Raw genomic sequence first — 144179 nt, 5'->3', positions numbered from 1 at the left:
CTTGAGTGGAAAAACTAAAGGACAGTGCCCAGCATCTAAGTTCAAACCCTGGTACCAAAACAAAATAACAACAAAAAGTTCTTGTTGGTGGTGGTGGCATTGTTTGTATCTGCTTTGTTTTTTGTTTTGTTTTGTTTTGTTTTTTAGGGGAAGCACATAAATGGAGGGAGGAAAGGTGAACAAATGCAGTCATGGTATTCAGTATACACGGTATGGAAAATGAACTATTCAACTTGTGGTCAGGGATGGGAGGGAAAAACTGGGGGAAAGCAAAGGAAGGGGTAACATTGTCCAAAAGGAAATGTCTGCATTACCTGATTTATGAAATGGTAAATAAACCCTTTTACAATACCTTAATAATAACAATAAAAATATTTTAAAAGGTTCTATTCTGAATTTTATCACTCATTGAATGACTAATAAAAATTCTTCACAAAATCTTCCCCCCCCCAAAAAAAAACCCCAAACAAACAAACAAAATCCATTGAACCAGTGCAGGGTGCCAGTGGCTCATGCCTGTAGTCCTAGGTCCTTAGGAGGCTGATATCTGAAGATGGCCATTGGAAGCCAGTCCATGTGGGAAAGTCCATGAGATTCATAAATTGATCAGTGGCTCAGGTGATAGAGCACTAGCCTTGAACAAAAGAAGCTTGGGATAGCACCCAGGACCCTGAGTTCAAACCCCAGGACCAACACAAAAAGAAAAAGAAAAAAGTAAAACACCAAATCAAGCCATTTTGTTTCCTGTTTATTCATTTAGTATTATTATTTGTGTATTTATTTACTATTTTTAAAATCTTTCCAAATGCTCCCTGGTCTTGTGCATTCTGTACTAAAATGGATTTCCTGAGGGAATTCCCTTTACTGCTTCAATGATCCAACAACTGGCTGATTATCATGGTATCATTTTAGTGGAAATAGTGGTGACTGTCTGCAAAACAAGCCACAGTTTTCAAGGCATATCCTTCCTGTGGATGAAAGAATTTGTAACAGTGCTATCACCACACACTCAGCTCAAAATCCCAGCTGCCAACTTCAGGCTGGCAAGAGGCCAGTGCAAGCTGGGGCTGGAGTTAGAGAGGCAGGGCTCCTTGGCAATGGTAGCGCCTTTACTTTGTGCGTGGTTTTGATGAGAAGATTAAAGGCCCTGATTCTGTTCTTTGTTCTACCCTGACTTGCTGGGTCATACCATAACCTTGTTATTTTGCCTATAAATCAAAAATGAGATTGAGAACTAATACTCTGTGGCTTGTATCTGTTACATCTCTATCAGATTATCAAGGGCACAGACTATGACTTACCAGTCTTCACACTCCAATACAGTGCCTGGCACCTAGCAGGTATAAACCTGTTTAAGAGAAAGCACTGAAGGTTTCAGGAAAATGGATTAAGTGTGTCAATTCTACCTGTAACGTTTTAGTTATTAATAGTAAAATAATGCACTGAGCACTGGTAGCTCACACCTGTAATCCTAGCTACTCAAGAGGCTGAGATCTGAGGATTGTGGTTTGAAGCCAGCCCAGGCAGAACATTCTATGAAACTGTATCTCCAATTAACCACCAGATAACTGGAAGTGGAGCTGTGGCTCAAAGTGTTAGAATGCTAGCCTTGAGCACAAAAGCTTAGGGACAGTGCCTAAGCCCTGAGTTCAAGCCCCATGACTAATAATAATAATAATAATGCTGTATGGATACAGGGGAGTGATTTTTTTCTGTAAATTTTGAATATATAGATTCACCAAAACAGATCTCCACTCTGCCATTTAAATTTCTCCATTATCCTAATCACACATTTTGTATTTCCTGCTTTCATTTTTCCAGCCTCTGAGTTTAGAATTCAGGACAATGGGACAAACTCTTGATATCTTTGTACTACTGAATTAAAGGGCTCTTTACCTTTTCATGAAAATAGGTGGACATCATGACTATATATAATCCTTACTGAATTTGAAAGACATACATGTGCTCTCCCTGTTTCACCATGAATTTGTCTAACCCATTTCTCTCCCCCTGTCTCTTGCTGCACTGATAAGAAATATTTACAGATACCACTGCATTCCTATGGTTATTAAACATCCAGGGCCTTGGCTGTCTCACTTTTCTTTAATATTCTCAGTCCCAGAGGAAACATCGTAACACACCAGCACATACCAGTGACAATTACTTTATTATTCCTGCTCTAATTTATTATAATGCAGATACTAGGGCTTAACTCAGGGCCTCATATTCTCACTTGTTTTTTTTTTTTACTCCAGATTCTAGCTCTACCACTTGTGCCACATATCCACTTCCTGCTTATTAAGAATGTCATAGATTATTATGATTTTTATTATTGCCAGGAATTACTTCAAACTGCTATCCTCAGATCTCAGCCTTCTGAGTTGCTAGCCACCAGCTTATTCCATCCTTATGATACTATTATTAATCCACTTTTCAGGAAATGACAGAGGCCAATGAGGTTAACTATCTTACCTGGCTTTGTTCAACTGTATGGCATTATACAAACTGCTAATTCTCTTGGTATTTCAGTTTTATGGTCTATAAAACTGAGATAGTATCAGCCTCATCAATGCAGAATTAACAAAGAGTGCCAACTGTGGAGGAGGCTCTGGTCTAGAGCAAATAAAATGCTTTTTAAAAAATACTTTACAGGTGTCAAGTGCAATGAATAGTGCTTGTATGCAATAGTGCAAGGGTTTGTGTACAATGGGAACAAGACACAGTATACTGCAGATTCATCAGTTTCTCCTGACTTCAAGTTCACTCTCCTTCAGCTTGGGGATTCTTAAAATTGGCTCCAATGGAGGGAGAAGGGGTGTCAAAAACCAGTGAATATGAAAAAAAAAAAAAAACCCACAAGGGTTTTCTCTTAGGAAAACCTATTGTTCAAGATTTATCAGCATACCACTCTTTCTAGATTGAAAGATGATGGATTTACTGGTCTGGCTTAAATTCAGGCTTTATTTATTTATTTAGATGGAATAATTCATAACTTGATTCTGCATGTCATGAGACCTATTTTCCCAGCTGTATTGTGAAAGAATTCCAAGAATGGCCGAACAGCCCCAGAAGGAGATTTGCCCATTTCAGCTGTTTCAATCTGATTAGAAAAACACAGCACACCGCACACAACACATTTGAGTGTTGATCGGATATTTCTTTTTTAAGAAAATCTTTATGCTGATTATTGTTGCCCCCAAATGACCCAGATTAATAATTTTATGAATAGTCCATTTTGTTTAGCATGCCTGTGCCTTGGAATAGCTATTTTATTAAACCAGACAATATTTCTTCTCTTATCAGGCTAGATTTTGCAAGTATCTTTTGCATTAAGAAATTAAGAAGGCCGGGCTTAGTGGTAGAGTGCTTGCCTAGCATGTACAAAACCCTGGGTTTGATTCCTCAGTACCATATAAACAGATAAAAGCTGGAAGTGATACTGTGGCTCAAGTGATAGAGTGCTAGCTTTGAGTAAAAGAAGCTCTGGGACAGTGTCCAGGCCCTGAGTTCCAGTCCCAGAACTGGCAAAAATAAAAACAAAAACAAAACAAAGAAATTAAGATGGCTGGGCATGGTGGCTCATTCCTATAATCCTAGCTACTCAAGAGGCTGAGCTCTGAGGATCGAGATTCAAAGTGAGCCTGGGAAGGGAAGTCTGTGAGACTCTTATCTCTAATTAACCACCAGAAAACTGTAAGTGGCTCTATGGCTCCAGTGGTAGAGCGCTAGCCTTGAGATTAAGAGCTCAAGGACAGCACCCAGGCCCAGAGTTCAAGCCCAACGACTAACAAAAAAAGAAAGAAAGATAGTTTTGCGAAAATAAGTGTTGTTTACAAAATTATTTCAGTGGTTACTGTTCAGCCCTAGAGAGCTTGCCTTTCCCCTGCATCAGACTCCATCATTACGGTTGAGGAAATGAAGAAAGTCCTCATTGTTTTATTGTGCTATTATGAAACTCAAACTTCAACCCAATAGGGGACTAAAGGTAAAGCTATTGTTTTCCTACCCTAAACCTCATGTCTTCAAGTCCCTGGCCATGTCTATAACAAGTCCTAGCCTGCCAGCTTTCCTACATTCTACATGTAGGTTAAACTGCCCCCTAACTATAGTTACCCAGACCAAGAAGCTAAGCTATTCTGGTCCTCTGATTGGTTCCAGGGTGAACCACCTGGGTGGAAGGAAGTCAATCAGATTATTTTAGTAATTTCAGTGAGAATACTGTATTAACTTCCTGTGAGTCCTGTAGGAGTACCACAAACTCAGTTACTTTAAGCAAAAGAAATTTATTCTCTCACAGTTTTGAAGCCCAGAAGTCCAAAATCAATGGTACCAGCAGATCCATTCTCTCTCAAGGCTTTGAGGGCAACTGTGTTCCAGACCTTTCTCTTAGCTTTGATTTTAAATTTAATATTTATTTGTTTGTTTGTTTGTTTATTTATCTTGGTGCTGAATCTGGGGCTTGAACACAAAGTTTGGGTGCTGTCCCTGAGCTTATTGGCTCAAGGCTAGAGCTCTATGACCTGAGCCACACCTCCACTTTCAGATTTTTTGGTGCTTAATTGGAGGTAAGAGTCTGTGGTTTCTGCCCAGTCTTGCTTCAAACTGTGATCCTCAGATTTCACCCTTTTGAGTAGATAGGGGCCTGAGAATGTGGCTTAGTGGTAGAGTACTTGCCTTGTGTGCATGAAGCCCTGGGTTCAGTTCCTTAGTACCACATACACAGAAAAGGCCGGAAGTGGTGCCATGCCTCAAGTGGTAGAGTGCTAGCCTTGAGCAAAAAAGAAACTCAGGGACAGTGCCCAGGCCCTGAGTTCAAGCCCCAGGACTGGAAAAAAAATAATTACTTTAAGTAGATAGGATTATAGGCATGAGACACCAGTGCCCAGCTTGGTTTAAGAGTTCTTGATGATGGAACACTAACTAAACTTCAAGGAAATGACAGTACAAATCATCAACAATTATATTGGCCTTCATCATTGGGTTGCCTCTTGCACAAAAATACTAGTCATTCTGACAGATTACTGGTGCTTGGATTCTGGGGTTATACTGCATCCTCAACAACTGCAAGCCAGATAGCATACCTGGCTTACCCCACTGGTATGTAGTCAATTCCATGTAGTGACTCACGCGTCATCTTCCACTCAAAAGTGGGGAAATATTTCAACAGATGGGAAATGGCAAAGATCAAGACTATAATCAACATCTTTGATTCTGGTTTCATTTACTTTTTTATATCACATTTGTGGAGACCTTGGCTAAATCACTTAACCTTTGATGTTCTTTCTACAGCTATTTTGGGGCTCAGAAAACAATACTCCATAATGAAGGCCTCAGAAACAGCCTCAGAGGCAAAGTTTCTCTCTGACCTTCTTCTCTCATTTTGTTTCCTATACCACATCTTCTACTAAAGTAAGCCAAAGAAATTAGAATTCTCAAAGGCAGGTGACAAAAACTGGAATTACTTGTAGAAAAAGCCAGCCACAAACAATAGAGATGACTCCAACTTCCCTCATCTTTATATGTAACCCATTGCCTTAAAGAAATTAAGAACCTCATCCAAAAGCAGTCCTGCCCCTATATCAGGAAGGAAGAAATAAATATTACCTCTAAGGGACCAAGAAGAATCTGTACTGGCAAACCTTCCTGAATTTCCAAGCAGTTTATTTGCATTAGGTCAGACCATTTTTGTCTAATCACATCTCCAAAGGGCTTTAGCACATTCATGAAATCTAAGCACAAAAATGAATAGTTCACCATAGGTCTTTGAAAGCTCTCATGTGATATAAAACTATGATCAGGGCTGGGAATGTGGTTTAGTGATAGAGTGCTTGCCTAGCATGCATGAAGCCCTGGGTTCGATTCCTCAGAACCACATATACAGAAAAAGCCAGATGTGGTAGTAAGGGGGAGAACACTAGCCTTGAGCAAAAGAAGATCAGGCTCTGAGAACTAGCAAAAAGAAAAAAACAACAAAAAAAACCAAAAAACTATGATCAAATAATTATATTGGTTCTAATACTGGGGTTTGGATTCATGACCTCATGCTTTGGCTTGGCTGGCAGTTTACCACTTGAGCCACTTCTAGGTTTTGGTGTTTAATTGGAGATAAGTCTTATGGATTTTCCTGACTGGGCTGGCTTTGAACAGTGATTTTCAGATCTCAGCCTACTAAGTAGCTAAGACTACAGGTATGATCTACCTAAACCCAGCCAACCAAAAATATTATGTATATATGCTTTTCTCTTATTAACCTGAAGTCACAGAAACAAACTATGTGTGTTATGCAAGTATGGTAGAACAATGTTTTTTTTTTCTCAAAGGTATTTATATTTTCCTATGCATATTTTTAGCTTGGAATTCAGACACTTGCAATATGATATACTGAAAACATTGTAGATCAAATAGAAGGATAATTAGGTTGAAAGCTAATTTTAACCTGTAGATCATTCCTTTTCTTTCTGTGATGCTTTGGATTGGATCCAGAGCATGTTATGTTTATATCCCTAGCCCCACATTTCTCCTTTTAAAATTTAATTTTACTCATAGCCTGGGAATGTGACTTAGTGGTAGAGTGCTTGCCTAGCATGCATGAAGCTCTGGTTCGATTCCTCAATACCACAGAAAAAGCCAGAAGTGGTACTGTGGGCTCAAGAGGTAGAGTGCTAGCCTTGAGCAAAAGAAGCTCAGGGACAGTGCCCAGGCCCTGAGTTCAAGCCCCAGGATTGGCAAAAATTAATTTTACTTAATAAGAATTCTTGTTTTCCAACATCTGCTTTAGTTACTAAAAGAAAAAAGAATTAAAAAAAGAAAAAGAAATAAACAAAAAAGTTATCAAACCACAGGAGAGTTTCAAAACAAGATCCGACATGGGCCAAGCATCAATGGCTCATGTCTGTCATTCTAGCTACTCAAGAGTCTGGGATCTGAGGATCACAGTTTGAAGCCAGCCTGGGCAGCAAAGTCCATAAGACTATTATCTCCAGTGAACTTTCAAAATGTTGGTAGTGGAGTTGTGGCTCAAGAGGTAGCGTTCTCACCTTGAGCAAAAAAATTTCAGGGATAGTGCCCAGGCTCTAAATTCAAACTCTAGGACAAGCACACACACACACACACACACACACACACACACACACACACACACACACACACACACACACACACACACACACACACACACACACACACACAGTTTTTAGTTTTCTTTGATATAATGAGATTACAGAATTATAGGTGTTTTGGTTTGCAAGGTAAATCATCTCAACTTTTTTTTGGTCCAGTCTTGGGGCTTGAACTCAGATCCTGAGCACTGTCCCTAAGCTTCTTTTTGCTCAAGGTTAGCACTCTACCACTTGAGCCACAGCGCCACTTCTGGCTTTTTCTCTTTATGTGGTGCTGAGGAATTGAACGCAGGGCTTCAATGCATGCTAGGCAAGCACTCTACCACTAAGCCACAATCCCAGCCCCTGCAACTATTTTTTAAAAAAGAATGTTGAAAATGGCATTTTTTTTCATCTGTTAGAGAACGAAAGATGTCGTTCCTGATCAGAAGTCCTTGGGCCTTGGTGGATGTAATAGGGTATTTACATTTCATTGCCTATGTCCTAAATCTCTTGAAAGGTTCTGGTGATACATGGGGAGATTAAACACCCTGTTCTGTGGACATCTACCTGTTCCTCCCAGTCAACACAGTTATCGAAGGAAATCTTGGAGCATTTACTTTTCTCACTTTGTTTTGTGAAGTAACAACTACTTACCAAACTGGATGAGTTCAGGCCTGTTTTAATGGTTTGGGAGTGGTAGCTTTGTAACATTCAGCAAACATTAAAACTACTTTTACAAAATGCTAGACAAGACAATATAGTGGAGAACTCAAACTAAAAGAACCAACCTGTAAGGATTAATTAAAAGCATGTCTTTGTTCCTGGACATAAATCTTCAATTCTTAGCTCTTCCGTAGAAACCATCCCCCTGATAAGCCTAAGGATGCTTAGCACAAAGCTTCTTCTTCCATCCTTTGTGCACTACCTTCTTGCTGGACCTTTTTTTTAAATTTTAGCTGGTGTTGATGGCGTACAGCTATAATCCTAGCTACTCAGGAGGCTGAGATCGGAGAATCTCAGTTCAAAGCCAGCCTGGGCAGAAAAGTTCATGAGGGCTTTATTTTGAATTAGCCAGGAAAAAGCCAGAAGTAGAAGTTGGGCTGAAGTAAAGCGCCAAACTTGAGCAAAAACAACAAAGACAAACAACAACAAATGAGAGAGAAGCCCTGAGTTCAAGCTCTAGTACTGGCGTGCGCACACACACACACACACACACACACACACACACACACACACACATTCTTTTCTTTCTTTCTTTAAAATGTGTCCTGTCCTTGCCTCCTTCCTTGAAGAGTAAGCTTATTCATTATTATGTAATATCCCAGATTGAAGTACTTGCCTTTGGAAGTTTTTTTTTTTTTTTTAACCAAGTCAAGGACTATCCCAGGCCAAGAGTTTGACTTAACCAACATAAATCATCAAAATAACAAATGACAATGTGTGTGTGTGTGCGTGTGTGTGTGTGTGTGTGTGTGTGTGTGTGTGTGTGTGTGAGTTGTGTCTCTGGGACCACAGTACCACCACTAAGGGGGGCAAAAACCAGAAATAAACAGGGGAGTTGAAATTATTCAAGATTCGGCTTCATGATCAAGAAAATGATTAGTAATAAAAGGATGGTGTCAACCTGTGGCTCCTGCCTATAATCCTAGCTACACAGAAGGCCGAGATCTGAGGATCACAGCTCAAAGCCAGTCTGGGCAGGAAAGTTTGTGAGACTCCTATCTCCAGTTGACCACCAAAAAGCTGAAAGTGGAGTTGTGGTTCAAGTGATAGAGCACTAGCTTTGAGTGAAAAGCTATGGGACAGCACCCAGGCCCTGAGTTCAGACCCTAGCACCAGGGGCTGGGAAGTTGGCTCAGTGGTAGAGTGCTTGCCTTGCATGCCTGAGGCCCTGGGTCCGATTCCTCAGCACCACATAAGCAAAAAGAAAAAAGCCAGAAGTGGCGCTGTGGCTCAAGTGGTAGAGTGCTAGCCTTGAGCTGAAGAGCTGAGGGACAGTGCCCAGGCCTAGAGTTCAGGCCCCACGACTGGACCTCCCCCAAAAACAAAAACAAAAACAAACCCTAGCACCAGCATCAATCAATAAATGAATGAATAAATAAATAACTGGATGTTGATGCTTTCTAAAAATTAAGTAGATTACTACCCCCTTCCACTGAAAGCCTATCTGAAACCTAGTATAGGTGAGACCACCTGGATGCTTGAAAGAATAAGATAGCCCTGCCTTATTGGATATTGTAAGGTCCGCCCCTGGATGGCAAGCAGACTCCACCCTCCTCGCAGCAAAGTCTCCACCCAGTACCTGCGTTACCTAGGCAACTGGGACATCTGGAAGAGGTCACATCTGCATCCGCTGAGGTCACATCTGAATTTGATGTGGCCACACCTTTCCCCGCCCATACCCTACATAAGGCCTAGCCCAGGCCCAGACGCTCTCTTGCTCTTCTTTTCTAGCTCTCTTGCTCTGGCTCTTCTTTTCTAGCTCTCTTGCTCTTGCTCTTCTTTTCTAGCTCTCTTGCTCTGGCTCTTCTTTTCTAGCTCTCTTGCTCTGGCTCTTCTTTTCTAGCTCTCTTGCTCTGGCTCTTCTTTTCTAGCTCTCTCTGCTCTCTCTCTGCTCTAGCTCTTTCCTCTCTCTTTCCCAGCCTCGTGGAGTGCCAACCTTGCCTGGTCCCAGCAGGTCTACTGAATAAACCTACCCCTTACCTGAATACCACGTGAGTGCTACTGTTCTTACCCCTCTCTCTGCTCTTTTCTAGCTCTTTCCTCTCTTTCCCAGCTCTCTCTCATTCCCAGGCCTTTCTCAGCCACGTGGAGTGCCAACCTTGCCTGGTCCCAGCAGGTCTACTGAATAAACCTACCCCTTACTTGAATACCACGTGCGTGCTGGTGCTGTTCTTACTCGGCTACCTCTTTTTAAAAACCTAACAGATATCATCATTGAAAAGTCGAGAATATTTCTGGTGCCTATGTAATCACAATTTAAAAAAAAAACATAAAACTATGGAGGAAACATAAAACTATGGGAATTCAGAAGAGGAATGCTAATGATTAGTCACTAGCTTGCATGTTCCTAGTAGGCAGGGTTGTGGTTATTGTTAGTTGTTTTTTTTGGGGGGGGGGGGAGGTGTCCGGTTGTGGGGCCTGAACTCTGGGCCTGGGCACTGTCCCTCAGCTCTTCAGCTCAAGGCTAGTGCTTTACCACTTGAGCCACAGAGCCACTTCCGGCTTTTTTCTTTTTTGCTTATGTGGTGCTGAGGAATCGAACCCAGGGCCTCAGGCATGCAAGGCAAGCGATCTACCACTGAGCCACCTTCCCAGCCCCCTATTGTTAGTTTTTAACAATCCAATTATTTAGGCAACATTACCCCTACATACCACACCTCTTATTTTCTGAATTCTTTTATTCTCCCCTCCCCTCCCCCATTTTTGCACTAATCCTTGGGCTTGAACTCAGGGCCTGGGCATAGTCCCTGAGCTTTTTTGCTTAAGGTTAGTGCACTACCACTTAAGCCATGCCTCTGCTTCTAGCTTTTTAATTGTTAATTGGAGATAAGAGTCTCATAGACTTTCCTGCCCAGGCTGGCTTTGAACTGTGATCCTCAGATCTCAGCCTCCTGAGATTATAGGCATGAGTCATAAGTGTCCAGATCTTTTTCTCCTTTTTTTTTTTTTTTGTGTGTGTGGGGGGGTCCGGTAGTGGGGCTTGAACTCTGGGCCTGGGCGCTATCCCTCAGCTCTTTAGCTCAAGGCTAGTGCTCTACCACTTGAGCCACAGCGCCACTTCAAGCTTTTTTTCCTTTTGCTTATGTGGTGCTGAAGAATCGAACCCTGGGCCTCGAGCATGCAAGGCAAGCGCTGTACCACTGAGCCACCTTCCCAGCCCCTCTTTTTCTCCTTTTAAACCAAATTCAATTTTATTAAATGTTCACTTATCACTCCTTGAGTGTTGGATGCTTCTTCAGCTCCTGTTGTTAAAATGCAAATCTTACGTAACATTACAGTTCACTTCCTCTGCTCGTGAATCTGGGAAACAAAACTGGAGACAGTCACACAGACAGACAGATAGCTGCAGTATGAACTGATGGTCACTGGCCTTAACAAGGATTCCTAGTGTTTCTCTGATCAATTTCATTTTTCATCACTCTAGCTTTCAGCAGAAAAAAAGTAACACTCCAAAACTTAATGGCTTACGATGACCATTTCAGTGTAGCAATGGTACTCACTGGACACTATGCTGAAAATTAAAGAACTTGTGGGTGTGAATGGGAGGGAAAAACTGGGAGAGAGCAAGGGAAGAGGTGACATTATCCAAAAAGAAATGTACTCTTTACCTGAATTATCTAATGGTAACCCCTCTGTACATCACTTTTATAATAACAAAATTTTTTAAAATCATTTCCGGCTAGGTGCACGTGGCTCATGTTTATAATCCTAGCTACTTAGGAGGCTGAGATCTGAGGATCCCACTTCAAGGGCAGCCTGGGGAAGATAAATCCCAGGTACTTTTATCTCCCATTCATCAGCAATAAGTCTGAAGTGGAGCTATGACTCAAGAAGTAAAATGCCAGCCTTGAAAGAAAAAGCTAAGGAACAGTGCCTAGGCCCTAATTTCAAGCTCCAGTTCTGGGACCCAAGATAAACAAATAAAACAACCATTTTATTATCTCTCACAGCTAAGTTGGCCAATGGAGCTTACCTGAGAGGTTATTGCTGAGAACAGCTTAAACAGTAACAGTCAAATGGCAGGTGACAATACTCACATTCTTTTTTAAAAATTTAATTAATTAATTAATTACTTTTTATTGTGAGAATACCGTACAGAGGAGTTACAATTACCTGGGCAAGATAACGAGTACATTTCTTATCAAGCATTGTCTCCTCACATTCTTCTGGGAAATTGTGAAACCATTTTCGGTAATTTCATGTCAGTGAAGTACTTATCCACTGTCACAGGACAATTCACTAAGAAACTCCTTGCTTCTTGGCTTAAAGAAGTACACATTCTAAATATGTTATCTCTAGATCAGGAGTTTAGAAGAGGCTTAACTGGGTAGTTCTGTTTCAGGGTATCTCAGGTCAAGATGACTGCTGGGATATTGCTATGTGTAGGTTTACCTGAGAGATTTATGTTCAACACGGCACATTCATATAGCATCCGTTATTAGTAGGAAACTTCAGATCCTTCTTCTGCATGGATTTCTCATGACAGTGGCTATCCTTGCCCAAAATAGTGTGTGTATGTGACCTGGTCTTGAATGTCATCCTCTGTCACTTCTGTATTCTCTTCTTAGTTACAGATGCCAGCTGTGTTCAGTGAAAGAACAATATAGGAGAAATAAGAGCTACTGGGAAACTGTGCTAAACCACAGGGAAGATACTATTGCGGGAGAAAAAGGAAGGGATAAAGAAGTTTCTATAATACTGGAGGCAAGGGAACATTAAGAAGTCAAACATTTGTTTGAGAATGGAGTAGAGGATCTCAAGACCCTAACATACCTTATAGAAGGTAAGAGGTGAAAACAGATGTGACAATGTCAGACCAATCTTTCCTTTTTCAAAGTTAGCTCTGCTGCACAAACAACAGGAGACAGTCTGCCCCTGTCCTTAGAAAGGTCATTTTCCATTCTTGGCTGAACTACAAGAAGAACATTTCTCCTGAATTATTAACTGTTTTTATGAAAATGGAAATATACTTTTCAGCTTTTAACAAGAAATCAGGGTCATCTGAGTGATAGGTCGAGCCAACAAAGACACAGTGTTTCAGGAAGCTGACTTGTGCCAATGTCATTAAGAGTTAACTTGAAAGAACAATAATGCCAAGGTTTCATGCTGGGATGAAAAGGTGATTTTTCTAGTGAGTGCTAATTGAAAATTGAAGCAAAGTGAGCTTTGCAATAAAAACAGGAAGGGAACACCATGCTGCCATCTCACAGTAACCTTAGAGCTTTGTTCTATAACTGCGGGTAGGGAAGCAGAGGGTTTCTAAAAGTACTTTCGTTGGAGCCAGATTTCTTGGAAACTTGCCTTTTACAATTGCTGACTCCAATTCCCTTGGGCTCCACTTCGTCTAGCCTGCTTTCTTGTGACCAATAAGAACTTCAATGTTGCCCAATTCAGAGGAGTGTGTGTGTGTGTGTGTGTGTGTGTGTGTGTGTGTGTGTGTGTTACTGAGGATTGAGCCAGGGCCTCAAGCACTCTACCCTTGAGCTGTCTCCTGTTCCCCAGATCTTTAGTTTTTATTGTGTTTTTGAGACACAATCTTGATAATTTCCAAGGCTAGCCTTGAACCTACACACTCCTGTGTCTGCTTCTCAATTAACTGGGATTACAAGTGTGGATCATCACATGTAGCTGTTCTTGTTTGTCATCTCCTTGGCCATCTGAGTACATTCTTCTTCCTCTATCCAACCGCTAAATATGGAGGATCTTAGTTACTTTGGCTCATGTGTATGTGTGGTGGCTGGGGGTTGAGGGGTAGGGGATAGGAGGGCTACACCAGTATTGGTTCTTGAACTGAAGGCCTGGCCACGCTGATCCTTAGCTTTTTCACTTAAGGCTGGCACTCTACCACTTAAGCCACAACTCTACTTCCAGCTTTTTGATGGTTAGTTGAAGATAAGATTCTCACAGACATTTCTGAGGGTCTTAATGACCCTCAGATCTCAGCTTCCTGAGTAGCAAAAGTTACAGGTGTGAGACACCAGCACCCAGATATTTGTGATTGTCTTTTGCAATCTTTCTGTAGGTTCCTTTCCAATACTGATACCATCTAGATGCCAACATGTCAACATTTTTGTCTCTAGCCATGGTTTCTTCCTGGAACTTGAGCCAACTCAAGTGGCCTTCCTGATGTTCCTTGGAGGGAAATTCACAGTCATCATAATGTTTCTCCTAGTGTTCTTGGCTCTTTACCTCCCAAACCTGTTGCCCCACCCTAAGCCTTCCCTGTTATGTAAAGATCACCACCTTTCATTTAGCTGCCTTGGTGAGAACTTTCAGTGTATCTGGTCTATTTTTTCCTCGATCTTTCCTTCCAACTCATCAGAAAATGCTGTTGGCTCTGTTTCCAAAGACTATTGCAAACTTGTCCATCTCCATTACCATCTCTCTCCTTGCCTAACCAACCTGTTCTCTACACAGAAAATAGGTCTCTTATGAAAAGCAAAAATCAGATGATGTTGCAGCCGATGTATTCCCCTTCAGTGGATTCAGTTGTACATGTTTTAATTCCACAACTTTGGAAGCAGAAGGATTACAAGTTCAAGGCTAGCCTCAGCTACATAGTTCAGATCCGTACCTCCAAAAATGATTTTAAAAAATAGATAAGGAGGGAAAAACTGGGAGAGATCAAGGGAAGGAGTGACATTGTCCAAAGAGAAATGTACTCTTTATCTGACATATATAACTATAAGCCCTGTGTACATTACCTTTATAAAAACAATAAAAAATTTAAGCAGGTAAATAAACTTTCAGTACCCTCTGTGCTGCTTTGGGGAATAGCTTTACCTACCTTCTCAACCTCAATTCATGACATTTTCTTTGGTTCATGACACCAGCCTTTTCTAGACACTCTTTTTGGGGAAGGGGAAGTGGGGGAGGGGTGCCAGTATTGGGCCCTAAACTTGGGACCTGGATGCTAGCTTAGTTTTTTCTCGCAAGGCTGGGACTCTATCATTTAAGCTATAGCTCCACTCCCAGCTTCTTTTTCTGGCTAACTGAAGATAAGAGTCTCTTGGATTTATCTGCCAGTGTGAGCTGTGATCCTTGAATCCCAGCCATCTGAGTAACTGAGATTACAAGTGTGAGCCACCAGTGCCCACCTAAACTTAAAGGTCTTTGCATATGCTGTTTATTATTCCTAGAAGCTCTTCCTAGAAGAGCTGGCTCTGAGCGCTAGCTCTTTCTCTTCCTTTGAGTCTTAGATCATCATCTGCTTCAGGCGGGCACCTCCTGCTCATCAGTTGTGTCTAAAGGAAGTCTTTTTGTTCCCCTTATGCTTTTCTAAACTCCTTTTTTCTTCCCAAGAACTTTTTTGTTTCTTTTCCATCATCACAGTCCCATAGTCATAAGGTCAGCCTAATTTTTCCACAGTTAAAAGAATTAGAAGTTGTAAGCGATCTGCAGGGCTTGAGACTAATCAAAGGCCACATAAATAATTCTGTTCTACCTGGAAATCCTGTTCTATGCCACCAGTCAGCACTCATACCTAAAAACTGATAAGCAAATGACACTAAAAATAAGGACACTCTGGAAACATCTTCAGTGAGAAGTGTTTAGCTATTCAGTTCCTGTTTTGCTGTGGTCATGGCCCTCAGTGACACAGCTGCCTGCAGAATTTTCTCATGGCAGGAGTCATCTCCTGTGTTATTCATTAGAGTTTATTGTTATTCTCCATTTCCCCTTCTCTAAGGCCAAGAGTCTATCTGATGGACGTCGGTGAAGTAAAAGAAGATTTGAACTCAATCTAAAACTCTGTGTGTGTCTATCTGTTGTCTGTCTGTCCTTCTCTCCTTTCTTTTGTACTGGGGCTTGACTCAGGGCCTGGGTACTGTTCCTGAGCTTTTTCACACAAGGCTAGCACTCTACTACTTGAGCCACAGCTTCACTTCAAGATCTTTGCTAATTAATTTGAGATAAAAATCTCATGGACTTTCCTGCCTAAGCTGACTATGAACTGCAATCTTCAGATCTCAGTCTCCTAAGTAGCTAGACTCACAGGCTTGAGCCACTGGTGTTTGGTAATTCTTTTTTTTTTTTTTTTAAGAAGTAGTGCTGGGGTTAGAACTCAAGGCCTTGCACTTGAAGTGCAATTATACTACCACTGTTAAAATGGCTATGTTCACACATGTAATCTTAGCTACTCAGGAGGCTGAGATTTGAGGATGGCAGTTTGAAGCCAGCTGGGGCAGAAAAGTCTGTGAGACTCTGCTCTCCAATTAACCACTAGAAAAACTGAAAGAGGTGCTGTGGTACAAAGTGGAAGAGCACTAGCCTTGAGCAAAAAGAGCTAGCACCCGGCCCCTGAGTTCAAGCCCCACAACCAACAAAAAATAAAAATAAAACCTCTAATATGAGTGCATGAATGAAACTCTAGATTATGTGCTGGCACTTTAAATTTCTTACTTTCCTAGAAAAGATCTATATTTAAGAAATATAACCTTGTATTCATATACTATTTTGTAAAATGGGAACCTCTTTGTATGACTACTTAAAAATAATAATTATTATAAATGTTTTTAAAAAAAGAAATATACCCTTGGCTGGAAAGGTGGTAGAGTGTTTGCCTCTACCACCTCTTGCATGAGGCCCTGTATTCAATTCCTCACCACCACATAAACAGAAAAAGCCGGAAGTGGTGCTATGGCTCAAGTGGTAGAGTGGTAGCTTTGAGCTGAAGAGTTGAGGGACAGCGCCCAGACTCAGAGTTCAAGCCCCACAACTGGAAAAAAAAAGAAAGAAAGAAAGACAGAAACAAAGAAAGAAACAAACAAAGAAAGAAAGAAGGCCTTTAGAGTACAGGTTCTCTTTGGTTTCAATGGCAAGACTTTGGGTCTTTTATATACTGAGATGATAACAGATCTAGTAATTATGATATTGAGTTGGCCACTAACAGCTAAAATTAACTCAGAAATTTGAATTCTGTTCTAACATCTTAAACAGCATCACTTCTGCTTTCTTAGTAAATCACCGAGTGCAAATCAACAGCAAATTTTCCATAGAACTTAGCCCACCAGGGCTCTTGTCTTTTCATGTTCATAAAAGCTATAAATCACCTACGTCCATTTACAGATCCTAAAATGCTAGCTCACAAGGGAGCCTATATCCTACTGGGTGAATATAATCATTTCCTCAGAAACCAAAAAATTTGTTTCAATTACTTCAGAATAAATCATAGGGCAAGCAATGGATCTCAGTGGTAGAGTACTTGCCTTACATGAAGGAAGCCTTGAGTTTAATCCCCAGCACTAGAAAAAAAAAAAATCAGAAAACACTGAGTGGGTACAGTTTACTGGGAAGAAATTTGCTTTGCAAGGACTGTATCTGCAGATCTTTTTCACATAAGAAAGCTTATTTTTGCATATAGAAAAATGAGTCACCGATTACCACAAGGGTCAAAGATCCCAGGCTCCTCTGTCCTTGAGGAAATACCGCAGAGGAAATGGCCCTGGTTGTTTATATTCCTTTCTATACGGAAGAATGCTTAATTCAGAGATGAAATGCTTTCTGTTTTTTTCTCCACTACAAATCCTAAGTGATAGCAAAATAAACTGATGAAGATGATGATGATGATGATGATGACAGTGATGATGTTGGTGATGATTTGCAGTGCTGGACATAGAACTCAGAGCCTTGTGGATACTAGGAATATCCTCCACACTGAAGCTACCCTTCCAGAAATTTTTTTTTAATTTTTATCCTTTTTTTTTTTTTGGTCTGTTGTGGGGTTTGAACTCAGGGTCTGTCCTTGAGCTCTTTTGCTTTAAGTCACAGTTCCACTTTCAGTTTTCTGGTGGTTCCTTGGAGATAATATCTCATGACTTTCCTGCTCAGGTGGGCTTTGAACTATGATCCTCACCTCTCAGCCTCCTGAGTAGCTAGGATTACAGACATGAGCCAACAGTGCTCTGCTAATTTTTATGTTATTTTAGCCATAAGGATCAGATGATTGGGCTGATTTCCTAAACTGACCAAGCAGTCTTTCTCTGTTAAGTTCATTTTCTCAGCTGCTTCTAAAAAGAGTTGTTTGTACAAGGCTGCCCTGGGCTGCCCAGCTTAAATTTTAGGCAGCCAATTACATCAGTTCTAACTCTAATTCACAGTGTCTGGTAAACTTCTTAAAGAAGTTATAAAATGCCGTGAGACACAAGACACAGCTCCACTTTCATTGCTCAACAATGCAGACAGCGTGCATTTCCACACTCTATGAGTCAGACAAATTGGCCTTGCTTAAAAAGTACCTTCTTAAATCAACTTCTGGTGGCACAGACCTGCTTCAAACACTTCTACTTTTAGAAAGTAAGGCAAGACATGTGATTCATGTATTTAAGAACTAGAAGGAACTAAGTTATTACTTCTAATATTCATACCTTAAAAATAAAATCAGCCGGGTGCCGGTGGCTCATGCCTGTAATCCTAGCTACTCAGGAGGCTGAGATCTGAGGATCGCGGTTCAAAGCCAGCCTGGGCAGAAAAGTTCGTGAGACTCTTATCTCCAAAAAAACACTAGAAAACTGGAAGTGGTGCTGTGGCTTAAGCGGTAGAGTGCTTGCCTTGAGCTGAAGAGCGCAGGGACAGCGCCCAAACCCAGAGTTCAAGCCCCATGACCGACAAAAAAGGAAAATTACTAAATAAAATAAAATAAAGCCGGTGCTGGTGACTCATGCCTGTAATTCCATCTACTCAGGAGGCTGACATCTGAGGATCTAGGTTCCAAGACAGCATAAGCAAGAAAGTCCACAAGATTCCTATCTCCAATTAATCACCAAAAAGCCAGAATTGGCTCAAGGGCTCAAGCCTTAAGCATAAAAAACTAAGGGACAGAGTCCAGGCCCTAAATTCAAGCCAGCACAAAAGTAAATTAACTAATAAAAATAAATAAAATCACACATTTGTTTGTTTATTATTTATTTAAACTAGAGTTTGAACACAGGGCCTTATGCTTGCTAGATATGTGCTTTACCTTCTTAAATGATCATTTTTAATTTAATTTAATTTTTTGTCTGTTGTGGGGCTTAAACTCAGGGCCTGAGCGCTGCCTCTGAGCTTTTCTCCTCAAGGCTAGCACTCTACCACTTTGAGCCACAGTGCCATTTCCAGTTTTCTACTGGTTAACTGAAGATAAAGACTCTCAAGGACTTTCCTGCCCAGGCTGGCTTGGAACCACGATCCTCAGATCTCAGTCTCCTGAGTAGCTAGGATTATAGGCATGAGCCACCAATGCCTGGCTTGAACTATCTTTTAGAGTTGAGAAAACAAACTAGAATTTTCCTACATTGACCAATGATTGAATGAGAAAATGATCACCAGATGAACATTTTAAAAGGGAAAACTAAAAGAAAATAATTCACCTACTTTAAATTATATCTCGTAATCATACCCCAACCTGGAAAGAAACCCAAGGATGATGTTGTTAATACATCTGTTTATCAATAGGGGAAATATTAAATCTCAATTCTTTTTTTTTTTTTTTTTTTGGTCGGTTGTAAGACTTGAACTCTGGGCCTGGGAGCTGTCCCTACGCTCTTCAGCTCCAGGCAAGCCCTCTACCACTTGAGCCACAGTGCCACTTCTGATTTTCTGGTGGTTAATTGGAGATAAGAATCTCACATATTTTCCTGCCTGGACTGACTTTGAACTGCGATCCTCAGATCTCAGCCTCCTGAGTAGCTAGGATTACAGGCATGAGCCACGAGCACCCAGCTTAAATCTCAACTCTTATTGGTGACGTGTATATAGATTTCACTTCTTTATTCCCTTGACAAGGCAACATTTTCAAAATTCTTAATTTTTGCTTCTCCTAGCCAATTAGCTAAGAAAAGTTTGGACTTCTCAGCTTTCCCCTTTCTGGGGAATGCTGGTGGTCCTGCATTCAGACCCTTTCTAGATCTTTCTTCTCCAGCAGAGCCTATTCTTGAATAAATTCACCAGAACATCGGTGGCCTGATAATGGTTTCAGACAACGCTCTTAAGGGTATGTACATTTTAGCAGACGGAAAAAAATTAGATCAAAAGAATGAATCTCTAATTATGGAACCCTCCTATTTTACAGAAGACAAATCTGAGGCACTAAGTAGCCAAGGAGAAGTTCCCTGTGGTGATACTGCTGGCTAGAGTGGCTTGAAGTAAAGCTCTTCCTTTCTTGTCTCAAACAATACTTTCTTGAAGCTAAGCTCCCTTGTCCTGTGGTAACACCTACTACAAAATGTGTCATGGACCTGGGGTGCTTGTGGAATAAACCATTCACTCACAGTAAATTTATCTAAGAAAAACAGTTTTAGCCAGAGGTGGTGGCACAGACCTGTAATCCTAGCTCTCAGGAGGTGGAGGCAACAAACACTGGAGATAAACTTTCCTGCCCATACTGGCTTCAAACAGCAACTCTTGGCTCTCAACAATCCTGAGTTGAGAAGCATAGAAATGAGCCACCAGCCCTCAGATTTCAGTGGATTATCTTGATAACAAGTGTAGTATAAAAGCTAGTTAGTGGGGCTGGGAAACTGGCTTAGTGATAGATTGCTTGACTAGCATGCATGAGGCCCTGAGTTCAAAACCTTGGTACCACATAAACAAAAACTAAAAAAAAAATATTTTTTTAAAAAAGCTAGTTAGGCTAGGTCTCTGGCATCATCCCTGCCTCTGTATTACCTCTCAACTTTTCCAGTAAGAAGGTCATTACTAGACGTGGGCCTTCAATCTTGGATTAGAGCCATGAGTCCAAATACTACTTCTTAAAAAAAAAAAAAAAAAGCCTGATGTTGGTGGCTCACACATGTAATCTTAGCTACTCAGGAGACTGGGATTTGAGAATCACTGTTTGAAGTCAGCCCTGGTAAGAAGGTCTGCGAGACCTGGTCTCCCATGAACTCCAGAAAACCAGAAGTGGCACTGTGGCTCAAAGTGGTAGAGTGCTAGCCTTGAGCAGAAAAGCTCAGGGACAGTGCCCAAGCCCTGAGTTTAAGACCCACAACTGACAAAAACAAAAACCCTTTGCTAAGTCTGCAGTAATCAGATGAAGATGCCTGTCCAAGAAGTAGATCCCAGGTGTGCACTCAGGCATGTTAGACACCATTTTAGACACCAACTCCCAGTGTGTGGCTAACCATTCAGTGTGTGCTAATTTCCAACAATGACCGCTGTAGGGCGTTTCTGGAAAGAATCCCAGACACACAGTCTCTAAGTAGCACCTGTGCATCCATGTGTGGCGTGTGAGTAACGAAGAGGGCCGGATGCAGGAGGAAACAATGATGATACACCTCATTGGGTGGCTAAGGAGACGAGATGTCTGGGTAGACTCTACCAGAAAAGTGTCCACTTTGAACAAATGAGAATTTGAAGATCTTGGAAAGGGTACAAAGAAGTCACTGTGATGATGAATGTTTTTTTCTGAACCAGCACCGTCAGGAAAGAGGAAAAGCTATAATTAAGAAGGGACTTGGTAATCGCTGAAGGACTCTCTTTTACCCTGCGATGTAAATTTTAGAGGGCACACATAACATTTGCGATCACAACCTCCTTCTGGCCACATTCTTTTCTGACCAAATAATTAAAATTCTACAAATATCTCCGCTGTGTCAGGTGCATATGAAGTGTGAACACTGAAAACATATGTATCAAAAGAAACCACTTCAGTAGCCTTGAGACACCTGAAGTCAGGGTGGAACCCCAACCCAGCCTCTGTTCACGGAAGCTGCATCCAATAAACAATCTCACCACGTGTGGTTCCCATGGCAACAGCCATAGAAGCAGCTTCGCTGAACAAGACTGCCTGTGATCAACTGCCAACATGGAAATATAAATCCTGTCCTAGTCTCTCTACTCTGTAGCATTTCTCTCTCAGGCATGTTCTGTATTACAGAGTGGAAAGTGGAACAATGCCTTGCCTGTCTCTCCATTGTCACCAAATTTCAAGGGCAAAGCCCCTCTCTATGTTTTCACTGTAAAGACTTAGAAGTCTGGGTAGGGAAGTATTCTGTACTTCCACTCAAAGGCAAGGAAAGTAATTTCATATCATTCTTTATCCATGGCCTTCACTACAAGCTCAGATTTTTCTCCCAGGCAGCAATATCTTTTTCTTTTGGATTTCAAACCAGGGAATATCCGTATCAAGAACAAGACAGATTTCCAGAGAAGATATTTTTAGAGAGTTGCAGGAGGAGGAAGATCTAAGAATTCACTTAAACCTAGATTCAATTTTTGGTACAGAATGTCTCATAAGGACATAGTCTGTAGGTGTGCAAACATGTCACCAGGCTGGCAACAGACTTTAGGAGAGATCCCCAAGCCCTGAACTAGGATGGGTCTTGTATTGTCACCTAGGAGACACACCTCCTTCCCCCTTCCTTTCCATCTGAACAACAACACACAGTCATCCTAGATACTTGGGAGGCTGAGATTGGGAGGATCAAAGTTTGAGGCCAGCCCAGATGGAAAAATTCAGTAGACTCCTTCTGTTTACTCATAGGAGGAGAGAGTGACTCATTCCTGTCATGCCAAGCTACATGGGAGGCTGAGATAGGGAGGATTATGGTACCCAGCCAGCTAGGGCAGAAAAGTCCATGGAACTCTCTCTTCATAAAGGAAAGCTGATCAAGGAGACAGGTGCCTATGATCCCAGAGATAACAGGGAGCCTAAAAGAAGGTGGATGGAGGCTCAGGCTCATATCCAGGAAGGAAACAAGACATTATCCTAATAATAGCCAATGGCTCAGTGGTACTGCATCTAGCAAGTACAACATCTTAAATTCAAATCCTGGTACTGACCCCCATTATTTAAAAAAAAAAAAGACCGGGCACAGGTTTGCACCTGTAATCCTAGCTATTCAGAAGGCTGAGATCAGAAGATTGTGGTTCAAAGCCAGCTTGGACAGGAAAGCCATGAAACTCTTATTTCCAATTAACTACCAGAAAACTGGAAGCAATGCTGTGGTTCAAAGTGGCAGAGCGCTAGCCTTGAACAAAAGAGCTCAGGGACAGTGCCCAATCCCTGAGTTTAAGCCCCATGATCAACAAAAACAAAAAGAAAAGTCAATCCGGCAAAAACAGCACTTTGGGGCTCTTGGAGAGCCCTTCACTGAGTTTAGATTGTGTTGAAAATGACTGTGCCGATGGGACAACTGACTATCTGTAAATTCAGCTTCAAGGGAAATGATTATCAATAATTTGGGTATTTTGTTTTTAACCTCAGGGTCTGGGTACTGTCGCTGAGTTCTTTTCACTCAAGGCTAGTACTCTACCACTTTGAGCCACAGTTCCACTTGCAGTTTTCTAGTAGTAAATTAGAATTAGAGTTTTATAGGCTTTCTTGCCCAGGCAGGCTTTGAACCATGATCTTTAGATCTCAGGTTCTTGAGTAGCTAGGATTATTGGTGTGAGCCACCAGTATCCAGCTTTATTTTTTTTTTAAATTTTTGTACCCAGAGTGTTGCACTTGCTAGGCAAGCACTTTGCACTGTTACATTCCAGCCTTTGATTTTTTAATAATGTAACTTTATTGCTATGATTAAGGTGTTGTACAGAGGTGTTACCATTGTATGAATTAGGTAATGAGAACATTTCTTGTTTAGGACAATGTCACTCCTTCCTTTCAATATCAATAGCTTTGAATTTGTGGCTAGGGATTAGCTCATAGTAGGAGTGTGGATTATGAATCTGTATCCCAGGTTTATGGTCTCACAGGGATGAGGGGATCAGACAATACTTTGTGATTCCACCACTGTGGTAGGAGATGAGCTACTGGTTAATGTTTTATGTAATAATTTGGAAATTTTTAAGTATTTTTTGTAAGTTGTGCATTGGGTATGATCAAAAATAAATAAACTATTAAAAGTCATTTGTAGCCAGGCATTGATGGCTCATACCTGTAATCTTAGCTACTCAGGAAGCTGAGATCTGAGGATCCTGGTTTGAAGCTAGACTGGATAGGAAAATCTGTAAGGCTCTTATGCCCAATAAACTATTCAGAAAAATCCAGAAGTGGCACTGTGGCTTAAGTGGTAGAATGCTAGCCTTGGGCACAAAGAAGCTCAGGGGACAGCACCCAGGCCCTGAATCCAAGCCCCAGGACTAGCAGAGAGAGAGAGAGAGAGAGAGAGAGAGAGAGAGAGAGACTTTGTAGCTGAGTACTGTGGATCATGCCTATAATCCTAGCTACTCAAGAGGCTGAAATCTGAGGATATCTGTTTGAAACCAGCCTGAGCAGGAAAGTGAGACTCTTATCTCTAATTAGTCCCCAAAAGACTGGAAGTAGAGCTGTGGCTCAAGTATAATAGAGTGTCAGCCTTGGGCAAAAAAACACTAAGTGACGGCACCCAGGCTCTGTGTTCGTTTACTACACACACACACACACACACACACACACACACACACACACACATACATACACACATACATACACACACATTTATTTATTTATTAAACATATTCTAAATGTATTATGATAAAATGGTCTACTGAGGCTCAAACCTGCTGGTGATCTCTGGCAGAGTACTCAAAGTACTCAGAGTACTCAAAGACCAAATCTCAAAGTTGTCCAACGTGACAGGCAGTATCTCCCTGGTGTTTACCCATCAGGTTTCATTGGCCATTGGCAGAGAGCTCCTCCCAGAGGTATTAATTCCCAACCACACCCTCAAGTTGATGGAGGCAGAATGTCCAAATGTTTGCATTCATCAGCAGTTAATGTAAATTATGAGAGCTATATGGTCGAGGCACCAATACTTTCTGCCACAGATGTTATTATGGGATGAGAGTGTGAGTCAATAAGCACTGTTACAAAAGGAACCACAGCTGGGCTGTGGCTCATGCCTGTAATCCTAGCTATTCAAATGGCTGAGACTTGCAGATTGTGGTTTAAAACCAGCCCATGCAGAAAAGTCTTCCAGATTCTATCTCAAATTAACCAGCAAAATGCTGGATTCATGGTGTAGCTCAAGTGGTAGAACACCAACCATGAGCAAGCACACCACTGGCAGAGAGTAAGGCCCTGAGTTCACCCACAAAATGTAATTGTAGGAAGTAGAGTTTTCAATGCCTTGCTCTGCCTTTGACTTTCAAACTAATTGTCAATGGGTATGAGCTTAACTGTTTGTGGCTTTAATTATTGAGAGAGGTCACAGAAATGAATGTGAGTGGTGTAATGTGAGAGTCACTAGCTGAGTATCTGCTCCATACTGAGTGATCTGAGATAAGTATAAGGAAATGGAATTGTTCCTTTATACACACTGCTTTTGCTGAAGCCAGACACCATTGACTCATGCCTATAATCCTAGCTACTCAGGAGGCTGAGATCTGAGGATCTCAGTTCAAAGCCAGCCCAGGAAGGAAAGTCCGAGTCTCTTATCTCCAAGGATCCACTATAAAGTTGGAAGTAGAAGTATGGCTCAAGTGGTAGATTGCCAGCCTTGAGCACAAAAACTAAGGGCCACTATTCAGGCTTGGAGTTCAAGCCCCATACCAGCATACACAAAAGAACAACCAAAACCAAAACAAAACACCATACTGCTTTACTGGATGGCATTGAAGACATAAAAACAAGGGGTAATGTCAGAATGAATGGTTAATTTTCTTTTCTTCTGCGTCATTACACTGACGTCAAGTATAGTAATTGGACTGGAGAGTAAAACATTCTTTTGTTAACTAAAGGGTGAAGAGCATTCTTTTTCCACTAAAAATGTCCCCCCATCTTTAACTTCAGTGGCATGTGCCATAGTTTGGTAACAACTTCAGGAGCTCAGTCAGTCCTTTTTGAAAACAACGGAAACTTTGTGTTCAGCTTCTCTACTGCCTGTAGTAAGGCAGCAAATGAGACCCAGGAGAATTCATTTGGCACTCATGTGCACTCAGCTGGGGCCTGGAAAGAGAGGAGGTTTGGAGCTCAGAGGGTTGGCTGTGTGTTTATGTTACAAGGGATGACAAATGGGGTTCTCTATGCTCCTCTAGGTTACCAACTTGCTCTCACCTTGACCTAAAAGAGGAAAAGGTATCACTAATCGGAATTGTCTCCTTAGTACTTTTCCAGACCAGACAGGTAAAGAAAGAGTCTGGACTTCCTTGCAATGGAACAACTGCCCTGCATTCTTTTTATATTTTATTTTTTGTACCAATCCCGGGGCTTGAACTCAGGATGTGAGCACTGTCCCTGAGCTTCTTTTGCTCAAGGCTAACATTCTACCACTTGAGCCACAGTGCCACTTCTGGCCTTTTCTTTTTATTTGGTACTGAGGAATCAAATCCAGGGCTTCATGCATGTGTGGCAAGCACTCTACCCAAGTCCTGCATTCTTGAGTGTCTGAAAAGTTCTGCAGATATAAAAAGAGCTAGCTTTGAGCAAAAAAAAAAAAAAATTCTCAGAGACAGGGCCCAGGGCCCAGGTCCTGAGTTCAAACCTTAGGACCAGCACAAAAACAAACAAAAATGACAATGACAAAAAATTGATAACAGCTAGAGTTTGTAAACATACTGTCTAAACAGTATCTTGGAGGATACATACTGTCAATAGAACTGAAAATTGGCAGAGGCCTTTCAAGGCAAACCATGACCCAGTAGTGGCAATGACAGCTATCTAGCCCAGGGAACACTGGCTCTTGTGCACAAAGGGCTGGGTACAAGAGGAATTGTGAGTCACAGATGTTGAAAACATCAACATTGAGAATGGGAGAATAAGCACATAAACTAGGGTTCGTGCATTCTATTGCAAAGCAGGCAGCACCTCAGAAGATTCAGGAAACGCCATAGATTTGGCATGACAAGAGAGCCTAGCTCAGGAACAACACCCAGGCACCATGACCAACAACAGCATCAACAAAAAAGCCTCAGTGCTCCATGCACACACATATGCATGTTGTACATGTATACCCCCCCACAAATACATGTTGTACATGTATACCCACACCCACACACCCCTAGGGAAAGTTAATCCAGACTTTAACTCTAGACCTTAAGATACAGAGAAGAGCAAACATTTCACTAAAGGAATTCAAACAGTTCTGCAGTTTTGCAATAGTGTTTTGTATCTGTTTGGGGTACAAAGGAAATTTTCTCAGCAATACGGAAACAGATAAATTTAAGCATTACTTAAGAAGAATAGGGCAAAAGAGCCAAGCATGATGATGCATTCTGTAATTAAGGAGGTTGGAATTCCCAGCATAGAATTTCCTGATTGTTAGAACTTGGGTAATCCATGTCAAATGTCTCTATGCTTCTACTTTTCTATTTTCAAAATGGAGGGGGAGGAGGGAAGAAGCAGGAAAATCTTGAGTTTGAAGTCATCTGAGCTACAAAGTCAAACTATCTAAAACCAAACAAACAAGGGTTTCTGGGTACTAGTGGCTCATACCTGTAACCCTTGCTACTCAGGACGTTGAGATCTGGAGGATTGAAGTTCAAAGCCAACCCATGAAAAAAAAAATCTTCAAGATTCTATTTCCAAAATAAACAGCAAATATAAAGGCTGGAGGTATTCCTCAAGTGGGAAAGCCCCAGCTAAGCCAGCAAATTAAGCAAGCATGAAACCTGGAGTCCAAAAACCCCAGTAGTAGAAGCGGGGCGGGGGGGGGGGGGGGGGGGGAGCGGGGGAGGAAGGCCAGGGGAACCACCTGAGCAGTAGAGCTCTTGCCTAGCATGTGCAAAGCCCTGGAATTGATTTCCAGAACTGCAAAATAAATAATGATAATGATGATCATCGTAACTGTTCTATTCTGCTAATAACACCTATTACTCATGTAACACTTTCTAAAGTAGACTGGGAGCCAAATTTATCTTCTTTCAATCAGATTTTCTCCACCTCTCTCTCTTTTTTTCTCTCTGGCCTGGCTTGAGCAAGGCAGTAACTGGGGCAAACTTTGAAACTCTAATTCACATGGTATCCTTCCAGGAAGGAAGGAAGGAAGGAAGGAAGGGAGGGAGGGAGGGAGAAAGAAGGGAAGAGAAAAGAAGAGAAGAGAGAAAGGAGAGAGAGAGAGAGAAAGTGCCTTTTAAGGTTGGAAGGCTGAGGCAAGGGGATTAAATCGGAGTTCAAGGTCAGGCTTAGCAAGACTCTCTTTTTCTTTTTCTTTTTTTTGGGGGGGGAGGGAGTCTGGTCGTGGGGCCTGAATTCTGGGCCTGGACGCTGTCCCTCAGCTCTTCAGCTCAAAGCTAGCACTCTACCACTTGAGCCACAGTGCCACTTCCGGCTTTTTCTTTTTGCTTATGTGGTGCTGAGGAATTGAACCCAGGGCCTCATGCATGCAAGGCAAGCACTCTACCACTGAGGCACCTTCTCAGCCCAAGACCCTCTTTTTCAAAGAAAGGGAGAGAAAGAGAGAGAGAGAGAGATTGAGAAAGGATAACCCCTTTGTACAACACCTTAATAATAATAATAAAATATTTTTTAAAAAGTTCTTCATTTTCCTGTACCTCATAAACTCCAAAGGTAACCTTGAAGTCCTGGCAAATGCATGGTGATCCCAAAGCTTAGAAGAAGATTAAAGGTGAAGTTGTGGCTATCATAAGATAAGCCTTTGGTTAGTTTCTCCACAAATGCATCTCCTGAATGCCAGGATGACTGCTGGGTGGTTTGATGAAGGCATACTTGCCAACCCATATTGCAAGAAAACAAGTCAAAACAGTCTTGTTTCCTGTGTTTTCTTGTCACCTTTAAGGAATCTTAGTGACATACTGTCAATTATGGAATGAGCCCAGAGAAGTTTTTTTTTTTTTTTCCCTTATGAGAAAAACAAAATGTGAAATAGCAGGTATTAGAAAGTTAGTGCTTAAATTTAATATATACATGTATATAAATACTTATGTATACATAAGATATTTTAAGAACAATAATTTAGACACAGTATAGAGTAGTTGCCTCTGGAGAGAAGACTGAAAAACTCAGGCTTGAGTTTGGAAAGGGATTTAGTGGGGCAATTTGACTTAAATGGTAGAGTGCCTGTCTAGCAAGTACAAAGCCTTGGGTTCAGCACCACTCCCCCCAAAAAAAAGACAAATAGATGATCTCTGGTATTCTTTGTTTTTACCCTTTCCAAACAAACAAGCCAGAGAACATAATTTATAGGTGTTTGCCATCCCTAAACATTTTTACTATAATTTGTCATTAGTAGATTATTAAATACTATCTTTGATGACTATATAGATAGAATGGCTTATAAACATCTGAAATTTATTTCTTACAGTTCCAGAGGCTGAGACATCCAAGTTTGAGGTGCTGGCAGATTTGGTGTCTTCCTGAGAGCTAGCCTTTTGGTTAATAAACTTCTACTTCTCATTGTAACTTCACAAGGGAGAGGGGGAGGCAGCAGCTCTCTCAAGGGTCAAGGGTCACCAAAGGCACTAATCTCTTTTAGGAAAGCTCAACCCTCACAAGACATTCATCTCCCAAAGGCCTCAATCCCTCATATTGTTGCATATTAGGTTTTCCACCTGTGAATTTCACAGGGACCAGGGGCATTTATTCTACAACAAATAAACAGTGCTACATGAAAGGAAAATCACTTCTGTAACATTGTGAAACAGGAATGTCAACACTTAGACTTACTTTTTCCTCATCAGAGATTTCTTTTTACTGCAAATAATCCACAGTATTACTTCAGCTTAAAAATGAATAATGAAAAAAAAATGAATAATGAAAGCTGGGCACCAACGGCTCATGCCTGTAATCTTACCTACTCAAGGGGCTGAGATCTGAGGACTGAGGGTCATGATCTGAGGACCATGGTTCAAAGCTAGCTTGGGCAGGAACGTTTATGAAACTCTTATCTCCAATTAACCAGCCAAAAAAAAAAAAAACCTGAAGGGGAGCTGTGACTCAAGTGTCAGAGCACCAAACTGAGCAAAAAAGCTCAGAGGCAGCCTCAGGACTGATACAGAGAAAAAGAGTAACAGAGACCAGGTGATGCTCATTGGAGAACAGTGATCAAAGTGTCCCAGAGGTTACTAAGAAAATTTCAGAACAGCTTTAGGGAAGTTGTGAAACTTACTTCCCAATTTGTAAGGCAGATAACAGAATTACTGTATGATGTTGAAATCTGTTTGGCGTGTGTGTGTGTGTGTATGCGTGCCAGTACTGGGGCTTGAACTCAAAGCCTGAGTAGCTAGGACTACAAGTATGAGCCACTTCACCTTTTTTTTTTTTTTTTTTGCCAGTCCTGAGGTTTGAACTCAGGGCCTGGGTACTGTTCTGTGAGGTTCTTTTGCTCAAGGCTAGCACTCTACCACATGAGCCACAAGGCACATCCAACTCTTTCTGTTTATCTGGTAATGAGGACTCAAACCCATGGCTTCAAAGCACTTTACCCCTAAGCCACATTCCCAGCCCCACTTCACCTTTTTTGTCTTCCATTCGGTCTTCAGACATCTCCCTCTGTGGCCCTAGTAAGGCTTCTTATTCGTTGGGCCTCAGAGAAAGGACACATGCTTTTCTAGATGAGTGGAAGCATTTTCCTTAGAGCAAAGTAATTATCCAGTTCACTCAGATTCCTTCCTCACAGGCTCAAATACACATTTCCTGCCTGCCCAGTGTTTTTGTTTCTTTTGTCAATCCTAGGGTTTGAACTCAAGGCCTTGTGCTTGCTTAGGCAAGTACTCTTATCACTTAACCCCTACCTCCACTTGCCAAGTATTTTTTTAAAAATATATTTTTTATTTTAAGAAGTTAATATCTGGGGCTGGGAAGGTGCCTCAGTGGTAGAGCGCTTGCCTTGCATGCCTGAGGCCCTGGGTTCAATTCTTCAGCACCACAGAAGCAGAAAAAGCCGCAAGTGGTGCTGGGGCTCAAGGGGTAGAGCACTAACCTTGAGCTGAAGACCTGAGTGACAGCGTCCAGGCCCAGAGTTCAGGTCCCACGACCAACCAAAAAAAAAAAAGAAAAGACAGTATCTGTTGAGTGCTTGGTGCTTCTGGCTCATGCCATTACATGTGTAATCCTAGCTACTCACGAGGCTAAGATCTGAGTATTGCCATTTGAAGTTAGCTCAAGCAGGAAAGTCCATAAAACTCCAATTAATCACCAAAAAGCTGGAAATGGCGCTGTGGCTCAAGTGGTAAAGTGCTACCCTTAAACAAAACAAAACAAGAAAATAAAAAACTCAGGAACAGTCCCCAATCCCTGTGTAAGCCCCAAGATCAGCACAAAGCACATACACACACACACACACACACACACACACACACACACACACACACACACACACACACACACACAACAAACAATACCTGTTAAACTGTTTTGTTTTGGTAGTAAGATGGAAGGTGGAGGTTGATGACTGGGTTATTTGGGAGATAATATGGATGTTATAATAACATGTATACTTATTATAATTATTTTGTGTACTTAAGCACAAATTGTGTACTTATAGACATAATTATATCATAATATATAAAGTGTTTATATTTTGAAAGCAGTTTTATAAACTTTCTCTCTTCTTCCCTGTATTATAAATTGTTTTAAGGCAATTTCAAAATTAAAATCTATCGGGTAAATTCTATTCACTCACTCATTCTTTCAGTTTTTTTTTTCTTTTCGTTCATTGTGGGACTTGACCTCAGGCCCTGGATGCTGTCCCTGAGCTCTTTTTGCTCAAGACTAGCTCTCTACCACTTTGAGCCACAGTACCACTTCCAGTTTTCTGGTGGTTAATTGGATATAAGAATGCCACGGACCTTCCTGCCTAGGCTAGCTTCAAACTGTGATCCCTTGATCTCAGCCTCCTGAGTAGTTAGAATTACAGGCATGAGCCACTGGGACCAGGCTGAATGATGACATTTTTTTTTTTTTTTTGGTTGGTCGTGGGGCTTGAACTCTGGGCTTGGGTGCTGTCCCTCAGCTCTTCAGCTCAAGGCTAGTGCTCTACCACTTGAGCCACAGAGCCACTTTCTCTTTTTTGTTTATGTGGTGCTGAGGAATCGAACCCAGGGCCTCATGCATGCAAGGCAAGCACTCTACCACTGAGCCACCTTCCCAGCCCATGTACTCTGGCGTTTTCACCCAAGGCTGGCATTGTACCACTTGAACCATACTCCTACTTCTTGATTTTTGCTGAATAATTGGAGAGAAGAATCTCTGAGATTTTTTTCTTGGCTTGGATTTGAACCATAATCCTCATATCTCAGCCTGCTGAGTAGCTAGCATTATAGGCCTGAGCCACTGGTGCCCAGCAATATTGCATTCTTCATGAGATTAAAAAAACAACAACAATTAGCAAAAGACAGTAAATAAACAGGACCACATTATTCAAGATGCGTTATACTTATGAACTGATTGTTAAATTGAAACTCTTTTTTACAACTATTTAAAAATAAAATTTTAAGACAATGTTACAGCATGAAATACATTTTTTCGTGGTAAGTGGAGTGACAGGCTATATATAGCAAATACTTTTTCAGGGCATCATTATTCCGCCAAAATTATAGGGCTTTGGTGGCAATACATTTTTTTTTAACTTTCAGAAAGAACAGTTGAAATAATAGGTTTCCGTTTCTAAATATCTTCTTTTGTTTTGAGTTTTGGGACAGGGTAGCCCAGGCTGGCTTTGAGCTTGAGATCAGCCTTGTAAGCACTAGAATTACAGGCATGCACCACTAGAGTTGGCTCAAATTACTGACTTTTTTTTTTTTTTGGGTCCGGTCGTGGGGGCTGAACTCTGGGCCTGGGCACTGTCCCTCAGCAGTTCAGCTCAAGGCTAGCACTCTACCACTTGAGCCACAGTGCCACTTCCGGCTTTTTTCTTATGTGGTGCTGAGGAATCGAACCCGGGGTCTCATGCATTACAAGCCAAGCGCTCTACCACTGAGCCACCTTCCCAGCCCAATTACTGACTTTTTTAAAAAGCACATCTTATGTACTTGTGAATATAAAAGTAAAATGTGATCATGAATAAATTTGGGGAAATAAAGAAAAGCTGGGCGCTGGTGGCTCACACCTGTAATTCTAGCTACATAGGAGGCTGAGATCTGAGGATCACGGTTCAAAGCCAGCCCAGGCAGGAAATTCCCCATGAGACAACATCTCCAATTAACTACCAGAAAACTGGAAGTGGTGCTGTGGCTCAAGTGGTAGAGCACTTGCCTTGAGCTGAAGAGCTGAGGGACAGCACCCAGGCCCAGAGTTCTAGCCCCATGACCACCTTCCCCGCACCCCCCCAAAAAAAATTAAAGAAAATAGAACAAAATTAAACTACCTATAATTCTATCACTCCAAGATATTTTCTTTGAAAGCAAAAGGAATATTATGGCTCACTGAACCCTAATGTTCTGTGTTTAGACACTGGTTATTCAGGAGTACAACAATCCTATGAGGTGTGTTCCTGTTTATTTCTTTGTGTGGCCAGAGCTGGAAACACACAGCTCATAGATCATGAGGAGAAAATGTAGCTACTGGACCTCTGTGTCACACAATAGGAAAGTAGAGTATAAAGAACTTTGCTCGGGCTGGGAAGGTAGCTCAGTGGTAGAGCACTTGCCTTGCATGCTTGAGGCCCTGGGTTCCATTCCTCAGCACCGCATAAGCAGAAAAAAAAAAAAAAAGCTGGAAGTGGTGCTGTGGCTCAAGTGGTAGAGTGCTAGCCTTGAGCTGAAGAACTGAGGGACAGCGCCCAGGCCCAGAGTTCAGGCCCCACCATTGGACCCCCTCCCCCCCCCCCAAAAAAAGAACTTTGCTCAAGAAGGAGCAGACATTGGTCTCCTGCCAGTACTCTCAAGCACAGGACAGGTATGGGAGGAAGAAGGGTGAGGGCATGGGAGTAGGAAGCCACAGAATGCAGTACAGAAAATTAGGAAATTAAAATCTATAACCTCAGCATGAAGTTATTTAGATGGTTGAACTGTGAGGAAATAAAGAGCTGGCACAGCACACCTCTATTTAGAAGCATTGATTCTCTGGACATCAGCAAATCTGGAGTGTGGGCCATCAAACCATGCAGTAGTAGAGCCTAGTGATATTTTTCTTTCTTTTTTTTTCTGGTGATATTTTTCATGATAACTAAGGCAGTGTGACACAGGGAATTTGAGGCCAGGTAGATACACAATAAGAAAGCAACTCAGAAAGTAACAGAAATAGGGGCTGAGAATGTGGCTTAATGGTAGAGTGCTTGCCTAGCATACATGAAGCCCTAGGTTTGATTCCTCAGAACCACATAAACAGAAAAAGTCAAAAGTGGTGCTGTGGCTCAAGTGGTAGTGTGCTAGCCTTGAGCACAGAGAAGCTCAGGGACAGAGCCCAGGCCCTGAGTTCAAACTCCAGGACCCACAAACACAAAAGACAAAAAAAGAAAAAAGTAACAGAAATAGAAAGGAAAATGAAAAATCTACTGTAGCAGTCCTAAGATCAAGACTTGGGTTTAAAGTCAGGTGCTAGTGTCTCACTCCTGAAATCCTATGTATTTAGGAGACTAAGATTTGAGGGTTAAGGTTTGAAGCCAGCCTGGGCAGGAAGATCTTTGAGACTATTATTTCCATTTAAGCACCAAAAAATCCAGAAATAGAGCTGACTCAAGTGGCAGGGTCCTAGCCTTGAGTGAAAAGCTAAAAGACACCACCCAAACCCTGGGGCAGCACACAAACACACACACATCACTGGTTCAAACCTTAGTACCATCATTACAAAAAAAAAAAAAAGTGTGTGTGTGTGTGTGTGTGTGTGTGTGTGTGTGTAGCAAGAGGGGGGAGGAATTGTCAAAAATAACTAGCATATAATCCTTCTGAGGCTGCAAGGATACTAGATCATGCCTCAAAGTTATCTTAGTCAAAGGAGACTGGGAACAGGCAGGTTATACAGCAAATGTCAATATCATTGGTTAAGAACCTCTTTTTGGGGCACTGATCTTCATGGCATTCTGGCCTGCCATGCATATGTATATGAAATAGCTACCAATAGTTTCAGAAATCTCTCAGGCAAAATTTGGCAGGTGCTGTCAGTTGGAATTCACGGTATGCACTGAACCCGTGAGGTGAAAAGGATATGGGTTGGGTGGGGCACAGAGAACATTTACTGTAAGGAAAGCCTGGAGGCCTTGCCAGGTGACTCTCAGGAAAAGTGCTCCAGGAGAAAAACAGCCACGCATGCAGTGGCACAAAAATCATGCAGAACACTGTTGTTTGAGAAATGGCCAATGATTCATGCTGGAGGCATGGCTGACGTGGTGGATTATCAGCAGAGCAAGCAAGCAAAACAAGCACAGGGCCCCAAGTTCAAATCCTGGTCCCACTAAAGTTAAAAAGCAAACATAGAGAAAAAAAATGGCCAATGCATTCATCTGGAGTCAAACACAGTTGGAAGTAATCTCCAATTAACCACCACCAACAACAAAAACAACAACAGAAATGGAGATATGGTTCAAGTGGTATAGTCCCAGCCCTGAGGAAAAATGTTAAGCAAGAGTATGAGGTCCTGAGTTAAAGCCATAGTACTGGCACATAATAGATAGATAAATGGGGGCTTTCTTTTAGGGAATACAACACCATAATCTAGGAATACTGAACCTGAGGGTCTGTGGATGTCAATGAGTCTGTGGATCAATTTCATGAGATCTGTATACTTGCATAAGAAAAAAAATGATTCTGGGGCTGGGAAGGTGGCTCAGTGGTAGAGCGCTTGCCTTGCATGCCTGAGGCCCTGGGTTCGATTCCTCAGCCCCACATAAGCAAAAAGAAAAAAGACGGAAGTGGCGCTGTGGCTCAAGTGATAGAGCGCTAGCCTTGAGCTGAAGAGCTGAGGAACAGCGTCCAGGCCCAGAGTTCAGGCCCCACAACCGGACCCAAAAAAGAAAAAAAAAAGAAAAAAATGATTTTGTGCTAATCCTTGCTACTCTAGAAGCTGAGATCTAAGGATTGAGGTTCAAAGCCAGCTCAGGCAGGAAAGTCCATGAGACATTTTTTTCTTCTTTTTATTTGTATCAGTCCTGGGGCTTAAACTCAGGGCCTGGTGCTGCCCCTGAGCTTTTATGCTCAAGGCCAGCACTCTAACACTTGAGCTATAGCTCCACTTCCATATTCTTTATTATTACTACTTCTACTACTACTACTACTATTATTGTTGTTGTTATTATTGCTGTTTAATCAGAGATAAAAATCTCACAAGCTTTCTTGCCCAGGCTGGCTTTGAACCATGATTCTCATATCTCAGCCTCCTGAATTGTTAGGATGACAGGCGTGAGCCACCAGCATCAGCTCAGGAGACTCTTATCTCTAATAACAACAACAACAAAAAAATTAAAAGCTAAAAGACTAAAACCAAAAATGGAAGTGAACCTGTGATTCAAGTGGTAAAGGTCTAGCCTTGAGGAAGAAAAATTAACAACAAAAAAGCTCAGGGGCCTGGTGCCAGTGGCTCATGCCTGTAATCCTACCTACTCAGGAGGTGAGATATGAGAATCAGGGTTCCAAAGTCACTCAGGCAGGAGAGTCCACCAGACCCTTATCTCTGATCAACCACTAGAAAACCAGAAGTGGCACTGTAGCTCAAAGTGGTAGAGAGCTAGCCTAAATGCCAGGACTACCACACACATACACAAAAGAATCATTCTGTGTTTACCAACTTCTGAACAAAATTGGATTTTTTCCTTTGATCAACTCATCAATTAATAGATGAATTAGCTGAAGAGCTTGTTTCTGACTGTATTAGAACTTTTTAAAAAGACATTTTGATAGGGGCCCTTCAAAATAAATGTCTTCCTTTATCTTCATATGTATTTTTGTTAAATGACTTTAAAACATTGCATTCTAGGAAGAGATCCAGAAACAAGCCACCAAAGTGAACCATGTTTAAAAAAAGAGTAACCAGTATAATCTGATATTTTATTAGCTTTGTTGAACATTGGCCTCATAATATGACTTGCCTTATATGCCCATTTATCTAATAATAAATTCATATAATCCCATTTATCTAAACCAAGTGCTCTGAGAAGTCATGTGACCAGATGTGCATGCCACTATAATGATCATCCACAGTCTTTAGTCCCTTGTCCCCCCCACCTAACCTGTCCATAGCTATGGCTCAGTGGATACAAGCCATGTTTCCTTGCGGACATATTTCTCTGTCTACTAGGGAGTGAGTATGGGTGGAAAAATCCCTTGAGTTTTCTGAAAGGACTCTAGTTACCCTTCAGTGTTGTCCTTCTCTCCCCTTCCTTAATAAACAAAGGTATTTATATACACTGCTGTGTGTCTAGGAACTCAAGGGAATGTAATCATGCCGAAAAATCAGAATTTGAGCAGATCTTCTCTAAAGAATTGTACTTTTGTTGATTCTATTGCTGCAGATATAAAAATCCCAGTCCATGGGCTGGGAAGGTGGCTCAGTGGTAGAGCACTTGCCTTGCATGCATGAGGCCCTGGGATCGATTCCTCAGCACCCCATAAGCAAAAAGAAAAAAGCTGGAAGTGGTGCTGTGGCTCAAGTGGTAGAGCGCTAGCCTTGAGCTAAAGAGCTGAGGGACAGCACCCAGGCCCAGAGTTCAGGCCCCATGACCGGACCCAAAAAAAAAAAAAAAAAATCCCAGTCCTTCCAAAGAGAGCAATTTCACAGCCAACCTCAATAGGTGGAGACTGCTTCCTTGTTCATAAAACCATCTCCTCTTCCACGGCATGGTAGATGTTTCCCCAGCCCACGATAGCCAGCCCAACCATGGCGTTGTGTTTTGGTTAATGGGCAGTTGGTTGAGAGTGCGGTGCATTACTTCTGGGCTTGGCTTTTTAGAATCTCCCCCAGAGTCAGCTATTACTGTCTATCAGCTATTACTTTGCTGCAATTTCTGTGGTCCAATGTATCCCAAGATCCTTATGAGTGAGTGGGGCTGGGCACTGGTGGCTCAAGCCTCAATCTTAAACTACTCAGGATTGTAGCTTGGAACCATCCTGGGCAGAAAAGTCCTCTTGAGACTCTTAACTCCAATTAACTACTCAAAAACTGGAAGTGGACCTGTGGCTCAAAGTGGTAGAGCACTAACCTTCAGCAAAAAGAGCTCAAGGCCAGTGAGTGCCCAGGCCCTGAGTTCAAGCCCCAGGTCTGACAAAAAATAAAAAGTCCTTATTAGTGGAAAGAAGAGATAGATAACTCAGTTGAAGAGAGATCTCTCTATTAAGTAGAGAAGGCCCTGGCCCTTGCCAGGGATTGTGATGTGGGGTATCTCTGAGGGGTTAACATTCTGCCTTCCACATAGAACAAATCTCAGTGGAACAGAGGGAAAAGCAGTACCCCAGGGAAGGGAATGTGGAACAGGTAAGAGTCTATGTCCTCTACCATATCCTAAAATTCAGGGATGTGTGCACCCATCCTAATGCACCTCATTTATCAGGTGTTTTGTTGTTACTGTTTTTGAGACAAAGTCTTACTAGGTAACCCATTCTGGCCTCAAGCTTGCAATTCTCCTGACTTGGCCTCCTCAGTACTGGGAATGTAGGTGTGTACCATCATTCTCAGCTTCATTTATCATTTACTTATATGTATTATAATAAATATGAAATGTATTTGTTTAAGTAGATAAATATGTACATATATGTGTAAAATAAATGAAGACATGTTTATTTGTGGCACTGAAGATTGAACTCAAGGTTTTATATATTTTATTCGGCATTTGTAACAGATGTTTTTGGTGTATAGTGACATACTCCCTCCCAAGCTCCCCAGTCTCAGGGCACCTGGGGTGGACAGTTCCTCACATTTGCCAATAACATGTATGCTTATCAGGCATACATGGAAACACCTCTGCTTTCTCTAAGACAGTAGAAGGTCATCTACTAAGACACATGCAGGTGCAACCCAAAAGTTCATGGGGATTAACAGCCCCAGGAGCAACTCATCTGCTGGAGATTGGGATTTATGGGTAGAGGTGGCAACTCCAGCTCTTCCAGGTGTGTTCACTATGGCTCCCTCAAAGATTCCACGAATGGAACTTCTGTTGCTCAGAGCTATAACTAGCTGATCAACACACCTTGTCTTGTTTTTTCTCTCTGCTCTGTCTGTATTCTTCCTGCTTTCCCTTTCTGCTTTTCAATGAGCTAACTGCACTCCATATCTTTTTCAGGGTTACTTGTTTTCTTATTTATTTAACTTATGGTACTGGGGCTAAACTCAGCAACTGAATAAAGGCTTCTCAGCCCCTCATGGTTACTTTCATGGTGAGTTAGTGAGGTTAACCTGCATGACTGGGATCCCACCAGGATGAACCAGTGTAGCTTGTTTACGGTCATCTGTTCTGACTGGCTAGTGTCCATCTAGCTGCTTGGTGCCCCTGTCACAAAAATCATCTCCCACTAATGAGATCTGCCTGCACACATGACTGTCCTCGTTATGGCTTTCTTGGCTGGTTATGAGGGACTAAGCTTAAGACATAAGAGAAAGGACGATAAGTATCTTAAGATGTAACCCTATTGGGTCATGTATTAAAAGGCCCATGTGCCTAACATGGGACGGAGAGGTTGCCTAAGGTTATCTTTTTTTCTTCTCTCAGTTCATGCTGAGGTCATGGTTGTTTATTTCAATTCTGGCAGCAACCCTGGGAATTTATTCAGGTGCCAAGGGAAAAACATGAGGGCAGTGGACTATAGAAACATTATGCTCTGAGCACCAGAAGCGGAAGGCATGTCCAGAGATAGACCAAGACCTGGCCCTACACCCAGCAAATGTCCAATGTATCACACATTCTTGGTTGAATAACGAGGTCATCCTTTAGAAAATGGTCAAGAGAGATCAGGCAGAAGGCAAAGATGCAGATCTTTGGAAAATGTGATCACTTCTCTCGGGTCTGGTGGGCAGCATAAAACAGCAGTATGTCAACACTCTCTTGGGAAATCTTGCCCCTGTCTAGGTGCTGGAAGAGAGCCAGGATTGTGATCGAGCCCTCTGAGCCTTACCTGCTCAATGTTGGGGAAGCTGACTGAAGATGACTTGCCTGCAGGAAGTTTCCAGGACAATGCCTTTGAGGGAGGACTGGGCAGATGGAGATGTTGGGCTGCAAAGCTTCTAGAATATGGGTTTCCATTGATCTCATTCAAACATCTGACACCCGGCTAGCCTTTCAGGCTTACCCTGAATTGAAACAATTGGGCCTTTGACATAAGCCACTTAGAAACTGAGCCGGGGCAAGCCAGCCATTGGAGGCCAGACCTCTTGATGGGGATGGGTGTCTGTGCTCTGAGACCAGGCCTTTGTGGAACCTGGCTGCATCTATTTCAGCCACCCCATATGACAGCGGGGAAGGAGGGCAGTATCTGTCAGGGTCTCCTCAAAAATGCTTGTGTTCCACCCTCAGCCTCAGTGACCTCTTCTCCTGACAATAGGAACAGCTGCTTTTATCTTGGCAATACTGAATAGCGGCTACATGTGAAAAGAAAAACAATATGTGGATCATAAAATCCAATTTAGACTTCAACAAATTCTCCTAACCCAATATGCTTCAAGATTCTTTCACAGATAGGGTCTACCTGCCTAGCAAGCACAAGGCCTTGAGTTTAAAACCTATCATGGTGACAGTGCCTGTGGTTCCAGCTGATTGGGAGGTGAAGTGTTAAGGTCAGCCTAGGAAAAAGGTTTGTAAGAGCATCTCTAGTCCGTTTGGTATACAAAGTATGAGACAGACACAAGTACCTGCAGCTATCTGCCTGTATCGATAATTTTGTAAGAACTACAAATGAAGTTATATAAATGGCCCCTGGTTAAAAAAAAACAACAACTTTTTCCATCCCTGGTTTAAAAGGTCAAAGATAAACTACTTTTCTTTGCTTCTTTTGTGTGTAATGGGGGAGGGAGGAAGGTTGAAGCACACAGGCTCATGCTGTAGCCCAGACTGGCTGTGAATTGGCTCTGTAATCCAGGGTCACTTGGAACTTGCCATTCTTTTGCCTCAGCTTCCTCAGTGCTAAAATTATAGGCAAGTAGACATTTCCCTCTTTTTTGTGGTTGTTTTTTGTTTTTGTTTTTGTATCAGTCCTGGGCTTGAACCGGGTGCTATCCCTGAGCTCTTTCCCTCAAGGCTGGTAGTTCTCCTACTGAGGATCAAGGTTCAAAGTCAGCCTGGTCAGGAAAGTCTGTGAGACTCTTATCTCCAATGAACTACCAAAAAGTCTGTCTGTCTGTCTGTCTGTCTGTCTGTCTGTCTGTCTGTCTCTCTCTCTCTCTCTCTCTCTCTCACACACACACACACACACACACACACACACACCAAAACCAGAGCTGGATGCTGGTGGCTCATGCCTATAATCCTAGCTACATAGAAGGATGAGATCTGAGGGTTGTAGTTGAAAGCCAGCCTGGGCTTCCAGATAAGAGTCTAGTCCAGCAGACTCTTATCTGCAATTAGCCACTAAAAAAGCCAGAAGTGGTGCTTTGCCTCAAGTGATAAAGCACCAGCCTTGAGCACAATAAGCCTCCTGGACAGTGCCCAGGCTCTGAGTTCAAGCTCCAGGGCCAACCAAATAGAAAAAAAAAAAAACAAAAAAAAACCCCAAAAACAAACAAAACAAATCCTGCTCTGGTTGGCTTTGAACCTGATACCTGAGATCTTAGCTTTCTGAATAGCAATGATTATAGGTGTAAACTACTATGCTGGGCTTAAAATAAGCTTTGTTTCTGTGTTCATAGTCTTGATAATCCACACCTAAATAGTTGGTCTCTGCCTAAGTGGTTAAGTATATCTTCTTAAATGAAGTGATCACGAATTCTCTTTTATTCCTTATATGTAATAATTTATATGTAATACTTTTTAGAAGTAATGAGAAACAAAATAGGGAGACGTAGGGTGTAGAGAAAGAGTTAATATGATGCCATTGACCTGCAAGTTATTTGCTGCGATTCTCCAAATTTTAGAATTTTTCCCAGAACACAGATAAGCCACGTACTAGTCATGGTGAATTCCTATTTGCATCAATGGAGTCATTGGCCTATGGTCTCTGGCCTGTTCTCTGCCACGTGGCTGTAGTTAGTGAGGAGCTAATATAAGCTCCAAACAATTCTAGACCCCGGTCTGGCTCTCCTCACAAAGCTGAGAGAATGGCTTCCAGGAATGTCACACCACTGTCATTTTCGTTACCTCCATCTGGAAACCTCATCACTAAAATGGATGGAAGTAAAATGTCAGCTGCATCTTCTACAGGGAAAACATCAGAGTCTTCCTTTGCATAATTAAATGGCCAGATTAAGCCAGAGCAAACAGCGAAGAATAAAAAGCATCCATTTCTAATCAGTCACACTTAAAGGGGCCATGGCTGATTTTATGTAGTCTGACTCAAGTGAAGCTGTGTCAGCCAGCCTTCGCTCTTCCGTTGGCTGGGCTCAGAAGCTTCCATGATCAGGTGTTTACTCCAGGAGATGATGGAATGTTTGCGTAGGGGAAATGTTAAAAGTTTTTAAAGCACTGAAAGGACATTCAGTTTGGCAAAATGAATTAAAGACCATACAGAAAATATAGCTACAGTAGGAGTAAGGATTAAAGAAGTTGAGAAACAGGGCTGGGAAGGTGGCTCAGTGGTAGAGTGCTTGCTTTGCATGCATGAGGCCCTGAGTTCGATTCCTCAGCACCACATAGGCAGAAAAGTCCGTGGCTCAAGTGGTAGAGTACTAGCCTTGAGCAGAAGAGCTGAGGGACAGTGCCCAGGCCTAGAGTTCAGGCCCATGACCAAAAAAAAAGAAGTTGAGAAACTTAAAGTGCTTAAAAAAGTGCTGGTTCATAGGAAATATATTGTATTAGCTGGGTTTGTGTGTGTGTGTGTGTGTGTGTGTGTGCTGATACTAGGGCTTGAAATCAGAGTTTAGGTTTAAGGAAATATTTTGAGTCCTGGGTTTGGGCACCAAATGTAAGGAAATATTTTGAATACCAGAACTATGAATAAAGAAAAGGGCAGCAGCAATCTTGATAGACCAACAGGTTTTTTGGACTCCAAACCTGAGAAAAGAATCCAAATCTCCAGTCTAGCAGAAGAAGAAATAGTGCAAATTTCTTTACGACTAAGGCTTCTTTCTTGCTTGCTTGCTTTTCCTTTTGCTGGTCATGGGGCTTGAATTCAAGGCCTGAGCCTCTTTGTGCTCAAGGCTAGTTAGTGCTCTACCACTTGAGCCACAGTGCCACTTCCAGCTTTTCCTGAGTAGTTTACTGGAGATAAAAGCCTCGCAGGTGGCTCAGTGGTAAAGTGCTTGCCTTGCATGTATGAGGCCCTGGGTTCAATTCCTCAGCATCACATAAGCAGAAAAAAACCTGATGTGGCACTGTGGCTCAAGTGGTAGAGCGCTAGCCTTGAGCTGAAAAGTTGAGGGACAGCAGCTCCCAGGCCCAGAGTTCAAGCCATATAACTAACACCAAAAACAAAAACAAAAACAAAAAGAGCCTCACAGACTTTGCTGCCCAGGCTGGCTTTGAATCTCGATCAACCTCCTGAGTAGCTGGGATTACAGGTGTGAGCCACTGACACCCAAGCCCCCGCCTCATCCTCGCCCCCCTTAAGGTTTCTTTTTATTAGGCAGAGAGTAAAGTCAGGTGGGGCAGGGGTCTAGGGTAGTTTGTCATAGCAGTGGGGCAGGATGGACAGAGGAAGGGCTCTCCTGTAGAGATGGAATCCAATCCTGAATTACAGGAAAGGGGTCTTTCACAGTATTTCTTTTTAGCAGACATGCCAACAAATAGTATGGCTCTCAGTTCACCACTTATCTCCTTTATAGGGACAGGATATGCTTGGGGAAGGGGAAGGAAAGGGGGAAGCTTCAGCAAGGTCTACAGCAAGGGCTAAGATATGGCTATAAGAGGGAAATAAGCATTTGCAGTTTAAGTCATTTTTGTCATTTTCCATCACTAAGTGCTGTTTCTTGACTTTTCCACTCACATCTGGCACTCTGCCATCTGAGCTACAGCTTTACGTCTTGCCTTAGTAGTTAATTGGAAGAGTCTCATGGATTTTCCTGCCTAGGTTGGTTTAGAGAAATCCACAGATCTCTGCCCCCTGCCATAGCAAGGATTACAGGCAGGAATCACCTGCTACCTGCCCCTCTCCTCTTTTGTCTGCCTTCCCTTTCTGATCTCATTTGTTTTCTCCCCTCTGCTCCATAGCCACTTCTGGATCACCTGCCAGATAAAGTCCTTGCATCTGAATTTTTGCCTCGGGACTCAAACTAGGTTACTGAAGTGATCAAGTAAGGGCTGGTAAGAGTCAGAGAGAAGAATTAAAAGCCAGGTCTGCTGTAAAGAGCACCTATGAAGGCACTGCCAGTTGCTTCTCTAGTTAGCTTTCTGCTCTTCATTCTGGAGACACTATTGACTCAGAACGTTATCTATCTAGAAGGTGCCTCTTTTCAGGTATCTGATTTGAAAGAAGAGATGGTTCTCAGAGGGTGAATGGAGACCAGCAACTCAGCTATCTGAGTCCCTGACCTAGTAAACAGCAATGCTGTTATCTCTCAGGTAGCAATATAACCTGTTAGAGTTCTCTCAGCATCTGTTTTAGTGCCTCTAAAAGTAGGGAACCCTCATAGACTTCATGATGGTGGTGTTCATTTCCTTCAGAGTGGAGCAGCAGTTCTTCAGCTTCTCTGTGTTTAATAGCATGGCATTTTGAAGATAAACGGTTTTTTTTGTGTGTGTGTGGAATATCCCTCAGTATGTTTGTCTGATATTTCTTTGTCATCTGTGCATTTCTCAGTGCATATTAACAGAAGCCACATGATGTCAGTTTGAATAAATGTGATAATAAACACACACACACACACACACACACACACACACACACACAAAACTAGGGACTCTTCACTTAGGGCCCTTGACTTCAATCACAAAATAAGAATTTCTAGACAATGGTAAGAAAACTTGGCTGAATTTTGTTAAGCCAGCAAGCAATCAGAAAAGCAAAGGCACATTCTAAAGACTGTGAGTACTCAAAGTGAGAGATACTGAGCTCTTTGACATGGGGCCGGGTATTTTTATGATAAAGGCAGAGTCTGACTTGAAGTTATGGAATGATAGGTGTTTATCTTTGCTCATAATCACTCCTGATGTTACACTTATAACACCTGGGTTCAGGGTCTTCAAGACTGACCAGTACTTTAAATATATGATCATTATGTTTGGCCATCCCTTTTAGTATAGAATATATTCTGGGGGCTGGAAAGGTGGCTCTGTGGTAGAGTGCTTGACTTGCATGCATGAGACCCTGGGTTTGATTCCTCAGTACCACATAAGCAGAAAAAACCGGAAGTGGTACTATGGCTCAAGGGGTAGAGTACTAGCCTTGAGCTGAAGAGCTGAGGGTCAGTGCCCAGGCCCAGAGTTCAGGCCCACAACTGACAAACAACAACAACAACAACAAAAATCTGCCATATATTTAAAAACTGATGTTTATCCTTGAGATAAAGAATGCATCCTGCCAAATATTTATTCTTTGAGATAATCACTTTGGGCCAGAATGAGCCACTTTTCCAAGTATTTTCTTCTCCAGGATTCATGTCTTTTTCTTTTATAATGTCCTCTGTTTTTCGAGCACACTAATGGTTTGGGGCCAGAAGGCAAGGTCAGATGGAGAAAGCTATTCTTGCTCTTTTCTTTTTCTTTGTGCTAATATTGCAGTTTATGAAGGAGTGCAAGGGTTAAAACAAAGAAGATAGCACTGTGTTTCTAAATACACCATCTGAATTCCTGGCTGCCATTCACCAAGCCTTATTTTTCCTATTCTATCCTGCCTCAGTACCACATTAAGATTCATGAGTTAAACTGGGGTGATTGGGTTTGCGAGTTTTGTTGTTACTGTTTTGTTTTTACTTTTTCGGTACTGAAGTTTGAATCCGGATCCTTGCACTTGCTGCCAAAGCCTCTGCTATTTAAGTCACATCCCCAGCCCTTTTGGGCTTGAGAGACTCAAATGGGACAGGGTATTGTTTAGGCTGGCCTCACACACTCCCTTCTACATCAGTCTCCTGAGTGCTGGAATTACAGGCATGTGTTACCACACCTTGTGTCATCATTTTATTAACTTCACATTCACTTATAGGCTATAGCAAAAGGAAACTGCCTTAAAAATATTCTGTATGTCAGTGGCTTACACCTAATCCTAGCTACTTAGAGGGCTGAAATCTGAGGATGGAGGTTTGAAGCCTGCCCAGATAAGAAAGACCATGAGACACTTATCTCCAGTTAACAACAACAACAAAAGAAATGGAGCTGTGGCTCAAGTGGTAGAGTGCCAGTTGTGAGCAAAAAAGTTAAGGAACAGCACTTAGGCCCTGAATTCTAGCCTGAGTCTTAGTATGTACACATAAAACTACATATATACATGCCCTTTATCCATATTTGGGAGGCTGAGGCAGGAGGGCCACAAGTTCAAGGCAACATAGTGAAACCCTGTCTCAATAGCAACAACAATTTAGGATGTTGTTCAAGGCTAGCCTAAAATAGAATACCCCAGTAATGTGATCAGTGTGGAACAAAGACTGAATCAGATATGGCAAGAAAGAGAATGTGATCTTTTTGGCCAGAAACCTGCAGAGACTTCCAGGAATAAGCAAATTGCAGACTCAGAAATGCTGTGGAGAGCTGATATGTCAGCTCTCTCCAAAAATCCTCTCTGGATCTCATCCTCCTAAGTAGCCAGGATTACAAGCTTGACTCACTGGCGCCTACCTTCAAGTCTCCTTTGTTAACATCTAAACTCATTTTAGATTACTTTCTTTTTTTTTTTTGCTGGCGGTAGGGCTTGACCTCAGGGCCTAGGCATTTTCTCTTAGCTTTTTTTGCTCAAGGCTAGTGCTCTACCATATCAGCCACAGCTCCATTTCAGCTTGACTTTGTTAGATAAGGAGACAAAGCTGGCTGCTAGGTGGGCTAGATGGACTAAAGGGAAGAGCAGCCTTTTGCTGATTTTCTGGTGTGAGCTAAAATTTTATAACTTTAAAAAATATTATTAATGGGCTGGGAAGGTGGCTCAGTGGTAGAGCACTTGCCTTGCAAACCTGAGGCCCTGGGTTCGATTCCTCAGCACCACATAAGCAAAAAGAAAAAAAAAAGCCGGAAGTGGTGCTGTGGCTCAAGTGGTAGAGCGCTAGCCTTGAGCTGAAGCGCTAAGGGACAGTGCTCAGGCCCAGAGTTCAGGCCCCACGACCAGACCAAAAAATATATATATATATATTATTAATGGACAGAGCTTCCAAAGATGCTGTGGGCATCTTTTGTGCATAAACATTTGAAAAATGACTTACCCAAGGAATAGTTGGGTCTCTCCTGTTATTTTTTTTTTTGGGGGGGGGGTCCAGTCGTGGGGCCTGAACTCTGGGCCTGGGCACTGTCCCTCAGCTCTTCAGCTCAAGGCTAGTGCACTAACACTTGAGCCACAGCGCCACTTCCAGTTTTTTTCTTTTTGCTTATGTGGTGCTGAGGAATTGAACCCTGGGCCTCATGCATGCAAGGCAAGCGCTCTACCACTGAGCCTCCTTCCCAGCCCCCTCTCCTGTTATTGATGGCATGCATCATCTTGACTTAATATCCTGGACTCATGGATTGGTCTGGGTCTTATAATCAGGCTGAGGGTTTTTTTTCATGGTTGATGGAGAAAACAGAAGGTAAGGCAGGTAAGTAAGGGAAAGACTAGGTCTAAGTAAGTCACAGCCATCCTGGTGCCTAACCAGGTGGATAGGGGCTGTCCACCCAACTTCCAAGTCCTAGAGGTGAGACAATCCATCCTTTAAATTGCAGACACATCATGTTGTTTAGACCCAGAGAGGATGCATGTGTGTTCTTTAAGCCCTGCTCCTGGTATCTCTCCTGGTGCCTTTGTTTACGTTGTGGCTTTGTCACCATTCAAACATGTGGTTTTAGTCTTTAAGAGCTTGGTGCAGGCTCTGTGCAGGGCTTCAGCTCTTTGTGACCTGAGTCCATCTGCAGACACCAACCTTTTAATAAAGACTCCCAATTGACCTCTTAAAATGTGACTTTTCAATATCTCATGAACCTGTTCCCATACAACATTTGAAGGCCTCAGCCAGGTCCTATTGGTAGGGAGGGCACTTGGGTTCCTTGAAGCCACTGGCAGATGGCCTCAGCAAACCGGCTGCTAAGAGACAGAAACCGCTATGGGGAGCCACCTCCGGAGTCATTCCAGTGTCTTTCTGCCACTCCAACAGCCAGCTTCATGGATGCCCAACAGGCCAACAATTTTTTTGAGTCACTCAGAGATCTTCTGAGAAGAAAGCCTCTGTTTTACTTTGTCCTGTTTTCTGTATGTTTGTTTTTCTGCATTCTGGAGGGTTGATGCAGTTGGAATTGTTGGAGAAGGACACCTTCCCCCCACCAGGCCCTCAAAGTCACTGATGAGGACTAGGGATCTGAGGTCTTGAAGAAGGAGATCCAGTGTGGATCAGGCCCCTCAGCAGGCTCTGTTTTTTGTGTTTCTGTTTGGTTTCGTCTGTCTTGGTAATGTGGATTCTGTTTTCTCTGTCTCAGTGGGTGGGAGAGTAAAAGGCCTCGCATCGGACTAAATTCACAAGCCTCAGGCTGTCTCCTCGGCGGGAGAAAATCAAGGTAGGGTACAGGCGGCCATGGGCCTGGTTTCCACACATCAATGTCTTACCTGTTTCAGCAGTAGGATTATGGGTTTGAGGCTAGCTTGAACTCTGAAACTCTGTCTTTTAAAAATTACCTATCTAGCAGTTGCCAGAGGCTCACACCTGTAATCCTAGCTACTCAGGAGACTGAGATTTGAGGATCGTGGTTCAAAGCCAGCCTGGGCAGAAACATCCATGAGACTCTTTTTTTTTTGTCGGTCGTGGGGCTTGAACTCTGGGCCTGAGCACTGTCCCTCAGCTCTTCAGCTCAAGGCGAGTGCTCTACTACTTGAGCTACAACACCACTTCCAGTTTTCTGAGTGTTTATTGGAGATAAGAGTTTCACGGACTTTCCTGCCCAGGCTGACTTTGAACAGCGATCCTCAGATCTCAGCCTCCTGAGTAGCTAGGATTACAGGCGTGAGCCACCATCGCCCGGCTCTCCATGAGACTCTTTATCTCAATTAACCACCAGAAAACCAAAGTGGCACTGTGGCTCAAGTGATAAAGCACTAGCTTTGGGTTGAAAGGCTTACAACTAACAACAAAAAATTACACATCTAGCTGGGCACTGGTAGCTCATGCCTGTAATCCTAGCTACTCAGAGATCTGAGAATTGTGGTTCAAAGCCCGGCCTCAAAGTGGTACAGTGCTAGCCTTGAGCAAAAGCAGCTCAGGGACAGTGCCTAACCCCTGAGTTAAGCCACAGAACAGGCAAATAGATAGATAGATAGATAGAGATATAGATATATTCAAAGAAAATCTTTGATGCTTACAAATCTACTTCTGCTGACTCCATTAACACTGTTAGTATAACCATGGCTACCATTGAGTTCAAGTAATCTTTAACTAAATTCTACATAGGGTGATTTGCTTCCTGCTCCAACAAGGCCTAAGACATCATAACCATGCCTCTGATATGAAGATCTGACACATGAGCCAATGATACAGCATGACTTCCTTCTTCCCATCTTTGCCTCACAGTCTATTACACTGAGTTAAAGGAGTTTGCAAATAAAAATCCTGCTGAGATCCTGTGTTCTATTTTGAGGTTGGCAAGATCCAAATGTCTGATTAAATGTCAGAAAGGGTGTGGAGAACAGCGGAAAGTAAATTGCCAGTGGAAAACAAATTGATGTAATCCTTTAAGAAAATGATTTGGTCCTATCTATCACATTTCTAAAAGCCCGTCATACTATCTGAGCAAATTTATTCATAATGTATAAAATGGCATATGAATGACAGTCAATACAGTATTCATAAACTGAAGATTGAAAACAATCTTCAGTTTATGAACACTGCTACAGCAGACAGTGTGATCTTTCCATATTTCCTTGGCTTTCCACTGATTTCATGTGAAGCCAGGGAGGAAAGTTCTAGATGTACTGACAAAACTTGTCACCTCAAGTCTGTTACAACGCCCTCAAGAGAAAACCTCAGCCAATGAGAGTGGAAGATAGTACATGTGTTAGACTCTTCATGCTGCTATGGAGACTTCATGGATTAAATTACAGAAATTTATTTTCTCATGGTTCTGAAATTGAGAAGTCCAGGATCAAGATCCTGGCTTATTCAGTTGCAGCTAATTGTTAGTTGACCAATGGCTGCTATACATGGCTATGGCTATGTCCTCATGTCCTCAATGTATGGAGAGCGAGAGAGAAAGAGAGAGAGAACTATTGTTTCCTCTCCCTCCTCTCTCCCCCTTCTTCTCTTCCTCCTCCTCTTTCTCCTCCTCTCCTCCTCCTCTTCCACCCCTCCCCCTTCTCCTCCTCCTCCTCCTCCTTCTATCTGTTGTGAGACTTTGAACTCAGGGCGTTGTCCTTGAGCTTTTTCCAATCAAAGCTAACACTGTACCACTTTAAGCCACAGCACCACTTCCAGTTTTCTGGTGGTTAATTGGAGTCAAGAGTCTCATGGACTTTCCCAAACTGCAACTCTCAGACCTCAACCTCCTGAATAGCTAGGATTAAAGGCCTGATCCACTTGCAACCCTCTTGTTGTTTCTTCCTATATTTTAATCCTGTCTTCCATACTTGTGATATCACTTACCTTAAAGGTCCATCTCCAAATATAATTGAAGGTTAGAGCTTCAGTGTGTGAAGGGACAGGGAGGCACGGATGCTCAGTCCACAGCAGTGTGGACTCTCACCTGCTCCCTCCTTTCCGGTAGTGCCTCACCTAATTTCTCAGAGGGCCCCCACTGGGATTGGACCAGGGCTCAGTTAAGTTATGATTTGCTGTTGTGCTTTGAATCACCGGAAGTCTCATGTGTTAAAAGCTTATTTTCCAACTGATATGCTTCCGGAAGTGATTGGATCACGAGGACTCTGATCTAATATGAATCATTGGTGGAAATTTTGGGATATGGTGAACAACTAAGAGGGAGAGCCTAGTTGGAGGAATTAAGTCACTAGGGACATTTCCTTGGGGGCTGGATCTTACCCTGTTCCTCCCCCTCCCCTCCCCCACTTTCTGTCCCCCCCCCCCTTTCTTCCTCTCTCCCTCTCTTACTCTATCTCTCTCCTCCCTCCCCCAGTGCTTCCTGTCCACCATGAGGTATATAACCTCTGCCACACATTGCTGCCCCCATGAAGTTCTACCTTATCATAGGCCCACAGCAACGGAGCAAACCAACATCAGATGGCAATTCAAAGTCAGCTCAAGCAGAAAAGTCTGTGAGACTCTTATCTCCAACTAACTACCCAAAAGCTGGATGTTGATGTATGTGTGGCTCAAGTGTCAGAAAAACCCCATTCCTATCTCTGATTAACCAGTAAAGAGCAAGAAGTGGAGGTATGCATCAGGTGGTAAAGGACTAGTCTTAAGGAGAAAAGCTAAACAAGAACATAAGGCTTTGAGTTTAAGCCCTAGGACCAGCACACATGCGCACACAATGCACACAAATGCACACATATACACACATACACATGCACACACATGTGGTTTCTGCCATGCTCACTGAAACACCTACTCTGGGAACTCTAAGCTTCCACATCAAGAATCTGCAATGCTTAATCCCAGCACGCATGAGTATGTGGTCAGCCTGAGCTACAGACCAAATATGAGGTGAGTGTGGTCTATATAAGATCCTGTCTCTATGGGGCTGGGAAGGTGGCTCAGTGGTAGAGCGCTTGCCTTGCATGCCTGAGGCCCTGAGTTCGATTCCTCAGCACCACATAAGCAGAAAAAAAAAAGCCGGAAGTGGCGCTGTGGCTCAAGTGGTAGAGCGCTAGCCTTGAGCTGAAGAGCTGAGGGACAGCGCCCAGGCCCAGAGTTCAAGCCCCACGACCGGACCCAAAAAAAAAAAAAAGATCCTGTCTCTAAGCAAACACACACAAAACCAAAGCAAAACAAAGCAGAATCTGCCACGTGAGTTTTTTTGCTCATTTCTTTTTCCCCCCACTCATTGCTGGAGCCCAACCATTTGAGCCATACCTCTACTTCTGGCTTTTTGCTGGTTAATTGGAGACAAGAGCCTCCCAGATTTGTCTGCCTGTGCTTTGAACTGTGATCCTCAGATCTCAGCCTCCTGAATAGCTAGGATTATAGATATGAACCACCAGCACCCATTCTCTCTTTTCCCCTTTTCTGTCTTCAATTGCTCCAAAGAATTTAAGATGCTAAAGAAAGCATCTAATAACATTGATTGATGCTCTATAAGGGCACCAGATTTGAAAGTAACTAGGATGAATTTATCATCTAAATGTCATAGAGAGAGGCCAATGGGAGCAGAACCCATTGAGAGAGTCATCCCTGGCAAAGGGACTACAGGTTTTGTACTAGGAATCAGGTGCCTAGAGTTCAGAGCTAGGCAAAGATTCAGAAAAGGATGGGTTATTTAAGTCCAACATGTGACAGCTCAGCAGGGACTTGGCAGCCTCAGTAACATGACGCACTTGGACGAGAAGAACCTAGTGTTGTTTAATCCTGGGCCTTGGACTGTTTAGATGTGGTGATTATTAGTTTGGGAGGAAATGGGAATTGACTGTGATTCTGCCTTAGAATGAGGAAACACTATGGACACTGGTGCATTCAGCTTGCGTAGGTTATTGACAACCTAGATATTAAAAAAAAACAATGGTTGACACAGGGCAGTAGAACTTCCTAGACAGCAAGTCTCCTTTTAAGGAAAGCTAGCATCCATCTTGTGATGTCCAGCCTATTTCCCAATAGGGAACAGCTAAAGAATCATGTCTTGTTAGCTAGAGCTTCCAGCAGAAGGATATAATCAAGTTGGAGCCATCTTCAGGAAAGACTTCAAGAAAATAAATTCTATTGTCTTATTTTCCTCTGCTAGAATTCTTCTTGTTGAACTCAAGGGAAGCCAATGACAATGGCCTATTGAAGTAGCACATTGAAATCAGCATCTAAGGTCCCAGAAATGAGTGGATAAAAGGAAGGCGATGTGTGGCACAAGTGGGAGAGCTTCTTCCCTAGTAAGTGGAAGTCCCTGAGTTTGAGCCCCAGTACCCAAGAGAGAACCAGAATGATGGAGATTAGAGCTGGAGGGCAAATGGAAGATACCCAGCACACCATGTCATCTGTAACCGCCAACTCAGTATGATAGTATAATGGCAGAGCAGAAGGACAATGAAGACCCCTGAAGGAGAAGGCTGGTAAGAGTGAGACCTGCCTTGCTCACATGGTGGCAGAAAGAGCTTCCAAAACAAGTATATTTCAAACCTTGGCCTGCATCCTATTTGCTAATGTCCTACTAGACAAACTAATTTGCCTACCCAAGCCCAAGTTCAAGTCACCAAAACATTTTGACTCCATCAGATGGGAGAATAAGCACCTCTTGTGTGTGTGTGTGTGTGTGTGTGTGTGTGTGTTGGAGGCAGGAATGATGATGGTGAAGGAATATTGAAGATGTTTAAGAAAAGTGTTGCAGCCAGGCAGTGGTGGTTCACACCTGTAATCCTAGCTACTCAAGAGGCTGAGATCTGAGGATCGTGGTTCAAAGCCAGCATAGGCAGGAAAGTCAGTGAAACTCTTATCTCCAATAAACCACCAGAAAACTGGAAGTGGTGCTGTGACTCAAGTGGTAGAGCTCTTGCCTTGAGCTGAAGAGCTGAGGGACAACACCAAGGCCCAGAGTCCAAGCCCCACAACCAACAACAACAACAAAAAGATGTTGCAGACAAGACAATGTATGTTGATAATTCAAGTGAACTGACTTTAACCTGTAATTATCTGAGACCTCCCCTCGCCCTTGGCCTATGAGATAAACACATAACCACTAAAGATGGTGTATGAAAAGTTATAATGAGTGATGTGATGGAACGTAGACTATGTTCGAGTGACCAGTCGAAGCCTTCCCACTGTAACTCAGATGTTCCTAAGGAGTTAGACACATCCACCCTTCACATATTTCTGGTATGAGTGTCATAAGCCTTGGCAGCCCTTTGAAAACCAATAGTTGCGCTGGAAAATATGGTGCAAACCAGTTCTAGTTGGCTCTGGATACTGGTCACAAATGTGTCCTTTCAAGATTAGTTCACCAAAACAATGTGTCCTAGTTCTATTTGGATTTGAATTAAGTACAACAGCTTGGAATCATTGCTTGTAACTATTGATTAGAGGGTAGGTGAGCCAAGGTCAGGCACCAAATGCACTAGCTGTTTAGTCTCACAACTTTTGTTTTGGAGAAATATAAACTCTCAGTAACAACATAGTGTAATGACCAAGAGCATGAACTTTGTAGCTAGAGTTCAGGGTTCAAATTTTGACTTTCCCACTCATTATTATCTTGAACAGTTTTTTGTTTTGTTCTGTTTTTAGATAATTGGGCTTCTGTTTCCTTGTCTTTAAAATGAGGATACAAGCTGGGGTGCAGTTCAGTGGTAGAATGCACAAGACCTAAAGTCAATTATCAGCACTACAAATATTAAATAAATAGATAAATAAACAAATAAATTGAGGCTATATTAATAGTATTATATCAATAGTACTATAGGGTATATTAATAGTATTAAATTAATAGTTTTTTTTTCTGCTGGTACTGGGGCTTGAACACTCAAGGCCTTGCATTTTTACTTGGCTTCTTGGACTGAAGCTGGCACTCGACAACTTGAGCCATGACTCTACTTCCAGCTTTTTGTTGGTTAGTTAGAGACAAGAATCTCACAGAATTTTTTTTGCCTGGAATGGCTCACAACATCCATCCTCAGAGCTCAGCCTTCTGAGTAGCTAGGATTATAAATGTGAGTCGTCAGCACTTGGTTAGAACTATAATTTAGAAGGTTCGTTGTAAGGAGTGTGCAACTATCCCAAAGAAATTACCCCAAATTTTTCCTTTTTTTAAAAAAAATGCCATTATTGGGATTTAAACTTGGGGCATTGTACTCTTGCTTAGTTTTTCTACTCAAGAACGGTGCTCTACCATTTGAGCTACGGCTCCACTTCTGGCTTTTTTTTTCTGGTCAATTGGAAATAAGGGTATCTCAGCTTTGTCTGCCAGGGCTGACTTTGAAATGTGACACTCTGCTCTCAGTCTAAATCCGGCTTCTTGAGACTTGGGTAGATGGGGAGTCTTGGCCTGTGATCAGAGAGAATGATGAAGGCAAGGTTAGATTATGTATTCTCTTAGCTTTCTCCCAAATAAACTAATACATTCCTTTAAAAAATATCATTATTGTTATTTTGTAGAGTTGGTATACAGAGGGAGTACAGTTACAGGAATCAGGTAAGATGAGTACAATTCTTTTTGAACCAAGTTTCTCTTTCCCTTGCTTTCTCCCAGTATTTTCCTCCCATCCCCTGCCACAAGATGTATAGTTCATGTTGTAGTGAGTACCACTGTTGTATTTGTTCACCCTTTGTTCCACCTTTTCTGTGTCCCCTTTTATCCCCCCAAATACAAACAAACAAACAAGACAAAAGGAAAAGGAAACAAAAAAACCCCCCAGAAACCTTAATTTAGAGTCTGCTTCTGCATGGACCCAGTCTAAGCTAGCCCTGTATCTGGTTTTTGTCTGTCTCTTCAGGATGGGCTCCCACAGTCTTCTTGTTCTACCCAGAGCTACTGGACCCAGCTTAATGCATCAGACTCTTTCTCCCTAAGCAGAGAAGGCCAGACCACAGGGACTAAGGAGAAAGGGCAGGAGAATCAGAGATGGCAGCTGGCTTCCTGTTCTAGGTACCCTGCCCTCCCAAACCCTTCTATATCTCACGCCTGGTCTGTGAAATGCACCTCATTAAGTGCCTCTCTGTCTCTCAAGATAGCTCAACTGACTTAATTCCATGTTGCACAAAAGCATTGTAATATTACTCAATGAGCCAGAAAAGCATTATAAAATGAATCCAGAAAAGCATCATAAAATTATTCAAGGAGCCAGAAAGTTCTGCTTATTTCTTTCTCATAGCTGTGGAAGCCTAATGGTTGGTAATCTCAAATCAGTTGACCAAGACTTCAACTACTATACCCTCCAGTACTTACCATACCTGGCCTGAAGACCAAATTAGCACAAAAAACTTGTGCTTGGGGCTGGGAAGGTGGCTCAGTGGTAGAGCGCTTGCCTTGCATAGGCCTGAGGCCCTGGGTTGGATTCCTCAGCACCACATAAGCAAAAAGAAAAAAGCCAGAAGTGGCACTGTGGCTCAAGTGGTAGAGCGCTAGCCTTGAGCTGAAGAGCTGAGGGCAGCGCCCAGGCCCAGAGTTCAGGCCCCATGACCGGACCCAAAAAAAAAACAAACTTGTGCTTGTGGGCCCAGACATTCTAAAAAGGAACAATTTATTCCCTAATTACCTTAGGAGAGGAGCGGGGGCAGTAGATTTAGAGATACAGGGCAGTAGGAAGGAGATAGGAGAGGCAAGTACATTTGAGTAGAGCAGGTTGTGACACCGATTCCTCAAACCTCATGATTCCTACTTGCAGTCTACCAGGGTTCTAAAACCTCCCTGTGAGGTCTCTTAAGGTCAGGCAGCTCCTGAAAGAATACTATTAATGGGGAGCATTTGTCCCTTAACACTCCCTCTCCCAAAGAAAAGAATATATGTGTATTATGCCGGTACTGGGGTATGAAGTCAGGACCTGGGTGCTGTCACTAAGCTTTTCTGCTATCCCTTGAGCTTTTTCTGCTCTAGGCAACCACTCTATAGCTTGAGCCACAGCTCCCCTGACAACTTTTTGGTGGTTAATTGGAAATAAATGTCCCACAGATTTTCCTGTCCAGGCTGACTTGGAACCACAATCCTCAAATCTCAGCCTCCTGAGTAGCTAGGGTTACTGGCATGGGTTATTAGTTCCAGCCCTGAAGATTCATTCTTTTTTTTTTTAAACAGACACCTGTTAAGTACTTGTGCAGGCCTCCCCTCTCGGAATAGAAAATCAAGATCTTTGACATCTATTAATCTTCTTTCATCTCTAAATTTCGTGGATGTCCAATAGTCACCTCATCATAGCGGTTCTTAACCCAGGGCAATTTCACACTCTGGAAGACATTTAAGAATATCCTTTAACATTTTTGTCCAAATTGGAATCTGTTGCCTTATGATTTGTTTTTGGTCTTTTTGCCTTTTTTATTTCCTTCTCAGACATGAGGACCAAACTCAAGGACTTGAACTTACTAGGCAAGTGCTCTTCCACTGAGCTAAATCCTTGACCCCTAATCAGAATCAAATGAGTGGAGGGCAGGGGTGCTATCGACACCTAGAAAGCACAGGTGGGCACTACCATGATAAGGAATTGCCTGGCTCAAGCTATTCCCTGTGAAAGCCTGCCCTGAGGTAGTGGCTCTCTAGAGACTTGTTACTAATACAAATTCTCAAGTGGTACCCTAAAGCCACTGGTCAAAAACTGAGCATGGAAGACACACACACACACACACACACACACACAAAGGCTGGGCTGGGCTGGGTTGGATGGACTAGGGAGAAAGATGGTATTTTAGTCTGTTTTCTGTTATTGTAACAAAATATCCAAGACTGGGTAATTTATAAATAATAAATGTTTATTTGGCTCATGGTTCTAGAGCAGTGAGTCTCTAAAAGCCAAGAGTATGTTGCAAGAAAGAGACTGAAGATAGGTAGAGGCTAGACAGATCTAATAGCGTTGGAAAACAAGTCAGCAACTGAGGAGAAAAAAAAAATGAAAAAATCATGGTGGAGGGAGGATCAGTGCCGAGCAGGGGCATGTGCATGACCCGGGCCGTGACCAGACCCCTTTGAATGAGGCTAGCTGGCTAGAATGGATCTACAAAGAAGCTATTGTGTCCATGAATGACTTTTCCACAGTGGTTCTTAAGAACTGAGATATTTTACTTTTTATCGTTTTCTCAGCAAACGAGTCAGTCTTCTTTTGACCAGATCCAAAATGAAGGAGGAAATGAAGAGATGGCCAGCATGAAGTCATTTAATTTAAATTACAAATATTATATTCAACAAATTAAATGTATCAAGCAAAACGGGTAAAAAAAAAAATATCAGACATAAAGAGCCAGGGAATCCCAGAAGTTTCTCAGAGGAATCTGAGAGGCTACTGTCAGAAGACCAAGCCTGAAAGGATCCATCACATCCTTCCCAGGGGACCACAAAGAGGCAGGCAGGCACAAGGGAAAGATAGTCACAAGGTTTATTAGAGGAGCCATATTTCCCCCAAGAGGGGGCACCTGGTACCCTCCACTATCTAGGTAGCAGCAGGGTCTGGGGATAGGAAGTGAGGTAGATGGGAGCTCAGGTGAGTCTGAGTGAGTCTGAGAGAGGGAGGGACCAGCTATAAGAGGGAAACTCCAGGGCAGGAAGGAGCTCAGGTCTGGGTGGAGCTGAGGACCAAAGGTGAGCATAATGCTTACAAACTCTATAATTCTTTTCTTTTTTTTCTTTTCTTTTCCTTTTCCTTTTCTTTTCGTTTTTAATGGTTCGAGACCAGGACTCTACCTAAGTACCTGATGGTTTCTTTCATTTTCTACCAACTAAGCCATGCCTCCAAAACCCCCACCCCCAAGTTTATCTTGTCCTGTAATTCAGCAGATGTTTTCACTGCTTTGTCTACTATGATAAGGTGACTAAACTCTTACTCAGAGTACAAAGTCCTAATGCCACTATTCTCTGACTCTCTGAAAGGGGTGGGGTGTTTGCCTCTCCACTGGGTACAGCAGACATTCAAACATCTACAATTTGTGAGCTTCTTCCTTGCCACGCCCAATCATAGGAAGATTTTGTTTTTATTTTTATGCTGGGGATTAAACCATAGGCTAACCCCGTGTTCTACCACTCAGATTATAATACTAGATCCTTCAGTCTATGGATTAAATATACAGACTGTTAGGATCAAGTCAAGCAGATAGGGTATTAATTAGACCAAGGAAGAAGGAAATTTAACTGGGACAAACAAGTCCCAAGTAACCTGAGAAACGTTAAGTATAGACCCTGGGGATAGAACAAGACTGTGATCTGACAGTTACTGAAACTTGAAAAAATGAGCAAAAATAGTTTTTGTGTTATGCTTGCTTGCTCAGCAAATGTGCTAAAATATGAAAGTTGACCATTTGTGAACAGCTTTTTATTAAGAATGGGGCCAAACATTAAAAGCAGGACCTCTTTGTGGAGAAAAACTTCAGGTTAGTCATTAAAAGGAAATTGCAAAGATAAAGGCCAGGATGGCTTGTCTCACCTCCACGCCATTTAGAGAGCTAATCAATGCTTTCCTAAGACTATGACATCTGCATTTCTCTAAAGCAGAACCCTCCTAGTTCACCCCATTGAGCCAGGCATCTGCACTTCAAAGGATGGCTTGGCCCACCTCTAGGTCTTGGAGCTGGGTGCACAACCCCCTGTCTCCTAGACATCAGGATGTCTGCAAGAAATTATTTAGGTTCAGCCACCTTACTTCATTACTTTGCTTTGATGACTTATAGCCTTGTTATGGAATTATAATAACCATTTATAATCACTGCTAGTTCTGCTTTTGTAACCTGCTTGTTATCACATACCTGGACACCTGCCCACATGTGCGTAGCTTTAAACCCTGCCGTAAGAGAGCCTGGCTGCCGTTCTTCACTGTCCTGATAGTGGGGAACAGTCACCGCGGCCAATGAAGATTCCTAGCCCACTTGACTGAATGTTGGTGACTCCTTTCACCAATTGTGGGTTCAAGTACCACTGTCCCCAGGAAGTTGGGATACTCCACAGACTTAACCAGCATTTGCAATTCTAGTGACTCAGGAGGCTGAGATCTGAGAATCTCCTTTCAAAGCGATCTGGGACAGGAAAGTTCGTGAGACTTTTATCTCCAATTAACCACCAACTGATTAAGTGGCTCAAGTGGTAGAGTGCCAGCCTTGAGTTAAAAAACTAAAGAACAGCACCCAATCTCTGAGTTCAAGCATCGGTACTGGCATGTGCGTGTGCGTGCACACACACACACATGCAGACTTAAAGGGATGGAAATGTATTTCAGGGCTGGTAGGAATGGACTTTAGTACTGGAGCTTAGGAGATAGAATATTACATGGTAAAAGGAAGAATGTGCACATACAAAGTTCTTTTACCAATGGGGAAAAAACATGAGGAGAATGTCTCAATCAGAGTAGGATATTGACTCATTCTTCATGGAAAAGATTAGAACATTTGTAATGACCATACAATACTGTTTAAAAGGGGGAAAAACAATAAAATAGAAGGCCAACCTTTGGGGGTGGGGATGGGAGAAGTCCTGCCTGGAAAGCTAATACCCACATCTGTTTCATAAGCAAAGCCCAGATCGCTGGGTCTGTCTGCAGGCCCTCAAATCGGAAGAGAGAAATGGTGCCATTGAGTCACCCATCTGTTTTGCATGGTGTCTGTTTGCTGGGAAACAGCTGCTGCTTCGAGATGGGGAGGTGGTGATGTCAAAGGAACCCAGCCCATGTTGAGGTTTCCTTGTAGCTGGCAGGCAGATGGTCAGCCTGGCCTTGTTTACGTGGGATATATTTACCTGGAAGTCCGACATTCCTCAGAATCCCAGGGCTTATTTCAAGCAAGATGGCTTCTGTCTTCTTTCTGAAGAGTCTTCTGATACTCCCTTGAGTCTCAGGAGGGCTTGAGGCACCACTTCCTGGGTCTCAGTGCTCTATTCCCGTGGAGAACTAATGTAAAAGTCTTCCCATCTGGAAAGAGGGACTCTTCCTGATGTAAAGGGATGCTCTGTGTGTGTGTGTGTGTGTGTGTGTGTGTGTGTGTGTGTGTGTGCGCGCGCGCGCACGTGTGCACACACACACATGCACTAGTACTGGGGCTTGAACTCAGTACCTAGGCACTGTCCCTTAGCTGTTTTGCCCAAAGCACCCTAGCACTTTACTGCTTAAGCCACACTTAGACTTCTGGCATTTTACTTGGTTAATTGGAGATAAGAGTTTTGTAGACTTTTCTGCTTGGGCTGGCTTTAAACTTAAATCCTCAGAGTGTGGCCTCCTGAGTAGCTAGAATTATAGGCATGAACCACTGGCACCTAGCTCAAATTGGCAACATTTTAGCTGAAAGTTCTTAATTAACTTTATTATCAACTGTACAAGCACTTCCTTCCATAAAGCAGAGGTTGGTTTTATGGACAGGAAAGGGTTGAAGAAAGCAGAACTAGAACAAAAGCTAGACTATTGTTTACTTTTTGCAGGCAGGGTGACAGAACAATGAAAAATAACACCAGGTAACTTCAGATCACCTTTTATATTTGAGGATTATGACACAGGCAACTTCTTTATGGTGCCAAATGAAACGACCTTTGGGGAAATGTGCTGCTCTCTCTCTAATCCTGTTTTCTTGGATGACTAGAAGAAGTGTTCTTTTGTGGATTAGTTCTAGCTTAAATGTAAACTGATTCATTTGAAATTTAGCCAGGTCTGTGGGGGACTGAAGACTGGAATCTAATCCAAAAATGATGGCCTTCATACTGTTTTGAGAGGCTGGCCTGGTTTTGGGAGCTTCAGAAACAGATTCACAGTCTTCTCCGGAAATTCAATTTCAGGTGGTTGCAAGGACTTCTTGATGATGGGTGTTTATTTATAATAGATATTGTCCATGGGGATTTATAATAAATGTGATCAGGAGACAGTACTGTGTTTCTCAGAGATAATGGAGTTGAAAGTACAGTCCTTTTGGTGGTACAGGGAGATTATGCTTCTTGCTTGCTTGCTTGTTTGCCTGCCTGCCTTCCCTCCCTCGCTTCCTTCCTTCCCTCCCTCCCTCCCTCCCTCCCTCCCTTCCTTCCTTCCTTCCCTCCTGCTTGCTTTCTTACTTTATTTCTTGTTTTCTTCCTTTTGTCCCAGTCTAGCAGCTTGAACTCAGGGCCTGGTTGATTTTCCTTAGCTTTTACAATTAAGGCTGGTGCTCTATCTCTTGAGTCACTTCTGGCTTTTTGCTGGTTAATAAGAGACTCATAGGCTTTCCATCTGGGCTGGCTTTAAAATACGATCCTCAGATCTCAGCTTCTTGATAGCTAGGATTACAAGAGTGAGACATTGGCACCCAGCTAGAGACAGAGAGAGAGAGAGAGAGAGAGAGAGAGAGAGAGAGAGAGAGAAAGAGACAGACAGATAGATGGACAGACACAGAGACACAGACTTAGAGTGATTATGCATCTTGCATAATCACTTGCTTTCAGGTACTCAGGCAAGATTGGCTTTATTACCTCCTTTTATTGTTAGGGCTAGAGGAGCAGCAGAAGCCGGTTTTGGTCACTCAGAGTTCTACTGTAGACATGAGGCTAGCACTTTGCCTCCTTCCAGAATCTTTATAGCCATCCACAACAAAGGAGCCAATTTAAGATAATAAGCCAGGGCAAGGGATATTTATTTTCTACATCAATCGTCTAGGGCCATGTGAATTTCATGATTATACAGTTCTCCTTCTTTATACTTTTATTAGTGATTTTTCCCTCTCTTTCTTTAAAAAGCCAAATCAGCAAACGAGACTCTCCGACGCTGGGGTTAATATAGCACACACAAGCAATGGTTCTAAAATGTACAAAGGACTTGGGTCCTGTGGAGAAAAGTACCTTCCTATGAGGTATGGTGGCACAAAATGCCATGAGCCAAGTGAAATGAGAAAGGGCCATGTATGCAAAATGTTTGAGCCTGTGAAATTCAAGCTGTGACTAGTCAACAAGGTTCATGAAGAGAGAGATCGCCAATCAGCAAAACCCAAAGTTATGACAGAAAAGCTTTTCCCTAGCACCATGGTGTGAAGCAGCAGCAATGCTATACTCCTGTCTAGCTGTCTACTGTCTCTTCCTTGTAAAAGCATCCTAATAAATCTTTTTCTCTTACTCTCCTATCTCAGAAAACTATTTTACCAACGTGCAACTGTGACACCCTCAAGTGACAGTTAATCAAAATAAGCTGTCTGCAGTGTTTTTAAGGAAAGAATCCACCAAGGTGCCAGTGGGTCACACCTGTGATCCTAGCTACTCAGGATGCTAAGATCTGAGGATCATGGTTCAAAACCAGTCTGAGCAGGAAAGTCCATGAGACTCTTATTTCCAATTAACCACCAGAAAACCTGAAGTGGAGCTGTGGCTCAAAGTGGTGGAATACTAGGGTTGCGGAAAAAAAAAAAAAAAAAAAAAAAAAAGCTCAGGGACAGTGCCCAGGCCCTGAGTTCAAAAATCAATCAATCAATTAATCAATCAATAATCCATAGAGCTGGTATGGCAGTGCACACCTATAATCCCAGCACTTGGGAAGTAAAGATAGAAATATGATTTGAGGCCAGTCTAATTTGCATAGGAAGTTCTAGACCAGTGTCGGCTACATAGTAAGACCAAGTTGAAAGAAGGAAGGAAGGAAGGAAGGAAGGAAGGAAGGAAGGAAGGAAGGAAGGAAGGAAGGAAGGAAGGAAGGAAGGGAGGGAGGGAGAAAGAAAGAGAGGGGAAGAGAGAGCGAGAGAGAGGAGAGTCCATCAGTGGAATAATCCATTCATGAGGTCAAAGCCCTCATAATCCACTTATTTCTCCAAAACCCCAAGTCTGACTACAGCTTGTCAGGGGCACCAAGTCTCTGTACATGGGCCTTGGTGGGAGACACTGTAACAGGCATGTTTCACATTTCTATGTTGTCAAATCCTCATTCTTTTCCTCATTCTTTACCTGCTGAATTTTGTATAATGCTCTCTTCCCAGTCACCAGAGTGGTTTAGGAATATACTTGTCATTATTGAAAAACCAACTGGCATATAGCTCGAGTTTTGTTGTTGTTGTTTTCTGGTCCTAGAGATTGAATCCAGGCCCTGAACACTGTCCCTGAGATATGTTTTGCTCAAGGCTAGCACTCTATCACTTCAGCCACAGCTCCACTTCCAATTTTTTGGTGGTTAATTAGAAATAAGGCTTTCTTGCCTGTGCTGGCTTTGAGCCTCATTCCTCAAATCTCAGCCTTAGTAGCTAGGATTACAGTTGTGAGCCACCAGTGCCTCGCAAGAAAAAATTTGAAACATGTATTTAACTTTGTGATTCATTATTCAAATGCTTTCAGGATTGTGGGAAATGCTAGCTTTAGTTAAAAGGGGAAATGTAGGATGAGGACATCACATAACCTGCCTAGGTATGTATACTGCATGCTTCAGGCATTTTATATAGGTCATGGTGTGTACAGGGAAGAGGAGGATCATGATACTCAAACATTTTGATGTACTTGAATCTGTGGTTTAGAGCATACAGGGTCATTATTAAAGATGATGACATCAAAATAACTTGAAGACAAAAGTTATGGATAAAACTAGTCTAAGCTTTCTTGATGATGGCCTTTCTAACTGGGGTGAGGTGGAATCTCAATGTTGTTTGGATTTGCATTTCTTTTATGGCCATGTGTCTATTGACCATTCTTATTTCTTCTTCAAAGAAGTATCTCTTTAAGTCTTTAGCCCATTTATTAACTGGGTTGTTCATGAGACACCATTGGAAATTATCTTGAGGGGTGGAGAGGGGAAAGAGGAAAAAACTGGGAGAAAAGGAAGGAGGGGGTGACACTGTTCAAAAAGAACTGTACTCATTATCTGACTTATGTAACAGTAGCTCTTCTGTACATCCCCTTTACTAAACAAACTAATTAATTAAAAAGGCTTTGTATATAATACACACACACACAATAACAACCAGTTGAAGTCAGTATTATTGGCTGTTGGCAAATTCCATTAGGCAAGTACAAGTCCCCTATGTGTTTGTTCAGTCTGGGCAGTGAGACACTATCTTTCAGAATATCACTCTTAGGCATGGTGACACAGGCTTGTGTTGCCAGCACTCAGGAAGCCCAGTGAGGGGAATCACAAATTTGAGGTCAGACAGGGCTGAAATATGAGCAATATGGTTCAAAGCCAGCTAAGGCATGAAAGTCCATGAGGCTCTTATCTCCAATTAACCAGCAAAAAGCTGGAAGTAGAGCTGGCGGGTGGCTCACACCTGTAATCCTAGTTACTTAGGAGGCTGAGATCTGAGGATCACGGTTCAAAGCCAGCTTGCGCAGGAAAGTCCATGAGGCTCTTATCTCCAAGTAACTACCAGAAAACTTGAAGTGGTACTGTGGCTCAAGTGGTAGAGCGCTTGCCTTGAGCTGAAGAGCTAAGGGACAGCGCCTAGGCCCAGAGTTCAAGCCCCACAACCAGCAAAAAAAAAAACAAAAAAAAAAAGGAAAAAAGAAAAGAAAAGAAAAAGCTGGAAGTAGAGTTGTGGCTCAAGTGCTAAAACACTAACTTTGAGCAAAAAGGCTCATAGACAGTGGCAAAACACAGTGTTCAAGCCCCAGGATAGGTGCATAAAAATTGCAGAATTTAGCCGGGTACCAGTGCCTCATGCCTCTAATCCTAGCTACTCAGGTGGCTGAGATCTGAGGATCACAGTTCAAAGCCAGCCTGGGCAGGAAAGGCTGTGAGCCTCTTATCTCCAATAAACCACTCAGAAAACTGGAAGTGGTGCTGTGGCTCAAGTGGAAGAGTGCTAGTCTTGTGCTGAAGAGCTGAGGGACAGTGCTCAGGCCCAGAGTTCAAGCCCCATGACCAATAACAACAACAAAAACTGTGGAATTTTATGTCTTTAAAGAAAAATTTCATATAGATGTCCTGGGGCTTGGACTTAGGGCCTGGGAGCTGTTTCTGAGCTCTTTTGCTCAATGATAGTGCTCTACCACTTTGAACCTCAGCTCTACTTCTGGTTTTTGAGTGGGTTAATTGGAGATAAGAGTCTCATAGGGACTTTTCTGCCTGGGCTGGCTTTGAAACATGATCCTCAGATGTCAGCCTCCTGAGTAGCTAGGATTACAGGCATGAGCCACTGGTGCCTAGCTATAATACGTACGTAAATACATACATACATACATACATATATAAACACATATATGTATATTTGTCAGTCATGGGCTTGAACTCTGGGCCTGGGCACTGTCCCTCAGCACCTCAGCTCAAGGCTAGCACTCTACCACTTGAGCCACAGGGCCACTTCCGGCTTTTTTGGCTTTATGTGGTGCTGAGGAATCGAACCCAGGGCCTCATGCATGCAAGGCAAGCACTTTACCACTGAGCCACCCTCCCAGCCCCCACATTTTTAACACAAAGAGAACCTCACAACCCCCCTCAAGTCAGCATATTAGCACAATTTTTAACGGACAGATAAAAGTGTATTTACTGTATAATCCATGATTTATTTATTCTTTGATCCAGTTCTAAACCTTGAACTCAGGGCCTGGGTACTGTCCCTGAGTTTTTTCACTCAAGGCTAGCACTCTACCAGTTGAACCACATCTCCACTTGAGCTTTTTGCTGGTAAATTGGAGATAAGAGTCTCAAGGACTTTCCTGGCCAAGCTGGCTTGGAATAGTGAACCTCAGACCTCAGTCTCCTAAGTTGCTAAGATTATAGGCAGGAATCAAGTTTGAGTGGTATTCCCTGATCTCTCAGAGCCTGGATCTATCAGCCTCTAGTTCTGCCAGCTCACAGGCTGTGGCACTCAAGGACTCTGAACTGTTTGCACCGGAAAAGCTTCTTCACCTATCCAGGCTTCCTATTTGGGCAGAGCAGAAGGACCACAGTCAGCTGATAGGTAAAAGATATTTCTGCCTAGTTGGGAGGCTCCCAGTCTATCTGACCTTATTCCTTTGATTGCCAACTCATTACTTCATTATAGTTTTAGAATATTGTACAATTGAAAAAGCAATAATGTGCCTTGAGGTTCATTAGTTATGCAACCCTTGAACTTTTGTGGTATTTTTCTTTCCTCCTTCTTAAAAACCAGTTCCTCAAATGAGAATAATTACATAGATCAAGGTTCAGCATGACAAAGAAAGATAAGATAATTGCTCATAACCTTATCCTATTTTGGAAGAGCAAGTCTGACCTTTCAACTAAAATGACTTCTTTCTGTTGAGATTTGGCTCAAGTAGCTGGCTTAGCTTTATGGCAGAAAATCAGCCATGAAATACAAATATAAAACTGTGACATAACTCAATTTCTGCAGCCATTATATAATCAATGGCAAAGAACAAATAATCTGTGGTAGAGCCCTAGCCTTGAGCTAAAGAGCTGAGGGACAGCACCTAGGCCCAGAGTTCAGGCCCCACGACTGGACCCCCCCCCCCAAAAAAAAAAAGATCAAATAATCTAAAGGAATTTATACTTTACTTTTGGAATGAAACAATCTCTATCTCTCTTCCTTCCTTCCTTCCTTTCTTTCCTTCTTCCTTCCTTTCCTTCTTTCTCTCTCCCTCTTCTTTCCTTTCTTTCTTTCTTTCTTACTTTCTTTCTTTCTTTCTTTCCTTCTTTCTTTCTTTCTTTCTTTCTTTCTTTCTTTCTTTCTTTCTTTCTTTCTTTCTTTCTTTCTTTCTTTCTTTCTTTCTTTCTTTCCCTTCTCTGACAGTCCTAGGGCTTGAACTCAGGTCTTGTATGCTGTCCCTGAGCTCAAGGTTAGCACTTAGTTACATTGAGTCACAGCTCTGCTTCCAGCTTTTTGGTGGGTAATTGCAGATAGGAGTATCACAGACTTTCCTGCCTGGGCTGGCTTCAAACCATGATCCTCAGATCTCAGCCTCTGGAGTAGCCAGGATTACAGGTGTGAGTCACTAACACTCAGCTTAACATCTTCATTTTTATGTCTCTGCAGAGATAAGATTTTGGTTTTGTTTTTTATTTTTATTTTTACAGTTGTTATAAAGGTGATATAGTTACAGTTATATAAGTCAGATAATGAGTATCTTTCCTTTTGGGCAATATTCCTCCTTCCCTCACTCTCTCCCAGTTTTTCCCTCCAGTTCCCACTTGTTTTTAGTTTTAGTTTAATTTTTGGTCATTCATGGGTCTTGAACTCTGCGCCTTGATGCTGTCCCTGAGCTTTTTCTCTCAAGGTTAGTGCTCTACCACTTTGAGCCACAAGGCTACTTCCAGTTTTCTGGTAGTTAATTGGAGATAAGAATCTCACAAGTTGGCACCACTGGCTCATGTCTGTAATCCTAGCTACTCAGGAGGCTGAGATCTAAGAATCGCAGTTCGAGGCCAGCCTGGGCAGAAAAATCCCTGTGAGACTCTTATCTCCAATAACCACTCAAAAACCAGAAGTGGCACTGTGCCTCAAGTGGTAGAGTGCTAGCCTTGAGAATAAAGAGGCTCAGGGACAGGGACAGAGTCCAGGCCCTGAGTGCAAGCCCCACAACTGGCAAAAAAAAAAGTCTCACAGATTTTCCTGCCTAGGCTGGCTTCAAACCTTGATATTCCAATCTTATCTTCCTTAATTGCTAGGATATAGGCATGAGCCACTGGTACCTGGTAGTTTTGGGTTTTAGATAGAGTTTTACTACCTTGTCTAGGCTAGACTCAACTGTTTCTCAAACCTCAGTCTTCTGAATGCTTATACTGTAGGCATGTTCTTCTCCTCATCTAGCCACTTGATTCAAGATTCTATTTTGAATAGGCACTAGTTGTTCACACCTACAATCCTAGACACTCAGAAGACTGGATCTGAGGATCAAAGTTTAAAGCCAGTCTTCAGAAGTCCACAAGACTCCTGTGTCCAATGAATTAACAAAAAGTGGAGATGGGAAGTGTGGCTCAACTAAAAAGAGTACCAGCTGTGAGCTAAGTGAGAGCTTGAGGCTCTGAATTTAAGCCCCAGTATTGGCACGCGTGCACACGCGCGCGCGCACACACACACACAGACACAGACACACACACACGCACATACACACGCACACACACATGCACACACACACACACACACACATATTCTGTTTTGGTTTTTACTTCCATTAGTTTACCTTTCTTGTTCATTTAAGGTAGTGAAAGAGGATGATTAGACCATAACATAAAGTGGAATTGTGGCTCAAGGGGTAGAGTGCCAACTCTAAGCAAATAAGCCAAGCAAGAGCAAGAGGTGTTGAGTTCAAACCCCAGGTTTGAACATACACACATAAAACAATAACTTCCTCGAAAACAAACAAACAAAAACCCAAAAACCCCCCAAACAGAAACAGGCTACATGGTACAGAAAGTTACTCTAGATTTCAGAAATGTACTCCAAGAAGCCAGTAGGAAAAATCAATCTCATTATGAAAAAAAATCATAGACTACACGAGAGTTAACATAGCTATGCAGATTTTGTTTCCAGCAAATATAATGAAAGTAAAAGGCTTCAAGGCATGTTTCATTACTAATAAGTCATAAAATCATGCTTTAAGATTTATTGGAGGGTATACTCTTTGAGTGGAATTGGGAGATAAGGGATACCTTGGGGAGACAATTATTTTGCCCCTTCACACCACCTTCCAAGTCACTGAGCTGTGCACTGTCATAATAATGTGCAATAGAGGGGCTGGGAAGGTGGTTCAGTGGTTCAATTCCTCAGTACCACATAAGAAAAAAGAAAAAAGCCGGAAGTGGCGCTGTGGTTCAAGTGGTACAGTGCTAGCTTTGATCTGAAGCGCTTGGGGACAGCGCCCAGGCCCAGAGCTCAGGCCCCACGACCGGACCCCCCCCCCCCCCAAAAAAAAAAAATGTGCAAGAGATAGTCTAGTTCCTTGCCCTTGACTCACAAACTGTTTTATGAGAAAAGCAGAAGGAAAGGGTAAAGGAATTTAAAGTAGTCAGAATAAATGGAGCCAAGTGAGTTTTCCTAAGAGGGACAACCAATTCCTGTATGAGGAGTCAGTGGAGAACCCTGAAGGAAGAATCCTCTAAAGTTGAGATCTGAAGAATTGCAAAGACCAAAGAGGAGAGAAGAGTGCTCCTAAGGGAGAAGATTGTAAGAGGGAGAAAAAATTCATGTAAGAGAAAGAAAACATGGAAAATTTAACAAAAAAAAAAGTGTACAGGCACAGGATTGGGATATATATATATGACATACGGTTAGCCAAAATCCAGGGAGGTATTATTTAAAATACTCATCTTAAGTACAGCAGTCTTACTCTGCAGGATCTTCTCAGAGTGTAGGAATCTATTGGAGGTTGTGAAAACACAGGACTTCTTCAAGAAGACAATAGGAAAAACAACGTAAGTATTCTCAAACAGCAGCATTTTGGACTCACCCCCTACAAGAGGCCTCAGCAGACTAGACTAAACCAAAATGAGGTCAATTGCGCTAAATGTCACTTACAGAAATTTTGAAATGTATCTGTTTTTCAAACAGTTCCAACCTGACTACCAAAAAAAAAAAAGTCCTCTGTATAAACCCTATAAGAAAAGTAGCTTTGAACCAATAAATCCACTCTTTGTTTCTTTCTGCTTTCTTCAACCCTTCTCTTCAGAACACCAATTAGATCTTTAAACTAAGTTTGTTCTAATTTTATCTTGTCTTTTTCTGTGGCTCTGTAATTCTAGCAGTTGTGTATAGCTACCTAAAGGCACTGATACATATTAAAATACTTTTGACCTCTTCTGTTAATTCATTCTCTCTCCAATTGAAATAAGATCATACTGTGTGGCTCAGGCTGGCCTGGAACTCCCTGTGTAGGCCTGCACTGGCCTTCAACTCATAATCCTCCTGTCTCAGCCGCCCAAGCGCTGGGATTCATTCACTTGGGTGCCCCCATTCCCAGGTTCTCTACTTCTCCCCTGCCCCCCCTCCCCCCCCAAATGTAGACCTATAGCTTTAATACACACACACACACACACACACACACACACACAATTTTATTATTATTACGATGTTGTACAGAGGGAGAAAAACTGGGAGACAGCAAGAGAAGGGTCGACATAGTCCCCCCAAAAATGTACTCTTAGCCGGATGCCTGTGGCCCACACCTATAATCCTAGTTACTCAAGAGGCTGAGATCTGAGGATCACGGTTCAAAGCCAGCCCAAGCAAGAACGTCCGTGAGACTCTTATCTCCACTAAACCACTCAGAAACCGGGAAGTGGTGCTGTGGTTCAAGTGGTAGAGTGCTAGCCTTGAGCTGAAGAGCCGAGGTACAGCGCCCAGGCCCAGAGTTCAAGCCGTACGACAGGACCCAAAAACAAAACAAAACAAAACAATAATAAAATGTAGTTAGAGAGATGGCACTTGGGTGAGCAAATAAACATGCAATCAAACATCAGATAATAGCCAGGGCTGGTGGCTCACACCACTCAGGAGGCTGAGATCTGAGGATCACAGTTCAAAGCCAGCCCAGCTGGAAAGTCTGTGACAGTCTTATCTCCAATTAACCCCCAGAAAACTGGAAGTGGCACTGTGGCTCAAGTGGTAGAGCACTGGCCTCGAGATGAAGAGCTGAGGGACAGCGCCCAGGCCCAGAGTTCAAGCCCCATGACTGACAGAAAATAAAAAAAGCACTGTCCCTGACTAACTGTCCCTACATCACTTTTAGAATAACAAAAACAAACTTTAAAAGACGTTGTAAAGAAGGATTACCATGTCATAAGCCAAGCAGACGTGGGCTTTTGAGATACCATTTTTCCTATGCTTTTAGGGTCCATCACACACCAAGTCTCCTTTAGAAATCGCATCAACTACCCGAGTACAGCGGGCTTGCCCTCAGTTAAGATGGCCGCAACTACCTTCCCTTGCCCTTGTCAGCCTGCGCCCAGGATGGTTCCAAGGACTTCCTTCAACTACACTTTTCCCATCACAAAGATGGCGGCGCCGCTTCCGGTTCCGGTATCTTGTTGCTGCGGGGCGGTGAGTGGAAGCCGGGCCGGCGGCGGGTTTACGCCGGGTTGCCTCGCGGGTTCGGGAGGGCGGTGGGAGGGGGGCCGGGGTGCGGTGAGGCGGCCGCCGCCGTGTCCTCGATGGCGGTTTCCCCGGGCCCGCCTCCGTTCCCCGCCACCCCCACCGGAGGCCGCGCGGACCCCGCGCAGACCCCGCGTCTCAGTCGGCTCCCTTCTTCCGGAGTGAAAAGTAGGATTGGTGTGACAGGCTAACCAATGTTGCTATGCGGCTCCGGGGGGCCACGCTTGTGTACGTCAGGGGCTGGTGTCACCCCTTCCCAGCTCGCCAGGCCTTCCTGCCTGTCCCCACACCAGTTGTTCACGTTCAGCATAGTGTCCAGTGAGCACCGGCGCTGCTACTTGTACTCAACAAAATGGACCTCCTGTTTTTCCTCCTTTTGTGCTGATACTGGGATTTGAACTCAGTGCTCTACCACTTGAGCCACAGCTCCGCTTCCAGCTTTTTGGTGGTTTATTGGAGATAAGAGGTTCATGGACTTTCCTGGGCTGGCTTTGAACCACCGTCCTCAGAGGTCAGCCCCCCCTGAGACTAGGAATATAGGCCGAGCCACTGGCACCCAGCTGAGATTTGTCTGAAGTGTAAAATCCAGTGAGTTTTGTGCGTATGCAAAGTTGAGCCTCCATCACCCAATCTAATTTTAGATTTTTTTTTTAATTTTAGATTTTTTTTAAATCACCTTTTACACACAATCCTTTTTTCGCCGCAATACAGTGGATGTACTCAGTCTCAATTCAGTACTAACTCCTTCCCCTCCCACCAAGGCAATAACTAGCCAACTTCCTGTGTCTGTAGTTTCATAATTTGAACACTTGACATGAGTGGAGTCAATAAGCGATTAGCTTCTTTCGCTAGGGTTTGGTGTTTGCAAAGCTAGTCCCTGTAGCTTGTATCAGAACTTCCTTTACTGCTGAACCTTACTCCATTGAATACATAATTCATATTTATCTGCCAATCACTTGATGAACATCTGAGTTACTTTCAGTTTGAGACTACTATGAATAAAGCTGCCACGATCATTTGTGTAAAGTTATTAGAAGGATGTATGTTTTTCTCTTTATCTTACATCTAGGAGTATAATTGCCAAGTCAAAGTGTAATTCAACGTTTTTTATCTTTTGAGGAACCGCCAGGCTATTTTCCGAGTGACAGATCAATTGCCCATAAGTATGATTTCACTTTTGTACTAGCAGTTTTATTTCATTGTATCAGTATGTCTACCCTTAGGCCAATGTTACACTGTCTTCATTCCTGTAGTTTTTGTTGTTTGAGAAATATTTAAACTATGTAGTCCAGACTGGCTTTGAACTTGATCCTCCTGCCTCCACCTACACCTGGAATTACAGGTGTGAGCCACCAGACCGTGTTTTATTTTTTCCTCATCTGGTGCTCTAGCACTTCAGTCACAGCTCTAATGGTTTATTCATCCATTACATATGGCAGCAGGCTCCTGAATGAACTCTTTCGTCCTGGGCTGTATGAAGTTAAAGCAAGTAAAGTTCAGTCTTCACATTAGCTGCCTCATTAACCTTCAGTCAGCTCTCATGGAAGCAGAGCATGGCTCAGCCATCTGCCTAAGTCCTTCCCTTCTTCAAGGCTTGGAGAAGGATAAGCTTTGTCTCCTAGAGCTCTCCATGGGAGGCGGGGTTCCTGCTTGGTAGAGGAGATCCACAGATCCAGAACATGGGTCCTGGAATTTAGTCTCTCCCCTGTATATATTCCTGAGGGAGATCCATGGCCAGATAAGCATAGAGGACAGGGCTAATCTCCCCCTCTACTACAGGGTCAGGACTGTGATTGTAGGTGCCATTGCTGTACCTGCTGAACTCACACCCAAGCACAGTCCAGTCTGCCCTGATTGACCAGTGGGGGCCTCTGAGCAGAATGATGTCTCTTAATCTTAGCCCCTGGCCTGAGGCGAGAGGGCAAGGTCACCATCCTTATGACTGAAGTCTTACCCTGTACCAAGCCAAGCACTGGAAGGAATATGCTTCTCCATTATGCATAGGGAATTAGAGGCTCAGAGGCTGGGTAGCTGGTTGGAGACTTCCTCACAGTAAGCAGAGAGTTGGGATTCAGGTTGAGTTTCAGGTCCCTGTTTATAAGTGAGTATACACAGTACTTAACCCCAACACTTGCCTGAGTTACACCCAAAGTAACTGAGGCAGGATGCTGGTGGCTCACATCTGCAATCCTAGTTACTCAGGAGACTGATATCTGTGGATCCTGGGCAGGAAAAGTTCATGACACGCTTACCTCCAGTTAATCTCTAACACCCAAAGTAGAGCTGTGGCTCAAGTGGTACGAGTAATAGCCTCAAGCTTAAAAGTACAGGGATGGTGGCCAGGCCCCCAGTTCAAGCCCCAGGACAGGCACAATACCAGAAACAAACATAAAAAGAAGGAAAGAATAATGATTCCTTCTAAAACAGGAGTTTGGAATGCATTTCGAATTCAATGTAAGTGAATTTAAAAATAAAGCTATGAGATCAACACATCATTTGTTTTGGAAAAGGATTTCTTTCATTTCATGGCTATCCTTGTTTCTTTGAAGGCATCTCTGAAGGCTGGTAGGATATGCTGATATAATCCAGAGATCTGCTTATCCCCTTCCAGAAACCTTGTAGAGCACTGTTAGTTAGGTAATAGGGGGAGCTAGAGGGCCCTGATGCAGAGGTGTTTGGTGAAACCTCAGACTTGATTGGCTAATACGTGTGAAAAGACAGGGTGTTCTTGCTCTTTGGGGACCTTGATCATTCCCCTCCTTTCAGGAGCAATCAGCTGATATCTTGGCTTACCCTTTGCCTAAAGGAATGTCCACAGCAGCATGTGATTGGGTGTCCTCAGACTAGAAAGATCTTGCCAGCCTTTGGTGCTGTTCTGTTTCTGTTTTCTATTTTTGCCTCCTTGGGTAGTATAGGCAGCAGCGTGGAGGCTGCTCAGATTCAGGCACAGGACATAGGGTCCTTAAAGCTGGGCTTTTCCTGTGGTGGCTGCTTTCTGTAGGCGTTTCCTTGGGTGAGGTACTTCTCTCTGTACAGAGAGATTACCTGCTGCTTAGAGTTACTACAAATGAAGATCTTAGCACAGGCTGGTGAAGTCAGCACTCAGTACATGGGAACTCTATTGCACTGGTCACATTATTCTTAATTTTTTAAATTTAGACATATCCTTGAGATCTTTCAAGTTCTGTTTGAACAGCTGCCCCATGTTCCTTAATTTGGAGTACTACATCCTCCTAAATCTATTTCTGTCTTCTCTAACTCAGCTCTTAATACAACCAAGTCACCAAACCTCTCTCTCCTCACTGACACTGAGCAGTGCTTTAACTCTCTTCTCTAATTATAAAATAATATTCTCCTTTTAGTTCTTAAATATTTTCTTTTTTTTTTCCTTTTGGCAGTCTAGGGTTTGAATTCAGGACCGCATGCTTTCCAGGCAAGTGATCTACTACATGAACCATACTCATAAGCCTTTTTTGGCTTTATTTTTTCAGGTAGGATTTTGAATATTTTGCCAGGAACCTCAGATTACAATGCACCTACTTTTCCCTCCTAAGTTGTTGGGAATCACAGAAGCAAGCCATCACACCCAGCTGATTGGTTGTGAAGAGGTTTTAATTTCTCCCTTATTCTTGACCCACAGGGCCTTGGACAAAGTCACATGTTCTTTCTCCTGCAGCATGACAGGTTTATGCATTCTGTAGACTTGCCTGCCATAGAACTCAGGAGGCTTCAAACCTGCCAGTGTCTTGTGCTATCTGTCCACCAGATTTGCAGGTAGTACCATGTAGTACCTCTGCATGGTGGCACTCATGACGCCTGATACTGGCTATATAAAGTGTATTAATGAGCAGAGTATCCAGGCCCTCCCTTGGCCCATTGTTACTCCACACAGATGATGGAGCTGGATGTACTGCAGTTTTCCAGCTGAGTATGCAGTGCCCCACTGGTAGCTATAGGCCTAGAACGGGTAGGAAATACCTAGTTTCAAACAAATACTCAATCATTGAACCCAGCAAGCCACTTCTGAGGTATCTAGAGTCAACCCTCAGCTAGGGGGTGTTTCTATCTAGGTTACTAGCAGCAGTGAGGTCTTGCTGTCCCTGCCAGACTGATGAAGGAGAGGGTGGGCTCCCCAGCCATCCAGCTAAGGCCACAGGATTTGGCCCTCCCTGGTTCCTTAGTTTGTTTCCTCCCTGGCTGAGCCTTGACTATCATTTTCTTTTATTTCTTTATTTTGTCAGTTGCAGGGCTTGAACTCAGGGCCTGGGCATTGCTTCTGAGCTCTTTTGCTCAACACTAGCACTCTACCACTTTGAGCCACAGCACCACTTCTGGTTTTCTGGTGGTTAACTAGAGATAAAAGGCTCACTGAATTTTCTGCCTGGGCTGGCTTTGAACCTCCATACTCAGATCTCAGCCTCCTGAGTAGCTAAGATTACAGGCCTGAGCCACTGATACCGAGCATTGACTGTTATTTTAAATTCCTAATACTTCGTGATACTCTCATTAACACGCTGCTTGTAATGTGTTTGGTTCACCCCAAATTATGAGCTCCTTGAAAGGAATTGTCTAACCTTTGTATCCCCAATACCTGGCACCAAGCCTGGTACATAACCTAATCAATGGGCTCATAGGCCAGAGGGGAAAATACAGGTCATCTGTAATCTCTCATCCCAGATAATCACTGACATTCATTTGGCACCTGCCTTTCAGATTTTCTGCTTGTGGCTTTTTGTCTGTATTTTTCATACATACATGGTTTTGTTGTTGTTGTTTTCGGGCTTGAACTCAGGGTCTGGGCTCTGTCCTTGAGCCTCCGCTTTGTGGTAGCACTCTACCACTTGAGCCACAGCACCACTTCCGGCTTTTTCTGAGTAGTGTATTGGAGATAAGAGTCTCATGGCCTTGGGGCTAGGAATGTGGCTCAGTGGTAGAGTGCTTGACTTGCATGCATGAGGCCCTGGGTTCGATTCCTCAGCACTACATAAGCAGAAAAAGCTGGAAGTGGCGCTGTGGCTCAAGTGGTAGAGTGTTAACCTTGAGCTGAAGAGCTGAGGGACAGTGCCCAGGCCCAGAGTTCAGGTCCCACAACTAGCAAAAGAAAAAAAAAAAGTCTCATGGCCTTTCTTGCCCAGTGTAGCTTAGAATCCTGATCCTCAGATCTCAGCCTCTTGAGTAGTTAGGATTACTGGCATATGCCACCAGCACCCAGCTCTGTATTGTGTTTTATAAAATCAGACTCAAACTCTACCTAACCACTTTTTTTACATTGAATATTATGTACATTTTCCCTTCTCAGCACATATTCTTGAGCCCTTCAATTATAGATCTATATAGTTTTTCCCTGGGGAAGTGCTCTATGATTAAACCTTTCCTGTTTTGAGACATGCAGCCTACTTTTCAGCTGCAATTACTAATGGTTTCTTTCAGTTGAAAGTTTCTTATGGTGAAGAAAATAGGGTAGCTGAGCAGGGTCACACATGCTGGTAATCCTAGCAGTCAGGAAGGCAGAGGCAGGAAGATCATGAATTTGAGGTCAGCCTGGACTACATTGTGAACACTTACTTCACAGACAAACATGGTGATAAATACTCTCCCTCAAATAGAAAACAAGGTGTTAAATACTGGGTCTAAAGTAAAGTCAAGGGCAACCAGTGATTACAGAGCAAAAGAAAATTTTCTGTTTTTCTATTTGATCTTTAAGGTTCTTCAGTGAAGAACTCATGAAGGCCCCTGCTTCATCGTGCTTATTGTATTGGACTTTTCTTTTTTTCCCATAGCCAGACTATGGAAGCCACTCCAGGCAGCCAGTCAGGGGACAGCTGTGCATTGGACCTACCATCGGCTTGCGACCTAAGAGATTATATGCTACAGAGACCCAGCCAGGAGGCCAACAATGAGGCACTTAGTTCTGTGGAAGTCCATTCTTTTCCTTACTCTTCTGATGTGGATCCAGGTAAGAAGCAGAGTTAGAAGTAAACTGATGTTAAAACAACAGCAACTAGCAGATAAACAGGTGTGATCATTTCTCCCACTCCCAATAACAGATCTCAAAGGAATCATTTATTGTCTTATATAGTAAAACATCTTAACCCAGGCAAAGCAATAGAGGGAGACTTCAAAGGATAGCCTCTCTGGTGGAATTACAGGAGGAGCCCTTTCCTGGAGGTCTTTTTGTATTCTTGGGTTCCTTTCTGATTGATCTCCATCCAGATGCATTCAGAGGCTGGAGAATACTTGGAAAGAGTAGGATTGTGTTTTGTTCTTTTAAAACTTCAGAAAATAGAAATGTGAATCAGTTAGGTGTTATGGGTAATAATAATAATAGTAACAATAATAATAATAGAGACCTTACTGTTACCAAAAAGTCTGGACTTAAATAATTTTCTACAGGATTTTTTTAGCCAAATCACGAAAAGTCTATTATTATTTGTATTTAATGATAATTCCCCAGTTCAGTCAGGTAGTCACCATGTCTAGTTGTAAAGCACATCTCATTCCCATTAATTATATAATCAGTGTGTTACTTGCCGGCTGTGGGACTTGGAACATGTTTCTGAACCCCTCTGAATTTCTGAATCATCTACAAAATGCCAGTTGAAATGTTTGTCTCATAAGTGTTAGGTTTAACTTAGGGAACAGTGTACTTACGGTATTTGCCATATATTGATGCTCCAACTTTGTTGTTTTTATTAAGTGGAAGCCAGTGTGGTAGCACATACCTATAATCATAGCTCCTTGAGAGTCTGAGACAGGAAGGGTCCAAGGCAAGCCCAGGCAAAATGTTTGCAAGATACCATTTCCACCAACAAAAGTTTTATGTGAGCTGGACACTGGTGGCTCACAGTTGTAATCCTAGCTACTCAGGAGACTCAGATCTAAGGATTATGGTCCAAAGCCAGCCAGGGAATGAAAGTCCTTGAGACTCTTATCTCCAGTTAACCAGCAAAAAAACAGCTAGAAGTAGAGGTGTGGCTCAAATGGTAGAAGGTTGGTTTTGAGCAAAAAGGTCAGGGACAACGCCCAGGCTCTGAGTTCATTATCTAGGACCAGCACACACAAAAAAGTTGTATGTGGTAGCATGTACCTATGTAGGAACTATAAGTAGGAGGATCTACATTCTATCAATTAGGGATTAGGGCTTTAACATACAAGCTTGAAGGTTAGTGGAGGGGGGACAGGCACTAACATTTAGCCCACAGCACATACTAATCACCTTTCTTTTTAAGTCCCTGCTCTGCCTGCTCAAATGTACCCTTCCATCTATCACAAATCACTTTTCTAGGATGCTTACTCTCCCACCTCCCTGAATAACTGTATCTTGTCTTTTCATTGCAAACTACATTGCCTCCTCTTTTAGCCTCTCAGCTGATGATCTGGTCTGTTTGATTAAGACAGCAGAAATTGGTGTGAGTACAGTGGATCATGCCTGTAATCTTAGCTACTTGGAAGGTGGAAATTGGAAGAAGCATAGGTTGTGGCCAGTAAAAGTTAGTGCGATTCCCATCTTAACCAGTAAAAATGGTGGTGGGGAGGGGGAGGGGTCAGTGGTAATTCCAGCTTCATGGGAAGCATAAATAAGAGGTCCATAATCTAGTTTAGTCCCAGGCAAAAAATGTGAGACATTATTGGAAAAGAAGGAGTTGGGGTATGGGGCTAAAATGGTAAAGCCCCTGCCTAGTATGTAAGATCTAACTCAGACCTTAGTACTGCAAATATAAATAAGTGAATGAATAAAGAAAAATAAGAAAAAAAGAAAGCAGAAGCAATCAGAAGAGAATCTACATGCTTGTATTTCACACCCACCAACTTCCTTCCTCTATTTCCATGTCCCATGTCTGCCTTCCTCCTTGTCCTCATGTCTATCCTTGTCTTTTCCATCCCCTTACACATCACTCCCTCTCCTCCCCCCCCCCACTGATCATTTCCATGAGCATGCAGATACTCTCTAATATCTTCCATCTTACAATATGCAAAGCTTGACCCCAAATCTTAGTTACATAGATCTCTGTAGACTCTCAAAAGATGTCATTCCTTAGTTGTCAGTTCCTCCTAAATCCCACTAGTTCAGCTTCTATCCCCATTACTCTATAGAGATAGCTCTAGTCAAGACCACTTTTAAGTCCAGTGGCCACATCTCAGGCTTTGTCCTCTATCTGCATTACACATTTACACAATAGCTTTTTTCTTTCTTAAGCCTACTATCATAAATGTACAGTCTGTTATACCTACAGGAAAGCCAGAGAGAGAAAACTCAGAAATCCAGGCAAGTAGCAGGTATATGCAGGTAGTTGGTCCTATTTTCAAGGTTGGAGTTGGCAATCATAGTCTGAACCTCTGAGAAAAGCTAGCCTTGGTTTTAGGAGGCAGCAGGGACCACTGCAAAAGCCAGGTGGCAAGAATGTGGACCCACACTTAAACTTAACTTTTGTAAAGGATTTCCCCGCCCCTCTCTCGAGATTGAGCCCAGGGCCTCATGGGTTAAACTCCCTCCTACTTCTTCTTCCTACTTCATCACATGTTGTTCCTCTTTTCTCAGGAGTACAACCCCCTTCCCCCACTCCAGGACTAAGCCCTCTCTTGCTCAGGTGCCAGTGATCTTCTGGGAGCACCAAACCTAGTGGATAGTTCCCTGCCCTTATCTGTGTATCCAGTTGCCTAGTATACTCTTTTTTTATTTATTTTTTTATGCCAGTCCTAGAGCTTAAACTCACGGCCTAGGCACTGTCCTGAGCTTTTGTGATCAAGGCTAGTCTACCATTTTAACTTTCAGCATCTCTGGTAGCTAATTGTCTCGCAGACTTTCTTGCTTGGGCTGGTTTTGAACTGTGATCCTCAGATCTCAGCATCCTGAATAGCTAGGATTACAGACATGAGACTGGCACCTGGTACTAGTGCATTCTTTATGCCTGGGGGAAGGATATTACTGGTAAGAGGGTTGAATCTTAAGAGCACTTTCCAAAACAAACCCAATAGGTTGATAAGAAAAACCTAAAAAGCCTTGATCATTTCTATCTGGTACACAAAGGCAGGTACAGGTAGGCTATAATGTGTTTTAATAAACATGTCTCTGTCCTGAAATTACAGGGCAGCCACCTCTCCTGAAGGACTGGTAGAGTAAACAACACGTCAGGACAGCCAGGGATGGGATTGTGAAACTCCTCCTCTCTGCCCTTCCTGGTGAGATAAAGCAGAAGAGGTCTTCCTGGGACACCATTTCCATCACATTCCTCTGTTTATATCCTCTGAGATATTTTCATATACTTCTTTCCCACCAGCTGCAGTCAAAGCTCCTCTGCCTAATTCCCAGGATTCTCAAAAATCTGGTGGCTAGGGTTTGTTCAAACTATTTAACAACCGAATAGCAGCACTGCAGTATTTTAACTGGCAAGGCTGCTCAGGTGCATGGCAGCTGAACATATGCCTTTCTTGGTGTCTAACTACTCATTAACACAGGCTTGCTACTCCTGATGTTAGACTGAGCCAACCCCTAATGCCTTGGCTGCCTTTCCCCCATCTGTGGAATGTGCTTCCTCCTCCCTGATCAACTCCAGTCCATTCCTCAAGCCCTTGATTTGAATCCATCAATCAGTCCCTGGTCCATACTTGTTGATGGATTTGACCTGTGAAATTCTTTTTTCCCTCTCATTTGCTTCTGGGGTCAAGGGAAGCATGGATAGATAAAATGGAAGAGCCATGTTAAGCCATAAAGGATCTTAGTTAAGCCTCTCAAAAGCAAGGTCATAGCTTTCCTGGGTGTTGCTCAGTGTATGCCACTATAGCAGGAGAAACTCCACGTAGGCCTCGTGTTCCTCTTCTGGACTGTAGAACCTTTGTTCCTGGAGAGTACCCAAGGTGAATTCTAGGACAAAGAGTTTCTCTGAAGTTGTTTAGACATTGCAATACGGATACAGGAAATCTCAGCCCTTTCCTTAAACTTGAAATTCTGCCTGAGAACAGTGTTGAGGAAATGAGTTGAATGTATACAGCATATTTGAATGTTAAACACAATAAGTCTTTGATGATTAAAGGCCCTAGCCGGCAGTTTTAAAGTAAATAGTGGTTTAATGCTTTCTTATTTTTCTGTGGGAATCTGTTAATATCCCACTTTTCAAAGGCCATTTATAACTTGCATATTTGGGCATTACATGTAGGGAATTTAATATTTGAGGAAAAGTATGTTTGTCTTTTTCCTCTGTATAATTCATATGGTACCTCTTTGTAGTTCCATAAAACTTGCTCCTCAACAGCAGCTCCAAGTGGGCCTTTATTCATGACCCGTCTCTCCATGTCTCCTTAAAGTGAGAGAAAACAATTGATTAATGTCGAGCCCTTATTACTCCTACTACCATCTTTTCATAAGACATGATGAATCTGGGGCCGGTAATTCTAGCTACTCAAGAGGCTGAGATCGAAGGATTGCAGATTGAAGCCAGCTCTGGCAGAACAGTCCCTGTGAGACTCCTATCTCCAATAAACTACTCAGGAAAGCCAGAAGTAGCGATGTGGCTCTAGTGGTAGAATGCTAGCCTTGAGCACAGAGAGATCAGGGACAGCACCCATGTCCTGAGTTTAAGCCCTAGTACTGGCAAAACAGAAAAAACAAACAAAAAAACCCCATAATGATACACAATTAAGAGAAGATGGAAAGGTTGAACATTTGTCATTTCTTGTATGTTACCACCTCCAAGAATAAATACCATCATGATATCCATGTTTCCTAACCAAGCCATAGAAAGCTTAGTTATATATTAATATGTTTCCCAAGGCATGCTGGAAGACTGAAACTCAAATCTGGGTCAGGCTGACTTCAAAGCCAGGACTTTAAAGAAATTCAAACACCACAAATGATTAAGTGCCATGTAGGAAGCACTAATTCTTCAGTGTCAACATTGAAGGCTTAATATTTAATACTGCTAGCTTCTTTAAGCTAACTCTGAATATGGACAAAAAAGATCAGCACTTTCTCAGGGGCAACTCTGTCTCTTGATCATGGAGCTTAATGTTGTGAGCTTTCAACCTCTGTCTTACATTGTGGAAGACATTCAAACTGCAGACTAATGGAGAGGAGGTATTGCCTTCTCAGTTTAGTTTTATACCAGGTAGAATAAATCACCTAGTATGGTAAAACTTAGGGAAGAAACAGCAAGGAACTCAGATGTTGACTCTGTTTACTATAATGAATGAAACCCTTTTTCTACCTAGAATAAATTTTTCACATGGCTCTAAAATTATTCTTATTCTTGGCTCTTTGCCCTTTTTCTTTGTCTGCTGTGTGACTACTCTTTTGCTTCCTGGTAGTACTAGTTAATTTTTGAGTATGTGGGAATGGGATCAGTCCCAGGGCTGTGCATTCTAGATAAACACTCTCCTGCTGAGCAACACTCCTAAGCCTTTCCCTGAAGTTTTTGATATGTAGATGCTGACATGCTTGAAGTTATAAAATCTATCTTATGGGATCATAAAACTGTCAATACTTGACACTTTTGTTCATTGGCTGGCTCTCTACCAACTGAACCCTACCTCCCACTTCTGGAAACTTTTTTTTGTTGGTTGTGGGGCTTGAACTCTGGGCCTGGGAGCTGTCCCTTAGCTCCTCAGCTCAAGGCTAGCGCTCTACCACTTGAGTCACAGCGCCACTTCCAGTTTTCTGATGGTTAATTGAAGATAAGAATTTCACAGACTTTCCTTGCCCGGGTTGGCATTGAACCGAGATCCTCAGATCTCAGCCTCCTGATTAGCTAAGAGTACAGGCGTGAGCCACCCGTGTCTGGCTTTCTGGAAACTTTTAAGAGTAAATGCTTTTTTCCTTTTTTTTTTTTTTTAGTTTGAATTTAGGACCCCTAAATTCAGTACTAGGCTGGTTCAGTACTGCCAAGCCATGCTGAGCCATGCCTCCAGGCCTGTTTTTCACTGACTATTTTTAGGATATGGTCTTGCTTCCTGGCTATGCACACCTGAGCCCATGATCTACCTACTTCTAGGTTTTCCATTGTCACTGGGATCACAGGCATGAACTATCATCTCCAAGTTCCCTTCCTTGGAGTCAGTCTTGTGGACATTTCTACTTAGGCTGTTCTGGACCCTTGATCATCTAATCTCAGCCTTCCATATAGCTTGGGATGACATGTGCCAGCCACTCTGGCCAGTGATGGGTTGAGAAGATCTTGCAAACTTTTCTGTTCAGGCCTCAAATCATGATCTTCCCATTCTCAGCCTTCCAGATAGCTAGGATTACTGGGCTTGGCTTGGCAAATTGTTACTTAGATTTGTTCTCTGAAAATTCTATTTATTCGTGTGTGTGTGTGTGTGTGTGTGTGTGTGTGTGTGTGTGTGTGTATGTATGTGTGTCTGCTGATAGTGGGTCTTGAACCCAGGACCTAGGCACTGTCCCTTAACTTTTATGCTCAGGGCTAGTGCTCTATCACTTGAGCTACAGCTGTAATTCTGGCTTTTGCTCGTTTGTGGAAGATGAGAGTCACATAGACTTTACTGCCCAAGCTGGCTTTGAATCTTGATGCTATCAGGTCTTAATCTCCTAAGTAGCTAGAATTACAGGCATGAGCCACCGACCCATGCCTGACTTTCATTACCATTTCTAATCACACAGTGCTGTAGTGCTTCTGATATTGACTTGTAGAGCACTGCATGGTTCTACTGTCCTCTAGTGGCCAATGGATATAGTCCTGAGCCTCTCTGAGTAAAAGAACTTAAAGGTACAAATGTGTTTCCCTTTTGAAATACTGGAGATGGTCCCTGGACTTCTTAACAGTCTACTACTGAGCTACACCAAGCTCTTCTGGTTTTTCAGGAGTTCTTTTCTCAATGGGATAAAATGACAAGTGTTTTGAAAATTATTATCTGCAGCAGAACTCTAAGAAGCTGGACAAAGTATGGTGATACCTGTAATCCTAAGTACTTGAGAAGGGAGAAAGAGAGAATTGCTGTGTGAGGCCATCTTAGGTAAATATTTATGAGACCTTATATCAAACAAACAAAACAAAAAGCAAAATAAAACAAAAACCAGGAGACTAGTCATGAATGCAATCCCTAGAACCATGCCAAAATAAAAATAAACAGGAAACAACATCCACCCCAGAAATATAAGATGCCCATTTATCTTAAGGTCATTGCTATTAGGTATATTTACTGTATATATGTTATATAATTCAAGGGGACTTTCTCCTACTTGGTTGGTTGCAAGCTAACATATAAATAGTGAGGCTTGATTTTTCTTTGAAAATTTACTAAGTAAAAAATTGTACTTTTCTTTTCTTTTTTTTTTTTTTTTCAAAGATAAGACCAAAGGGCTGGGAGCACAGCTCAAGCGGTACATTGACTTCATAGCAAGCATAAGGCTTGAGTTTAACCCCATCCCTGAAAAACAGTTTAGAGATAAGAACAAAGAATTTAAAATTTCTTTAAAAAATAAAATTAGGATAACTTGAAAGGACAGTTATAAGACTTAGAAACTAACTTTCTGGTCTAGGTGTGGTGGCACAGCTTATAACCCTATCACTCATGAGGCTGAGGCAGGAGCATTACAGATTTTGTTTGGTTTGGTTTGGTTTGGTCAGTCATGGGGTTTGAACTGTGGGCCTGGAGGCTGTCCCTGAGCTCTTCAGCTCAAGGTTACCCCTCTACCACTTGAGCCACAGCACTACTTCTGGTTTTCTGGTGTTTTATTGAAGGTAAGAATCTCACAGTTTCCTGCCTGGGTTGGCTCTGAACTGCGATCCTCAGATTTCAACCTTCTGAGTAGCTAGGATTAGAGGCGTGAGCCACCGGCACCCAGCTGAGCATTACAATTTTTTTAGGGTTTTAAAATTTTATTTATTTATTATTTTAATTGTGAAAATACTGTACAGAGGGGTTACAATTACATGGGCAAGATAATGAGTACATTTCTTTTCTTTTTTTTTTTTTTTGGGTCCGGTCATGGGGCCTGAACTCTGGGCCTGGGCACTGTCCCTCAGCTCTTCAGCTCAAGGCTAGCGCTCCACCACTTGAGCCACAGTGCCACTTCTGACTTTTTTCTTTTTGCTTATGTGGTGCTGAGGAATTGAACCCAGGGCCTCTGGCATGCAAGGCAAGCGCTCTACCACTTGAGCCACCTTCCGAGCCCATGAGTACATTTCTTATCAAGCATTGTAGCCTCCTCCTTTGTTTCCCCTTCCCATCCCTTCCCATCCTCCCCCCCCACCCAATCCTCCCCACACCCCCCCACACACCAAAGTTGTATAGTTCGTTTTCAACATAACGACTTGTACATCTCATTGTTGCAATGGGTCCACCTGTATTACAATTTTGAGGCAAGTTTGGGCTACTTAGTGAGTTCCAGATAAGAAAGGGCTATATAGCAAGAATTGTACTATAAACAAACAAGCAAAATCAAAACAAAATCTTTTGAGACTTCTAGTCCCCTTCTAGTCCCTGAGTTATCTTGTACAAATCTACACCCTGGAAATGCAAGAGAACCAAAGGAGATGTTGGGAGAAGACGAACTGGTTTGGTTCCCCAGGACTAAAGCACAGCATAGCATCAGGGGGTCATACATTCTCTTACCCAACTGAAGGTCACTCAGATCCGGTGCATCCTGACCTGCAACTTGGCAACAAGAAGGTGGTCCATGTAGACTCATTTCTTCCCAGGACAGACTAATTGTCCATTCAACATTACTAGGAAGGCCTAGCACCTAGCAGTTAGGAAGAGGTGAGGGGAAGCCCTCTGGCAACTTTCTCTGCTAAGTGATACCCAGGTGATCAGGAAGTGTCTGAAAGCAGATTGAGGGAACAGAACAATTGATGTGGCTTGGGAACCTCTTTGTCTTTTGGCCCTGAGACTCCTTCTCCACCTATACTCATCAAGATATCTCACTGTGCCTTTGACTTGTATTTTTCTGATGAACTAGTGATGCTGAACATCTTTTCATATGCTTGTTGACCATTCATATATAATCTTTGGAGAAATGACTATTGCAGTCTTTTGCCCTCTTTAAAAAGATGTTCTAGGGCTGGGAAGGTGGCTCAGTGGTAGAGCGCTTGCCTTGTATGCCTGAGGCCCTGGGTTCGATTCCTCAGCACCATATAAGCAAAAAGAAAAAAAAAAGCCAGAAGTGGCACTGTGGCTCAAGAGGTAGAGTGCTAGCCTTGAGCTGAAGAGCTGAGGGACAGCGCCCAGGCCCAGAGTTCAGGCCCCAGGACCGGATTATAAAAAAAAGATGTTCTAGTTATCAACCTGTGATCAGATATATGGTCTGCAATTTTTTTTTCATTTCTGTAGGTTGCCATTTTACTGTGTTGATTTTGCCCTCTAATACCTAAATGTGTTTAAGGTTTAAGGTAAATCCATTTATCTGCTTTTGGTTTTGTTGCCTGTGCAACATCCAAGAAATGATCACCAAATCCAATGTCATGAAATGTCTAGACATTGTTTTCTTCTAGAAGTTTTACAGTTTTGGTGCTTATGTTTAGGTCTTCAATGTATTTTTAGTTAATTTTTATAGATGATACAAGATAAGGGTCCAACTTCATTCTTTGCATGTGGATATTCAAAACTATTGGTAAAGAGATCTTCTTTTCCCCCTAGAGATTTTGGCTTTTTTGCAGGGGGCGGGGGGTGTCCAGTCGTGGGGCCTGAACTCTGGGCCTGGGCGCTGTCCCTCAGCTCTTCAGCTCAGGGCTAGCACTCTACCACTTGAGTCACAGCCCCACTTCTGGCTTTTTTCTTTTTGCTTATGTGGTGCTGGGGAATGGAACCCAGGGCCTCATGCATGCAAGGCAAGCGCTCTACCACTGAGCCACCTTGCCAGTCCATCTTGGCTTTCTTGTTAAAGATCATTTGACCATAAATATAAAATGAGAGTTTGTTTCTGTTTTTCTTGACTACATTGTTATTTATGATAGTCTCACACTGTTTTGGTTACTGTAGCTATGTTTTGAAATCAGGAAGTGTAAGTTCTCTTTGTTCTTCTTTTTCAAAAATCATTTTGGCTACTCATGGTCTATGTTATTTTGTTGTTTTGTTTTGTTTTGTTTGTGGTGCTGGGGTTCATCAGAGGGCCTCCCACATCCTAAGTAAGCACTCTACCACTGAGCTACACCTTCAGCATATAACCATCCTATGATAGCAGTACGTTGGTCCCTTATGGTGTGCATAATACTCCAGAGTATAAATATATTCTCCTACTATTAATGGCTATTAGTTTGTCTCCAAGTTTGGGCGGTTAAACATAAATATTCCACAGTCTATTGATGTATAGAGATTTTATTAGGCTTTTATAAGGTCAGTTTTATTAATCAATGCTTTTTCTTTGGTTTAAATTTTAGAAAATAATTTTCCTCTTCCAATATTACATAACTAGTGACTGCCTAGAAATTTTGAACTTTAGTAACTTACTTTGTGTGTGTGTGTGTGTGCGCGCGCGCGTGTGTGCGCGTGCGTGCGCACGCACGCACATGCGAGGGGGGGAAGAGGGGGAGAGAGAGAGGGAGGAGGAGAGAGAGAGAGTGGGAGGGAGAGAGAGGAGAGAGAGAGGAAGAGAGAGAGCCTGAGGGGGGGGAGGGAGAGGAAGGGTGGGAGAGAGAAAGAGAGAGTACATGCACATTTGTATGCCAGTCCTGGTGTTTGAATTCAGGGCTTGACCTCTATTCCTGAACTTTTTGCTTAAGGCTAGTGCTCAGCTCCACTTCTAGCTTCTTGGTGTTTAATTAACTGAAGATAAGAATTTATATTATAGACTTTAGCCTCCTGAGTAGCTAGGATTACAGTTGTGAGCCACCAGTCTTGTCTACCTGCCTGTTTTCCTTCCTTCCTTCCTGCCTTCCTGCCTTCCTGCCTTCCTGCCTGCCTGCCTGCCTGCCTGCCTGCCTGCCTGCCTGCCTGCCTGCCTGCCTGCCTGCCTGCCTGCCTCCTGCCTGCCTGCCTGCCTGCCTGCCTGCCTGCCTGCCTGCCTGCCTTCTTGTTCTCCTCTCTCTCTCCTCCCTTTTTCCTCCTCTCTTGTCATCTACCCTTCCCTTCCTTCCCCTCCCCTCCTGGGGTCTCTTCTTTCTGACAGGTTTTCATATGTAGCCTACCTAGGCTATTCTTGAACTTCCAGTTCTCCTTTCTGAGTGCTAGGATTCTAGGCATATGTCACACTTCACTTGAAAACAAATTTTAAAAAATAGGTCTGTGTGAGTGACTCAGGCCTATAATGCAGCCATTGTTGGCCATTACAATTATTAATGTTACTAGTATGCTACTGGTAAGAAGTTATAATAACAAGAAACTGGCAGTTGCCCAATTATGATTTAGGGCCACATCTTTATATTTTTCCTTTTTTCTCATCTGAGAGCTACCCTAAGATTTCCTACTACTTTGTATCTATTTGGGAACTGTTCTTAAATTTGACCTTGAGCTACGTTGTAAAGATGAAAAGATCATTAATTTTTGCGGTCAGGTCTATAGCTAATTTGGATTTGTGGTTTTCAAAGAATGAGCTGATTGAAATGTGTTATCCTTTCACTTGTGCCTCATGAATATGGATTGTTTTTTATATTTTATTTTTAAAATAACTAATTAATTAGTTAATATTCTAGGCCAGTACTGAGGCTTGAACTCAGGGGATTGGCACTGTCCTTCAGCTTTTTATTCAAGCCTGATGTTCTACCACTTGAGCTACAGCTCTACTTCCAATAAAGTGTGTGTGTGTGTGTGTGTGTGTGTGTGTGTGTGTGTGTGTGTGTGTGTGTGTGTGTTGGTAAAAGGGCTTAAAAGCAGGACCTGGGCACTGTCCCTTAGCTTTTTCACTCAAGTCTGGTTCTCTACCACTTGAACTAAAGCTCTACTTCTTGAAAATCTTGCTATGCTAGTACAACTAGATTGTGAAAATTTTGTGCTGCATAGCATTCTTTTGGTTTGGCCATAATGTATTTCATGTAAATCCTTTTGATAAATGTTTAATAATCTTGCAGTAGTTCTCATATATATTTTCTGGTACATTTGATAAATAGGTATTCTCATTAGTGGGGTTAAATTTGAGTGCTATTTTGCCATATTTTTATTTTTTTGGTTGGTTGTAGGGCTTGAGTCTGGGAGCTGTCCCTTAGATCTTCAGCTTAAAGTTAGTGGCTCTACCACTTGAGCCACAGCACCACTTCCAGTTTTCTGGTTAATTAGGGATAAAAGTCTCATAGGCTTTCCTTGCCTGGGTTGGCTTTGAACTGTGATCCTCCTCAGATCTCAGCCTCCTGAGTAGCTAGGATTACAGGTGTGAGCCACCGGTACCCAGCTCTATTTTGCTATATATATATATATATATATATATATATTTTTTTTTTTTTTTTTTAATTTGGGTCCGGTCGTGGGGCCTGAACTCTGGGCCTGAGCACTGTCCCTCAGCAATTCAGCTCAAGGCTAGTGCTCTACCACTTGAGCCACAGTGCCACTTCCAGCTTTTTTCTTTTTGCTTATGTGGTGCTGAGGAATTGAACCCAGGGCCTCGGGCATGCAAGGCAAGCGCTTTACCACTGAGCCAACTTCCTAGCCCCTATTTTGCTATATTTTTAAGTATTAGTGATTCCACTTGGTCTTAGCAGAAAATTTCATGAAGTTTGGTGACTAAGTAATAAAAGATCTTCATAAAAATGCATAGGAACTGTACTCATCCTTATAATTCTAGCTACTCAGGAGGCTGAGATCTGAGGATCATGGTTGAATGCCAGCCCAGGCAAGAAAGTCCATGAGACGGTTACCTCTAGTTAACCCCCTGAAAAGCAGAAGTGGTGCTGTGACTCAAAGTGAGAGAGTGCTAGCCTTGAGTGAAAGAGCTCAGAGACAGCGCCCAGACCTTGAGTTCAAGCCCTACACCGATAAAACAACAAAAAAGTACAAGAAATACATTTATGGATGGTAGAAGTATTTAGGGGCCAGTTTTGTTATGCTAATCTTATTTGTTGGGAGTTAATTTCTGGTAAATGTTCATTTATACTGTGCGTAAGAATTTAAGGGGTGCAGTAGCTCTTTAGTTGCCATAGTTACAGGCACTGAACAGTGGCACACTCACCATTAGCGTTGTTTCCAGAGGTGGAACTGAAAAATAACTCATTTCTCATAGGGGGAGGTGAGAAATGTTGGGGGTGGACTTTTCTTTCTAACACTCTATTTATAAGTGAATAAAACAACAGCTTTTAAAAAGTACTAAAGAACTAAATAACATGACTAAATAGTAGAAAAAATCTAAATATGCATGTTTGCACAAAAATAGGAAACATTTTCTTTCTTTCTTTCTTTTTTTTTTTTTTGGGTCCGGTCGTGGGCCTGAACTCTGGGCCTGGGTGCTGTCCCTCAGCTCTTCAGCTCAAGGCTAGCGCTCTACCACTTGAGCCACAATGCCACTTCCAGCTTTTTTTTTCTGCTTATGCGGTGCTGAGGAATCGAACCCAGGGCCTCATGTATGCAAGGCAAGCGCTCTTACCACTGAGCCACCTTCCCAGCCCCCAAAATAGGAAACATTTTCATTCCACGAAATGAATACTAACTAGTGCACAGAGGTAATTTTGACAGCACCAGTCGATATGAGTGTCCTGAAGAAAATCCTTCCAATTAGATTTATTTGCTCTGAGCTTGGATCTAAGTAAAATCCCTCTACAGCCAGGACTCTGACTAGCAGCTTCCTAGTAGGAAGAGCTGGCTGTCTCTTATCAGCCAAGTCCCTACTGCCACACTTCAAGAATTATCCAGTGTAGTCTGCCCTCTGCCGCTCCAGCTGGAAACTGCATCCACTGTCCTCAGGTCAAGCATTTTGCACCAGTGGTTTCCATGCAGGGGCAGTTTTGTTTCCCAGGAGCCACTTGGCACAGTTTGGACTCCATTTTTAGATGTTATCACATTGGGTGTGCTATTGGGAAGCAGTGAGTGGAAGCCAAGAATGTCCCTAAACATCCCACACAGCTTTATTCCCGACCCTTCAACAACAAACCATCCAGCCCAGTCTTGCTGAAGTTATGAAACCCACTGGGCCCAGTGATGTCAGATACTGATCTCATCATAATTCTAATTTTCAGGCACATCTCATTTATTGCGTACTGTGCATTTGTCAAACACTGAATTGTTACGTAATGGACTATCACTCAGAGTAACTAATCTAGGGACCTATGATTCTTAGGATGGAGTGATAAGAGCATTAGGCTAGGTGGCAGTTAGGAGATTGGAGTTTTGCTTCTGATTGACTACAGGACCCTTCGAAATCCATTTAACTTTTTTGTGTGTGCCAAACATGGGGCTTGAACTCTGAGCCTGTCCCTGAGCTACCATTCTTTCTTCCTTTGTCTCTTTCTTTCTTTGTCTCTTTCCTTCCTTCCATCCGTCCTTATTTCTTCCTTTTTTCCTTTTTTTTCTCTATGCTTACGCTCTACCACTTGAGCCACACCTCTATCTACTTCCAGCTCTTTTTGGTACCTAATTGGAAATAAGAGTCTCATAAAGTTTCCTGCTTGGGCTGGCTTTGAACTTCGGTTCTCAGATCTCAGCCTCCTGAGTAGCTAGGGTTTCAGGCATGAGCTACCAATATCCAATTTCATTTAACTTTTTTTTTTTTAGTTGTTGAGAACACTCATCTCAGTTATCCTCCAGGATTAGTACCATCTACTGCAATTGGTACTAAACTGGTCTCTCTTTGGCCCCAGGATGTAAACAAAAGAACATGTATTTGGGAATTAAAAGCTTGTACTAAATCTTTTTCCTCCACTTGCCAGTCATCTGACCCTCAGGGTCTCCTGCTTCTAGCCAGGTGCTCTCCTGTTCTATTTGAGCTAATTCTAGCTCTAGTGTTGAGCAAAAGACCTAGTGGATTCCATACACCAATTTCTCAAGTTCTGTCTCTGTATAGCCCCTTTTCTCCAGGGTTCTGCCCCACACCTTGCAATCCCCACAGGGGCCAACCTCTGCCTCCTCAATGGGGAGACTGCTGTGCTGTGCTCCGGATTCCCCATCTGTCTGTTGTGGTCCAGCAGGCACCTCCAGGAAGAAAGTCGCAGGCAATTGTAGATGTATCTTACCTGTTTCCCTTTACTCAGGGAGTGAAGTCAGAAAACAATTGTTCACTACATTTCATCTAGTTTCCTGGTTGTTTATAGTAGAAGAGCAAGTTGGTACCAGTTACTTTACATTGCTAGAGATCATTTACTTTTTCATCCACTATTTTTCTGTAGTACATAAAGGCAGAGATCCCGTCTCATTTATTTTATTTTATTTTTTTATGCTGGTCCTGGGGCTTGAACTCAGGGTCTGGGCACTGTCCTGGGAGCTTCTTTTGCTTAAGGCTAGCATTCTACTATTTCAACCACAGCTCCATTTCCGGCTATTTTTTTTGATAGTTTAGCAAAGATAAGAGTCTTACAGACATTAGTGCTTTCAACCATGATCCTCAGATCTCAGCCTCCTACATAGCTAGGATTATAGGCATGAGCCAGTAGTGCCTGGCTCTCTGTCTTATTTTATAGATGAGAAACACAGCGTTGTCAAGAGTGAGGAAGAGGTTGAAAGCACTGATTGGTTGGTAAGAAACCCTGGGTAATATGACCCTCCCCTCCTCTCATGAGGTCCTACTCTGTGTACAGCAGCCTGAAGACCTCAGCATACCAGTGGGTATTACTGGTTCCTACTGGTAGAGATAGTTAGTGAAGCAGAATTGTTGAGAGAGAAAGAGAGTAAAACAGGAAGTTGGAAGAAGAAAGTGGCAATGAAGGCTTTATAGCTGTTTACAAGAGAGATTTGAGAGTGCTTTATTAGAACTAAGAGCTGTGTCAAAAATAATTTCTGTCATCTGTAATGATATAAAAATAATGCCACTATGATTCCATCCTTTTTACTTTGCTGAGATTCTCTAGTGTATTATCTCATTTAATTCCTATTATCTATCTAAAGAAAACTCCATGTCATCATTTTACAGAGAAAAAAACTGAGACCCAAGAAAGCAAAGAGATCTGTCCACAGACTCAGCTAACAGATGGCAAAGCTGAAATTTGAACCCAGTCTATAGCTCTTAAAGCCTGTGCACTTGATCATTAGGAGTACCCTTAGGTGTTGTGTTTTTCTGCACTGATTTTTATTGACTTGACCAACCAATGTTTTTTACTTTTCCATGCCCTTCCACCCCAGGAGAGTATCATTTATTTTCTTCTGACCTTAAACCCAATACATGATAGCTATTTAAAGAGTTTGAAGATAGTAATTTGAAGAAAAGGGCGGGGGGGGGGGGGGGGGGAGTCTCTACCCTTACCCTTATCTATTATATTCAATTCCAACTTTGCTGTGTGTGTGTGTGTGTGTGTGTGTGTGTGTGTGTGTTTGTGTGTGTGTGTGTTTGTGTGTGTGTGTGTTTATGTGTGTGTGTCTGTGTCTGTGTCTGTGTTGGTCCTGAGCATTGTCCCTGAGCTTCTTTGCTTAAGGCTAGCGCTCTGCCACATTGAGCCACAGCTCTATTTCTGGTTTTCTTGTGGTTAACTGGAGATAACAGTTTCACAGACTTTCCTGCTCAGGCTGGCTTCAAACCATGATCCTCAGATCTCAGCCTCCTGAGTAGATAGGATTATAAGCATGAGCCACCAGCGCTGGCAGGAGTACATTTCTTTTTAGACAATGTCACCTTGCACTCTCCCCCTCACAGCTTTTGCACTCAACAGGTACCAGTTGATCAGAGTTCTTTGATAGGCCTTCAGAGTTAGAGAGCAGATTCGATGCCTTTATTCATTGTATGTTAATTAGCACCTACCATGTACTAGGTGCTGTACTAGCTCTTTGATAACAAAGTGTGAATTAAATGAAGTTTTTGCCATTTGGAGTTTACTACTCAGTGAAAGAATACTCAAGATGTGATCCCCCAAAATGTTCTGATTTGTGTTCTCACAATGATATTTTCTCATGGAGAAGTTTTTAAAAAGAAGAATTGTGAAAGACAAGGAAAGCTCATAAAATTAAGGAAAGCATTATTTCCTATAGATATGAAGTGATAGCCACGCCCACAGGCCATACCCTTTCAGGGAAAGATTTTATCAGCATCTCCTTTGGTCTTGTCTTTTTCATATCCAGGTTTCACATATAAGTTTTAGCTTGCGCCTTTGATTTAAATGTTTTGGACAAAAGATCCCAGGGATGACAAAGCCAGCCAGGGTGTCCAATGAGTTGTCCTAGATCTGGGGCTCTCAGAGCTGCCCAAAAGATTTCCAGCAGATAGCTCAGAGACATCCTGCTGAGGTGGCAGCTCTCTCAGAGCCTCATAAAACAAGGAGCTTCCCACCTTTGACAGAAGAATTTTCTTGGTTCTTGGAAGATATGGCAGCAATCTGTAGTCCTTTGAAAAACCTTTTAGCATTTTACTTTAATCAGCTGAGAAGATGAACTATGGGTCCTTCGATTATAAACAGTAGTCATGAGGTTTTAACAATTATATGCAAGTCTTTGATCAACATTTATTCTAACCTGTAAAACTTGTGCTTTGGTATAGCACATTAGTAGAGTAATAGTGAGTTTGGTTACCTGTTGGGCATAATAACAAATTGCCACCAAACCAAGTGGCTTAAGATGATACTCATTGATCATTTTATAGCTTCCAAGATTAGAAATCCTGGGTAGCCAGGGCCAAGCCAATGGTTCATACCTGTCATCTTAGCTATTCAGGACGCTGAGCTCTGAGGATTGAGATTTTAAGCCACCCCCCCTAACCCCCAGGAGAGTCCCTGACGTTCTTATCTCCAGTTAACTATCAAGAAACTTGTAATGGAGCTGTGGCTCAAGGGATAGAGTGCCAGCTTTGAGTGAAAAATCTAAGGGACAGTGCTCGGGCTCTTAATGCAAGCCCCAGTACCAGCACACATACACAAAAATTAATATGTGTCACTTTTAATTAACAGAATAGAACCATCTGCCTCTGTTCTTTTCTCTTTCAAGCAAGATCCCACAAGAAGACTTGTTGCATCAAAGAACATGTACATTTCCAAATTTCTCAGATAATTTCTGGTAACTCCCTGAAAATAAATGCTACAAATGTATGAGAACAAAATCAAGAACTTAGAGGTTTCTTATTTGCATTTCTGTCATTATTACTACAATTGAGCATTATTCCATATAATTTTGTTAGACATATTTATTTTCCTGTGATTTACTCATATGTATCTTTTTTCTTTCTTTCTTTCTCTTTTTCTTTCCTTCCTTCCTTCCTTTCTTTTTTTCTTTCTTTCTTTCCTTCTTTTTTTTTTTTGCTATTGATGTTGTTGTTTTATATTGGGGATTGAACCCTGCACCTCCAAAATGTCAGCCATGAGTTCTAGCAGTATGATGGCTTTGTTTTTTTGTTTGCTTGTTTATTTTGTTTTTGAGATACAGTTTTACTACATAGCCTAAGATGGTGCCAGATTCATTATGTAGACCAGACTGGCCTTAACTGTAAGTCCTTCTGCCTCAGCCTCCTGAATGCTGGGATTAAAGATGTACATTATTACACCCAGCTCCGTATTAACCATTTTAAAGTGCATAGTTCCAGTGTTATTATATACACTCGCACATTATATACATTCCCACCACGCAGTCCCAGAACTTTATCATCTTCCCAGACTGAAACTCTGTACTTATTAAACGCTCCCTGCTCAGGTCCTCCTGACCACCCCTGACATCCACCATCTATTCTCTTTCTCTGTTGACAAAGTACAGTGTTTTCATTTGCAATGACCAACATGTAGATTCTTTGTAAATATCCTTGACCTATTTTGCCGTTGAGCATTTGTAGTTTGTCACTGAGTAAGAAGAGTTCTCTGGGGAAAGTTTTTGTTTATTTTGTTCTTGTTTTGGCGGGACCTGGGTTCGGCAGCACTCAGGCCCTTGCGCTGGCTTAGCGAGAGCTCTACCACTTGCCACATCTCCAACCCTTCTTGGGGAAAACTGTAAAGTGAATAGATTGAGGGTCTGGTTTTTAAAGTGTATTAAAAGAGTGTATTTCTCTGCCTGTTTCTGATCCCAAAGATATGCTAAGTCTTTAGTGATGGCCTTGGCAGGTCTCCTCTCCTGTTGGATGCTGGGCTGCCGGACAAGCTCAGGTCTCATCTGTCCAGCCTGATGCTTATTATTCTCATCTAGAAGAAGGCATATTTCTGCCTTTTCTAGGGATCACCTATGAGCCCACAACCTGATTATTTTACTGACAGAATTGATACATCTTTCTCCTCCTCTGCCACCTGCATCTGTCCCCATGTGCCCCCCTACTGTTGCAGCAGGCTAATGTGTTCTTATTTGAAGGCTGTCTCTCTACTAATCCCACTTCCTGTCTCCCAGTCACGAACATCGAACATCTACAGTTATCTCCTCCCTCCTGCAATATTGATTTTTTTTCCTCTTGACTGGCTCATTCTTAGAGACATAGAAGATGATATAATAGTTCCCATCTTTAAAAAAAAAAAATCCTTTCTGGTCCTTTCTGGATACTTCATCATTTCTCTTATTCTGTTTTATAGCAAAACACTGTGAAAGCTGTGGCTAATTTGTCTATACCCACTCTTCTACCTCCTCCCTTCCCATTTTCTCTCCAGCCAGTCCAGATAGGCTTTTGCCTTCCTGCCTCCAGTCCTCTTCCCACCTTTTATCTCCCTCTTCGCACTCCACCATGGCTTTTGTTACAGCATTTCTGTTTTCTGTTTGTTTTTTGTCTTCCTGAATTCAGTGTTCAGTTCTGAGTCATCCTTGTGTTAGACCAGCAGTGGCATTTTTGAATCAATTAACTCTGTTCCTCTACATCTATCCTTTGACCTCTGGACCATCCCTCTTTCTGTTTCTTCTTCCTCCTCACCTGCTGGTCTTTCTCAGCCTCGTTGGCTGGCTCTTTAAAGATCTTCCCTTTCCTGTCCTTCCTCTTACCCGCAATGTTCTCTTTTAATCCCTGTGGTGCTAAACATCTCCCTGGAGCTCTAGGCATGGACAACTAGCTACTGTTCAGTTCTCAAAAGTGTGTTTAATAACTACCTCAAAATTAGTCAACTCAAATAGAGCTCTTAATCCCTGTCAAGCAGACAACTTTATCCATCTCTCAACTGTACTCTCTTCATTTGATCCCTTAAGCCCCAAGCCTATTCTTCTCTTTACACTCTGCACCCAGTACAAACAAGTCCTTTTGGCTCTACTTCTTTTTTTTTTTTTTTTTTTTAATTTAATTTTATTTTATTTGAGAACATACTGTACAGAGGGGTTACAATTACATGGGCAGGAAAATGCATACATTTCTTACAAGCATTGCAGCCTCCTCCTTTGTTTACCCTTCACCTACCTTCCCAGCCTCCCCCCTCCCTCCCGCCCTTGGCTCTACTTCTAGTTGCACTCTGAGTATGGTAATGACTACCACCTCCACTCATATTCATTTCTGTGTGTGTGTGTGTGTGTGTGTGTGTGTGTGTGTGTGTGTGTGTGTGTGTGTGTGTGTGTGTGTGTGTGTGTGTGTGTGTGTGTGTGTGTGTGTGTGTGTGTGTGTGTGTGTGTGTTGGTCCTGGAGTTTGAATTTAGGGTTAAGGCACACTTCCTGAGTTTTTTTTTTTGCTTAAGGCTAGTGCTCTACCACTTGAGACACAGCTCTACTTCTGGCTTGTTTTTTGGTGCTTAGTTGGAGATGAGAGTCTCATGGACTTTCCTGACTGAGCTGTCTTCAAATCATGATCCTCAGATCTCAGTCTCCTGAATAGCTAGGATTACAGTAGTGAGCCACCAGTGCCTGGCTTTTCCACTCACATTCAATCCATCATCTTACACATGTTCCTCGTAGGAGCCTCCCAGTTGGTCTTGAGTCCCATTCTTGCTCTTCTTTGGTTAAGTTTTCAGCCACAGCCATTGTGACTTTTTGTTTCTTTGTTTGCTTTTACTGGGGCTTCAACTTTGGGCCTCGTGCTCTCATTCAACTTATACACTTAGATAAGTGGTGCTCTACCACTTGAGCTACACTTTTGGCTTTTCACTAGTTTATTGGAGATAAGAATCTCACAGATTTGTCAGCCTAGGTTGGCTTCAACCCCAGCCTCCTGAGTAGCTTAGGTTTAGGTGTAAGCTACCTGTATCTGTCAGCGTGTGTGTGTGTGTGTGTGTGTGTGTGTGTGTGTGTGTGTGTGTGTGTGTGTGTGTACTTGTAAATAGGGACACTTCCGTTGGAGTGGTTAGGCCAGAAACCACTAATGTGCCAGATACTGCTTCTTACCCAAGTTTTCAAGATAGAAAATGTAAATGATGTGCTATGTATACTAGGAATCAGAAATAGAATCTAGGTTATCCCATTTCCATTCTGAGCTGAATAACCACGAGATCTTGGGTAGTCTATGCAATGTGGTGGCCACAAGTTATGTAAGGACATTAATACGAAAATGAATACAATTAAATTTAAAATTCACTTCTTTAGTTTCACTGGCCGAAACTTCAAATGCTCTCTGAGCACATAGTCCAGGGGCTACTACATTGAATGGCACAGAAAGAGAGAACATTTCCATCATGGGAAGGTCTGTTGGGAAGCACTAGTTTAAAGGGAGAAACAAATATGAACTTTCCTGCTAATGGCCTTATGGTTTTTGCAAAACTGCAATGATTCAATGATTCCTTTAAAAAATTTCATTCTTTACAGCAGGTTTAAATTCACATCAAAACTAAGAGTAGAGTACGGCCAGATGCCCACATAGTGGTACATTTGATATAGTCTACTAACTTACATTGACATATCATCATCTAAAGTATATAGTGTATATAGTACCATTATAATATTATATTGTTTCTCTCTCTCTCTGTCTTCTCTCTCTCTTTCTCTCTCTCTCTCCCTGGTGTAAGTACTGAGGCTTGAACTTAGGGCCTGGGCACTGCCCTGAGCTTTTTTGCTCAAGGGTAATATTCTATCACTTAACTACAGATCCACTTCTAGCTTTTTGTGATTAATTGGAGACACATATGTCATGGACTTTTCCTGCCTGGGCGATCCTTAGACTTCAGCTTCCTGAGTAAGCTAGGATTATAGGCATGAGCCTCCAACAACTGGCTTGTTTTTATTCTTTCTTGTCACTGTGACCAGGTACCTGACAAAAACAACAAAAACAACTTAAAGAAGGAAAGATGAATTTTGGCTCATGGTTTCTAAGCATTCCATCTATACATGCTTGGGCCCATGCTCCTGTGCAGAACATCATGGCAGAAAGAAAATGTGGTAGAGGCAGACCATAGGCAAAGGGAGGCCAGATGGGAGGTATAACGTCCAAAGGCCCACCCCCAGTGGCCTACTGCTCCCAAGTTAGTCCCTCCTCCTAAAGTTTCTACAACCTCCCAAAACAGCACCACTAGTTGGGGATCAAGTATTCAAACACATGAGCCTGCGGAGTGATATTTTATATTCAAATCATAACAAATACACAGAGTAGTTTTATTGCCATGAAAATTCTCTTTCCTTTACCCCCTGCTCATCCTTCTCTCTTCTTCAACCCCTAGCAACCACTGATCCTCTTGTCTCCATGGTTTTTTCCAAAACGTGTAGTTAGGGAAATTTATAAATAGAATTGCGAGCTGGCAATTATAAACTTTCTAATGTAACATATTCTTATTCTTCTAATAAGCTTCGATAACTTTTCTAGGATAGACTATGAATACGCTTTTTCCCCGCAATTTATTTCTTGGTCACATAAAACTCCTAGGCAGGTGGGTAGCAGTAAAGTGGTTTTCTTCCAAGTACCCTCTCAGGTACCCAGGTTCCTTCCACCACGAGGCTTCCTGGGCTCATCATTATTCACGGGGGGGGGGGGGGGGGGCAGACAGCCACAAAGAACATAGAGGAGTGAACTGGTTTTCTTATGGGCCATTTTGGGATGGCACATGTCATTTCTGATTGCATTCCAGCAAAGGTGATTTAGTCATATGGCTACACTTGGTAGAAATGCAGCTTAGGTGTGTGTTCAAAGAAAGGAAAGTCAGATTTGGGGGGGACAAGTAGAATGTCACAGTGTAAAAGGGAAACCATCTCAGAACCACTACTTACAATAGAATGAGCAAGATGTTCATATGTCTCTGTCAAGTCTAACTGACGAATTTCATAAAAACCACAGGTAGCTCTGGAGGGCACAGGTGCCACCCATGGAGACAGGGCTTCCCTGGTATAGACAGAGCCTAGAGCAACAGAACAGAAAGTATACTTCCTATATCATCCATTCTCAAAGAGAAGGTGAAGGGTGACTTTTAAAGGAAAAAATGTATCCAGGAAACAATTTTATGACAAAAATCTTTAGTTTTCTACAATGTAGACTGAAGTTTGTTCTTGTTGGTTTTATTTCAGGTTCTTAAATTCACAGGGCCTTTTCCAAATCCTAACATTGAGATTATTTTTTAAAAATCTGAAGTGGATTGATTCTTATGGTTTATATACATATCTCGACCACTATAATCATGAGAGATCTTAGCTTTCCTTTCAAAACTGCAGAATTACTTAGTTCACCCATGTTCCTTTAAAGTACTTTATTGAATTTCACCTTCTCCTGTACCCAAAAGAGATAGTACACTTCTTTAAAACAAATGATCAGTTTGTACCTACTTTCCTTATCTCTATTAATATAAATGTGTAGAACGTCACTAATTAGCAAGTGTTATTTCCAGATGTCTGTAAAAGCTAGGTTGTGCAAGTAATCATGGCAACAGGCCTTCAATGCTGAGTGAACAACTGCAGAAATGGCCTCTTCTCTCTCATCCAGTTGCAACTCTGTGTGGAACCCAGCATGAGGATATTCTGGAAGAGTAGAATGAGGTCAAGGCCAGTTCATTCAGCCAGTCTCCGTTATCAAATACCCCCTAGGCGGCTGCTGGCCCTGGCCAGGTTTCTAAGAGCTTGTTATTGGATTCTTTTTGCTATTGCAGTAGGCTGCAACATTTGGCAGCCCAAAGAAAGATATGGATCTGGAGCATTTTCTCCATCTTATCTGTCTCCTTAAGGAGATGAAAGAGCTTGCTGTGGACGGTTTTTCTGATGTTAACAGGCATGTTGGTTTGGCAGCCTGAGTTAGAGGCCATTTAAAGTAGTAATATGCTGTGGTTATGTATATACAGCAGCCCTCATTCACTTCCCTCATTTTTTCCCAGAGCACTGTTGTTTTCAGGTTCTTATCTATCATAAAGACCTTGAACATTATTAATTAGTATTTCTCTTATAGCATACATTTCCATTCTGAGAACTGACTGTTATGGGAACTGGCCATTGACCAAGTGGGGAACAGTCTCATTGTTCTAGACCACTATAATAGGATTAAGAGGTGAGCATCCAGAGGGAGCCAGAGCCGGGCGGAAGGAAGCGCTGCCTGTGAGCAAGGGGCATCCTGTGGCACTGTGTCTCTCTGGTGGCCTGCTGGCAGCAGTAGGTTTTTTGGTGTGTGTAGTTTTTTTTAATCATTAGTGGGTGTGAATTTGGCTGCAGGTTATTTTTGTATGCTGTCCAGGTTTTATCGTTGGTTCTCTTTTGTTGGGCTGTGATAAGCTATTTATTATTTATTTATTATGGTAACAAAATATAGCTCAACTCTGTGTGTGTGTGTGTGTGTGTGTGTGTGTGTGTGTGTGTGTGTGTGTGTGTGTGTGTGTGTGTGTGTGTGTGTGTGTGTGTGCGCATGTGCCAATATTGGGCCTGAACTTCAGGGCCTAGGGCCTAGGGCCTGTCCCTTAGGGTTTTTTTTGTTGTTAGTGCTCTATTAGCTAGTAGAGCTAGTGCTCTACTAACTTGAGCCACAACTCTTCTTTTGAATTTTCACTGGTTAATTGGACTTTCCTGCCCAAGCTCGCTTAGAATTGTGATCTTCAGATCTCAGCCTCCTGAATAGCTAGGATTACAGGCATTAACCACCATACCCAGCGTGACTCAAGATTTTATTGTCAAAACTGTACTGGAAAAAATTACCTAGTTTTGTCATCTCTCTGCAACCACAAATCTCTTTTTACGTAATAGATTTTAAAAAATAATGTGAACTTTCTTAGGAACATAATTAAGGTTTTATAGTACAAGTAATTTACTTGGATATAGTCATTTTTAGTTGACGATTACTACCATCCTGCTACCTGGACATGCTTATGTATTGTCGTTGATGTAGAGGTTGTATAAGTAGCAAGATTGTCTCCAGCTGTCTCATCTTCAACTATCTATACAGAAGGCCAAGAGGTCAAGACTGCTCTAGTCTCTTCCTCTATAACTTTGCTAGGCTGTAGGTTGCTTTACCAAGTAACTATGACCTTTGCGTCTCTTTTCAACCCTTCAGGCCTGTTCCCTTTCCCAGGAGCTTCCTGCCTCTTGTTAGGCCTGGAGAAATGCCAGAGATACCCAGCCCCAATAGTCTTTATTTGTGCTTTGAGTCAGATTTCCTTGTAGCTGACTGTGCGTATTTCATGTTGTGCTCTTGCTTGTCTTTGTTGTTGTTGTTGTTGGTCATGGGGCTTGAACTCTTGGCTTGAGTGATATCCCTCGGCTCTTCAGCTCAAGGCAAACACTCTACCGCTTGAGCCACAGCATCACTTCCGGTTTTCTAGTGGTTTATGGGAGATAAGAATCTCACGTACTTTCCTGCCCTTTCCTGCCCGGGCTGGCTTTGAGCTGTGATCCTCAGATCTCAGCCTTCCGAGTAGCTTGGATTACAGGCGTGAGCCACCAGCGCCCAGCTTTGCTTGTGTTTTTGTGAGACTGTTTCCTCTGTAGATTATGTCATACACTCCTGTGTGGGGAGACTAATGTAGCTCTTTACCTTCCTTTATGAGCCTCTAAGTAGTTGAAATAAAAATGAGTGCTCAAAAAATGAGTTGCATTAAAATAACTGATGCTGAGAAAAAAATGTATCATTTGCTCAGCTAAAGACTTTACTTATGAGCAGTAGATTCAGCATTTTTAACACTCAATAACTATATCACATGTACGTGACCAAGTATCTCTTGATATGCCCCTCCCCCCACATCACTTCCTGTACCCCCATTTAGCCATTGTCACGTCTTCTGAGAGGAGTATCTTGATGTTGTTTGTGTTGTATCACCCCCCCCCCCCCCCCCCCCCCCCCCCCCCCGTCCCAGGACCCCCACCAAGAAGACCGAAATGCAAAAGCAAGGCTTTATTCAGGCAGGCTGCAGCTCAGGCCTCATCCTATACACCGACTCAGCCGAGCTTAGGAGGAGAGCTCCGAGCTGAAATGTCACAGGGTTTATAAAGGCAAAAACTACAAAGTTACAAAAGGAGAAGGAGAGGAAAAAAAAAAAACACCGACTGACAAATTTACAGCAACTAGAGGCGTCAGCAGGGCATTCCAAGGTGAAAAGGGGTAGTAGGGAGTTATCAAACTGGCTGGGTCTCAATGGGCCATCTGGACATTCCAGAGCAGATAAAGCTTAGCAGGGAGTAATTGGTGGTCTGTTTATCTTGGGCCAGCTTGGTCATCTCCTGAAGTTTGTGGAGACCCAAGGCTAGCTATAGTACAAAGTGGAGCCTGACTTCAGAGTAGCTTTGTTCAAGTAATCTATGGTTTAGCAGTTTCAGCACAAACAAGACGGTTTCTGAAATTCAGGTGGGCCCAAGGTTAATATGAGCAACAGAAGGGTTACTGCTTCGAAACGAAGCCACTTTTAACTCTTCATTCCCCCCTTCACTTATGGACATGAAGCACAATCCTGTGGTTCAGATCCCAAACTAAACTCCAACAGCTCCTTGTTCGGAAGAGATGCGTACCTGCTTCGCTATACCATTAGCTGTATAGTGTTCAACCTGTCTTTTATAAATTATACCAATCTATTTAAAATGTAAGATCCGCTTGTAACAAAATTAACAATTCTTCCACCAGTCCTGACTGTATATCACAGCTAACTTAATTTTATACCAGCTGTACTGGTAAGCTCCAATTTTAAGACATACTTATATCATTTGCTACATACTTAAACTTTCTGAAGTTTGTCTTTTTTTCTTTTTTTTTTAAACATTTAAAGACAATCTTTACTTTTTAAATTTTTTTTTTTTTTTTTGGGTTCGGTCGTGGGGCTTGAACTCTGGGCCTGGGCGCTGTCCCTCAGCTCTTCAGCTCAAGGCTAGCGCTCTACCACTTGAGCCATAACACCACTTCCGGCTTTTTTTCTTTTTGCTTATGTGGTGCTGAGGAATCAAACCCAAGGCCTCAGGCATGCAAGGCAAGCACTCTACCACTGAGCCAACTTCCCAGCCCTTTAAAATTTTTTTTATCCAGAGAATACCAATTTTTTTTTTTTACAATTGTTTTTTAAGGCTTTCTTTATCACCCTCCTCTTCTTTTTAGTTCCTTGAGCATCTTTGTGGCTGGAGTTTAAAACTGACCAATTTTTCTTTGGCTTGCAGAACCAAGTTATCTTAGAACAGCCTTAAGGCACCACTGAGATGCAGAAGCTTGTAGATTTTAAGGCTAAGAATAGGGCTGGGTCTCATTTACTACCTGCATTGATAACACACTCAGGTTATTACCATACCAGAGCCAAACCAGGCTGTGACTATAGATTGGATTTTCAGTCACTGTGCACTGAAGTGCCTAAGGCAAGCAAGCCAGTGATATCCTTGTCCCCAATATCCACTGTGGGAATAGAGAGGATTTTTGGATATCACCCAAAAGAATGTCCCACAAGATCTTAGTTTTAGCAGCTTTCAACCAGGATGCAGTTTCAAGTGATGGAACCAGGCAGGAGTTCAGTCTACTTTTACCACGGTGGAGGTGGTCTGGGTGACGACGTAGATTTCCTCCAGGTAACTGTGAGGCTGTTTTCAAACTCTACCCATTAGGGTACGGCAACAGCAGCAGCAGCAGGATCTCTCAGTGGCTCCAAGGGACTGTCACACCTCATGCTGGACTGTAAATTCCTACACAGACTGGCTAAGGATACATTGCATAGGCTTGGCAGGCTTTGATCCTGCTGGTTTATAAGACCTTTAAACAATAGCCCAGGACAGTTTACCAAAATCACAACTTTTTTACTAACCAGATATTTTTGTAAACAGACACAGAAGGCTTAGTCTTGTAACCATCTCTGACAGATGCAGTCTCAACACTTGCACACCTGTTAACACTATTTTTTATGCCTTTTTCTAAAAAAATATTTTATCTATTTTACCTCGTTTTTTCTCAAACTGACTCTGGACTCTTGATCTTAACAGGGGTTGATGGGTGAAGGTCCATCTTCCCTAACTTTTTCAAGCTGACTTCAGGGGCATTGATCCTACCTAGCCAGAAACCTATAACCTTAGCCTATTTTACAAAGAGGTTACCTGGGTTAGATGTCATTAAGAACAATATTTTAACTTTTGACAACTGCACAGACCTTTTCTCCGGCTACAGCAGTGTAGCTTGTTTAGCACTCTGGTTTGCAAAAGCATCTTTCTGGATGACTTAGGAATGTAATCTCATCTCTAATGACCCTAACAATGCCTAAGTTACCTTTGCAGGCTTTTAGACACATATAGAAACACACTCTCAAGTTTACAAACTTTTTCCTGAGCAGATGAATTTCATGTAGCTGGTGTGAGCTCAATAGTTAATGCCAATTAGAGCTTTTGGCACATACAGGGGTTGGGATTTAAACTATCCCTCACATTTTATAACATTAGCTTTTTACTATCACAGAGGACTGGCAAGTTCCTATTCCTTACAAGGTAGATAGTCATGGATAGATATTAGGCATGCTTACAAACTATCTTCCCATGACCTCCTAGCTCTGACCGATTTTTGAAGGGCCACAAAATGACTCTAGGATCTGACATTTCTGCCATCCAAGCAGTGGCTTACTGTCTCTGGATGCTCCTCCATTGCTTTTGTCCCAGGAGTGTCTTCTCCACATTGGGATAAATGCCTCATTGGCATTTCCCTTTAGCTGGTCGCTGGACTTGAACTCGGGGCCTGAGCACTGTCCCTCAGCTCTACAGCTCAAGGCTAGCACTCTGCCACTTTGAGTCCCAAAGCAACTCTGCTTGCTCTTTCAGCACTCTGCTGGCTGAGTAGAGGTGACAGTCTCACAGGGACCTTTTTGTGCCCGGGCTGGCTTTGAACCAGTTTGCAGATCAATGAGTCTTATAAAAGGTCACTTTACTCCAATTAAAAGCAACAAGGTAGTCAACATAGAAGTAGCTTTTAAGCATGCTCTTACCTGAAACTTATTAAGAGTCAAAGTTACATCTGACAAACTTGTAAGAATCCTCTATGCTTTGCTCTGGACTTTGCTGGAAACTTAAAAAAAACCTATAAGATCAAACTAGAATAGCAATTATTTTGGTAATCCTAATTTTTCCTTTGTGCACTTTGAGGCAAATGTTAAGAACAATTTTACTTTTAAACTTTATGTCCAAAAATCCATTTCTAATTTTTTAAAGCCTCTTATTAATCACCTTTAATATTTCATACTTTAGTTTTTATTTGTGTTTTAAAAAATCTCTTAAAATCTTGAGGCCAAGTGTCACTCATTGTCTCTTGGCCGCTTGTTTTTACACATTAAAACTTTTAAACTCAAATGACAATTTTTCCTTAATGCAAGAATTACAGGCACCATCACTATACCACGAAGCTAAACTTAACACCTTTATGGCTTTTAAAAACATATACTACTTGTAGAACATCATTGGAAGCAAGTCACATTATATAAATAAACTTTTTAACTCTCTTTTTAAGTCCAAGGGCAGTTTTAGCAATACTACAGATCATCAGATCACTAATTTTAATCATCATATTTTCAGTGTCTATCTACAGGGAAAAGGGACAGAACAATGATGGGCCACTTGGCTCCTCCTATGGAATGGGCACGCACCCAATCCGACTCTTTAGGGTTAGATGAACTGCGCTTGTGCCAGCTTGCCCTCTTTCACTATGTGTGGACTCCTCCCAGGGCCTGTCCCACCATCTGTGGACTCCCCCTATGGCCAGTCCTACCATGCATGACCAGCTGAACTGCACTTCTGCCTGCTCACCCCTCACCCCTAAAGATAGGTCTTCTGTTGGCTTCTAGTTTTTCCTTTTCTTATCTCTTGGTTCTCAAATGAAATACACAGTTTTAGACAGACAGAACAAGTAACATCTTTGACAGTGTTAAACTAACCTTTACATTTAAATTTTTAATATTTATTCCCAAATTTTGGCCAAGGGAACTAAATCCCAAACAGCCAGTGCATTTTTGTTAAGCCAGATAACTTGATTACAGTATAAACAGACTAATGCATTCTCAAATACCAGATTTTCTATTTTTCAAGTTAAAGATTCCTTAAAAAGTCATTTAAAACACTATGAAGATTCTTTAAAAATTTTGATAATGTCCAAACCTCATAACCTTTTGAATTTTAAATTTAAACTCACCCAATTGTTACAGCATGCTGACAATTCTTATCTTGAACATGTTCACAAACACGTACAAAACACACACAGATCTTAAAGCACACAAAAATCAAAATCAGTTGTATATACCTTTTCTAAAGTTTTAAACAAAAATTTAAGACAGCATTTTTTTAAACTAAGTTGGGCTTCATTTTCCCAAAGCTTGCTTGTTTAGCAAGGCAATTCACCAATGGGTCTTTTGAATCCCTTCTGTTGAAGGAGGGCTGGGGGAGGGAGGTCACCTGAAACTAAACTAGCCTGATTTTTTCGCCATTTAGACAAAACCACTTTACAAATTGTTACATTGTCAGGACTAGCTGAAAAAGTCCAAACCAGGCACATAGCCTTATACACCCTCCCCACCAGCAGCCTCCACAAGGAGAAAATGCAGCCTGAGGCTTGAAGCAACTTTCCATGCCTCACAGGGAGGGGGGGCATAGCAGGTCTGTGACCATGACTGAGCCCAGCCAGAGGCTGGGACTTTTATTCCCCAGAGATGTTCAAATGAAAAACACAAGCACAAATAAACACAAAAACCAAGGATCCACATTTAAAACTGGTACCAATTCTAAAACAGAACTAGACAAGAACCAAAGGCTGAGTTGGGACTAATGGGCCCCAGTTTATCTTTATCTCTACCAGAACTCTGTGCTGTTTTCACTCAGCAAGCTGAATCCAAAGTCTGCTGAGTGAGCCTGTCACGCTCACCCAGAACTTCCCTACCTCAGAAAACATAGAGCAAACAAACACACTAAAGTAAACAAGACAAACAAGTGGCCACAAAGACAAAATCAGGTCTCAGTGAATGGGGTGACATCTCACCACTTACCAGGGGACTCGAACCCCCTCTACTCATTCCAGAGAATTTTTCTTTTTAGATTCTGGCAAACGTTGACCCAGGGGCCTTCTAAGGTGGAGGAGAATTCCCAATCATTTTGGGCAAGGGAGAGAAGAAGTCCTTAGCGGCCGTCCCCTCTGACTGACAAGTTCTCCCCCATGCTCAGACCCCCTGAGCCAAAGCCTGAGGCTAAGATCTTGTCAGTGCCACCTGCAAGTGGTCAGTGGCAGTTTCATAATTGACAAAGAAGCAAGTTACAAAAGCAGAACCAGCAGGGTTTTAGAAGAATTTTACCAAGCCTCCCCAGCCCTTCTTTACATGCACATGTAGTCAGACCAACTAAAATATCCAGCACTAATCTAGCAAACAAACAGGAATAAGCAATTTATAAAATAAAGGTTATGACACACACAAAAAAAGTCAGCAAATGCCATGCTTATTTCAGAGAGCAGAATGGGCCTTCTGCCGTGGAATCCCTCAGTGATTTAAAACCTGCAAGAGTCAGGGGAGGGAGAGGTCAGGACAATGGAAACAAGCACAGATTTTCTAGGGTGGTGGGGACTGGTCTGGTTGGTTTTCTGCTGAAAATCAAAAGTAAATATCATGAACAGAGGTCTCAGAACAAGGAAGAAACATGGATACAACTTCTCTTCCTTTTTGGTTTCTTTCTAGTCTTCTTTCTCTTTACCCTGTGTCTTTGGGGTTAAGTCTAGGGGGTTGGATGGGGCATTGCCCATGGCTTTCAGTCTCGTCAGTCATTTAGTCCACAAATCAACAAGAGGTAACAGAAAAACAAAACACACATAGGCTTACAAGATGGAGATCTCCCAAGTTGATCTGCTGCCTTCTGTGAATGAACAGAAGAGGCAGACCCAAGTTGATCTGCTGCCCTCTGTGAATGAACAGAAGGGGCAGACCCAAGTTGATCTGCTGCCCTCTGTGAAGGGACAGAGGGAGCAGACCCAAGTTCGAGGTGGGCGGGTTGAGCCTCAGTTAGGAGGCCCTCCGGTCAGTTCTGGTCAAAGACCAAACTGACTCACGCCCTAGAAGTCGGGGTTCCAGGGGTCCCCCTTCAAGTGAGGATCTGGGACGTCTCCCATTTCCTCCAGGGTTGCCGTACAAGTGCGTCTGCTTCGACAACCCTTCAAGTACGAGTTGGAGTGGCCGTCCTCAAGTGTAAGCCAAATAAACAAACACAATCGACAGGACAAGACAAATTAGCAGTGCTGTTTTCTTACCTTCGGAGTCTGGGGTCTCGGGGGTCTTTGGGGGTATCCCGGACGAGCCCCCACTAATATGTTGTACCCCCCATCGCAGGACCCCCACCAAGAAGACCACCAAGAGTCAGACGTTCTGAAATGCAAAAGCAAGGCTTTATTCAGGCAGGCTGCAGCTCAGGCCTCGTCCTACACACCGACTCAGCCGAGCTTAGGAGGAGAGCTTCGAGCTGAAATGTCACAGGGTTTATAAAGGCAAAAACTACAAAGTTACAAAAGGAGAAGGAGAGAAAAAAAAAAAATCACAGACTGACAAATTTACAGCAACTAGAGGCGTCAGCAGGGCATTCCAAGGCGATAAGGGGTAGTAGGGAGTGATCAAACTGGCTGGGTCTCAATGGGCCATCTGGACATTCCAGAGCAGTTAAAGCTTAGCAGGGAGTAATTGGTGGTCTGTTTATCTTGGGCCAGCTTGGTCATCTCCTGAAGTTTGTGGAGACCCAAGGCTAGCTATAGTACAAAGTGGAGCCTGACTTCAGAGTAGCTTTGTTCAAGTAATCTATGGTTTAGCAGTTTCAGCACAAACAAGACGGTTTCTGAAATTCAGGTGGGCCCAAGGTTAATATGAGCAACAGAAGGGTTACTGCTTCGAAACGAAGCCACTTTTAACTCTTCATTTGTTAGAATTCATCTGTGGAATTATTTTTTCTTGGTTTACTTCCCATCTACAACTTTAGCTCCATAAGCACAGGCCATTTTTTGTGTTGTTCATAGAATCACCATGCCTTAGAACTGCTTATTATATATAATAAATCTTTCATAATTATTTTCCTTTCATTTCTCATCTGTCCTACTTAAGCTTATTTTGTGGTTTGTTAATTTGTGATGCCACGTAAAATATATTCTATGAATATATTCTATGATCATTTGGACCAGCTCAACCCTATTAGTACTTTAGAATAGGTATAATTGAAAATTGACATTATATTATTCACTATTGTGGTAGGCTAACCAAATTTGATTATTAATGAATGACTTCAGGGAGTTCTTTTTAAAGGTCACAAATGATGTTTAATAACCTGAAAAAGATTACCTTTTGGGAACAGGAAGTAACAACATGCCTGGAAGCCTTAATTTATTTAAGCCTGTACTGCTCAATAATCTTTTCATCTGCTGTTTTCAGAGGTTGAATGTTCTTTAAAAAAAAAAAAAAACTGTGTGGAAAGGAAATTAAGCTGCAGATTGAGATAACAGAGCCCTTTTGAAGCTTTCAAGGTGGGGATATTAGGAAAGCTATTGATTTAAAAAGAAGAAAAAATATCAATTAGTTTGAAAGGACTGCCTAGGATAGTTAAAATGAAAACTTGAAAAAAATGGGCAGATGGTCTTAATCAACTTGGGGCAGATTAATCTGGAGCTGTTCTAGCAGGTTTGTACTCATACATCTGTTGCCACTAATTGCCTCTTCTCTGCCTGATAAGCTAAGCTTAAGTGTGTGGGTTTTGTAATAGAAGCAATTAAAAGCTCAATACTGACATATTTTTTCCATTAATCTGCCATTGAGTGGTTGGATGTATATGGATAATTGGATTTATTTTGAAGTTAATTGTAATTATATGTTGTGTTTTACTATTTACTAAGCAGTTTGTCCTTTATAATATAATTTACTTTTCACTACAATATAATTTCTTCTATCCTTCATGGTTAATAGATGCTTCTCTAGGAACCATAGCCTTGGCTATATCTGTGAAGTTAATATTATTTAAGTAGATGGAAATAGATTGGTCAGGGGCTCTTAATCATAGGTGGCAGAAGATCAGATTTAGTACACGTGGACATAGGACACCACTGTTAGGAGGCAAGCAAAAGGAGACCTGGGCATTAGTTTTCAGAGAAGCTATCACATCCATTTGTAGTATTTCCCAAAGCTGGAAATATGAATATCTCACTAGGCCCTGCTCTCATTCCCAGCTCCATCCCTACTGAAACCTAGGCATATGTACCTGAAAGGACATGGCGGTACTAATGATAACAGCCTTCACTCGAAGCTACCCAAATGCCTGTCCTCAGTAAAAGGGAGCACGTGGTAATGTTTTCTCAGAATGGCAGTTCATCTTCTGAGGAAAATGAATGAAAGACTCTAGATACCAAAGCGCTTGTACTTTCTTTTTTTTTTTTTTTTTGGGGGGGGGGGGTCCGGTTGTGGGCCTGAACTCTGGGCCTGGGCGCTGTCCCTCAGCTCTTCATCTCAAGGCTAGCACTCTACCACTTGAGCCACAGCGCCACTTCTGGCTTTTTTTTCCTTTCTGCTTATGTGGTGCTGAGGAATCAAACCCAGGGCCTCATGCATGCAAGGAAGCGCTCTACCACTGAGCCACCTTCCCAGCCCCGCGCTTGTACTTTCTGATTCCATGTACACACTGAATTTAGAAAGACAAGCAATGTAGAGAACAGAACCCAAAATGGTGGTAACTCTTGTAGGATCCTAATTAGAAGGGAGACCAAGAAGGGCTGGGGTTCTGGGTTTCAAGACTGACTGTTCTAGGTATGTTCAGTTTGTGAAAATTAAGTGATTAGCTGGGCACTGGTGACTCATGGCTATTATCCTAGCTACTCAGGAGGCTGAGATCTGAGAATTGAGGTTAAAAGCCAGCAGGGGCAGGAAAGTCTTAAGAGACTCTTATCTCCAATTAATCACAGAAAAAGCTGGAAGTGGTGCTGTGGCTCAAATGGTAGTGTGCTAGCGTTGAGCAAAAGAAGCCCAGGGATAGTGCCCAGGCCTTGAGTCCAAACCCCAAACAACAACAACAACAAGAAACCATTGAGATACCTAAACCTAGACGTGGTCTTTTCTGTGAGAAACCATGGGAGCTTAAAGTCCAACCTCATTTGGAGGTCAACTCAAGTTTCCTGGTTTGGTGACATCCTCCTGCCACCTGTGACTTCTGTTCTGTATAAACTCTGATTGTAGCTGTTATTAAAACAGTGTGGTTTAGCAGTTAGTCATGCTCTAAGAATTCCTTTTACTTTTTTCTTCACTGCAAGTTAAGAAAGTTCAATCGAAGCCAACAACCTCATCTCTCATTTCTCCAGCCAGGGTCAGGCATATTAATGAATATCTGACAAGTGATTAACTGACGCCCTTGAAGAGATAGAAAAATAAGCAGAGGCCCTGCTGAGGCAAGAGCAAGCGCCGGCTCTTCGGTGATGCTGCTGCTGCTTTCTTTGTCTCTCCACTTGATTAACCCCTTTGATCTCTTTCTTAATCTCTGTCTCTTTATCTAAAATCTCTTGCTTATATGCTCATTGTAAAGCGTTAGGAAACATGAAAAAGCACAAAGAAGAGAAAAATAAACACCCATAATCTTTCTGTGCAGTTCATTATTACACATTGTTTTTTCTTTTGTTTCTCATAAAGTGCCATGTCTTTCATGCCCTTCACCCATGCCCCACCCTTTTGCTTGAATTTCTTTTTTGTCCATTGTGGGGTTTGAACTTGGGGGCTAGGCACTGTCCCTGAGCTTTTTCGTTAGTGTTCTACCACTTTGAGCCACAGTGCCATTTCTGGTTTTCTGGTGGTTGATTGAAGATAAGAGTCTCACAGGACTTTCCTGCCTGGGTTGGTAGCTAGGATTGTGAGCCACCAGAGCCTGGCTTGTATTGCTTAACAGTGATGAAAGTGAGTAGAGGAGAGAAACGTCACTGTTTTGTTTTTGGTGAGCAGGGTCTCACTATGTAGCCCAGGCTAGCTTCAGACTTCTGATCTTATTGCCTCAGCCCCTTGAGTGCTGGGATTATAGGCACTGAGTCTAAAGGTGTGCACTGCCAAGCCTGGTTTTTAAAAGCTTCTTGGGGAAAGTGGGAACTTCATGTGTTGCTACTTTGAAGCTAAATCTTATATAAAACCCTTGTCTTTCTCATCTTACCAGAAAATAGTACAACATGATATATAACAAATTCCTTTATACTTGTCACTTAGATTTTTGTCAGGTGTCTATAATAGACTCCAGATCTCTAGAAGAAATGGAGAACTCTTCTAGCATAGAACTGTGCTTCTCTTTTTAATTGTGTGCGTGTGTGTGTGTGTGTGTGTGTGTGTGTGTGTGTGTGTGTGTGTGTGTGTGTGTTGCCAGTCCTGGGGCTTGAACTCGGGGCCTGGGCACTGTCCCTGAGCCTCTCTGCTCAAGGCTAGCAGTCTACTACTTGAGCCACAGCATTACTTCTGGCCTTTTCTATTTATGTGGTACTGAGGAATTGAACCCAGGGCTTCATGCATGCTAGACAAGCACTCTACCACTAAGCCACCTTCCCTGTCCCCCTTTCTAAATTTTAGCATCTTATGGATGCTCTTGTCCTAAATTCTTTTGAAGGCAGCTATGGATGCAGCAGCTTTTAGATTTTTCAGTCTTATCATCCCTGACTCTGCCTTACAGTCTGGATTCTACTGGGATTTCTGAGAAGTTAGACACACTAATTTTCATGTTTCTGAACCCATAAAGTAGGAGGCTAGCACTGTGTAGCTAACCTGGCCTCTTGGTTCTGACCTGAAGAACTAGCCTGTGATTCCTGGGTCCTCACAATTTCTAGTGCTTGAACTCTCCCTCTTATCTTGTAAAAATATATTCTTGAGGTTCTCCTAAAATAGATTCCAGTCATTTCTTCTACCCATCTTCAGTCCCCCCACCCAGCCTGGGATTTGAACTCAGGGCCTGGGTACTGTCCCTGAGCCTCTTTGTGCTCAAAGCTAGCATTCTACCACTTGACCCACAGCTCCGCTTCTTGGCACTCTACCCCTTGAGCCATAGCACCACTTTTGGCTTTTTCTGAGTAGTTTTGAAGATAAGAATTCCACAGTCTTTCCTAACCAGGCTGACTTCAAACCATGATCCTCAGATCTCAGCCTCCTAAGTAGCTAGGATTACAGCTGTGAGCCACTAGCGGCCAACATAGTCATCTCTTCTTGACCTTGTTCAGATATTTTTCCTTCCAAATTTCCAAAATTCCCTATATTCTACTCTAGACTCCTGAAATTTTTAAATGACTTCGCTTAAATTAGATTATTCAGACAGGGTTCTCTTGACCTTTAAAATAATCTAATGAGTATATCATTTTATTTAATTTTATGGTGGTTTAAGGCAGTATGATGACATTCGTATTATCTCTAGGCCTCTGCCTTACCTTACCGTCTTGCTTGTTGCTTGTCCTGATCTGTTCATCTAGGTAATACTATGCTCTTTGTGGCATAGTGTGGTATTATGTGGTGTGTGTGTGTGTGTGTACACATGCACTGTACATAAGTGTATGTGTATGTATGTTTGAGAGACTCAGATAGGGACAGAGAGACAGAAAAGAGTTTGTTGAGAAGAGACAAATGAGATGTAGTTTGGATTTGTATTTTCACTGTAGCCGTCGATCTGGCCCTCAGCCCCTGCTCAGCTCCCTCATGTGGTCTGGTAGTCATGTCTCTTGGAATCCTGAGCATCTGTTGTCCTCAGCACTGAGCAACAAAATTTCAAGTGATGGTTATGTTTCATTCTTTTTGACTTTGTGACTGTCAGCTTCCAGTTATATACTTGGGAGTAAGTTTATCGTGGTGATGGTAATGTGTGCTCACTGTCAGGAAGGAATGCTCAGTTTTAAGGGAACCATTCCTTATTTTATGAGCGGCTACCTACAGGAGGCCATCCTCCCAAATGCTGGAATTACAGGCCTAATCTAACTTTTGAAATAATTTTTTTTTTAAATTACTACTGTGGGATTTTTATGAATGGGAAGAACTAGGGAAGGGTTCATCTGTAAATGACTCAGGCAGAAATCATAAACTCATGCTGCAGGGTTACATTTTAATTTGACTAGTACTTTGAGTGAAATAGCTTTCTTTTGTAAAAGGTTAAAACCACCCTAATTGTCCTTATGTGAAAAACTTGGCAGGTGAAAAACACACCAGGCGTACATAGAGCTTCTGTGTACATCAACATACAGCATACCTAGAATTCTTTGTGTCACTCGATCCCATCCTCCTCTAATTCCATGAGCAAGATGCTGTTGTGTAGGGGTCTGCTGTAAAAAGCTGTTTAATGTGCTGGACCCCATGTCTTAGTCTACTTGGATTGCTGTAACAAAATGCCATAGAACAAATGGCCGTAAACAACAGAAATTTGTTGCTTACAGTTGTAGAAGCCAAGAAGTTCAAAGTCAAAGATGCCCGCAGATTTGGTCTTAAGGACTTAATTTCTGGCTCACAGATGACACGTTCTAGTTGTTTCTTCACATGGTGGAAGACTTCTGGGATCTCCTTTTTATCAGCACCAATCTCGTCTGGAAAGCTCCTTCCTTCCCTGTGGCCTAATCACCTCCCAAAGCCCCACCTCCTAATACCTTGGGGTTCGGATTTCATCATGTGAATTTGAAGGCCCACATTGAGACCTGCATCTGCAGTTGCCCCCTATAACTCTGAGGCTTGTTAGAAAATGGAGGTTCCCTGTCCCCCACTTACATTTTGTTGTTGTTGAAACACCAGCTAACATCTGGAGGACACAGTTTGGGAAGTGAGACATGTTCAACAGTCAAACCCAGCCGGGTTCAGATACATTTTCCTCCTACTCTCTCACCAGTTTTCCAGATTCTTCTTGCTGATTATGTGGAATTTGAGATTGTCATTTAGCATTAAAAACAACAACAGGGCAGTACACTTATTTCTTTCTCATTCACTAAAACATACTTATCATAGCCCTGTGCCTAGACACTATAGATAAAGGGCCCTGCCTTTAAAATAGAGGCAATTAAGAAAACTGACACATACATAGTCTTTCAATAGGACATAAAAGCTGCTTATACTGTGTACTGAGCACCCCCTCCCCAGGGAGGGGGTTCAGGGATGGGGTCCCTAGGGAGCAGTGAAGGCTTCCAGGTGGAGGAAACAGGGAAGGAGTCAAGAATTTGCTTGTCAGTGCTTGAGTGCTGGAGCTTTCTGCCGAGTGGCTGGTGGAGGAGCACAGATGGCTTTGAAATTGCAGACATTCAAGGAGAAGGGACAGGAAACCCTCCAGTAAGGTATTTGACCTTTGGTCTCTCAGTAACCATTTAGTGTCAAATAAATAAATGGAAGTTTTCTGCTGTATTGTGTCATGCAGGAAGAATTGCAGAAACTTTTTTTTTTTTTTTTGGGTCTGGTCGTGGGGCCTGAACTCTGGGCCTGGGCGCTGTCCCTCAGCTCTTCAGCTCAAGGCTAGCACTCTACCACTTGAGCCACAGTGCCACTTCCAGCTTTTTCTGCTTATGTGGTGCTGAGGAATGGAACCCAGGGCCTTGAGCGTGCAAGGCAAGCGCTCTACCACTGAGCCACCTTCCCAGCCCTACAGAAACATTTTTAAGAAATAGTTCTACACCTTAGCCTATAAACCATAGGATTCATTTTCATTTTAGTAACTTTTTCCAGTGAGTTACTCCATGCTTCAGATGCTCCATTCATGCCCCATGTACTAAAATGATTGACTAGAGTTAAATAAACCTTCAATTTCTAAATGTGGTTGTGGTTGAGATAAAGCCGTTTTCTTTTCTTTTCTTTTTTTCTTGTTTCCTTGACAACTGTCTGGATTTTTTTTTAGCTTTGGATTTTTCTCAACATGAGCTGCATCCTTCAGTTTAATTGAAACAAGTAGAGATTTACATCATGTTCAGAGAGAGTCTAATACAAGGGTTGCAAAGTATGCATTTTTTTTCAGGACCCTTAGGAAACCAATGTTGAATATGGTAGAAATTTTCATATAACTATTGACCTAGCTGGTTAAACAAACAAAAGGAAATCAACAGTGATTTTCTCTGTCTGATAACAAGTATAATAAAAATAATTGAGCCAGGCTGTATTAGCTCACACCTGTAATCTTAGTTATTCATGCAGCTGAGATCTGTGCCTGAATAGGAAAGTCTATGAGACCCTTATCTCCAACTAGCCAGCAAAAAGCTAGAAGTGGAGCTGTAGCTCAAGTGGTAGAGCACCAGCCTTGAGTAAGAAAGTTGAAGAACAGCCCCAAGCCCTGAGATCAAGCCCCAGTTCTGGTGTGCCTGTGTGTGTGTCTGTGTGGCCTGTGTGTGTGTGTGTGTGTGTGTGCCTGTGTGTGTGCCCTGTGTGTGTGTGTGTGTGTGTGCCTGTGTGTGTGTGTGCCTGTGTGTGTGCCCTGTGTGTGTGTGTGTGTGTGTATGTGTGTGTGCCCTGTGTGTGTGTGTGTGTGTGTGTGTGTGTGTGTGTGAACAGAGAGCAGAGTTATAGCTGTGGAACTAAAGACAGGTTGGAGCAAGAGGATAGAAAGCTCTCAAGGGGAGCTCATGAACTGCAGGTTCATCCTAACAGTATAACATGTGATAATGGCACTGAAAGACTGTTGGAAGATGCTGGTAGAGTTAAGGTAGTAGTTACAAAGTAAAGCAAACAAATGCAAAAGAAAAATTACTTCTTGCTATAATATTGTACAGTAAAGGAAATACCCTTAGTATATTTCTTAGTGATTAATATTTACATAGTTAAAGTAATATAAACACTTAATATTGCTTTAAAAATGATGTATCTATAGTTATAGAATGGGGAAGAGATGCCCGTGTGTCTATTTATAATGACTATATGTACATATATGTGTCTGAATCCTAAATTTTAACCTACCATGGTAGGATACTACATATAATGTCTAAAACTGATATATTATCATATAAACATGTTAATTAGACATATAACAATTTCTCTTTTGTGTGTGCCATTCCTGGGTTTGAACTCTAGGCCTGGGCACTGCCCCTGAGCTTTTGTGCTCAGGGCTGGCACTCTACCATTTGAGCCACAGCTTCACTTCTGGTTTTTTGGTTATTAATTGGAGATGAGAGTCTCATGAACTTTCCTGTGTAGGCGGGCTTCAAACTGAGATCCTCATGTCCCAGCCTCCTGAGTAGCTAGGATTATAGATGTGCACCACCAGTGCCAGTCTAAATACATAAAGATTTTAAAAACTAAAATAGTAAGTTGAAATGGACTAGAGAAATGAGAAAAAAATGATAGAATGGATAAAGAGCTATTCTTTTGCTCTGTAAGATTTTTAGCCTCGGCTTTTTTCTTTTTATATATAATTTTTAAATTAAATAATTATGCAAAGGGGCTTCAATTGCTTCATCTGACTTAAAGTTTATAAGCATTTATTATGTTGTATTTATTATGTTGTTAAAATGAAAAATTAGTGATTAACTAACAGTTTAAGCAGCCCTTCTAACGAGTGTATGTTACAGATACAGTTTAATATACATTTGATTAGTAGGAAATGTTATTCAGTATATGGCCAATGAACTTGTCTGGCAGGCTCTTTTTTGGTTTTTTTTTTTGTTTGTTTTTTTGTTTTTTATTTATTTTTTATTGTGAAAATACTGTACAGAGGGGTTACAATTACATGGGCAAGATAATGAGTATATTTCTTATCAAGCATTGTAGCCTCCTCCTTTGTTTCCCCTTCCCATCCCTTCCCATCCTCCCCCCCCCCCCCCTCCGGCCAGGCTCATTTTTAACCAAATCCATTTTCACTTGCACACAGAGTTATTAACTCAGACTCACCTTGTGGGAAGTCATGCTAGAAAAATTTGTCATTTCCTGCTGCACCATGGAGACAGATAGAATATGGCTCATAGTGTTGAGGCTGTAGGCTTATTAAAATTGAGTAGATTTTTAATTTCTTTGATTTAACGATGTACCTCTGCCATGTACTTAATCTACAGCAAATATTTACCTTCACAAATTGACAGATTTACAATTTATAACTTGTCATATCAAATGAAGCATTTTCTCTTTCCTCTACCTCCAGAAAGCTCTCTGTTCAGGATTACCTTTTATAAATAGTTGACACATTGAAGGATGCGATGGGCTTAGGAGGCTGAGATCTGAGGCTCAAAGCCAGCCTGGGCAGGAAAGTCTGTGAGAGTCTCATTCCAATTAACTACAAAAAAAAACTGGAAGTACATATGTGGCTAAAGTAGTAGAGTGCCAGCCTTGAGCAAAAACTAAGCTAATGGACAGCACTTAGGCCCCCAGTTCAGCTCTAGTACCAGCACAAACAAGAAACAAAACAATAACAAAAAATAGCTCCTTTGTTGGGAGCATTCAGTATTTCCATCCTATAAGTTGGTACTCACTTTTCCCTCCTCACAGCCTTATACTTACTGGTATATTTATTCTGAACAGTTTAATATTTTATTCTGATAATTGAGAGTTAGAGAGATGTATATATACATGCATATATATATATAGTATGTATATGCATGTATACATACTATATATATGTATATGTACATATACACATACTATATGTGTATATGCACATACATGTACATATATAGTATGTGTATATGTACACATATATGTACATATACATATATATATATATGTATATATATTTGGTTAGTCTTGGGTCTTGAACTCAGGGCCTGGGCATGGTCCCTGAGCTTTGTTACTGAAGGCTATGCTCCACTTGAAGCTACCACTTGAAGCACAGCTCTACGCCTGGCTTTTTGGTGGTTAATTAGATATAAGAGTCTCACAAACTTTCCTGCCTAGGCTGGATTCACCCTGCAGTCCTCAAATCTCAGCCTTTTGAGTAGCTAGAAGTACAAGCATGAGCCACCAATACTCGTCCATATATATCCATTTATACATCCATACAAATATATGTATGGATGTATAAATGGATAGGCAGGTTGATTGACAGACAAAATATTGGCAAAGATGTGTTAAATTACAGTTTCAGGTAACAGAGACTATCCAGCAAGCTAACATCTCAAGATGCCCAGCCCATAAAACCCAGATAATGGTCACTTTTCCAAAAGAGGATGAATATTTTTGTTGAACCCAACATAGTCTCCCAAATTAATTGAAGAAAGTAAAATCAGGAAGATGCTACAGTAGACAGTATTAAAATAACTATCGGATTCTTTGGATTTGTACCATAAAACTAGTGTGAGGATCTGGGTTTGGGGACTTTTTGTTTCTAATCAAAGCCTAGGAATGGATATCTTCAGGCTCTTTTGGATCCTTCTTTCTGTTTTCACTATATTTGAGAACACTTTCTAGACCAAAAATACCTTTGAAATTTGAAGATGAGAACATTTGAGACTAAATTCCTAGGGGTACTATGAGGATTCATGAGTATAGTAAATAAGAACTTTGCTGTTTATGAGTAGAAAATTTGTTTGTATGTCAGGACTGGAGACTTCCGCTCATAAGCTCGCCTGTGTGCTATTATTATTTTCAAATGTTTTATAGCTTCTTGGGGCTATACTTCTTCAGTTTGGTTTTAGGCTGCACCACTTAGTAACTGCATGTCTTTGAGCCATTATTTTTTTCAGTCTTTGTCTCAGTTCATCATGTGTTCTCTGGCATGACTATGTTTTATAGAGGTTGTAAACTTTCCCTTTCCAAAAATCCTTGCAGCTAGCATTCTGGATATAATTTAAGGTCTGCTAATAGGCTTGGTCCCATAAACCCTTGAATTCAAGTCTAGATTACATGGAAAGAGAAACAGGGCATAGAACAATTTTTAGCCAGTATAGATACTAGTAGGGTCAGCAGGGTTCTGGAACTATCCAGTGTATTGCTGGCTTCCTACTTTATTGGGCAGCTTCCTGAATGGAAGTTTTAGATCTTGGTAACAGTTGTGATAGTTGAACAAAGTTTTTAACAGGACTTTCTGGTTCCTTTGTTAGGTTCCTAATAGTGGTAGAAGCAGTAGCCCCTTTGGCTGTCCAATTCTGCTGAGTGATTTGAATATGCTTCCTAAAAGCTCAGCCTCAAGCTTGTATCATTTTCCCAACAGTAATTTCCACTATGTTAAACTTATTTCTTTCTGCTTAAAGTAACTACTGTGATTTTTGTTGATTATATCAAAAAAACCTTTACCAGTCAACTTACCTCATAGAGTTTTAGTGATATTTGTATTAATTTCTTGTTACTATAATGATATATCTGAGGCAATTAACTTGTAAAGAGAAAAGGTTTATTTTGGGTCATAGTTCTGTCCTCATTGCTTTAGGCCTCTGGCAAGGGTAGCACATTATGATGGGAACTCATCATGGAGCAACTGTTTTCATCTTGAGCTAGGAAGAGAAACAGGGCATAGAACCTTAATTTTTAGCAAGTATAGATAGTAGCAGAGTCAGCAGAGTTCAGTTAAGGGTAGTGCTCTACCACTTGAGCCACAGTTCCTTTTCCAGTTTTTTAGTGGTTTATTGGAGATTAATGTCCCACGGACTTTCCTGCCTGGGCTGGCTTTGAACCAGATCTCAGATCTCAGCCTCCTGAGTAGCTAGGATTACAGGCGTGAGCCACCAGTGCCAGTTGGGGGGCTCTTTTCAAGAGCTAATGTTCAAATGCATTAGAAGTCTTGCTAATTAGAAGACACAAATTTAATCATCTAGACTGGCCTGTATAATTATGTTATTTTTCTAGTTTTTTTTTCTTCTCATAGTTCCCTTCAAGTTTGGGGGGTTTTTATTTGTTTGTTTGTTTGCTGGTCGTGGGGCTTACACTCAGGGCCTGGGCTCTGTCCCTGAGACTCTGTGTGCTCAAGGCTAGCACTCTACCACTTGAGCTACAGCACTACTTCTGGCTTTTTCTGAGTGTTTTATTGGAGATAAGAGTCTGGGCTGGCATCAAACTGCAGTCCTCAGCTCTCAGCCTCCTGAGTAGCTAGGATTACATATTTGAGCCACTGGCACCTGGCTCCCTTCAAGTTTATTTTCCTTTATAGGCTTAAGTATTTGTACACGGAATAAAATTAAGGAGGGCCTTAGGTAATGTAAAATTCTAAAATTGTTGATAAGCCAGAGTTACCCACGGTGCTGACTTCTGCCTGGGTTTATCTTCTGATGACTGACATAGCTTATTGACCAAAAGAAAGCTTAATTACTTTCTTCAAATGAAGCTTTTGAATACTCATTATTCAAAGACAGTGAGTACCATGGGAGAGCAAAAGTAATTAGTTTCTCTTTTTCCTCAAAACAGTGTTTGATCAGCTATCTTGCTCTGTGGACCAATGATTTCAAACAAGTGTGGGGCTCAGCGGCCACCAGAGCAGCTGGTGTAGGCTGAATTAGTAAGATAAAGTTATTAATTGCTTCAGAAGGAAATGGAAATAGTTGGTTACAGAAAGGGAAAAAAATATCATCTATAAAACATCAAGAGCTTTTGTATATCTATGTGTATATATACATAATATATGTATATTAATATATGTAATCATGCTACATATAGCATAATACATGCATATGAATATTTGAGACCCTCCTGCCTCCGTCTTCCATGTGCTAGGATTACAGATGTATACCACCATATCTGGATACATTTTTAAAGAAAAATTAAATCAACTTAGGACAACTTTGAAGTTGAATACTTTTACAAAATTGTTTTATTATGGACTGGAATTTGAGAAACAAAATATAGAATGGACTTGAATTATATTTTGAAGTCGGTCACATGTGATCTGGGATTAAAGTTTAACATTAGAATATTTTTTGAAGGACCGGTGACCATCTTGGTGAGTTAAACAGGCTCCTGGCACCAAGGGAATAAAATGCCTCTAGATTATTTCATATAGCTATTTCCATATAGGTCTTTCACATAAGTGATATGGATATTGTTCTGTTTTAAGCAGTCTTAAAGGATGAGTATTGGATATATGCAAGAGCTGGCTGTGATCAAATTTAGCATTTTAATGGTCAGTTAAGAAGCTGATGTTGCCAGGAGTCAGTGGCTCATGCCTTTAATTCTAGCTACTCAGGAGACTGAGACCAGAGAATTGTGGTTTGAAGCCAAGTGGAGAAAGAAGAAGGGAGGGAGGGGGGAAGGAGGGAAAGAATTCAAAGTTTTATTCTCAAGTTCAAGTGCAAATGAGGATAATAAGGGTAGACACTTGTATCATAATTGTTCTCATTGTGTTTCCCAGTCTCATCGTGCCATTTTAGATTAACTCACCACTGCAGCTCTGACTCAGCCAGCAGTCATTTTATGAAAGCCAAATCTTCTTTTGTCTGCTTCAGGATTTTTAGTGTAAAAATATTGTACAGAGGGGTTACAGTTACATGAATAAGGTAATGAGTACATTTCCTGTCGAGCATTGTTACCTCCTCCTTTGTTTTTCCCCTACCATCCAACCCTTCCCTCCCCACTTTTCCAACTCCTCCCTCCTCCCCCACTGAAGTTGTAAAGTTCGTTTTCAGCATAGTGTCTTGTACATCTCATTGTTCCAATGGGTCAACCTGTATCCTTATTTCAGCATTTTGTTATTTCCCTTCCGCTCCCCAAATTAGAAAAATGTATATACAAGATGCAGGGCACCGACATCAAATACAGTGAAAACAGGGATTTTCCATGGGGGAAGAACATCCAAAAGAAACAGAAAAATCACAGAGTACATTATAAATATGGTAAAAACAGTAGCAAGAAAGAAAAACCACTTGTGTCCCTATCTTGGGGTTCATTCCGCTTAACATCATCTTATATGGTCATATGTACATAGCTTTTGACCTTTTCTGCCTGTCCTAGACATATACTAGTTATTGCAAATAAGGGAAACCATGGGACCTATGTTTCTTTGGGCCTGGCTTACTTTATATAATTTTTTCCAGGTCTTTCCATTTCCTAGCAAACCTAGCAAATGGGGTGTGTGTGTGTGTGTGTGTGTGTGTGTGTGTGTGTGTGTGTGTGTCTGTGTGTGTGTGTGTGTGTGTGTGTGTACCACATTTTCTTGATCCATTCATCTACTGAGAGACATCTGGGTTGGTTCCATATCTTAGCTATGGTAAATAATGCTGTGATAAACATAGTTGTGCTAGTAGCTTTAGTATAGCCTTGTTTGTGATCGTTTGGGTAAATGCCCAAAAGTGGAATTGCTGGGTCATAGAGGAGCTCTATATGGAGTCTTTTGAGGAACCTCCATACTGCTGAAATCTAGATCTTTTCTGCCTAATTTCACAACACTAAGAAGAAAAAGAAAAACAACAACAACCTGATTTTCCTTCTTCAGTTTGTTTATGAGGCCAAGACCAGACTCTTTTTCCTGAAGCTCTTTACGTGATTTGTATTGGTCTCAACTGAAACCACTATCACCCTCAGACTTGGAATCAAGCCATTTCAGTCCCACCCACAGGCTGGTGCTGGTTCCCATGTGTTTGGGGTCTGCGGAGGGCTCCAGTAGCCTGGGCTTCTGTGTTCTTCAACACCCACACGCTGGGGCACCTGCTGTTTCCACCCCCACTGGGATCATGTTTTCTTTGTAGTGGGTGCACTTGGGACCCCTTTGTAGTCACAGTCTTATGGCTGTGCGATGTGTAATGCTAGTTATGATTCATCCCTGCTGCTATTGTTGCCAGGATGGAGCTGGAGCTCTCAGAAAAGGTGATGTTCCTTCCAGTCACCATAAATACTTGTTCATCTGGACTCTGCTTCTGTTATGCATCTATCACTGCATAAAAACACAAGAGTATTCAAAATTTACTTTTTAAAATCCCAGATATTAAATGACACAGCTTAACAGATAGATATAACAACTCTACAGTAATAGTTATTAAATATCTTTTATTCATTGAGCCTTTGTATGTACTAGGTTTCATGCTAATCTATCATTTAATTCTTTCTACAGTTACAAGCAGTAACAGCCACTATTATCCCAATTGTGCAGAGGAGGATATGAGATTCAGAGATGCTAAGTAACTTGCTCAAGTTCACATAGCTCAAGTTTTCTTTTTTTTTTTTGTCATTGAACTCAGGGTCTGGGCACTGTCTCTGAGCTTTTCTGCTCAAGGCTAGACCCCTACCACTTCGAGTGATAGCTCCCCCTCTGGTTTTCTGATGGTTTATTGGAGTGAAGCATCTCATAGATTTCCTGCCTGGGCTGCCTTCGAACCTTGAGTCCGAGATCTCAGCCTCCAGAGTAGCTAGAGATGAGATTACAGGTGTTGAGCCACCAGTGCCTGGCTATAGCTCAAGTTTTCTACAACTTAAAATCCATGCTAGCAAATTTTTCAGGACAAAAATATTGAGATTTCTGTTCTATGACTATAAGCATTTATTAGGCCAGAAATTAAGTTCACATTACAGGGCAACAGGTTGAAAGTATGTACATATGAAGCTACACTGTCTGACATTGCACAGAACTGATTTTTGGAATTCTTTTGTGAGGATTGCGTTTAGTATCAACTTATGAAACATAAGAAAATCAATTACCTTTGTAGGTAAACTGTACTTTTAACTTATTCCTTGTCATGTTACCTGTTTAGTCGCATACATTATTTACCAGATTTTGCTGCATATGTCTCTTGACCATTTCATGAAGGTAATTCTTTTTTTTTTTTTTTTGGTCCAGTTGTGGGGCCTGAACTCTGGGCCTGGGAGCTGTCCCTCAGCTCTTCAGCTCAAGGCTAGTGCTCTACCACTTGAGCCACAGCGCCACTTCTGACTTTTTCCTTTTTGCTTATGTGGTGCTGAGGAATCGAACCCAGGGCCTCAGGCCTGCAAGGCAAGCGCTCTACCTCTGAGCCAACTTCCCAGCCCCGGTAATTCTTTTCTTTTTCTTTCTTTTTTCTTTTTTTTAATTGTGAGAATACCATACAGAGGAGTTACAATTACATGGGCAAGATAATGAGTACATTTCTTATCAAGCATTGTTGCCTCCTCTTTGTTTCCCCTTCCCATCCCTTCCCATACTCCCCCCACCTCCCCCCACGGATTCCCCCCCCCCCCCCCATGAAGATAATTCTTATGCTGGGTACTGGTGACTCATGTTTATAATCCCAGCTACTCAGGAGGCTGTGAACTGAGGATCACAGTTCAAAGCCATCTCAGGCAGTAAAATTTGCAAGATTCTCCTCTCCAGTTAATCACCAGAAAACTGGAAGTGGAGTTGTGGCTCAGAGCACTAGCCTTGACCAAATTGCTCAGGGACAGTGCCCAGGCTCCGAGTTCAAGCCCCATGAGTTCAAGCCTGATGACTGACAATAAAAAGAAGGCAGTTCTGACCTCTGAGGATGGAAATTTGTTACCAGTGAGGACACTAAGAAAAAAGTTCCAGAAGAAATGAAGACAATTCCTGACATGCTCTGAGCAGAGTCAGCATCTTACAAATGATAGTTTGATCCCTCGGGAGATGACTTTTTCCTCATCGCCACCCATGCTAGGCAAGTGCTCCACCACCAAACTGCAGCAACAGAGGTGAAGGAGTAACAATGAACTGTATAAGTACATTCTGGTACATTTGTTTATAGTTCAATGTTCAACTTCTTGATTGACAGGAAGTAAAATCTGCTTACAAAAATTGACACCTTGCCTGGTACCAGTGGCTCACACCTGTAATCCTAGGTAGCTAGTCAGAAGGCTATGACCTGGAAGAAAGAAGTTCAAAGAGTTGGGACAGAAAAGTCTGAGATTATCTCTCCAATTAATCAGACAAAATGCTAGACTAGAGGCATGGCTTAAGTGGTAGAACACCAGTTGCTGAGCAAGAGCTTGAGGCACTGAGTTTAGGCACTGGTACAAAAAGCAAAATAATTGAACCTAGCAAAAACTGCTGAGTATAGAAATGTCAGACTTCTCCTGTGACAGATGTTATTTTTTTCTCTTGGAAAATCTTTTTTTTGGTCGGTCGTGGGGCTTGAACTCTGGGCCTGGGCGTTGTCCCTCAGCTCTTCAGCTCAAGGCCAGCGCTCTACCACTTGAGCTACAGTGCCACTTCTGGTTTTCTGGTGGTTTATTGGAGATAGCAGTCTCACGGTCTCTCCTGCCTGGGCTGGCTTTGAACTGCCATCTTCAGATCTCAGCCTCCTGAGTAGCTAGGATTACAGGCGTGAGCCACCAGCGCCCGGCTATCTCTTGGAAAATCTTGTTGCAAATGTCAACGCTGCAAGGAATTGTGTTGCTAAGACTCTTGTTTTATGCCTCTTTAAGTGTGAAAATCACCAAATACTTTCTTGTCAATACAGGCAGATTGTGCGAATCCTCCATTCTTTCCCCCAGCCCAGGAACAATCTCCTAAATTTAATGTATCCAGCAACACTAGAAGCATCGTTTGTTTGTTTTTAATTAGCATGTGTTAGTTGTGTGGCTGGGTGTTTCATTGTAACATTTCTAAAAACAATAGAAATATATAATGCACACCTTACATAATGTATTCTGATCAGTCATTCCATGAACAATGGAAATGTATATGATGTATCCCTGTCAGACTCACGATTGTCATGCTCCCTTATCCTTCTTTTCTTCAGTCTCATTGTTCTATTTTTATACATGCTGATAAATGACTTCAATAATATTCTTCTGCTCGGGCTGGGAAGGTGGTTCAGTGGTAGAGCACTTGCCTTGCATGCATGAGGCCCTGGGTTCGATTCCTCAGCACCACATAAGCAGAAAAAAAAAAGCTGGAAGTGGCGCTGTGGCTCAAGTGGTATAGTGCTAGCCTTGAGCTGAGGTGCTGAGGGATAGCGCCCAGGCCTAGAGTTCAGGCCCACACCGGACCCCCCCCCAAAAAAAAACAATATTCTTCTGCTCCCCCAGAAGAGCCTCTTTTACTTCCCTGTCACTCATTTTTTAGTGTGTATTAATTAAACCATGGTATTTCAGACGTATATTTTATATTATTTTAATTATAATAACTATTGTCAAGCATTATTTTTAAAGTGCTTCTATTTGTCTTACAGTTAAGGTTAGTATCTCAAGTATTATCTTAGGGACTCATGTCTAACTGTACTGAAGTCAACAATCATCATCATCATCATCATCATCATCATAAAAGGCAGTGTAGCAGTGTTGCCATAACAACCAAGATCCAAATCATTTGCTTTTCCTTTCTGCTTACAAGGGCTCCTTACTGTCTAGGCCAGGATATGAGACAACTCCACAGAAATTTCCTATGTGAAATGAAAGCTTAAAACTTTTTTGGGAAAAATATTTTTAAACAATTGCTTTTGGTATTTCAATAAAGCTCCAAACTCCAGATGGTTTCTAGAAGAAACCATCTCTCCTCTTCCCTTGTCTGACAGCCTCCCTCATTGTCCTGTGTTAGGATTCCAGAGGCAGAGGTGCCTGCCCAGAGCTGTTCTCCAGGATGTGGGCAGGGTCAGGGAATCATAGTTCTCCCAGCTCTAACTTTAAGGGTCTAGACCAGAAAATAAGAAGAGTTGAGCCAGAAAAATTTCTTGGCTATTTAAAGGTACAAGAATCAAATAATGGGGCTGGAAAGGTGGCTCCATGATAGAGTGCTTGCCTTGCACGCAAGAGGCCCTTGGTTCGATTCCTCAGCACCACGTAAGCAGAAAAAGCCAGAAGTGATGCTGTGGTTCAAGTGGTAGAGTGCTAGTCTTGAGCAAAAGAAGCTCAGGGACAGTGCCCAGTTGCTGAGTTCAAGCCCCAGGCCTGGCAAAAAAAAAAAAAGTGTCATGGACTTTTCTTCCCAGTCTGGCTTTGAATTGTGATCTTATGGTCTGAGCCTCCAGAATAGCTTAGATTACAGGTGTGAGCCACTGATGCAGGGCTATTTAGCATTTTTTATGTTCTAAGCTGGCAGTTTGTAGACTTTCCTTATCTAAATCATTTAGGGAGACCTTTGGGCTCCCCTGCCTGGCCTGTTGATTGCCAAAAGATAAGTCTATCTCTGGTTCTAATGATGCCAAATGATAGCCATATAAAGATCATATGGATTTAAGAAAATGGATGAGCATAGGAAACTTTTCATGTTGTAATTGCAAAATCACCCAGCACTTCTGGAGACTTGGTCTGGAAAATAAGGGTCAGTAGAGTCCGATGCCTTCCCTGCTCTAGGGTCCAGCTCCTTTACAGTTTCTTTATTATATGGAGTGTAAATACAGTATCATCCACTTTTTGGTCATGATACGCTAACATTATGAGGGCTGTTTTGCTTGAGATTTGTCACTAAAACGAAGGCTTTGTGGCTTCTCAAAAGCCCTCATCTCATCCTTTTCCTTGTAAGGATCACTGATTATAATTGTAAAATTAGTCAAAGAATAGTCAAAACGTTTTGTCATTCATCTTGTTTGTCATTAAAAGGAAATAAAAGGCTGGGCACCAGTGGCTCACGCCTGTAGTCCTAGCTACTCAGGAGGCAGAGGTCTGAGAATCATGGTTCCAAGCCAGCCCAGGCAGGAAAGTCCATGAGACTTTTATCTCCTAATTAACTACTCAAAAAAGCTGGAAGTGGCCTTGTGGCCCAAGTGGTAGAGTGCCAGCCTTGAGCAAAAAGAAGCTCAGGGAAAGCACTCAGGCCCAGAGTTAAATCCCTACACTGGCAAAAAAAAAAAAGGGGGGGGTGGAAATAAAAGAGAAAAGGAAAAATCCAGCAGGCACATGGTAAGAAATTTGAATACACAGTTCACAGAATAGAAAAACCCAAAGGTCCTATACCTGTGTACAATGCCTCTTGGTTGTACTAGCTATCAAGGAATGCAAACCAAATCAGATACAAGGGAAATGTCTCACAATATCAAGGTTGGGCAAAGATGAGGGAAGGAGGAAAACCCACACTGCTGGTCGGAGTGAACTTGCTGCAAGTCCTATGGAGAGCAAATTGACAGAATCTAGTAAAATGGAAAATTCATAGTCCCTTGATTCAGTTAATTCCATATCTACACGTATTTTTAGAGAAAGTCTCACACATGTTCACAGGGAGCTATGTACCAGGAGATTCACTTTCGCTAGTGATAGTAGAAAATATGCTTCTATATTTGAATACTTTTAACTAGATATAGCTATCTACCTAACTATCCATCCATCTATATCTGTCTGTCTGTCTGTCTGTCTTATCTACAATGGCTAAAGGTTAAAAACATTATAAAGTTGGATATAAAAATTTGTACTGTTGGGCTGGGAATGTGGCTTGGTGGTAGAGGGCTTGCCTAGCATGCATGAAACCCTGGGCTCTATTCCTCAGTAAAAGCCAGAAGTGACGCTGTGGCTCAAGTGGTAGAGTGCTAGCCTTGAGCACAGAGAGACTCAGGGACAGTACCCAGGCCCTGAGTTCAAGCCCAGGATTGGCAAAAAACACCCAAAAAACAAAAAATTTGTCACATTGGTTTCAAATCTTTTTCCTTATTAAAGATATCAATTAACTTGACTGTTTCTTCATAGATATTATATAATTTGGCTCCTTCTAGCCCATTATATATGTTTTAATATATGCTATAAATTTATGTATAAATATTAATTTATAAATATACTAATAGATAATATTGTTGCTTTTTGTATAGTGGTCATTTTAATTTTGCTTTCAATTTTCAATTTCAATGACTCATGCCTGTATCATAGTTACTTAAGAGACATATCTGAGGATTGTGGTCCAAAGCCAACCAGGGTAGAAAAGTCTATGAGACTCTTATCTCCAGTTAGTCTCCCAAAAGCCAGAAAAGCCCCAGCCTTGAGTGAGAAAGCTAAGGGACAGACACAAAAAAAAAATTAAATTAAACTGAATAAAAGCCCAAATTTGTACACTGAAAGCAGAATACAAAACTCTGTATATAGAAAGTATTTTTAGGGCTGGGCAGGTGGCTCAGTGGTAGAGTGCTTGCTTTGCATGTATGAGGCCCTGGGTTCCATTCCTCAACACCACATAAGCAGAAAAAGCAGGAAGTGGCTCTGTGGCTCAAGTGGTAGAGCGCTAGCCTTGGGCTGAAGAGCTAAGGGACAGCGCCCAGGCCCAGAGTTAAATCCCTATACCGAAAAAAAGTATTTTATAATTACATATATACATATATTATTTTTATTTTGAAGGTGATGTACAGAAGTGTTATAGTTGCATAAATCAGATAATGAGTACATTTCTTTTTTGTTTGTTTGGTTGGTTGTTTTTGTTTTTTGGGGGGGGTCTGGTCGTGGGGCCTGAACTCTGGGCCTGAGGGCTGTCCCTCAGCTCTTCAGCTCAAGGCTAGCGCTCTACCACTTGAGCCACAGCGCCACTTCCGGCTTTTTTCTTTTTGCTTATGTGCTGCTGAGGAATCGAACCCAGGGCCTCATGCATGCAAGGCAAGCGCTCTACCACTGAGCCAACTTCCCAGCCCTGTTTTTTGTTTTTTTTGTTTTTTTTTGGTGGTCATGGGCCTGGGCGCTGTCCCTCAGCTCTTCAGCTCAAGGCAAACACTCTGTCACTTGAGCCACAGCTCCACTTCCCATTTTCTGGTGGTTTATTGGAGATAAGGGTCTCACTGGTTCTTCTGCCCAGGCTGGCTTTGAACCATGATCCTCAGATCTCAGCCTCCTGAGTAACTAGGATTACAGGTGTGAGCCACCAGTGCCCAGCATGAGAACATTTCTTTTTGGACAATGTCAACCCTTCCCTCTATAGAAAGTATTTTTTAAAAGCAAGATGCTAAATTTTGAAAATTGAAAGCAAAATTAAAATGACCACTATACAAAAAGCAACAATATTATCTATTAGTATATTTATAAATTAATATTGATACATAAATTTATAGCATATATATTAAAACATATATAATGGGCTAGAAGGAGCCAAATTATATAATATCTATGAAGAAACAGTCAAGTTAATTGATATCTTTAATAAGGAGAAAGATTTGAAACCAATGTGACAATATGCCAGTTGTCAAGTTGGAGTACTATGAGCTTGGATGTTAAAGTTCGTAATTCTTAGAACATTTTAATCTCTTAGCAAAAAGGTAACATTTGCCAAGATAAAAATAAGATAATTTGCAATTCAGAACATCTGCTTTATCAAATTTCCCTCATACCTAATTTGGGAGCTATTTACAGATCACATAATCTTTATTTTCTCCCTGCCTTCATTGTTCCTCAACAGTGCCCTCTCACAAGACCCTGTCCTTTGCACATTGCATCTATGTGTCATTGGGATGAAGGGTGACAGCAAAAGCTATTTCCTTCTGGGTGATTCATCCAGTTTTATCTTTCAGATGTAAACAAGTACAGACTCTGGCTCTGGCTTCTAAAGCACCTGACTAAGCCAATCATCCTTTTGAAGTGTTAATTTGAATTAAATATCTTGATAGCCTCTTTTCCAGGGATTTGTGAAATTTGTCCTTTAAAGGAACAGTTGCAAATTCAAAACCTGGGTTGCCTGGGCAAAAGAGGCTCAAATTTGTTGACATTTTTTTTGTGATTAGTTTTGTTATTATTAAGGTAGGATAAGGTGTTTTAGAACTCCAAGTCTGGTGTTATGACATGGGAGAGGGGAGACAAACCAGAAAGAAGAGTCAAGTGAAACACAGATGGGTAGAGTGAATGGGGGTCATTATTTACCAGCAATAACCAGAAGGCTCTTGAAGAGTAGAATAAATCCAAGGTTTAGCAGAAAACAAAATCTGTAGTCACTTACATAGTTAGACCATGGACTGGGACCATTTCCAGGTTCAACCTCAGCCCCGCACTGTGTGAGGATGTGAGGTAGGACTTTCTCCTGTGTACCTCCAACACCAGGTTCTCTGTGAAATGTGTCCCCATGCACATGCACATGGAAGGAGCATTGTGATCCATCTTTTCAGAGTGAAAGAGGATGCTCTTGGGACAGTAGGCACAAACCAAGACTGTTCTGAGTAAGCCTCCCCTTTGCCCTAGTGAGTCTTGATCACTCAAATTGTAATATATTTTTTCAGTAGGGAATGCCTGAAGTTGGCTGGTTACCAACAGTGTTTACAGCCTATAATCCTAGCTACTCAGAAGGCTGAAACTTGGAGGACTCTGCATTGAAACCAGCCTAGGCAGAAAAGTCTGAGAGCCTTTATATCCAATTAACCAGCAAAATAGCTGAACTGAAGGTATAGCTCAAGTGCCCACTAAGCACACAAGTCACTTGAGACCACAAAAGCAAATTCAAGCCCCCAGGCCAGCACAAAACAAAACTAAAACAGTATTTACTTGGTTTCTCCAACATGCACGCAAGCCCTCAAAACCCTTAACCTAACCTAACTTGTAAGAATTCCCTTCCCCAAACACTACCATACTCTATGCTCCTGGGCATTGCACTCTTCAGGCCTACCTCTGGCTTTCCCCCAGCAGCTTTCCTTCCTTGACTCATCTGACTGGAGATGACACATCCCTTAGGCCTCAGCATCACCTGTTCATCTCAGCTTTACGCAGCTTTTGCCTCCCAGACATTGGCCAGCTATCATGGGGCCAAACCTGATGCCACGGATGGTAAATGTTCTATAATTATTGATCGAGTCTAGGAAGTAGAGACATCTGGGTTCATTTAGAAAGTCCGTCCTCACTTCCTTGCAAGCGTGTACTCCAGGGGCAACTAGTAGAGGAGGACAATGCAGAACTGCAGAACTGACCATCCATGGACATCTCATGCTTCCCAAACAGTGTGGGATAACACATTTGATGTGGTTCGGTTATCATTTGAGTTTGTCTTACAGTGTAAAGAAGGTGGACATGTAATTTATAGATTATAGTATTTAAAGGTTGGGCCATTTGAAGGTGCTTAGGAATAGACTGGTCATCAGGGAGAAGTCCCTATGATTGAATACTAGTGGTTTTATAAGGGGGAGAGAAGCAGGAAGACACACACACACACACACACACACACACACACACACACACACACACACACACACACACACACACACACACACACACACACACACACACACACACACACACACACAGTCACTCACTCTTCCTGTCTCTTGCTGTGTAATGCCTCACACCATCTCTGGACTCTGCCAGCAAAACTATCACCAGATATGGGCCCCTTGCACCTCCAGAACTGTGCGATCAAATAATGCTTTTTTCTTTATGAAGTTATCCAGCGTAAGGCATTTAATTATTGTAACCAAAATGGACTGATACAATGCTACTGTGAATCTTCATCCTGGCTGCCTTTAGAATGTTACCTAAGCTCCAAGAATTTCTGCATAAACTTTCAGGAAAGATAACTGTGGAGTCAAAGCCTTCTTGCATCATAACTCTAAAGAATATCTTCCAGAGTTCAAGCCCCACAACCAACCAAAAAAAAATTGATTACATAAAGAATATCTGGATCAGCCATCCTTGTACAGAAACATAATCTGAGCCACTCACATCATTCATATTTTCCTATCAGCCACGATTAAAAACACTAATGACTCACATTTATAATCCTAGTTTCTCAGGTGGCTGAGATCTGAGGATCATGCTTTGAAGCCAGCCCTGGGCAGGAAAGTCCATGAGACTCTTATCTCCAGTTAATGACCAGAAAACCAGAAGTGGTGCTATCAAGTGGTAGAGTGCTAGCCTTCAGTTGAAGAGCTCAGAGACAGTGCCCAGGCCAGAGTTTAAGCCCCAATGGGACCGACAAAAAAATAAGAAAAATAAAAAATACTAGTTTTTACTATATATATATATATTTTTTTTAATTTTTAATTTTGGTCAGTCGTGGGGCTTGAATTCTGGGCCTGAGTGCTGTCCCTCAGCTCTTCAGCTCAAGGCTAGGGCTCTACCACTTGAGCTACAGCGCCACTTCCCATTTTCTGGTGGTTTATTGGAGATAAGAGTCTCACAGACTTTCCTCCCGGGCTGGCTTTGAACCATGATCCTCAGATCTCAGCCTCCTGAGTAGCTAGGATTACCAGCATGAGCCACTGGTGCCCAGCTTATATTTTTTTTAACTTGTCATATTTAACATTTTCAGTCCAATCAGTATTTTTGATATTATTTTTATGTAGTGAATCTTTGGGATCTGATTTGATGTTGTGCTTGTGTCTTTATTTGTACTATGTTTTAGGTACTCAATAGCTACATTTGGCTAATGGATAGATGGATATGTTGATCTAGTCACCATTTGTTATAGTGTATGAAACGCCTTGCTTTGATATTATAAAGTTTTTTTGCCTCCCTTTAAACCAGGTCAATTTTTAGGAAATACCCATGCATATTACACAGGTTGGGAGTAGGTAGGAATTCAGATACTCATATTTGTGTTGCTTATGTGTTTCAGACAGAATCTGTTAACCTTAATTTCATTCCCTTGTTCAGTTCACAAATTACTAAGGTATGGGGTTTTAGATTTATTAAATATAGTAATAAAGTTTATTTTGTCTTTGAGACAAGAAGTCTTTTGTTCTTTTTTTTTTTTTAGAAGGTGCTGGGGATTGAACCTAGGGCCTTGCTCAGGCTAGACAAGTACTCTACCTCATCCCTAATTATATCTTTGAAAATGAAACTCATCAAATAAAAGAAAAAATTAATGAGCTTAGTATTGACCTTGTGTTAGGCACCTTTTTAGTTCTTAGGATACAGTAGGTGATAGAGACAAAGGTCCTTGAGTGGGGAATTAAAAAATGTACACAAAATGTAAAGCAGGAAAGGGAGACAGGATAGATAGATTTAGGGGAGTGCAGAGCTACAATAACTACAATAACATGCCATTTACTGTCTTAACCATTTTAAAGCTTGTTGTTCATGAGTGTTAAGTGTTTCTATTGTTGTTGACCAGTCTCCACACCTCTTCTCAAGTTTCAAAACTATAGCTACTCATCATATAACAAATCCAACCATGATGGTCATTTGTCTCTGTGAACTTGACTGCTATGGAGACCCTATACTAGTAGAAATGTACAGTAGTTCTCTAGCTATGGTTATCCTATTTCACTTAACATAAAGTCCATGCTGCATTCGGTTTCAGAGCATCTTTCCCTTTAAAGACTGAATATTATTCCATTGTGTGCACATGCCACATTTTGTGTGGCTATTCACTTAATTGTTAGACCCTGGATTGCTGCTACTGCTTGGCTATTGTAAAAATGGGAAATACAGTTTCACATGGAAGATGTTGCAAACAAATTGCTGTTCACCAGTATCCCCTGCTTTTCCCTACAAGATAATTTTTCATGTTTATCCTTTGAAATCAGACTTGAGCATGTGACTTCACAATGGTCAGTGAAATGTGAACAGTGGCAGAGCTTCTCCAGCCACTGGCTGCTTCACCAGGCTCTTTTTCCATCTGTTGTTATGATCAGCTGTGGTAATACAGCAGCTGCTCCATAAGACTGGAGGTACTGCTCAAAATGATCTGATCCATTTGTATATCAGTATACTAATAGTGGGACATAATTCTACCAAATGAGAATTAACCATTTGTTATTTGGTGGCCCTGATATTTGGTGCTTACTTGTCATATAGCATAACCTAGTCTATTCTGGCTGATATTGAAAGCTCATTGAAAACAAAATCAAATCTTAGGGGCTGGGAAGGTGGCTCAGTGGTAGAGTGGTAGATTTCCTTGCATGCATGAGGCCTAGGGTTTGATTTCCTCAGCACCACATACGCAAAAAAAAGCCAGAAGTGGCACTGTGGCTCAAGTGGTAGAGTGCTAGCATTGAACTGAAGAGCTGAGGGACAGAGCCCAGGCCCAGAGTTCAGCCCCCATGACCCCCCCCAAAAAAATAATAAAATTTAAAAATAGATTGAAAGGAGATGATGGAACCAGACATATGAATAAAGTGTATTGCATGCTGCCATAGTTAATATTATCTATTTTATTGGTTTGAGAGATACCTAGGAAAACATACCTCTGGTTGTCAGGGACTTTCTGGAGAAAATTAGAGCATGATGACTCTGATCAATGCTTGAATCCACTGGTGGATTCAAAATTTAAATGGAACTGTGGCGGGTGGGTCCTAGTTGGATGGAAGAGGTCACAAGGAACAAAGCTTTGAACTTTGCTCTGCCACAAGCTCTTTTGGTTTTGCTGTCCTCTTCCCCGCTTAGTACTAGGAATTGAACCCAGAGCCTTACTTATACTTGTTGGGCATGTTGTCTGCCAGTTCTGCTGCCATGTTCTGCTGCTGCCTTATCATGGTCGCATAGCAATGGAGCCAGCTGACCACGGACTAAAACCTCTGAAATGAAGCCAAAACAAAACATTTCTTCTTTAAGTTTTCTCAATTTGTGATAGCAACAACACAAAACCCTGATTTAGCCACATGCAAAGAAGAAGTATAAAGAGGAGCTTGCTCTGTGTATTCAAGGGCCAGGAAAGGTTTCTCAGCACAAATGCTGCAGACAGAGGAGTGAGCACCAATTACCTTCTCACGGCCTTGCACATCCAGGCTTGAGGTAACACTGGATCTTATTCAAATCCAGTGATCCTGTTCATCCTGTGGGTAGCAGGGTTAAGAGGAACAGAAAAGTTACAAAGGAAAAGAAAAGTAAGGTCCACAGCAAGAAGTTGCAATGCAGGCCTTAGCTCCTGATAGACTTAACATGGTATTGTTGCCTGTGGAATAATCTTGGAGCAGTGTGAGGCCTCTGAAGTCCAACTCCCTCACAAAATTAAGTGATGCATCAAAAGTGGGATTACAAATGAATGTTGATGACCAGGACATGTCCCTTGCACACGCAAGGCAGACAAAACAGGGCTGCCGGCCTGGGAAAATAAGAATGTGCTATATAGCTATCAAATGGGCAGCTCCCATCACCATAGCACAGAAAGACATTTGTAAGCCACATATTCCTCCTCCTTTCTTAAGATACTGTGCTTTTTTTTTTTTTTTTTTTTTTTTGTACTGGCCTTGGGGCTTGGACTCAGGTCCTAGGAGCTATCCTAGGTTTTTTTTCTCAAGGCTAGCACTCCATTACTTGAGCCACAGCTCTCTTTACTTCTGGCTTGAGTGAGGGAGGGGGTGATTAATTGGAAATAAGAATCCCATAGACTTTCCTCCCCAGTCTGTCTTTGAACCTTAATCCTTAGATCTCAGCCTCCTGAGTAGATAGGATAATATGCATGAAACCACTAGCACCCAGCTTTCAATATGCTGTCTAATATTTTAAAAGTAAGACTTAGATTCTTTTGGTCCTGTGTAGCCCTGAATCACAGATCTTCCTAATTAGCTATTGGTGGTAAAAGGAACTCTGGACAAACAAGACAATGTGGGCGTCAATTGGTACAGAAGCATGAAGGAGACAGAATTCTGAATATCAAGTCCATTTAGCAGCAACTTGTTAAAGGCTAAAATGTTTGACAGAGATTAAAAAACCTGCTGTGCATTTATTAACCACAGAAGCAGCCTTGTAAAATTCTCTGCAAGAATCCCCCATTAGCCATTTGAGGTTTGGCTAATGGCATCTCTCACAGACCACAGCCATTAATCTCAAATGTTCCAAGTTCATTGATTGTCCTGCATTACTGAATTCAAGTTAGCATTTGTAACTCCTGGAGATTCAAAGTATTTTTACTTTTATGAGAATGAAAAATATCTATATGTTATCCTTTTCTCTGAGCAAAGGAAAAAAATAACAAGTGGATGCTTTCATGAATAGCTTACCTGAAACAATGCATGCAAAGTCATTGTATCAACTAGGCTTCCTAACGAATGCTTTTTCTGATGGAAGCTCCTCCCAATTTAGGTAATACAAGAATCTTTGGGAATGGAGCCCTGACCCAGCGAAGGGAAAAGGCATCTCAGGGTCAGAGAAGGGGAAATTGCACCATGTATATGGGTAAGAAAGGTAATGCCCAAGGAAGGGTGATTCATAGCAAAGGTTGCCTTGGCAAATCCCAAGGCAAATTACAGCTCAGTGGGGATTCAGAATTCACTTCCAGTTCCTTCCAAAACCCATCCTTTGAGTCAGTGTTCATCTTCAGTTTAGTAGTGGCGAGAGGAGCGACCTTATCAGCACATGGAGAAAGGATGATTCTTTGTTGCTAGGCACTGTCTTGTGCACACTGTAGGATGTGTATATACTTGACTCCAGTCACCAATGTAGCACTTTGTAATCTCTGACACAAAAGACTTCTTCAGACTTACCCTAGGGTAGACATTACTGTTCTTAGTTGAAAGCTTTATAAACCTGGGATATATCAACAAGTAGAGTGGGATTTGAAAACAGTGGTGAGAATGTACGTCTGAGCAGGAATTGAGTTAGGGAAGATCCCATGTTTCTCTCCATCTCCACACCTAGATGGAGAGTTAAATGTGCTGGTAAAGAAAGAATGACATTCTGAAGACCACCACAGCATGCCATTAGAGAAAAGGCTCAGTACTTGCTGTGAAGCAAGTTTGAAAGGAAATCAAAGACTGAAATGCACTGGAGGCAGTACTCAAAATAACTGACAGTAAATGACTCAAGCCATATGCCATGGTCCTTTTGAAGAAGGAAGGGTTGTTTCTTTGAAGATGGTTTGCCGTCTGCTTGACATTTGTATGTGGTATACAGGAGACAAGCTAGATCTCATTTCAAAGCCAGACTGGGCAGGGAAGTCCGTGCAGCTTCTATCTCTAATTAACCACCAAAGAGCCAGAAGTGGAGCTGTGGCTCAAGTGATAGAGTGCTAGCCTTGAGCAAAGAAGTTCAGGAACAGTGCTGTTCAAGTCCCAGGACCAACACACACACACACACACACACACACACACACACACACACACACACACACACACACACACACACACAAATTCAGTATATCAAAATTCATTGACTAATTACTTACAAGTACATGTCATGCTACTTGGACAGTTCTGTACAAATGGCTGTTCATGTCAGGTGGGTGATTTCAATATTTCAAGAACTCTCCAGTTTCCCCAGTGTTGCTGCTAAGAATTTCTCTGTTCTCCCTCCCTACCTTTCCCATTGCCCTTCTCAGTCCCATCTTCCTGTTTTTCCATCCTGGGATCAGATCGTCTGCAAGGAAGGAGGTGGTAAGGGACAGCTCATCTCTCATCTTGCCATTATGAGCCCATCTTCACTCCTTTCCCTAGTTCTTTAATAGCAACACCATTAAAAAGGCAAATACTACTTGCCAAACCCTAGGCTAAGGCTTTTTGAGAGTGTGTGTGCGTGTGTGTCTGTGTGTCTGTGTGTGTGCGTGTGCATGTGTACCAGTACTGGGGCTTGAAATCAGGGCCTTGAGATCTCATTTGGCTTTTTGGCTCAAGGCTGATGCTCTACCATTTGAGCTCCACTTCCACTTTTTGGTGGTTAATTGGAGATGGGAATTTGATGATCCTTTCTGCCCAGGCTGGCTTTGAGTGATGGTTCTCAGATCTCAGCCTCCTGGGTAGTTAGGATTATAGATGTGAGCCAAGAGCACCCAGCCTATTTGTTATTTTGAAGTAGAAAATTTTAGCAATTATCCCTCCAGAAATTTGCTTTAAAGATTTTTAAAACAATATCATACTCATGAACTGAGTGAGTGATCCACCTGGTGCCTTTCACCCCTGAAATTCTACACATGACGTTTGTGCATCATAACAATATTCTCTTACATAACAGAATTAAAGCACCAGCATCAGAAACTGAGTAGCAGAACATCACTACCGTCTAATTGTGATGCCATTCACAATGCTTCAGGTGTTCCTGTAAAGTACTTTATTGCAAAATAAGTCAGTTCAAAACCACCTGTTGCATTTAGTTGTCATGTCTCCTGCAGTCTAGAACGGCTTGGTCTTTCCTTGATTTTCATGAATTTGGCACTTGTGAAGAATACAAGCCAAAAAGTCCTTTCCTACTGTTTCTTTGATATAGAACCAGAAAAAAAAAGGCCAGCATCTGCCTCCCTCCCTGTCCACCCACTCCAGAGGCTTCAGTTCAGTGGTGGGGTTTTATTATGACATTTTTGTACATATATACTATATACTCCAATCAAACTTACCCATCTCTCTTTTTTCCCCCTCTCCCTTCTTAAAACAGTTTCAGTAGGTTTCATTTTCCATTTTTTAATATACACCTTTAAATAACTGCACCAGTAATTCAATTTATTATCAGGACTAATGACAATGGTAATTTCAAAGTAGTCTTTTTAGTCTTTTCAGCTTGACATATAAAATACCATAATGAACTTAAACATCAGTTCTGGAAGCTGGACATCTAAGACTGAGGTGCTGGCTGGTTGGTTTTAGGGGGAGGACTTTTTTTGGGGGGGGATCTGGTCATGGAGCCTGAACTCTGGGCCTGGGCACTGTCCCTCAGCTCTTCACTCAAGGCTAGCGCTCTACCACTTGAGCCATAGTGTCACTTCCAGCTTTTTTCTTTTTGCTTATGTGGTGCTGAGGAATCAAACCCAGGGCCTCGGGCATGCAAGGCAAGCGCTCTACCACTGAGCTACCTTCCTAGCCCCAAGCGGGGAGGACTTTTCTCCCAACTTACAGACAGCCTTCTTCATGGTCTTGCCTCATTTTTTACACATGGAGAGATGGACTCTGTCTGCCTCTCCTTCCCCCATCTCTTCCCCATAAGGTTATAGGTCCTATTGGATGAGAACCTTTTCCTTAGGACCTCATCTAACCTTATTTACCTCCTAAAAGCCCTTTCTAAACATAGTCACATAAGGGTTTAGAGCTTTAGCACACAAATTTAATGGGAACACAATTCCGTTCATAACATAGTCTTAAGTTTAAGATATATACATGTATATGTATATATACATCTATGTAGATGTATACATAGATGTATATATACATATACATGTATATATCTTAAACATACGCAATGTGATATAAAAATAGCTGTGATCCATTGATAGCCAGGTCACAAGGACTGGTACTAATATTGTGGTTTGTTGCCTACATTCATCATAGAAGGAAATGCTTACTTTTTCGGAAGAGGTTAGTGAAAATAAATAGGGTTTTCTTGGGTCCGGTCGTGGGGCCTGAACTCTGGGCCTGGGCGCTGTCCCTCAGCTCTTCAGCTCAAGGCTAGCACTCTACCACTTGAGACACAGCGCCACTTCTGGCTTTTTTTTTTCTTATGTGGTGCTGAGGAATCGAACCCAGGGCCTCATGCATGCAAGGTAAGCACTCTACCACTGAGCCACCTTCCCAGCCCATAAATAGGGTTTTCATCTAAGTTCACAGCCATCCTGAACTTAATATAGGGATCCCAGGTTAAGAATCCCTGAAATATTCAAGTAGGACATTCTTTTTTACTGTTATTATAATGGTGATGTAAAGAAGGGTTACAGTTACATAAATCAGGTAAAGAGTGTATTTCTTTTTGCACAGCATCGCCCCTTTCCTCACTCTTATTCTCTCCCTGTTTTTCCCTACCGTCTTCTACCCACAGTTGTAGAGTTCATTTTCAATATAGTGCTAGTGAATACCACTACTGCTTTTGTTCACCCTGTATCCCTTCATTTCCGCCCCTCCCCTTATGTCGCCAAGGGCATAAAGAAGCAGACAGAATAAAAAGGAAAGAAAACAAAAGCAGCAACAACAACAAAAGAAAAGACAAAAACCTCATTTTTATTTCCTGGAGTTGTGGGACATTCTTGTTGGACACACACACAGAGTGGTGAGGACAGATTATAGAATTAGGTGATTTGCCTGTAGCCAGTCACTCAGGCGCAGTATGTGTATTGAATTGAAAAAGGGACATCATTTGTGCTTGTCTTGCTTTCTGATATTTTTCATTGTGTGTTCAAATATCGGAATGTGCTTTATCTTGCAGACAGCAGTAACCTGAATAGTGAACAGAAGAACTCCTGGACTTCTGAGGACTTGTGGCCAGACCCTTCTTTGAAAGGCCAGGCAGAAACCAATGAAGAGGATGCTGGGCTTCGGAAATCCCTGGATAGATTCTATGAAGTGTTTGGACATCCACAGCCAGCCTCTGGGAATCCACTCTCTGCGTTTGTCTGCCAGCACCTGTCCAAGAAAATCCCTGAACTGAGGGACCAGGAGAGCCAGAAATATGCCCTCCGCAGCTTCCAGATGGCACAGGTCATCTTCAACCGGGACGGCTACTCAGCCTTGCAGAGGCATTCCAAGCATGCACACTTCTACCCTCTGGGAGCAGCAGACATCTCTCTGGATGATGAAGAGCCCATCCCAGGGCTATCAAAAGATATCATTTGTTATCTCTTGAAGCACTGCGTGATGACAGACCCATAACTGGTGCTGATGCTGAGAGCAAGCAGTACTGAAGATGATGTGGATGCCTCCCTCAGAATCCCTGGGGGTCTCTTGTCAAATGTTTGTCCCCAGCCCAAACAAAGATAAGTGGTTTATAATTAAAGGCTGGCACCTGTGACTTGGTTCTAGAGAGAGCCAATGAGTTCATAACAAGTTCCCTGTGGTCACCCACTTCCCATGCTACCCCACCACTTGCCTTGACCAAGGCCCTGGCTAGCTAGTTTAGGAATCCAAAGCCCAAGGCTATACTCAGGGTGCCTGGGAAACAGGTCAGCAGCCCTCCTTTTTCTCCCTGTCCTCTTCCTAGTCATCTATGGGTATCTTGAGGGACCCTTTCCTTAATAAATGTCTTTTATCTGAGTCCTTTACTCACTATCTACCCCTGGGAGAACCCTACCTAAGAGAACAAGCCTCTGGGAAATGAGTTTGCTTGCTTGCTTCCTTCCTTCCTTCCTCTCTCTCACTCTC

At 42.1% G+C, this 144179-nt stretch overlaps 1 protein-coding gene and 1 long non-coding RNA gene across 4 annotated transcripts; one reads left to right on the top strand and one right to left on the bottom strand.

Moving 5' to 3' along the window:
* Window positions 1-71330: 71330 nt before the first annotated feature.
* On the top strand, window positions 71331-143829 carry Shld1 (shieldin complex subunit 1). Of its 3 annotated transcripts, none has more exons than XM_042694532.1 (3): window positions 71331-71367; window positions 77199-77374; window positions 143248-143829. In XM_042694532.1, exons 2-3 carry the CDS (start codon window positions 77206-77208, stop codon window positions 143688-143690), a joined length of 612 nt encoding a protein of 203 aa, XP_042550466.1. In that variant the 5' UTR covers window positions 71331-71367; window positions 77199-77205; the 3' UTR covers window positions 143691-143829. The 3 variants fall into 3 exon arrangements, with proteins under 3 accessions (XP_042550466.1, XP_042550467.1, XP_042550465.1); XM_042694533.1 differs by having other exon boundaries at window positions 71335-71367; window positions 77203-77374; XM_042694531.1 differs by lacking the exon at window positions 71331-71367 and adding an exon at window positions 74817-74909.
* Window positions 104028-117230, bottom strand: LOC122120314. The gene is made up of 3 exons (XR_006149681.1): window positions 117219-117230; window positions 106403-106406; window positions 104028-104112 (listed from the first exon to the last, which is right to left on the bottom strand). It is a non-coding gene; the product is annotated as an uncharacterized LOC122120314 (long non-coding RNA).
* Window positions 143830-144179: the final 350 nt, after the last annotated feature.

Source organism: Dipodomys spectabilis, unplaced genomic scaffold (assembly GCF_019054845.1).
Source record: "Dipodomys spectabilis isolate Male_0828 unplaced genomic scaffold, ASM1905484v1 ptg000175l, whole genome shotgun sequence".
NCBI lineage: Eukaryota > Metazoa > Chordata > Mammalia > Rodentia > Heteromyidae > Dipodomys > Dipodomys spectabilis.
This window is presented reverse-complemented; position numbering and strand designations above follow the sequence as displayed.

Coding starts and splice junctions, on each gene's coding strand:
- Shld1 (XM_042694532.1), top strand. CDS start 77,206: ATGGAAGCCACTCCAGGCAGCCAGTCAGGGGACAGCTGTGCATTGGAC. Junction 77,375..143,247: donor CTCTTCTGATGTGGATCCAG/GTAAGAAGCAGA, acceptor TTTATCTTGCAG/ACAGCAGTAACCTGAATAGT.